General features: G+C 41.0%; 7 protein-coding genes across 41 annotated transcripts in view; 4 read left to right on the forward strand and 3 right to left on the reverse strand.

Annotated features, from left to right (window-relative positions):
- clasp2 (cytoplasmic linker associated protein 2) overlaps nucleotides 1-34,340 on the reverse strand; it is a 57,027-nt gene extending 22,687 nt beyond the window's left edge. For 16 of the 35 annotated variants that reach the window (XM_069695783.1, XM_069695746.1, XM_069695912.1 and 13 more), the window contains exons 1-16: nucleotides 33,400-34,340; nucleotides 26,768-26,846; nucleotides 24,090-24,193; nucleotides 23,433-23,524; nucleotides 22,548-22,623; nucleotides 21,565-21,662; nucleotides 17,553-17,623; nucleotides 6,529-6,669; nucleotides 3,643-3,716; nucleotides 3,408-3,500; nucleotides 3,116-3,261; nucleotides 2,634-2,769; nucleotides 1,900-1,970; nucleotides 1,672-1,731; nucleotides 1,463-1,540; nucleotides 1,081-1,248 (exon numbers count right to left, since the gene is read on the reverse strand). In XM_069695783.1, the coding sequence (XP_069551884.1) occupies nucleotides 1,081-1,248; nucleotides 1,463-1,540; nucleotides 1,672-1,731; nucleotides 1,900-1,970; nucleotides 2,634-2,769; nucleotides 3,116-3,261; nucleotides 3,408-3,500; nucleotides 3,643-3,716; nucleotides 6,529-6,669; nucleotides 17,553-17,623; nucleotides 21,565-21,662; nucleotides 22,548-22,623; nucleotides 23,433-23,524; nucleotides 24,090-24,193; nucleotides 26,768-26,846; nucleotides 33,400-33,597 (1,685 nt within the window). In that variant the 5' untranslated portion in view covers nucleotides 33,598-34,340. Of the gene's footprint in view, nucleotides 1-1,080; nucleotides 1,249-1,462; nucleotides 1,541-1,671; nucleotides 1,732-1,899; nucleotides 1,971-2,633; nucleotides 2,770-3,115; nucleotides 3,262-3,407; nucleotides 3,501-3,642; nucleotides 3,717-6,528; nucleotides 6,670-7,801; nucleotides 7,997-14,365; nucleotides 14,531-17,552; nucleotides 17,624-18,280; nucleotides 18,600-21,564; nucleotides 21,663-22,547; nucleotides 22,624-23,432; nucleotides 23,525-24,089; nucleotides 24,194-26,767; nucleotides 26,847-33,399 lie in introns of those variants that run through there. The other 19 variants (XM_069695877.1, XM_069695871.1, XM_069695863.1 and 16 more) reach the window with 4 other exon arrangements.
- Nucleotides 34,341-34,674: 334 nt separating this feature from the next.
- Nucleotides 34,675-50,720, reverse strand: fbxl2 (F-box and leucine-rich repeat protein 2). The gene is made up of 14 exons (XM_069696044.1): nucleotides 50,167-50,720; nucleotides 46,041-46,102; nucleotides 42,575-42,629; nucleotides 41,226-41,300; nucleotides 40,890-40,984; nucleotides 40,234-40,398; nucleotides 39,937-40,063; nucleotides 38,949-39,023; nucleotides 38,702-38,832; nucleotides 38,198-38,258; nucleotides 38,041-38,085; nucleotides 37,623-37,679; nucleotides 37,286-37,498; nucleotides 34,675-36,906 (listed from the first exon to the last, which is right to left on the reverse strand). Exons 1-14 carry the CDS (start codon nucleotides 50,194-50,196, stop codon nucleotides 36,799-36,801), a joined length of 1,299 nt encoding a protein of 432 aa, XP_069552145.1. The 5' UTR covers nucleotides 50,197-50,720; the 3' UTR covers nucleotides 34,675-36,798.
- Nucleotides 50,721-57,225: 6,505 nt separating this feature from the next.
- Nucleotides 57,226-70,226, forward strand: susd5 (sushi domain containing 5). Its single transcript, XM_069696081.1, has 5 exons — nucleotides 57,226-57,493; nucleotides 58,586-58,763; nucleotides 62,768-62,877; nucleotides 64,440-64,628; nucleotides 65,318-70,226. Exons 1-5 carry the CDS (start codon nucleotides 57,406-57,408, stop codon nucleotides 67,270-67,272), a joined length of 2,520 nt encoding a protein of 839 aa, XP_069552182.1. The 5' UTR covers nucleotides 57,226-57,405; the 3' UTR covers nucleotides 67,273-70,226.
- A 500-nt stretch (nucleotides 70,227-70,726) lies between these two features.
- On the reverse strand, nucleotides 70,727-77,224 carry crtap (cartilage associated protein). Its single transcript, XM_069696105.1, has 7 exons — nucleotides 76,656-77,224; nucleotides 75,253-75,402; nucleotides 73,582-73,753; nucleotides 73,279-73,407; nucleotides 73,003-73,148; nucleotides 71,851-71,934; nucleotides 70,727-71,336 (listed from the first exon to the last, which is right to left on the reverse strand). Exons 1-7 carry the CDS (start codon nucleotides 77,115-77,117, stop codon nucleotides 71,289-71,291), a joined length of 1,191 nt encoding a protein of 396 aa, XP_069552206.1. The 5' UTR covers nucleotides 77,118-77,224; the 3' UTR covers nucleotides 70,727-71,288.
- A 916-nt stretch (nucleotides 77,225-78,140) lies between these two features.
- Nucleotides 78,141-87,347, forward strand: fkbp9 (FKBP prolyl isomerase 9). The gene is made up of 10 exons (XM_069696057.1): nucleotides 78,141-78,445; nucleotides 79,307-79,452; nucleotides 80,649-80,838; nucleotides 80,930-81,075; nucleotides 82,366-82,555; nucleotides 84,225-84,370; nucleotides 84,566-84,755; nucleotides 85,103-85,248; nucleotides 85,859-86,022; nucleotides 86,139-87,347. The coding sequence occupies exons 1-10, from the start codon at nucleotides 78,237-78,239 to the stop codon at nucleotides 86,316-86,318; spliced, it is 1,707 nt and encodes a 568-aa protein (XP_069552158.1). The 5' UTR covers nucleotides 78,141-78,236; the 3' UTR covers nucleotides 86,319-87,347.
- Nucleotides 87,348-88,310: 963 nt separating this feature from the next.
- LOC138619518 (uncharacterized) lies at nucleotides 88,311-112,152 on the forward strand. The gene is made up of 30 exons (XM_069696070.1): nucleotides 88,311-88,603; nucleotides 95,157-95,225; nucleotides 95,500-95,524; nucleotides 95,659-95,676; nucleotides 96,545-96,610; nucleotides 97,316-97,452; nucleotides 97,532-97,648; nucleotides 98,870-98,927; nucleotides 99,022-99,069; nucleotides 99,825-99,893; nucleotides 100,798-100,937; nucleotides 101,453-101,587; nucleotides 101,680-101,737; nucleotides 102,298-102,366; nucleotides 102,752-102,777; nucleotides 102,914-102,988; nucleotides 103,237-103,264; nucleotides 103,353-103,370; nucleotides 103,634-103,699; nucleotides 103,787-103,929; nucleotides 104,434-104,553; nucleotides 104,720-104,777; nucleotides 105,067-105,111; nucleotides 105,214-105,270; nucleotides 105,372-105,514; nucleotides 107,353-107,457; nucleotides 107,547-107,589; nucleotides 107,678-107,758; nucleotides 107,996-108,544; nucleotides 111,133-112,152. The coding sequence occupies exons 1-30, from the start codon at nucleotides 88,592-88,594 to the stop codon at nucleotides 111,396-111,398; spliced, it is 2,844 nt and encodes a 947-aa protein (XP_069552171.1). The 5' UTR covers nucleotides 88,311-88,591; the 3' UTR covers nucleotides 111,399-112,152.
- Nucleotides 112,153-113,356: 1,204 nt separating this feature from the next.
- On the forward strand, nucleotides 113,357-121,535 carry LOC138619534 (uncharacterized). The gene is made up of 13 exons (XM_069696093.1): nucleotides 113,357-113,490; nucleotides 113,575-113,679; nucleotides 114,858-114,915; nucleotides 115,249-115,377; nucleotides 116,344-116,424; nucleotides 116,526-116,858; nucleotides 116,936-117,010; nucleotides 117,109-117,242; nucleotides 117,347-117,475; nucleotides 117,729-117,786; nucleotides 117,875-117,955; nucleotides 118,068-118,154; nucleotides 119,075-121,535. Exons 2-13 carry the CDS (start codon nucleotides 113,578-113,580, stop codon nucleotides 119,176-119,178), a joined length of 1,371 nt encoding a protein of 456 aa, XP_069552194.1. The 5' UTR covers nucleotides 113,357-113,490; nucleotides 113,575-113,577; the 3' UTR covers nucleotides 119,179-121,535.
- Nucleotides 121,536-123,647: the final 2,112 nt, after the last annotated feature.

Here is a 123,647-nt window from a genome sequence, read left to right on the forward strand (position 1 = left end):
GACCTCCTCGTACTGTTTGAGGGCCTGTTCAAAGCTGGCGCTTCGTGTCGAACCAGTTCTTTGCGTTTCTACCGAAAAAGTATCGCCAGGAAAACTGGTTTCAGAGCAGCTTCAACACACGGCTGGTCTAGAACCAAAACAACTTATGTTAATGCCAGGGGGCAGGATTATTGTAACCAAACAAGACCAACAAAAGCTTTGTGACTGCTTTTTTTTTTTTTTTTTAAAGAGCTGTAAAAAGTGGAGAAGGCAACCTTTCTCCTTGTACTGAGCCATGAGCAACACTTAGAGAGATGCGATGCACTTTGCTGTTATTGTTGTGCTAGCATTGCTGGGAAAGCGGAGACAGACAGACGTAAACAGTGACATAACGACGTGGCTTTCTAGCCTGTAGAAAAGCAAAGCGCTTCTTAAAAGCACCAGCCCAGAAGCAGAGGTAGCTTTATGTTGGTGGAAAAGATGTCACAAGGTGCCTCCACAATGACAATTCAGCATTTAATCTATTAACTATTAAATATTTTTATAACTCAGCATGTGACGGGCATATTCCTGTATTTTAGATAAATAAAGAGTTGAAAATTGCATGTACCATAATAATATCTTCACCGCATTGTGTATTTTTGTCAGCTTGATGCTTCTTCTGAGCCTCAGCCACAGACTTAAGATTTTGTGCTTCCGCAATGAAACCGTTTTCACCGAGAGCATGTCAATAAGAAGATGTATTGGAGCAGGAAAGCACATCTTCCTCCTTCCTGAGTGCTCTAATTTCAGCTGGCTTAGGTCTTATGTTTGCCAGTGAGACATAAAGCAATCGATCCATCTAGTGGAGTCAGACTGAGGACACAATGCTCTCAATAACCTTCCAGGATTTTTTTTTCAAATTCTGCAAACACTAGTCAATAAAGTTACAGGAGATTGTGTCTTTCTAAAGATGAATGAGGAGTCCACATTGATTCATTTACCGAGAGAAACGACAAGTGAACTAGAGCATTTTTATCACCTCAATTTCAAAATGTAGTCTTAAACTAGACCTGGAAGTCTAAAGTGAATGATGGAGGAACAGTGCTTAGTGTTGATTACTTGAGGCTCTCTTGAGAGGAAGATGAGGAGCGGTCACTCTGGGGAAGTGAGGCCACGCTGCCAGAGCTCTTCAGGCAGGACTGAAGTGTCCTCTGGTACGAAGGCTCTAAGGAGTTGTAGAGTGCGTCAGTTTCTGCTGGAAAGTGGTTCCTCAGACCCCAGTAGGCCCTGAAAGGGAGAAGAAAAGGGGGACGGAAGTGAACACAGAAAGAGCAGAGGAGAGGAGAAGAGATGGATGAGAAAGGAGGCAGGCAGACAGGCAGGCAAAAAACAGGAATCCATGGATTCATAAAGAAGAGTGTGGTGAGGAATTTGACACTACTTGTCTTTCACAAAATGTAATTTTCTGAAATGCACGCGTGTGCGTGTTTGTGGGTCTTACTTGCGGGCCTCCACTCTCGCCTCTGAGTCGGCATCTCGAATTCCCTTTTTGATGCTCTCAACCAGAACTGCTGTGTGCCTGAGACAGTAAGGTGCACAAGTGTAAACATATAAGTTTAAAATACATGTCATCATCCGCCTGTACTGTGAATCCTGTCCAGTTATGTTTTGTCATTCACGAAACTGAACCATGTGGAAATCAGTCCTCACCTTTCTAGAGAGTGGGTTTGCCATTCCTGTAGCAGAAGGTCCAAGAAATCATAACAGCGCCTGGAGATAACACGTCACTTTTATTATTCTTATTGTCACAAAGAATTCCATTACTTATCAGCATCATAACAATAATTTCATGATCTTATAGCTGTTAATTATTTGAGACCTGTTCATTACCAAGCTATACTTTTTATGACCGTAGGGTTAACATCAGGGTATTCTCACCTTCTTACAGACACAGACTTGCATGTGCAGTTACTGGTTATCAGAGGAATGAGCCGGGGGACATGGGTGTGCTGCAGAGAGGATGGTTGATTGCGTTGAGTGACACATTCCAAACAAAGCAGCAGCATTTAAACTCACCCAGGACTGGGTACTGTTGAAAAATATTGGATAGGAGTACCATTGCTATGACTTTGATATTGGTTCCTGAATGGTACTTTTTTTAGATACCAATTTTATAAAATACATTATATGAAAGAAAATTTCATTCCACATTGTGGTACAAATATTTAGATTTCGTGCAGTTTAGAGGGGGACTGTAGCTATAATTAGCAGATGTCCCCTAAATGACTCACCTGGAAGTTATGGCTAAATGCTACAATTTACTGATGTTTACTAAACACCCTATTTGCTAGGGGGAGATGCTAACTAGCAGGTATGTCACCAAAAATGTGTTTGAAAAGAGGGAAATAGGGCGTTCTAATATAAGATTTAACCCCGGTTGAAATTGATTTTATCGACAAGGGCAGGCAAAAGTTATGCATTCTCAAATGAAAATGTATTAGTGTGGATGTAGCCAATGGATCAAAATCTTGTATCTTGTAATGTGTACAGGGCATTTTTCAACAGTAGTTAGTATCGAAGTAATTCAGTCGGTGCCATAAAAGTATCAACGTGCGGCATCCAGCTGTGAACTGACTGTTGAAACTATTTTAATGTGTGTTTGTAAAACTCACCCGTATTATGATGCGGATAGCGGAGACACCAGAGGTGGCCATGACTTTGGCACAGTTGGGGATGAGGTTGAAGAGGACAGGAACGATGGCTTCTGCTCCGTGGTCAAATTTATTGCCCAACACTGACGAGAGGTGGCTGTGAGGAGACATCGACGAAGAAAGATCAAACATAAACATAGAGCAGAACACAATAAAAACTGTGTAAAAGGCTGAATTGAAGAGGTTGAGTTTATCTCATTGTACTTATTGTGCACTTTTGTGTCATATTGTGTTCACAACATGCGCCTTGATCCAACCGTGACATTGTATCATAAAGATAGCACAGAAAAATTCACAGACCATTCAACCCTCCGCTATCAGTGAGAAGAAAACATGTTTGCAACCCATATAACCAATCAGCTGATGACCACTGGACAACAGGGAAAATCTTTTTTGTATATTTTGTCCCTCCAGAGAGGAGTGTATCTGAAACAAACACTTACGCCACAGTGATACAGGCCTCTCGGACCACTTGTGAGCGCAGGTCTTTAGCTGACAGTTTGAAGGCTCCATCTAGTAGCCGCAGGTGCTGGTAGAAACAGTCGTAGCTAGTTGCGCCTGCCACCAGCAATGAGCGGACTTTCTTCATCTAAGAAAAAAAGAAAAAAGGAAAGAAAAGACATAAAAGAACCGTCCATGACCAAATCAAAGGACAAATATTACTGCTGTGTCAGTATAGGATATTTGAATGTTACAACTGAACTATAGAAAACTGCTGAAGGGGAATCTACTGACAGCGCTGGCTCTCTGGTCCCAGTCGTGTTTGTCGTCGGAGCAGATCTCACGGATCTTATTCAGGTTGTCCTCAAGATCCCTCGCTGAGTAGATCTGCACCGCCACAGTGAAGGAGAACAGAAGAGAGAGAGGAGTAAGCAGAGCAAATATGTAAAGGATTGATGAAAGTCTCAGACAGTCTGACCTTGATAGCCTGAGTATTGTTATTGAATGGGATGAGGGATGTATATTGTACCTGGACAGTAGGGACATCTGTAAAGGCTTTAATGAAATCATCTTCATCAACTCCACCGCTACCGTCCTTGGACACTGTGGGGGTGGGGGGAAAGCAGAGATAATTAACATATCTATGTGTGTGTGCATTTAAAATATCGCCTGCAAGCAATCTTGGGGAATTTCTGTCTGGAAAAAAAAACCCTCCCCAGATTCACAGTCATGGCTTTACAACTGTAAGGCCAAAACAAACAACATTGGACTCTGAATAAAGGATATTGGGTATAATCTGAAAATAAAACAGATCTCTACTATCAGTGGCAGTTAACTTCCGCTTAACTCTAATTCTAAATTATATTTATGAATAACACCCTTATAACAGTGAGTGAGTACACACAGATGGGACTATTGGGTGGAAAGGGTTAATGACTTCTATGCTGGCTGGTTTTGACTCACAAAAAAAAAAAAAAAAAAAAGAGGCACACTTCCAATTATGACCACACACATGCTACACACACGTAAATCAGTGGGAGCAGACTGTGTTACTAATAGACTTCCTGGCAGTAATGGGCATGTCAATCATAACTCTCTCGGGGGCTCTGCGTACCACGCCTCCTACAACTCCTTATTGGGGAAGCAGAAAGAAGTGGGATGAGAAAGAGACCTGCAAGGAGGAGCTGAAAGCAACCCAAGAGGATACCAATCTTAACACAGAAAGATTAGCTGGACAGAAGACGCTGAATAGTAGCTTTAAACATGGAGGAAGAAAGCCTGGGTATAAACAGGGAAAGAGGATGAAGAAATGAATCCTTTCCTCCTCTTGGGGTTGGTTTCCATATCAAGCTGTAACCACAAAAACTTGTCTTGTCAAAACTCGACATGGCCCTCAGAGAGCTGGGGAACATCGATGTAGTCCGCTGGTTTGCTGCAGGCACAATCTACTCCCGTGTAACTGAGGGAGTAACATGGTGGCAGTCTGGTTATAAAGGCCAGGCCTGACATAAAGAGAGCAATAATATCTTAGCCTTGAAGAGAAGTCACACCAAGGTACACTTCCAGAAACAACTTTAGCCTTTCTGTGTGACAGTTTTCAATCCTGTCAGTTACTGGCCGATTGAATTCTGTCTGAGTGTTGCGTCAGGGTGTTGCCAGAGTGTGTGGGCGTACTGTCATCTAAATGCAAACGCAGACAATGGGGCCGTCCTGAAAACTATTCTCATATAGCATAAGAAACTCAAGACAATAAATTCACACCAAATTCTTATGAAAAACAAATTGACAGGAAATGTTTGCAACTTTTTCGCCTTAAGGCGTGTCTGTACAGAAAGTGTTGAAGCCATGTTTTTTAGTCATCCATCAAACGTGTGTCTGAAGTAAACAACCTTCCTATTTTAATCAATCCACTCATCTATACAGTGTGGCAATGCCTCGTGTTTTACACCAGTGAGTGGTGTGCTGGGCTCCGAGCAGGTCTTCCACCTCCTGTCACTGCTGCCAGAGCTGCTGCTGCTCTGCTAACATGCTGCTAAAGCTACACCCTCTGTGTAAAAGCCAGTTAGTGAATATCACAAATCACTGGCAAAGGTCAAGATTGGGCTTTTCCTTTTCAGACACTGAACTTAACAAGGTACAGGTTTCAGAGGTGTAGCTCTGGGTGTTTGAAATACCCAGCATGCCCTTTATTCAGCCTCTCACAGCCACTCTACAAATCAATACGACCGTGATGAACCAAGTGACCAGACATCACAGGCTTGTGTTTCCAACCAACAGATAATTGCGTTAGGACTCAGGTAGACTGCTTGCTTGTAGAACACTTACACCGACAAGTGTATGTGTGCATGTATGTGTCATTGTGTGACATTGCTGACAGAGAAATCAGCAGGCAGCAGGAACCGACTGCTTGTTCGTGGAAACACAGTTTGCTACCAATAGAGGGAAAAAATCAATACATGCAAAGAGGAAGCAAATGAAATACACCAAGCGGCTACAACAGGAGGGAGACTTGACGGGGAGGAGGAGGCACAGGATGATATCAACTGTTTCAAAAGGAACATCTTCTGAAGCCCTGAGTCGACTACAGCTGTGAGGCTGATAATAAGCATATCAGTTGGAAGTGTATCACATTTCTAAGGACACATAGAGGGAGTCTGTTACTGTGGACTGAGGTGCTTACTCATGTCTTTTGCTTTTTCTATCAGCACACAGTCTTTACTGTGAACCTCAATTATACAGTATAACATTTAAGATCCTTTACTCGCAGCATCCACATTGTATAAAAATCTGGCCTATAATGGACTGTTTATCTCAGGACAGTAAAGGCTAGTAGGGCCGACATACATTGTTTCACACACATTTTGGACTGAGTAAAAAAACCAAGAGAGCAGAGAGATCTTAGATGGGCTCCTTTCACATCCGGATCACAAATCAAAACACAATTTCAAACTGCAACGAATGCACAAATAAAAGCAGGTTATTTCTATCTGGGAAATGTTTGGGAGTCCCTTTTGAAAATATGTGATTAAAATGTATTGGATGAACTGATTAAACTGTCAGGAACAGAATCATTGTGCCAACAAGTCAGTGGACAGCTTAAGTCTTGTTCAGGTTGCAAAAAGAGAAAACAAAATGTGATAAATTAAGCTACAATCGAGTCAAACTATGGTGGTCAATGGGTATTTGTCAGTCAGAGGGACTTCTAGGGAGCCTAGTAATTCTGTATTCAGTTAAAAAGTAAGGCTTACTGATTGTAATGATACATTTCATGAGCCACAAGACTTCCAGTCATGGATGAATGATATAAACTTACCGTTTTAGAAAAGAAATGTGTTTCTTCCTGAGCTGGATGCGATACATGAACTGTGCGTCTGCATTCAGTGTGTGTGTAATTTTAAATAAAGTTAAGTAGTACCTAGCTTGCTACCAGTAGCGCTGGGCCGGCGTGCAGCAGACGACTCTGCAGGCTTCTTGGGAACTTTGGGAACCTTGAAGGCAGCCTGGGCCGAAGAGGAGCGACTTCCATCCATGCTGTCGTCATCCTCAAAACTACGATCTGTACAGAAAAAACAGAGTAGAGTGTTATCATCCACATCAAACTTTATGCAAAGTCTTAGCAATTCAAGTGAGTATACAGAATGAAAACAATCTGTCATTAATGACCTTACACAATACTGGTAGTCATAATCTGCAAGAAAATCATTGACTTATAGAGTATTAGCAGGTACAGTATCACAAGAGAAGATTCTCTGAAGAAAATTTGTCAACAAATGACAGAAAGATCAAACATTTTCTCAAACAAATCCCATGATGAAACCAGCTTTCTAAAAAAAAGTCTACTAATAATTTTCAGTTTGAAACACAATACACATCCTTCATTATATTTGCCCCTTTAATATTGAGCATAAAGAGCTAAAGGCCTTCAGAAGACAATGCACAGTAAAGAGAAAAGTAATAACGAGAAGCAAAGCATGAAGAGGTTGTCGTCTACAGACAGCGAAGTCAGGACTCACTAAATCAATACTAATTACAAACACTCCATTGGTTAGGAGAAAAATAAGCGAACCCATGCACATATACGATCACTTCAAAGATGCCAAAAACACGGACAAATAATCAAGATGTCCAACCAAGCAACCAGTGACTGACAGAAGTCTCTAGAGCCTGAACCCTCGTTCTGCATGCTTGAAAAAAAATCACGCTAGCTGGAAAGATAGCATTGAAACTTGAGACGTGTTAGCAGGAGATGGTGCGGCATTAAGACCGAGCATCTACCAGCAAATCACTTGTGGAGGATGATAAGTGAGGGGACACACACACACACACACACACACACACACACACACACACAGACAAGTCGACTCGGGAGTCAAAGCTGTTGGCATAGGAATGCAGTTGCGCTCTGGTCGCTCTGACAACCAGCCACGAAGAAATGCGCCAAAGCCACCACCCTACACCTTACATCAACTTACCTACACACACACACACACCGAGCCAACATGCAGAGCCAATTTATGTGTGTACGTAGAAGCCGCTCTATCAAATGTCATTGGCGAGCCCATTGTGTCGAGCTCAGAAAATGTTAAGTGGACATGTAAAGACATATACGTCGACTGCCGTGAACCTACATTTACACACAGTCACCAACACACACACACCAGCACACCCAGGTCCATCCCTGCACTCACAGTCACAGATCCGATCGCAGATAAGTCGCCTCATGCTTCTGGGAGGGCGTGGTATCGGGGTCCCCCCTGTCTTGTCCAAGCCGTATCCCAAAACAGATACACACACCTCACACACACTTCATAGTGTGGCTAAAGCTGCACACACAAACACACACACACATCGCTGTCCGAAAACCCCTCCATCCATACAAGTGCCGGCATTTTCTTTCACTCCTCTGTATCTTCTATCCCTCCCTCTCCCAGCCTCTCTCCTCCTTCTCTTAGCAGCCTCACAGCCAATCAGACGGGAGGTGACATCATGTTGTTGCAGCCAGTGCGGAGGCAGGCCTATGAATGTGTGTGCATGATGGTGGGAGAGAAAGGGACACACACACACACACACACACACACACACACACACACACACACACACACACACACACACACACACACACACACACACACACACACACACACACACACACACACACACACACACACACACACACACACACAGAGAGAGAGACACCCCAGGAATATTAACAGGGCATCTCTGTATCCCTGCCAGACCAGCTAACCTAAACTCATTATTATTGACAACACACACACACACACACACACACACACACACACACACACACACACACACACACACACACACACACACACACACACACACACACACACACACACACACAAACTCCAGCCTCTCACATCTCATCTCTTTCTCACACACACACACACAAACTCCAGCCTCTCACATCTCATCTCTTTCTCTCACACACACACACACACACACACACACACACACACACACACACACACACACACACACACACACACACACACACACTTATAAACAAACTCTTAACACACTTTTTATGCTGCTACATTTACTGGTGACACAAAGACACATTTATATATCTAGGCTCTCCATATACACAAAAGAACAAAGGATGATGGCTCAATGATCAAAGGACTGGGAGGATGGAGGGGGGCGGGGGAGGATGGGTGAACCACACCCCTCCATCTGAGACCTTGACCCCTCCCTTCCCTCTATGTCGCTCACACACACACACACACACCGCGCGCGCGAATGAATGAATCTCATCAGGAATGACAGATGTGATACTTGCTGTACTTTGGAGAACTGGTGCAGTTTACAAACTTTACATGAAGTTAAATAATAAAGTATTCAAAGCATTGTTTTTAAAAGCATCCGATTGTTTACTTTACCTTCAGTGACTAAAAATTTGCACTGCACTGTTTACATAAAAAGTGCAGTTGTCTGAAAAGTCGAGACAGATTTACTGCAACCCTAAACAGAGTCATTGCATTTAAAACTGGTCAGTAAAACCTTTACAGTGAATCCCAAACTTGTCTGCCCAACCTCTGCCAGCACTGCGCTGAAGCCATCTTGGCCTCCGGCTTGTTGTGACGTACTTTTGAAATCTGTCTGGTCTAGAGCAAGTAAAATAAACGCTCTCTTGGACTTACACGAGATGGCTCACTTGTCCAGCTGCACTGTAAAATGTGGTGCCAAAGAAAAAAAAAATAAAAAAAAAAAGGGCTACAACATCTACTAGACTGCTTGCCCAATATAGATGTAAACAGATTCGGATCGCTGACAGGTTGCTTCAGCCTCAAAATCCCTACTTATATTTCAAATCTAATGAGATGTCATATCAAAATAGAACTAACACTGCAAGCAGTGATGTGCACAATTAAGTGAATGTATTTGCTTTGTAACAAAACCCACAGGTCTATTAGCAATACTCCGCCATGCATCAAGGGGTCTTCTTAGCGTTGATTAGCATCACTGTTAGCATGATTAGCGACTCACGCTTTTGTCTAGTCAGACCCCACGGGAGTGAACGTCTGTGGGTGAAGGGCAGAGCAAAAACATGAGAGAGAGAGAGAGAGAGAGAGAGAGAGAGAGAGAGAGAGAGAGAGAGAGAGAGAGAGAGAGAGAGAATCCCTTGAAGCGAACAGACTGACTGCACACGTGCTGTTGCCATGGCGACCTGTGCAGCCCAGCTTTTCAAATGAATACAGATGTAAACAAGACAAAAGATATGTTCAGTAAACCCATTGGCCCACATAAACCAAACATCTCCAATTTGGTTTCATCAACATTTAGATTTAGTGTTGATTCTCTTACTTCATGTTCGTTTATTAAATCAGGGTGGACCGATGAGGAGGAAAGGCTCCTCCAGCAGCATTAAACATCACCACTGATCTGCCACACTGCCAAAAAATATGGCACAACATGCAAATCTGTGCTCACTGACACATAAGAGACACAGATGCACATACAAACACACAACACACACACAGCGAGAGATATCAGCTCCACCGTGTACCAGGCAGTGTTACCATGGAAACTCCAGGCCGAGCTTCCCTCCTCTCTCCATTTCAGGAGAAGAGTCAAAACCAGCAATGAGAAGAGGAGAGCAGACGACAGGCTGAAAGAGCCGATAGTTGTTGTCCAGGAACAACAAATGGTCATTATAAGAGTTGTTGACGCACCTCTGCAAAAGAATGCATCAAAGCACCTGTGTGCCGATCCTCAATCCATGATACTCCCAAATAAATATTCTCTGCATACGGGCAGACATGGAGGACCTCAAGTGAAACAGACGCATCGTTTATCTGTGCCTTTCTACACAAAAAAGGGACGAAGGTATGAGAAAGTGTATCTGAAACAGAGAGAGCTAATCATAGTCTTGTTTAAAGATCAGTGAACACAAACATTGTTTTGGTGTTAACCACATGATGGCAGCACTGGCTCTGCTCTAACCGATGATTTCTGTTTCCAACAACCTGAAATCCACTAAAACACAGAGGCATACAGCAGAGAGATAACAGATACAGACATGTTCGTCCCAAAAATTACACATAATAAAAGAGATGCATTAAATCTGTCTCAAACTTCAGTCAATATCAACAAATGAATTTGTTTTTAAGGGTAATTGTTTATGGCCCCGAATGGGAGTATTACTTAAGTGCCAATTATAACGATGAAGTCAACATCGTGTATATTTATCTAAAAGCCAATGGTTTAAACTGAAGGGCAAGTAAAACCAACAAAGAGCGACCACTTCAAATGAAAGCAGCCATACTGAAAACCAGCTACAGTGGAACAGAAATAAGGCTCCACACATAAATATGTGCTAACTGCTGCAGTTGGCTGTTTTTCTTACTTCAGTCTCAGTTGGTAGGGACTTGGATTTGTGCACACTTGAGCCAAAAGTCCACGTAGTGCTACAGTTTTTTTCTGTAATTATAATAAAATCGCTCTGTGCATACTTTGCTTAGGAACAGAAATAGAAAAAAAAAACTAAAACCTGTGAGTTTAGCTTCTCTAAAGCACTGCAACATCTTATCGGCTGGAGCATTGCAGAATAACATCCTCACAAGTACTCAAGCTAAAGATCTTAACATGCGACTAAGAGCATAACCAGACATCTTCTGAGGAATTAGGACTTACGACACAGAGGGCCAGTGTGTGGGCTGATCTGCTGTAAGCTGCAGGGGCCCAGGCAATGTCACAAACTCCTGCTTAGGACCATGTGACAGTGCGCAGAGTCCCATGCAGAAGATGACACAGAAAATAACCCGACACTGCTCAGCGCTCATATGAGAATGACTACATGTGGAAAGAAGAACATGAGCAGCCCTCCAGTGACGAGGTCAAAAGCTGCTACAAACTCCTGACTCCTTCAGCTCCAAAATAAACGAGTGGGGGCATGTGTGTCAATAAAGAACTAGACTCAATGAAACAAAGAGGAAAATCTGCTGTCAGACTCAGAGCAAAAAGCAAGAAAAAAAACCCACTTGAAATATAGAAATTATTATGAGACAAAGTGTGCAGTAAGGATTAATATAACTAAATATATATTTAAAAAAAAAAGGCTAAATGAAAGCTTTCTTAAACAGAAAAAAAATACAGAATAAGTATAGAAGGAATGAAAAGATTCATGGAAAATCACCCGCTTTGCTTCCCAAAATGACCATTGCTTAACATACAGTTCATTTATAGTCATCGATCTAAAAACATAGACGGTCAGATGAGCAGATTGTTTTGCTTGCAACCAACCTGGAAGCGAGGCTGATGGAGGAAGAGGGGAGCAGAGGAAGAGGGAGAGATACATTTGAGGTTTAGTTCTGGGTTCTCTAATAGGAGACAGACTGCTCCATTTCCAGCCCAGCTCAGAGAAAATGATCTCATTAAATGAAGGAAGACGAAGACGAAGACACACACACACACACACACACACACACACACACACAGGTATTTGAGTTCCAATTCCAACTCGGAGAGAGGGATAAACCATAATATTCAGAGGATAGCTTTGCTATGGCAACTGGTCTAGCCTGCAAACAAGGTCATGGTTCCCTTTGCAGAGTCAGTGATGCACTGAAGCAGAATGAGTATGTCTGCAAGAGAGAATGAGTGAGCGTGTGTGTCAATCCCTGTCAACACTGAGGTACTATGCAAGCAATGAAAGCTGCTACTGATGGTCAATTTGCAAGGTACCAAATATCTCTGCGCTCCCATGGTATGATTGATTGATTGATTGAGAGTGTGAGTGTGTGTGTGTGTGTGTGTGTGTGTGTGTGTGTGTGTGTGTGTGTGTGTGTGTGTGTGTGTGTGTGTGTGTGTGTGTGTGTGTGTGTGTTTTCCAACTCATACAGCCACAATCTCAGACAGGGACAAATGACATTAAGTTATGGCTGAGCGCGGTGCCAGCGGCACTGACATGCTTTACTTTCCCACACAAACAGCGGAAACATGCTCTATTCACCTCTACATGCGTATATACTAAAGAGTGCACACAATCAATTATTGATCAGTAAGTTATCAGACTGCTGTATTCAATCTGTCTAGCAGGTCTTGTATTTTCTTCTTTTCTTTTTTTTTTTAAGTTTGAATACTGTGCAATATATCAATATCGTGACATAGGACTAGATATTATTTTAGATTTTGGATATGTAATATCATAATATGGCTTAAGTGTTGGTTTTCTCTGGTTTTAAAGGCTGCATTACAGTAATGTGTTGTAATTTTCTGAATAAATCAGACTGTTCCAGCTGTTTGATTAGCTAACTTTACCTACTGAGTCATGATATCCAAATCACTGATGATAATTTATTTTAAATCTCTTCGTGTAAGTATTGTGTGAAAGTAACAATAGTCATCTCTACAATAGTGTAACAATATCAATATTGAGGTATTTGATCCAAAATAGCAATATATTTGACTTTGTCCATATCACCCAGCCCTACCGGAGATTATATACAGAATATGTACATAATATAATAGTTGATATGTTTCTTTTTTCACCAGAAAATGTTTTTCTTGATTTGAAACATTTAACATTTACGTGCATATTTTGGATTGACATTTGGGGTAGGCCAAATGTTTGGAATGACGCAGAAAAGAAAAATTTAACTTTTGATAGATGACCCACACAAAAATGACTTCCTTTGGCCTGTACGTACATATTGCTATAATAGATGACATGAAATAACATTTTGAGAAATACTCAGAGAAGCTGTTTTTAAATCGGCCAGAAAGAAGAGAGACGGAATTCCCTAAGATTATGTTTAATCAAATTTGATCATCCATCTAAACAAATGCAGTTTTCCTGCCGTCACTGCGGCAGATATTTTGGTCTAATGAGGTAGGAAACCCACTCTTCAGGGTTCATATCAGCTAAGTGAGCTATAATGAACCTGACATTATTATCTGTTCATAATAATCATCATCAATCAAAGGAAATAATTTTAGAACAATTAGCCCACATGTAAACATATACTTACAAATACACATCTACTCACTAATTGACTGGAGACTGAGAAGTGGGAAACAAGAAGGCTGCCAACACAGAACAACAAACATTTGACCTAATATTAAATAGGAAGGTGCTGAACAAAGGAGAGGCTTCTTCAGAGGAGTCATTCTTTCTAAAGTCGACTTAATAAATGCAGCCGAAAAGCAAAGCACAAACTGGAGGATCACTGAACACAGAGAACTGTGAGTGAACATCCTGTGGGCTTTAGTGAATACTGTGGCATGTACCCATGACTGATATCTCAGGTTCAAGTTCAGCCTCGGGCCACAAGTCATAACAACACAACCATCTCTCCTGAATACTTCTTATCTCCCTTTCATGAATTTACAAAAACAACAGAGGAACCAGCTGGATTCACCCATGTTTTAGTACTTTTTTATTCCAGATACACTTGGACACAAATGCAATCCTAAATAATGGGAACATTTCAGGACACCCCAGTTTTCCGTATCATGCACGCATCCAGATGCAGCCAATGTCAGAGCCAAGGCTCTCAGGGTGAAAGTGCTTGGAGTTTAAGCTGATTTCAATCTAAAACCATATGCTCACAAGCTTTTGTCTGAGTGCCAGCATCCATAGCCAGATGAGATTAAACACACACACACACACACACACACACACACACACACACACACACACACACACACACACACACACACACACACACACACACACACACACACACACACACACACACACACACACACACACACACACATGCACTCACCATTGCCATCATCTCCTACTGCCATAGTTACAGCGGTATAGGCCGAGTCTCCTGGCGTCTTTGTCTGTATTCGCTTCTGTCCCTCTGTTTTCTCCTTTGTTTTCTCCTCTACCTCCTGTTCAATCTCTCTCTGTCTCCGTCATGATGAATCAGGGAGAGGCAGTGATAGGCACAACGCTGTGACTCGGCTACTGCCAGAGATCTCTGTCAGCTTCCTCCCTCAATCCCCTGCCCTGCCTCCCTCTCTTCTTCCCTCCCTCCCTCCGTCCCTCTCTCCTTCCCTCTCAGCAACAGCTGCCTCAGACCCTTCAAAGCAAACGCCAAGAGCTGGCCCTAAAGCGATGTGTGGCAAGGGCAAGCGACGACGCATTGGTGTGTCTATGTGTATTCGAGCAGATGGTGCGAGTCTGTGTCCCAAAATCTGAGTTTGAGGGATGTTAAGAAAAACACAGCAGTTCATGCTCACGACTTTCTGTTTCTAACCTTCATCTACTCTGATTGGTAGATTTTCTCACCGTCAGCGTCAGGCTGACAAGAGGAGCGGATTGGACGAACAGACTCCAACAATACGTCGTTATTTGCTTTAGATATGGAGAGGTTACAAAGATTGGTCGACACAGACTCTCTCTATCCAAAGTTGGGAAGATGTTCGAGGAGGGGAGTTCCAACGCTGTCTGTCTTTAACACATACCGCTCAGATGGAGCGTAAATCCAGCAGTATTTTTATGGAGTATGCTCAAACTTAAGAAACGAAGAACTGCCACCATGAGTAGATTTGTTGATCAACAAAAAAATAATCAGCAGCATTTTTGCTTGTTAATTAACTCTGTGTTTTTTTTCCAGCCCACCTGTGATGGGCTTTTCTTTTCTTTGCCCTATTTGATAGTTACATGAACATGGCTCCAATGGACAATTATTTTCTTTATTGATTGATCTTAATTTATTAATCCTTTGGTCTAAACAAACTGAAAAATCCCATTTTCCCAAAATAAAAATTTTAAAGGCAAAGGACATATTATTTTCAAGCAACAGGCTAAATTCCCAAGTTGAAGGGTGACATAACAAAACAAAAGAGAAAGAGCCGCAAATCCCTACTTCCCTATAAAAGCAGTAAAATACAATTATTTTTCTGATGATCATCGAATCACTCAACTAATTGTTTAGGCTATAAACTAAGTATCTTTGGTTTTGGATTGATGTGACAAAACAAGGTATCAGAAGATATAACTTTGGGGTTAAAAGAGCATGTTGGAAATTCTTTCATCATTTGCAGCCATTTATAGCCCAAACACCTTAAGAAAATAGTTATCAATTTGCAGCCTAATTGCAGTCATTTTAGGCAGGAGTGTGTATGCTCTAACAATTTATGGTTTACTATTGTGGCATGACAAGCCGCACTAGCTGAGGCATAAGAAAGAAGCTGAAGCACATTTGAGGGAGCTGCCAAGGCCAAACAGCAGGGCATGCAGCCAGAGTTCACCATGGTTAGCATCTGCAGTCACTTCCACTTCAGGTTTACTCTGAGACTTTGGGCGTGTGGTCAATGCATATGTTCAGATCGTCAAGAGTTTTTAAAGCAGTTACAAATCGTAGCTGGTGGTTAACACAGAAGACAACCTGAGGCCTTATATAAATATTGTATGCTGGAGTAGCATAGTATAGAAACAAATATTCCTTTTGATAACAAGCACTGCTTTCATCCTGGGCAAAGGACATGCCAAAAGAAAATAACACAGTAAAACAAGGCTAGGTCAAAACCGAGTATATGGCTAGACCGCGTATAAAATAAAATGAGGGCTTTTATTCCGAAACAATTTGACAGAAATATCAGCATTTGGCTAATCAATGGTATAATTTTACCACTCAGTCAGAGACAGACAATCGTATCTATGTACAACTTGGCTCTAAACCCCGGAGAGGTGGGAGTTAAAAAGTAACACTCCCACCGTCCTATTGCTGCCACCAGTGACAGCATCAGCGACACCCATCGTTACTTAAAAAGTACGACACAGACCATCTACATAACCAAGATGTTATCTTTACAATCTTATCACACCGCTCTATGATTCGGATTTTCACAGCAGTTGTGAACAATGGGAAAATATTTAAAACGACCCCATCAGAAAAAGACCCCGTATTGTTCCCTGCTTGTAGACAAAGATTCTAAATTAAATGATACCTTTTTCTTTTTTTTTGTATTGTAACTGAATAAATGAACTGATCATGTATTAATGCAGTAATAATGCAACCTGTCAAGGGACATACTTTATGAAACAACACGCACGATGTGCAGCATTCATCTTCAGCTTATTCTAAAACCGCAACTCTGGGTATCTGCTCAGACCAAATATCCATCTGATACCTTACAAATATGAAATTTGTCTAGCTCACTGCTATTGGAATTATTTTATGAAAATTAACTTTGGGACAGGTTTTGCTTTGAAAAATGAGGTGGCGGCCCGCGGTGACTAAAGTTCATAGGCAGAAACAGGATTGGTCAAATCCCTGTCGATGTCTTGCCAACTTCCAAAATAGATCAGTTTCTGAATCAATATTCAGTAAAGGCTTTTCACACAAACACTGGATAAGCGTTAAGTCTGCAAATCCCACTTCCGACACTTGCAAAAGCAGGGGAAGTGTCACATTTTCATTTGCGTATTGGTGTCAATAAATCCATGAGGTGCTGCTAAAAACCCACTTTTGTACACTGAAAACTGCAGAGGGGTTCAACCACTATCAAGGGTGCTGATACCATCTTAACTCTCCCTGGTCAAACAAAACTGTTTAAGCCTGGTGCTCCCAGAGATTCAGATTCCACAATGCTGCTGGACAGCAAACATGTCTGGCTCTGTTGGAAAATCTGTGCGCGCACACACACACACACACACACACACACACACACACACACACACACACACACACACACACACACACACACACAGACACAAACTAAACCATTAATCCTGTTAGGTCCTCTTACAGGAGCTCATGGTAACAAACTGACACACAAACACAAGACCACATGCAGATATAGACACGCACAAAGCACCCACACTCACAAACGATGTTGATCTCCCGTCAAACACACCCACAGACAAGAGAAAAAAAAAAACAATCTCGACAACATGACTCAACTTGGTGGCTCTCCAATACAACAGTGGCAAAATGAATTAGAAAAGGCACTGACCGTGACTCGGGCTGAGAGCCATGTTGCCTGAATTCAAGGCTTCATCAAAACGAGCAAATATCGTCTGTAACCTGCAGAGAGAGGAAATTAAGGTTAGAGCTAAAGACAAGACATACACAACAACAGCAATAAATAACTACAATGACAGTTCTCCAATCATCCAAATGAGACCGAATCAAGGAAATTCTAATCAAGCATTCACAGGATCATGAAAAAGAAAAATGCACACAGCGATGTGATTTTAAACACTCCGAAGCTTTGACCCGGAGACAAACAAGGTAGTGTGAATTCAAAGTAAGAGTGTCATTAGCAGCAACATGTGGACAGCTTGTCTGTTTTGTGGGTGTGTCTATAATGGCAGTCACACTCATGAAGCTGCAACATGACAAGAGTCCTCCCAACATGCTGCTCAGCATCAGACTGTGCACACACACACACACACACGCACAAGCACGCACACAAAATCATAAATCAGATCTGCTCAGTCATGTGATTCACAGACTTGACAGTCTGCATATTAAAAAAAAAAATCTATTCCTTTTTACAGACAGGTCAAGCTAAAATAATGGCTTCCCATTAAATCAAACCTTCAAACATCTCCTTCTCACCGACCACGCACGATGGTTAAAACACAACACAATGGCACATGTCTAATAACATGCTCTAATGTCTCCTTGCCAAAATGTTATCCACGGATGTGAGTACACAAGAATCAGAGTCATACACACCGTCCTCTATCTCCCTGTCTTTTGGTGTCTGCTTGCCGGTCCACAACCACCAGGCAGCTTAGGAGCTCCTGATAAGTGACGACTAGCGTTGCAACTGCCCTCAGCCGTGCAGCGTTTTCACGTGGTTCCCCTTCTATTCGTTTCGCATTTTCTCAGTCTGTTTGGTTCAGAAATAACCATGCATTTAAGTCTTCCGTGCGTATTTGCCTCAGTATTTCCCAGTGGGCTGATTAATAGGCGGCTGCGTTGCTGCGCAACGTTGCATTAGCTCCCATGCTAGTGACACACACTGGTCCTCTGCTCCCCTCAGCGCTTTGTATCCAACATGGTGCAGTGACTCTGACTGGGAGGGGGGGGAGAAAGAAGACTGGAAGGGGGAGGGAGGGAGAGAGCCAAACAGTGATCGACCAAAGCATGCTACTGGCATGCGATGAAGCTCCACCTACTGTCGCACATACATACTTGGATGCAAGGCGCACACACACACACTGAGAAATCTCCACAGTGGTACACGGAGTTAAATCTCCAGCAGGGTGTTTGCAAGTGCGTATGCGTGTCTGTATGAGACAGTCAAGTGGGTCAGTTTGTGTGACAGGCAGCAAGGAGATTCAGTTACACTTTACATAACCTCGCTGCCGTACCCAGACACACAACACATGCACGTACTCGTCCGAGGGGGAGGGGCTGTGTAGCTCGCAGCAGACAAGAGAGGACCGCTGCTCCTCCCCCCAACACGTCTCTCCTTGTCACCCCACTTGCCCGTGTTCCCTCCCTCCCCATATTCCCCTAATTTAAGGACCCCATTGTTACACCGCTGCACCTAGGCTGTCATTGAAACAGGGTCACCCTGTGTCCAGCAGAGATGCTGCACACCTTTCAGGCAGACCTTTTCCCTTTCAAGCAAGAAATGTGCACATTAGGCAGGTGTATTGAATGTTCACTTAACCTGCATGTGAACTGCTTATAGTTGTCAGATAGTAAGACTTTGTTGTTACTGTTAACAGACTCAAGACACCAACTGGACTTTCATACACATTACTGCCAAGTAAAAATAAAGACAAAGTTACATTAGGGAGTCAGTTAAATGACGTTTTAAGTTTAGTGCCTGAACACCTGTTTAATACATCCAGGTATTGTCTGACCTGCATTCAGTGTCAGATATGATGAGCTGAGCTGCAGAGTCAGATCAGATGACACATTGACCCCTTCTGATGGAAGCAGGTTAAACTCATCTCTCTGACCACCAGAGGGGTTGTTGGGTTCAGGGTTGGGTTCAGGGTTGGGCTCAGGGTTGGGCTCAGGGTTGGGTTCTTAATCACTAGATAACATAAAGTATGCACATGTGTATGTATATTTACGTTTACTGAACAAAGAGCAGATGAACTAATATCAAACATCAAATTCATTTTCCAATTATGTTCTTCACATAGAGACCCCGTAAAGGTTATGTTTCAAGGAAATAACTTGCCTTACTATTTAACTGACATAAGCTGTTCAGGTTGTAACATTCAGCAGCCCTCAGATACAACAACCTGCAACAGACATTTTCTGCAGTTTAAATTGCCTCATTTACAGTGTTTCCTTTTCCTGTCGCGGATTGTTTAATGTTTAATAATGTTTTTTATGTGCAAATTAATAATAATCATAATACATCAAAGTTCAAACTCTTTCATTTTCCTGACCTGCATGAAAATGCATTTCTACTCATTAGTTAGAGCCTCCTAGCCTGCCCCCAAATGTTAGTGTCAACAAAGTAAACAACTAGTCATATGAAAAACAAAACAAAACATTAACACATTTTGTGTAATGCAATACTGTAGGCTTGGGTACTGTTTAAGGCTCTTTTTCACATTGAAAGGTAGAAGACTGTGAGCCTTTATATATATATATACACACAGTATAAAAAAGATTCTCTTGTCACCTTGAAAAATGATTAATAGTGCAGGTGTCTCATGTCATTGTTTATTACAGACATCTGTCTGTCATTAATATGTCATGCAGATGGAGATGTGTCTTCTAGTTGTTTAAAAGTAGGTCTCTCTCTGGTCAATTCAACAATTTAACCCTTGTCCTGTCTTCAATGCCTTTTCTTATTCACAAAGTAAAAACAAACTGGCAAGGACATAAAGCATTACAGCTGGAGTCATTCACTCTCATTATTCCTCCATCTTTACCATCTTTCATGCTCAGACTTACACCGTCCTTTCTACATCACGAGTCCATCTTTCTCTCAATCATCTGATGCCCAACTCTGCAGAGTTGATATGTGATCCACTCAGAAAGACCCTGGCTGCAGATCTGCATTCCCCCCAGCAACCATATACGAACACAAACACACTCAGACACACACACAACCTCGCCTCAGGTTACATACTGGGGCTTTTTGCCTGTAGAAGACTCGTAGTTGGTTGAAGCATCACTTATAAAACTAAAGGGAGTTGGGATTTGAGTATGTTGGTACTGGATGCATGGGACCAATTCAAATGTGTCCAACACTATCCCTCTGAAGTTTTGTGGATGTGCACACCACTACTTCAAAATCAGCAGTATACACAGCAATAAACGCAGGTATGACACAAAAATATGCATATATATTCAAACATTTCATAAGAATTGTACACAACTTCTACAGAGTAAGAAGCAAAGGTTTCAGACCTAAATCATTGCATCTGTCAGACCTCTAAATATAACCAAAGGCAGAAAGACACACTACTCTGCATAAACCCCACATACACAGACAGTGTGTTTACACTGGAGACAGGCCGGCTTAATATGCACAACACATGACACATGGCCACAGCCAGCATTCACAGACGCAAGACTCATGCTTAGCAGTCAGCATACAGCACTGGCTGTTGTGAGAAAAAAGGGGGTCACTGTGTGCTCAGAATAACCCTCAACCCTGTACATGTAACCCGGGTGACCAAAGAAGGACGAAACCACTCAATGAACCTCTTCAGATGACTTGAACACACACACACACTTTCCCCAATTTTTCCCCAATTTTGTTACTCCACCCAACGCCTTTGTCCCCCAGCTGCCTCCCCCACCACCCGACCCCCCCCTCCTCCTCCTTCAGTCAGTCAGCATTGTGCTCTGGATGAAAGTGCCTCTGTGTGAGAGGAGGGCAGAGTGGTGCATGGTGTGGCCTGGGACAGACTGAGTGCCAAGGCCATGAGACCCGCAACACCCTCCACACAATCACATCCAAATAAAAAAAAAAAACTACTATCAGTGCTCACAAGAGAGCTCAGGAAAAACAGATACAAAGCTCAGAAACTCACCGCGCTGCAGGAAGTCCTCTCTTTCCCAGGTCTGCTCTGACTTTCTCTCCAACGTGACGATAAACATCCACCAGCGTTGTTGTGGAGGCCTCACGTACCTTCAGAGAGCAGACATGGACCAGTTTAACAACCCTCCACACACACACACACACGCGCGCACACGCACACGCACACACACACTTCTTACACTTCTACATGACTTGCAAAGTGGTTTACCTCATTAAAAAAAAAAAAAAAAGTAAGATTATGGTTAATCTTCCTTAATAATTTGATAAAGATTACAGTCACATTAACTCACAGATGAAAACATGAACACATATTGAAATACAATCCCTTAAGGGACAATACTCTTCCCTCCTGTGGGAGACATCTGATTTGCTAGTTAAGCGGTGAACACTTTTGTGATTGGGTAGTGGGATGCTGTTAAAGGGATTCTCTACAACTGAGGGTGGGCGGTCCTGCTGAGGATGTTGATTGGCCGGGACAGTATGTGGGTAGATAATTATTGGGTAGAAGATAGAAGCAGATTTCAGCTTTGGGGTGCAACTCCACGGGAGGTTAAACCAAGCTCTCTCTACTCCTCTCTCGCTCACTCGCGCACACACACACACACACACACACACACACACACACACACACACACACACACACACACACACACACACACATTCAGAGCCAGTGCCGCTGTGTGGGTTAACGACTGGGTGTTGGTGCTCATGATTCAGCAGTGATGCTGGATGAGGGAGAGGGGAGACTACTGAGCCCATCTCCTCACTAATAACAGTAATAATCACAGAGCTGCCTTAAGATGCCTGCCAACACATTTTGGACACGGAGAGCTAAACCACAGGATTAGCTACGCAGAAGAGACAATGACCTCTATCCCCTTACATTATGCACACAGACTAGAGAGAAGGTACCGTTTAAACAAAGTGCAAAGTCATGTTATTTGTGTATAATAATGATGAAGCGCCATCTCTTACCTGCGGGTTTTGGTCTCCAGTCAGAGTACAGAGATGAGGAACTATTTTACTGAGGCTAAGTGGCTGAGCTCCATACCTGAGAGAGAGGGCAAGACAAAAAAATATATTAAAAAAAATAACCAACATGTCATCATTATACATCATATATCAAAATAGTAAGATTTCAACACACAGCAGCTTGTGAAAACTTTCCATTAGCAAAAAGATGCTAAAATTAGCAACGCGTTTCTAACAGCCTCGATTTTGTTTGGGTAACCTTAAGGAGGAAAATACAGCAAACTGCACAGATCTTTTCTGCTGTCAAGCAAGCATCAGTTAGGTGTAATGTCCATAGGCATCATTGTTTAATTACACTTTGAGATTGCAAAATCCATGTTAACTACAAGAGAAGTGGCCCTGCAATCCCTGGCAGAGTGGGATCCTACAGGAGCAGAAATCCTCTCATAACTAACTCCAGAAAATGAGAACAAACTAATTCCTTTAGAAATGAGCATTTATGCTGGACAGAAGCGGTGGAGCCATTTTCTTCACGTGCACCATCTCTACAGAGTCACACAAACAGTTAAGAGGATTAATCCTGGAGACAAGGGAACATGTGTGTTTCTTGAACAAACAAAATGGGTCAAGGAAGGTGGTAGTAACAGCATTGTGCAGCCCTCGTTGTGCGGAACATTCAGTAATCCAGACTAAAGATGTAAGATTACAGAGTCTCTGTCAAAATATACATTCTGTCAACACATCTGGAATTCACTTTAAGGACTAAAGTACACTCTTCTGCATCCAAGCAGAAATAAAACATGCCTACGTTTAATAGCCTTAAACTTTCTTAGATGTTTCACATTTCACCCAGGAAGTGATTCAGATGAAGAAGGAGAAGTTACTCACGTGCTCAGCGTGGCACTGAGACAGAGGCAGATTCCTTCTCGACTGCGGAAGTTCTTGTGTTTAAAACCAGGAAGCAGCCTTTCCCAAATGTACTGGATGAATAAACATGAGACGGATAAGAGTGAGCGGCAGAGGCACAGGAGAGCGAGAGGAAGAGAGTGTCAATAGCAATAAGCAGAGGAAGGTTCTGCCAGACAGCTCATCGGTGGTTGAGCAGATTACAGAGTACAGAGGATGTAACAATCTGAGGAGATGTGCGAGCGTGTGGTGTAGATAACACAAAACAGAATAGAGATGTAAGATGTGTAATTCCTTTACTATCCAGAGGAGGGAGCCAAACCTTAGAGTGCCTCCCCACTGTAGTGGTATATATGGTATTATTGATGTTGAAGTGGCTGTGATTTGCCTCTTGTGTTTCTGTTCTGCATCATTAAGGTGCAGATTGACATTAATAGGCTGCTGCCAACTGGGTCTTCTAACAGCATACATAATGCACAATACAACACACTTTTTCACAATTGCATCTGCTGTCAGTTTCTGAACTTCAGACACAATCCCGACAGTCTTTTACAGGTGGAGTCTGAGACATTTCACTTGTATAATATAAGGGAATTGGTCTGTCTCTGATTTTTATCTACACGTCTATGTGTATCTCACCATGGGCGAAGCAGTCTGCTCCATGCAGCGAAGGATGAGAGCTTGGCTGTTCTCCCTGACCTGGTCCTTCCCATCACCGAGCCTGTCCACCAGAGCTGGCAAGACTACAAACAGACAAAGAGATGGGCAACGAAAGAGGGAAAAAAAGAGAGGGTGGGGTTGGCAATGACAGTCAATATATATGAGAAATACAGTTCACTATGTATCTACGTCAAAGAAGAAAAATTAGGCCACACATGACACTAAATCTCTACAGGATTTAAATGGCAAAGATAATAAAGACTGCCCCCAAGTGGGGTGCTTTTAAAAGACAGCTAAACACAAAGACACGTGTTCACATTTAGTATGGTCTGTGGGTGTGTGACAGAGAAAGAAACTCTATGTATTGTAAAAGTTTAAGCAATACCACCATATACACCAGGCTTCTGACAAAGCACAAGAAAGAGGGCAGGAAATGAGAAATGGACCATGACCAAAATAATGTCAAGATCATCAAACGTGCTCGCCTCAGCGATGCCTATCAGTAATACACAGTTAAGAATAAAGAGCAAGAGCCTTTAAATGAAAGCATCCAAGTGAACTATGAGCATTATAGGTTACTCTAATCTTCTCTGGAAAGAGGAACTGTGTTCAAAGAAAGGCCATTCAGCGTCGTACATTTGCAGCTTCAACTATTAGATATTAGCTTTCTAATCTAAAAACCTGCCATTGGTGGGTGCTACTGATATGAATAGAATTCATCTTCAGTGAAGACATAATTTAAATGAGGGGTGTAGTGATATTTTATATTCTTTTTATTATCAACAAATCCCACAAATAAAGCAGAACCAATTATAAACTGACTATATACTAACAAGAACTGCCAGTGTATCCAAAGCCTTACATGAACTTTCTGTGTCATAGTCCTCCACCGTTCTAATATATTTCTCCATTACAATGAACACAGTCATAGCAGTTTATTTGAAATCAATCCCATGTGCTCAGTCATACGAACAGACTAAATTTGGGCTGGGTATTGTTTAAAAATATTCAGCACCACCCTCTCTGACAAATTATATATTTTACAAATGCTTGAGTTATGGTTGCTAAAAATTACAGTACCCGGCTGTTTTTAAGCTTTCTTAAATAATGAGGCTACATTTTGATATTTTTTAAAGATTTCTGATGATATATTTGGATCAGAAAGTGTAGAGCAATATCAGTTTTGTTCTGTGCATTAGATCTGTTGACAGCCTCAAAGTCCAAAATACAGAACACACAAAGGGTTTAAATGGTTTCTGGTGAACTTTCTGAGAAAAACTCTCAAACTCCCTTTGACATTCACACAATGAGATAAAACACAAATACACACAGAATGGCATGAGCGCACACACACACACACACACACACACACACACACACACACACACACACACACACACACACACACACACACACACACACACCTACCCACATTCCTAGTCTGAAACATTAGGGGGGATACAGTGATATCATCTGTCCTTTTCCTGTGTGTGTGTACATAATGCTACCATAACAGCTGGTTGCCTTGGCAACAAAGACAATACCCTCAAACAGAAGAAATGACAGGGGGGGCATTGTTGCACACAGTAACGTCATTTTCTATAGTAAAGATGAAAACATACACACAGAACCATCTAACGGGCTAATCCCACGGCTGCCAGGCCAATCGCATCGCTGCATTTCATCTGTCAAACTGCAAACACGAAAGTAAAATGAAGTCACAGTGGACCCTTATGTCGTATGTTTCACTTTCATATCCACTTCATACGAGGGAGCTTCTTGGCCAATAGTACAGTGTCAACAGGCTAACACTCGCACAGTGTTATTGCAGCAGCCCCGTACAATAAGTCAGTCCTGTAGATCAATGCAACCACTCAGTCTCAATGATCTCATCTTCCTCCCCTTAGTGTGCGTGGGACGAGGGTGGATACAGGGAGGAGGAGAGAGAACGAGCACAGGAAGGGAGAGATGGAAGTCAGATGGAGAGAGGGAGACTCCAGCGCCAGCTCGGAGAGATGTTTCTACCATCAATCTGAAACACGCAGTTCAATTACACACACAGCTCAGCTCGGGCACTGTCCTAGAACGTGTGTGTGGAACCACAAAGGGGAAGTGAGCGACAAAATGGAAAGACATACGCCAAAATGCTCAAGAGTCTGGACAACAACACACAAACGATCATACTTAATGTAGTATAGACCCGCAATACTGAGTACACTATGTTTTTCGGCATTGTTCATTTGGGAAAGTACCAGGAGGTGAAGCTCATCTCTGACTCATTCTCACTGCTTAAGATCACGGATGAAGTACTTTGCAGCAGGTATTGACTTTTGAGCCTGATAAACTGAACACAGAAAGAGATCCTTATAATCCCTTCTGCAAAGAACGACAAACTGAAAGATGATGAGAGTGAGCTGGCAATAGAATGAGTGAAAACATATTTGTTCATGTTTGTCATCTATTGTGTGTGTCATAAAGTTTGTTTTTACTTCAGCATTTTAGAAACAATAACAAAAAACGCAAAGAGGAATCCCTTTTAAGGTCTTTGTGAGCAAGCTCATTTTAAATACAAAAACAACCTGTTTATGAATGCGTTTCAGTGTGAATAGAGCCCAACCTAAAGGAATTAGAGGGTGGGAAAAGGTAATACATCTCACCTGTGCTGAGGTATCCTTTGAACCGCTCTCCAATGCGATCCACAAATGCACCACAGATGTCTATCCCCAACAATGCCACCTACAAAACACAGAGAGAAAGACAAAGGTTAAAGCAGGTCACGCATAACAATGAATGTGTGGATTCAGGTGCACATTTCACATGGACCAGTTTCACTGTCTGTTTCAACCACAGACGCAGCAGCATTAAGAAGACAAATTGCCAGGGGATTACATTGTATTTTCAAGGCGGACATATTAACATAACTTCAAGTCCGATTTTAACATCTTAAAAAAGCTGATTCAAGTTGTCTCCAGAGTTTTCGCTGACTCGGCAGACAGTCGAGACCATGAATGATAGCTTTGTCATGTTAACGGAATCAAAGTTTTGCCTTTGCTCACTTTGAAGAGGCAGGCCAGCCAGTCTGCCATCAGCTTTTTTTTTAACACGTTTGAGCTCCCAAAAATCGGATGTCTGGACAAGCCTTGTAGTGCAAGACACTGACACAAACATTATTACTGTCAGACAGCAAATTACAGCGCTAACAACAGAAATAAAATACAAACAGGAAACGATATATACTAAGCTGCTTGAGAATACTGATAGTATTAGTGGGGTGGAAATCTGTGCACAAAAATAACCAAATCCAGTTTATGGTTTAGCAGACTATAAAATAAAATAAATCAATATTTGATTCAGAGTGCCAAATGTTCACAGTGGACGTACAATTGTTGTCCCAAACAAAAAACATCTTCGGACTGAGCTCTTATCATTTACAAATTCATTTACACAACACGGGTCAGCAGACGGAAAGAGCAGCACCGTACAGTAATGTTCACATCAGCTTACATTGATTTTTTTTTATATATATTGATTTTTAGTGACACAAAAAAGCCCTTTAAGTGGACGTACATTGACGGACCACTAATGCTCTACAGTGTTACATTGCAGAGTGGCTGAAGCTCTCCTGCTCAATACAGGACCAGTTTCAAAAACTGTTAGCTCTCGTAACTTACTGGGACTCAAAATTTTGTGAAAAGGTTAGAAAAAAATGGCAAAGTTTCACTTTAAGTTTAAATACTTGAATGAAAGACCCTGAATGGAGATGCTAGAAATTCAAGATAGGATGTTTTAACCATTTTAAATGACCATCCTTACACCCACACCTCGCCACAATACACAACCACTTGCTATCGTGTATTGATGCCAACTAAACCACCTCCATTTGCTGGTGATGACCTTGACCCATAATGCAAAACCCGGTTTGGGTGCTGCTTTAAAGTATGGTGACTGACTGGTTGAAAATGCGTTAGTATGGACAAAACGCGATAACTCGTAGCCTAAATCGAGCATAGAAATGTTATTTAAAGGTTAATAGCTTACTTTTTCCAAGTATGTCAACAGCTGTGGCTCTCTTGATTATGTAACACCGCTGTGTCCTCTTTATAACACCTGAATAACATCAGCTGATGGAAGCACACACGGATTTGCACTTTAGAAATGTGGTGAAAATCAAATGACTTGGATATCAACATAACAACTAGAGAGTGTCCAGCGGAGTAAAATGTTTTGGTGACATCATGCGTGAGGTCATGATTTGTGCTAAAGCCAACCTTGATAGTTGCCCCTCCCTAACTCCTCTCTATTGCCTCTTGCTGATGTAATTCGCTCCAGTCTCATGGGGAAAATTGGCTTGTGACATGACTAGCAGGGGGGAGGTAGACAGATTTTTGTGTCTAGCAGTAGAGCTGAGTTTTTCCACTGTGTTTCTGATTAGGATCACATCCCACACTGCGCTGTGCTCCTGGAATGCTTGTTTTGGCAGCGCTGTGGTAAAACTGAACCGTCCAAAAAGAAAATCCCTTTAAACATTACTCTCCAGACCGAGGAGGCGAGTCAGACTGCAGTTTATTCCCTATTTTAGTCAAAGGAAGAGCAGAGCCAGGTAACTGCAGTAACACAGAGGGGGAGAACGGGTGGGGGGGAGGGGCTGATGAGGAAAACAGGAAACAGAGATGAACTCCAAATAATACCACAGAAAAAAATAAAACATAAATCACCTGGAGTAGAAACATGAGCCCCGAGTCAATATGATGACTCCTTCATACTGACCTAATTTAGGTGTGGGGGTGGGGCGAGGAAGAGAGGAAAAACAGCAGGAGAAAGAAGAAACTGTACAGGATGGAAACAGCCCCCAGGCCTCTTCTCCCCCTCCTCCACCCAGCACCCCCAATGAGTTGGCGCCCACAACCATATGGCATCTTCACTCGGGGTGACAGAGAGGAGGAGAAAGAGTATGAGAGATAGAAGGAACTGGTCTTGTTATCTACTCTGGACATGAGAAAATGAGGAGGATAGGAGGTTCTCTACGGACCCGCAGCAGTGAAAAGCCTGACTACAGCCGAGGAGAAAATTAGAAAGGAAATCAGAGAGAAAATAAATTGGCCAAATGGGCACTTAGGTATCACCCAGAAATATTAAAACACACACAGAAACATAATCTACAAACACACTACAGCATCTCCAGACTGCAAGCTTCAAAACATCCGGGCGGCTGAGGTATGCTGGAGGAAAAAAAACAGTACACATTTAGCCCCGCATGAATGGTTCTTTGTGAAGGTTCAGGTTGGGGCGTACGGTGGCTTAGTCTGCTAATTTGCATACCATGTACTGGATTCTAGAGAAGCTTAAAGGGAGTTTTGGATGAAAAAAGGAGGGCCAAAACTCACACAGCAACCTGGGAGTAGGCAAAATGTGCAGAGATGGAAACTCAAACAATTGGACGATTATCGATTAGTCCATTAACAGAATATCAACAGCCATCGGTTAAGGTAATTGATTTTATATGTCAGTCATTTATCAAGCAAAAAAAGCCAAGCATTTGGTTCCAGCTACTCGTCATATTGGCCAAGTTATATTTAAATTATAACAAGATTTCTCCTGGCTCATAGCAATGCTAAGTGAAGTGCTACCACATGCTTTGGGATTTTAACAATTCACTGATAATAAAGCACCAAAAATTTCCCAAAAAAGATTAAAACCATTGTCAGACCTGACCCCTCCCTGTTGCCAAGTCAATCACATTGACTGCAGTTCAACAGTTCCTGCAGCTGCTTCCCCCTAAAAGCTGTGATTAATTCGTTTCACTGGAAGTTTTTTTTTTGCCAAGAAGCACCTGCAGAGAGAGTTGGCTAACAATAAACATATTTTCATTATTTAAAAGGGACGTATGAATATACTGATGCCGAGGTGGGTAGTTCGTCGAACTGCAAACTTTAGGATAATCAAACCAATACTGTAATCTCAGTGTATCATCTCATTTCATGGCAAAATAATTCAGCATGTCTGGCACTCCATGTTAAATTAAGCACAATTACACAAATCAAAAGAATCAGCCGTCAATCAGTCCCATAAGTGTCCAGTCATCCTGACTTGCTTGCCTATAAATGCTGCATCTATGCAAAATTTATTTTATCTGCGGATCACACAGGCCTCTGTAATATAGTTACAGCAAAGTGTATGAGGTGAATCTGCTCTTCTGTACATTGAACAAGAGAAGAAGGAAAAGGATGAAGCTAATCAAAAAGGAGTCAGTGAGGGGCACAGAAGGTAAGTAGAGAGCAATACAGCCAAGAGAAAGAAGAAATACTGCATGTCATCCATTCCTAAGAAGCACCCGAGTGTGACAGTCCTCCTTTCTGAACACTTTGAATCTCTAAAATTTATTTATGAGCCCTTAAATAAGTCTCTTGTCTCATCTCAACTCTGCATCCTCTCTCCATTCTTCAGTCTCTCTGTGCTGACTCTGCAGCTTGCTTACAACTAACTCCTCCTTCCTTTTTGTTTGATAGGGAGCCAAACATTACAAAGCCTGCTGTATGAAAGCCTCTGGGGGTCACAAATCACTTGCACATCATCGCCGGCACTGATCAGAGCTCCAGTTACTGTACATGCCCTCCACATACAGGGACAATGTGAGCTTATGACAGATGAGGGAGCTCATTGAGGCAGACAGCGAGAGGCCACGACTAATAATGGCATCAGGAGCTGCCATTACAAATATTTCAGCACCATACAAAATCATTCACTTTCTCTTCAGTGTTTTAACAAGAGTGCAAATTCAGTTTTACAAAGGTCTCCGTATTTTGAACATCTCCTGATTCATCTTTACAGATAAACTGCAAACTTTCATGTAAATCCCAGATTTTTTTCCTAACAGAGAAAGATGTTTTAAATCTAAACTTTAATTGAAATCAAAAATTCAACCTATTTTCATCAAATATCTTCAGTTCCATCATTGATCATCACCTCGAAGTTGTTTCAGGTGTTGCAAAAAAAAAAATCTGTGGGTGTAAATTGTGCCCCTAATGTTGAAGATTTCATTCATCAAAACAAGAGAAATAGCAGAATTTTATACTTTACTTTGGTCCGCTTAAAACTTGCAAAGACAATTATTTTCGTCACAATCATAGTCTCTCAGTTTCTATCAGCTTCTTGGTAGTAAATGGATATTCATTTTCCAGATTATGACAACTAAGACAAATGAGCATTTTCCACAACTAGCTGAGGAGGAGAGTTGTCAAATGAGATGTGTGTTCAAGAAGCTGAGAATGATTTGTTATGCTGAACACACAAGTTCAAGACTCTTACAGAGTTGCTGAGTTCTGCATGGCAGTGCAGACAGTTTCCTTGTTCACACCGGACATTAACACACATCCTTGGTGATCCGTTTACAAGTGGACAGCTCAAAGTACATCAGAATTGATCATTTGTGATCGAATCTACCTTTCCCGCTTCATATGCAACTAAACACAGCATTAACAAAATGAGACATCCTTGCTCACCCAGAGAGTCGTTCTAATGTGCCTACTTATGATGTATTTCACATCTGTATGTAATTACTGTCTGCTATTCTTCCAAGTTATGTTGTCATAAAAAATATCTCAACTGCTCGTAATAAAACACCAAATCCTCCCACATCCCCGCTGCACTTCTTTTTCTGTTATTTCCACTTTGTTATGAAGCACAACAGCTTTCTAAAAAGTGTAAAAATAGTAAATAAACGCTGTTTTATGATGTTATGATGATTGTGTAGATTTTCTTGAAAGCCTTTTGACCCCTGACCTGATATGTTTTATTTTAGAAATAGTCAATTTTGGGTCATAGTTTCACATTATGAATATGACATGGATGCAGGAAATGCATGTCACGCTAGATAGAGACAAATAATCTGATGAGGAGTATTAACTGAGTGAATCAGGAGAGCCGGGCCAAGATGGTTTGTCTTCCTACATATTTTGCTGAAAATACACAGCAAAACTCTATTTTACAACTCATTACGTGGTAAACTGTAAATGTCTGAATAGTAGAGTTTGAAGTTCTCAACTTGAACCAGAAATTATAGATAAGATAAACAAATTATAGATGAAGTAAATTAATGAAATAACTAAACCCAGAGAAGGCCTGTGTTTCTGGTCACTAAACAGCAGCTTTATGGCCACCAGTTCAGTTTTAAGCTTGCGAGTAAATCTCTCCCACTCTCTGTACAGTTCAGATGCACTCTGCAGAATCACGCATGATATTTATTTTGTTGAATATTGTTTCTATTAGTTACGTAGAAGATGTCCGTTGAGTAGTTGGCCCTTCCACTGAGGCCCAGGATGCATTTTGAGTAATCATGGTCTGAGTGATCTGATCAGTGGGTCTGATCTGATCAGTGGGTCAGAGATGCATCCTGGGTGCATTTGCATATGTAAGTAGAGCTGTCCACTTGTCCTCAAATCACTCAAGACACATCTTAATGTCTGGAGTGACCTGGGCCACCTTAATCAGTGTAAAAAGCAACTCGGGAGACACGTTTGAGCACAGCTTGAAAAGAGATTTCAGACTGTTATGACAGGCTGTCTGGATTGGAGTGCTGATTTAGCAAAAAAAAAAAAATTAAAATCACATTCTTGAGTTTCTGAGATATGGCAAAGAGTGCAGACAAGGCTACCACACACAGGACACAAGAGGGACAGTGAATAGAACATCTGAGAAAAGCAAGAAGAGCGTCTAAAAGAGGGGAGAGAAAAAGAGATGGAGAAAAAGCATAACAATGACTGCTCTAACCCCTCCCCCATCGCATCCCACCCCAGTGCTCCAGCAGTCTACAGTCCTGACAATGGGTCTCCTTAACACAGACACACAGTCTCAGCCAAAACAACAGTATAAACCCTAGCACACCACAGGAATGCCCTGTAAAAGTACCTCTGTCACTGGGATGAAAATAAAAGAGGTCTGCCTCTTATGATCCAGCATTAGTCTCCAGGGTTCCAAAAAAAGAAACACGGCCTTCTGTTTTTTACTCTCGGTTTTGAAAGAACATGCCCATAAAACCGCAAATGCATCTTGAGACTTTTGAGATGGTTTCGGTCTGATAAGAAACTGCCTCTTAGTTGAAGCGATTCAAATAGGATAAAATAGTATTTTTGGCATTAGGAAGGCAATAACATCTCCAAATGGCTTATCTCTTTCCGTTGCTCCCCCTTTATGTTCCTGTTCACCGGGCAAGCTGGTGGAAAATAATTCATGAGCAGGCCGAGGATGGCTGCTAGAGTGACACTGCGATATGCTTTTACGATGACTGTCTCACCTTGAAATTGCTGGAGTTCACCCATCCCGCTAACTCGTCTATGGTCTTATCCAGCCGGGGCTTGTCTTGATCTACGTCCGAGGAGCGATGCGGGTCGCTCAGGTAGTCAATGAGGTCCTGACCGACCTGCAGTCTGCGGGTAACGTCCTTCTGCTGTACCTGCTGGTAAAAATAGTCCATGTTGTCATGTTCCTCCATTGGGCACTCAGTGCCGTGTGGCCAGCCACTGAAGCCGGCCGAAGGCAGGAGACTGTTCTCGGTGGGACGGGGTGTGAAGGACTCGCGATGCGAAGTGTAGTCCCGCGGAGGGGGCAGAGAGACTGTGCTGTCTGGACTGCGTCTAGCCGATGTTTAATCATCAACATGCAATCCCATGAAAAAAAAAAAAAAAAAATTATCCCTCTGCCCAAATCAAAAGCTCAAGTTTGTATGTTACGATAAAGACTTAAGCTTGTTAGTAGTTTTTTTTTTTTTTTTTTTTTTTAATTTTTAAATTTAGCAAAACTTCAGGAAACGTGTAACTCTCGTGGATCCCAGCAATATATCTGCATCAAAACAAGCAAAGCACCCCCCCACCCCCCGGTTTGCTATCTGTTATGCTAACAAAAATAGCGCCTTAGCTCGTTAGCACAGCGACCCAAACAATGCTGGACGTTGGTGATCCGCAGGCCCGCCGCCTGGCTCCGCTGCGCTCCTCTAGTCCATGACCGCGGGCTTTTAAAGCTGTCGGCTTCGTCGGCGGTAAAGTTGCGCCAAACTTCCGCACCAGGTCCTCAACTCCAGTCCCGCGGTAGAACTGGTTTTTCTTTAATCCAGGAATAATCGCTGCCACCTCTAAACAAAAAAACACAACAACCCGTTAAGAGGCGCTCAATGCGTTGCCGGGGACTGCGGTTCACCAGGAGGCGCAACCGATCAACCACCAGGCCGGTGGGTCTTCGGGCGCCGCACAGCTTGCCGGCATAATGCCTGATGTAAAATGTAAAATTAACGAATATAATGCAAACCACAATCATGGTTAAATATAGACGTACATACACTTACGAAGTTAAAATATATGCGTGTACTTACTTACGTTTAGATCATTTCTGTTTTCTACAAGAGTCAAGAATCAAACTATACTGTATATGTGGGCGTGTCTGCCGTCTACATGGCTCATTGGGGACATCTAGCGGTTTACCTGCCGCAGAGCATGTGTCCAATCTGCCGCAGTTTACTGAAGAAGCAGGCCCCTTCACACACAAGGAGACAAAATTTCACACTGCAGAGACAAACCACATTTACTATTAGTCACTTTTATTTATTCATTTGTTTTATTTTTTCATTTATTTCTTTATTTTCTTAAACATAAAACTGTTAAAACAGCTGTCAAACAGAGGGCATTAGTATCACAGCCAGTCAAGTCAGCTATGTATCCGAGTCGTCCTTCCTCTTTCTGTCTTGTCGTTTTATGTTTCAGTCCTATCCACAGTCCTGCCAGTCTCCCCAGTCTTTTAGCACTTGGCACTACACAGCACTTGCCAGTGTCTTGTTCAGCACTATTTTACAAGCTGCTTTTACTTTGTTGTATTTTCAGTGCTTGAAGTGGTGTAGTCATGTTCCATACATGAGTCAATCTGCATGGCGAGACAGATATTGGTTGAGATCCTGGTGATCAGAGGGAGTGTCTGTATAGAATGAAATAAACTGTTGGTTCTGAGGCTTTCCAGTCATCACTTCTCTGTTGTCACATGTTTTGGAGGATTGGATGAGTTGGAATTTGTTGGTGACCAATTGAATACAATAGATTGGCAGATTTCACCAAACTTGTGTCAAATTCAAGTTTTAAATAATTATTCATGGGGCCTAAAGCTAGAAGACAGCCAATTCGTTACATCCTACATCATCAGTAAATTGACAATTACACAAAACTATACTAAATCAACTTTCAAATACATAAATTCATGTGATTGTCAAAAAGTTGAGGTGCCTTTGCTCACAGTCTCATACCTCTTAGCTTAGCTTTAAACAAATTTTCATGTCACTCTTGAAGCAAAGTTACACCAACATTAGCCCTGATTGATATCCAGATACACACAGCATTAAATCTGAATAATGGACGTCACAGTCCGCTTAAAAACAGTGGGTATGCCACAGTCATATCAGTCTTACTGAACTATTCAGTTTAGTACTCTGAATAGTAGGGAGACTGGAAAACCTACTGATGTAAACAAGTTAGTCTGTGGTGCTAACCTAATCCTGGAGGTAAACAAATTCTTGCTAAACAAAGTTGTCAAGTAGGAGCTAGTGCACAGGGCTACTGACAGGATCGGATCAGGGCCTACAAGCCAACACAACCACGCAGTACAGAGAAGAGGCCACTCATCCCAGCAGCATACAGTGTCAACATAATGCTTTTAGACACTGAGGGTCTGAATCATAGGTCCTTTTTTTGTCAAACAGCAAGTTTTTCTTTTACATTTCAAAAAGAAAGATAAGCATACCTCCCTCTCTGAATAGACAGGCATGGACAATTACAATAAGCACTGAAAAAAGGGAAAAAAAATAAAATTGTTGGCCTTCCCCAAGTGCTGAGTGAGTTGCCATAAGTGTAATTCTTTTTTCCATTGCAAAACATTCTTTGTACAAACAGAATCAAAAATCTCAACAGATGCACAAATATGTCACATGTCCCATTTTGTACTTCCTGTTTCCCCCCCCAACTCTTCCACACCACAGAGTTGAGCTGGCTGTGCCAAAACTTCACTGTTTATATCCAGAAGATCTGCATTTCACCCACAGCCCCGCTCTCCTCTCCCTGCATGCTGTGAGTCTATTGGTCAAAGCAGAATGAATCACAGGATGGTCACATAGAGGTGTCATGTGATTGGTTGAGATGATACTTCACAGAGTGAACTGCTGTCCAAGATGACAATATCATCATTTTTTTATTTAGCTTGAACATGATGCTTCGTAGTTCCACTGTTCAGATCCCTCCCTACCCGCAGTCGTCCAGATGCAGTCATTTAAGCCCAAAGGTGGGGGGTTGTGGGTGTGGGGCAGACTCCAGAGGAAAACCTATTTTTGTCTTTACAGCGAGAAAGAGAGAATGAGACAGAGAGAGAAAAAGAGAGTAGAGTCTGTCCATCCGTGTTCTTTCCTCCAACCCCATCCACGTCATAACCCCGAGACTGCTGCAATGCTGATTGGTGAGCAGGAGGAGAGAGAAGGGGCGGGTTCAACTGATCAGGGATCAGAGGCGATCAGTCTGTGTATTGATCAGTGATCAGGAGCAGTGAGTGGGTCCAGCCCCTCCTCTCCCCTACGCCTGCCCCAGTTCCCCCACCCCCAACCCAGTATCAGCCCATATCAGAGCAGCAGGACCTGTAAACAGAGGTGGCCCCCCCTGGCCCTCCACTGTCAGAGGATGATGCAGCAGCGGCACAGACGCTGGCCACCTCCATGTACAGAGGGTGGGGGTGTCACTGGGGCAAAGTAGGCATGGACCTTGATCTCTGGAAGGTGGGCCTGTGTAGGGAAGAGATGCATTAATTCAAGGGTATATGGTCAGGGCAGAAATATATCATGTTTACAGACACGTCCGAAGTTAGATGAAAAGATAAAAAAAAATATCAAAATCGATCCAAGGTAAGCAAACCAGCTGTATCCTTATATTTACACGAGAGTAGTATTGATTTTCCAATCTAAATCTTGGCAAGAATGCAGAATTATTATTATTATTATTTTTTTTTACTTACAATTCCTTTAAAGCCAAGATAAATTGTATGATCTTTACATAAAAGCAGAGCAGAGAGGTAAGTTTTAATAAATCATCGATGCAATGCCCAAGAAGATCAGACTCGTGCCCAAAATCAGCGTGTATTTTTCCAACATGTCTACTACTGACCCTGATGCGTTTGATGCCAGCCCGGGTGACTTGCTGACAGTCATAGAGCTCGATCCGCTCCAGGCGATGGCAGGTCTTCAGGTGCTCAAGGGTCACATCCGTGATGAGGGGGCAGTTGTCCAGCTCCACCACGGTGAGGCGCTCTTGGCCACAGGTGCTGCTGCTTAGAGCTCTGATGCCATCGTCTGTGATTAGCTCGCAGTGGGACAGGGACTGTACGGGGCACAAGAGACAAGGTTGAAGATACACAGATAGATGGATTAAACCTCACACAGGCACACAGACAGGCCGAGAAAGGAGCTGGCACAAACTCAGACCTGCAGGTGTAAATGTTTACCAGTGCTTGCAGGCGAGGGCAGTGGATTGACAGCTGAACCAGGGTGTTATCTGTCACCTGAGGAGAGGACAAGCTTGATTAACGTACTGTTCTCACATGTCTAAGGGCAGCTCAGAGGCTCAGTTCTCAAGTCTTTGAGGGCATGTGATGCATATTCATGTCTTGCTCTGAATCCTGCTGCTAGATTCTTCTCTGTCTCCCTTTCTACTTTCTGTCAAAAGTGATTTAAATGTTGACGTAACAGAAGTGCTCACTTCCCCATTTGGAAATAAAAATACCCTTTCATGCACACAATCACATCTGTCCTTTTCTTACAATCTAACGTTGACTCAGACAAACAGGTCAGTAATTTTATATGCATCATAAATTAGCTGAGTATGATCTTAGGAGTAAATAAAGAAACCACAAATTCTCTTACCAAAATACATTCTTCTAAGTCCATTTTTTCAAGCTCATGACAATTCTGAGAAGATAAACAGATGTTTTTTGTGAGAAAAGCCCAGAGACATCAAGGTAAAATGGATAGTTGGCCTAAGTGAAGGTTTGCAGATATGAGAACTCAAAATGAAACTCACTCTGGCCAGCACAGTGAACCCAGCGTCCGTAACATGGGAGCAGCGTGCAGCTTCAAGGATCCTGAGAACAGAGGCACATACAAAACTTGTGAAGACCGCTCGGAGTGGTGTGCAGCTGGAAACACTGTAGAGTTATTGTGGCTCGTTGTGCATCTAACTGAACAACAACAGTAAGTCATCAATTTGAGGAAGGGTACTGAAGATCATTGCAGAACACAGTGGGCTGCAGTGGGTACTTTTTTGGTTACAACTCACATGACGATGGTATTTTTAAGTAGTTCAATTTACATGAAAAACTTCAAATAAATATAATTATTCTAGTAATTTTTTTGGAAATCATAGCAATCACATTGTCTGGATGTATGAGGGTATTTTGTGGATACTGAAGCGAGATATGTTTCCTGGAGAAATATAGTGGAACAGGTGTTTGTGTGAGTGTGCGTGAGTGTGCATGTGTGTTTGTGTGTGTGTGCGCATGTGTGTGTGTGTGTGCGTGTTCCCTACTTGAGTCGGGGACAGTTAAGTCCCAGTGCAGTGAGAGAGGCATCAGTGATGTTGCTGCAGCCAGACACACAGAGGATCTGCAGCTTGTGGCATCCTCGGCACAGACTGACCAGGCCTTCATCTGTTATTTGCTGGAGGCAACAGACACACAAAATAAATCACAAAAACATGGAGGCACACAGAGCCATCCCTCCTGCATTTTTATCAGTCTCTCCCTCCCCACCAATCCCACAGATGTTTGCCTTACTGTGCAAGACTGCATATTGATGATGGTGAGTTCTGGGCAGTGTTTCTGCAGGTGTTTCAATGCTCCATCATCCAGCTGGAATAAAATAAAAGATGCACAGTTCTCAATCAAGATAGAAATCTATAATTTATGCATGTAATTTATGATTTAAATGAGTCTTGAAAACTAAAATTTCCCTTTGTTCAATTTGTCCCTGTTTCTTAAATGAGTTTAATCAATATTGTTATTTACATGTAACTGCTGTCCCCTTGTGAGCCTCAAATTTATGGGGTTTTAATGGGGTTTTTTTCCATGCAAGAAAAATAGACTAGACTTGAGTAAGAAAACAACTGAACACAGCCTGAAGACAATGTGGGCTCTCAAGGGGCATCAGAAAAATAAAAGGCCAGCCCAACACAAACCACCTCATGAAAAAACAACCGTAAGATACGTAAAATACAAGTAAAACACCCAAATACCATATAGTGGAAAATGTACTGTGCTAAGAACAGCAAGAAGGGAAAAGAGCACGTTTGTCTTCAGTTAAGGTCTGCTGAGATTTTTCAGGACCGGGAAAAGAAGTGTGCGGTGTAGCAGTTTGGTTTTTAATTTTATGTATTTGTTTTGAGTTTGCTGATGTTTTTAATTCTTCCTCAACTGAAGAATATTGTGAACTGTGAATACCATCAGAGGACCGTGTTAACAGTAACATGTAGAGCAACAGGAAACAAATCTGGAAGCAAGAGAGGATCATGTTTTAACCAGTCTACCCATTTTAAACAGTTTTATCACAACATTTTATGATGAAAATGTGAAACACGGAGAGGGCAGCCTTAATTATAGTCTTTTTTTTAACAATAATAATCTATATTATGCTATGGAAAAAAGCACTTTGGAAAGGATCAAAATGCCTCTTATAAAGAGCATAAAATACCCTAAAATGCCCTGAAATAAACAAAATAAATTGGTGTGTGTGTATGTGTGCATGTGCAAACTACCATTACTGTACCTGTGTGCAGCCTCTGAGGAACAGTGCTCGTAAACCATTGCAGCCTCTGGCAAGGGCCTCAATGCCATCACGCGTGATCTGGTCACACCAAGACAGGTTCAACATCTCCAGCATTCTGCAGCCATCACTGAGCAAATGGAGATATGTCTTTTGTAACATATGAATATATTCATTATTTCCTTTAAACAAAAAGAGTAAGACGAATATAGTGTGTGTGAGGGCTTGGGGAACACAGGGTTAATGTGAAGGCTGTGTGTGTTTAAGAGGCCACTGCATTACTGAGTGTGTGGGCGCTACCTGAGGGCTTTGAGTGAGTGGTTGCTGATGGACACGCAGGAGGTGAGATCTAATTGTTTGAGTTTGGAGCAGAACTTGCTGAGGCTGAGGCAGGTGCTGTCTGTGATCTTGGTGCAGCCGTTCAGGTTCAACACTTCAATGTTTCTGCAGTTCTGAGCAAATGTCCTGGGAAACAAATTAACAGTGAAGAGGGAGAATGGGAATCGCTTCATTGAATAAATATGAAGTCAGATGCTGGGAGTTGCTCAGGAGTCAATTAACACAGTCATCTACAGGCCCCTGGGAGACTCCTGCACGTTTCTTTTTGTTACTCTCCAAAGAGCAGCTTGTACTTGTACAAATCCACTGCTTATAGAGGTGATAGAGATCTCCAAGTTACACAACAATTTCATGCAAAAATAAAATTACACCACCATGATTCTTTTGTTTTGTTGGTCTTTTTCGTGTACACAGTCAAGTGAGATTAAATGGAATCAGAAAAGAGCTCCTAGTTCAGAGTCCCCTGGGAATGATGAAGCACAAGCCGCTTAAACTTAAAACATAATCACACGGGGACAAAAGCAGAAAGTAATCAAACCGACAACAAGAGGATTTTTGTACAAGTCAAAGCAGAAGCACACTTTATATGTATGTCAGAGAGATAATTAGAATCTCACTTCATGGAGGCATCTCCAACGCTCAGGCAGCCCCTGAGGCTGAGCTGCCTCAGGAAGCCTCCACAACGCTTTGAAATGTTCTCCACCACCCGCCCCTGAGACACACAGGGACAGAGAGAGAAACATGACTTGGACCAAAAGACAGAGGATCAGCTGTGACGTCACAGTCGGCACCAAAGCCTACTGACCCAGCACTAAGCCTTGGGTTGGATAATGCTACTCAACGAGCACTCGCATACACAGGCAACAAATACAGGCAAGCGCACTCCCACAAATACTGTCCCTTCTAACCCCTCGCCCTTTTCCCCTTCTCTCTCTCACAAACGTGCCCATCACCTCTATGTCAGTCTGGAAGTTGAACAAGTCGATCTTCTGCCAGTTACTGCCGTCGAGGGCCAGGACATTCCACGCCTGAGAGGAGGACAGACAGGTCATGAAGAGAGAGCCAGACAAGTGGGTCACACAAAGGTGGGGGAAGGTGAATGCTGACTCTTTCATCATAACATGAAGTAGAAATTGATGAATGTAGTGGATCAAACCTGAGTGTACAGTAAGCCAATGGGTTTGTGTACACATAATCTATGTCCACTTTCTGGCAGAGGATTTTCTGCTCTTCCTTGTTTGGTTTTGTTGGAAACTAAAAATTTGGGGGTTTTGGACTGTGAGTCAGAAACAAACAAGACACCTGAAGACAACACTTTGGGCTTTAGGAAATTATATTTGCTCACTGCTTCTGGATTTTGAAAAAGTAGAGCCCAATCAATACTGGATCTTTGGGGCCAATATTAATATTAGGGAGTAAACAAATATTGATATATCAGCTGATATACACTGTAAATGTGGTCATAAAACACTTTTAACACTTGTGATAAATATATTTAATGGAGGCAGGATATTTAACATTTATTTTCCATACAGATATCAGTGCACTGAAACAGTAAATTACAATACACTGGGAATTGAATAATAATTTAAAAAACAACAACACACAAACAGAACCATTTCTAGTTTCCCCAAAGCATCTTCTTCTGCCTTATGTTCTGTAAAAAAAAAGGTTTACATTGGCCAACATATACATCAATATCGATATGTCGGTCATAGGCCAAAATTGTCCGATATATATATCATTAATATATATCTGATATATCAGTCCAGCTGTACTTTAAAGCCAAAATAATGAATTGATTAATAAATAAAATAATAAGGAACAATTGTTGGAACTCATGGTATATTTAATACATGCATGAAGCTCAACAGACAAGAGATAAACTAACATAAAATTAAAACAACTCAGACTTGTTTTTACACTTATCATAGAAAATAAAAACTTACTTTGTGCTTTGTGACATGAAAGGGAAAAAAACAAGCAATTTTCTTATAGGAAAACAGTGTTTCAGTTGTAAGAACTGCTGCCATCACAACTATGCACTCACAGTCTACATGCCAAAGCCTTGTTCTTATTCACAGATCCCTCATTCATAAATAGTTTTCAGCTGCAGTGGACCACTTAAACAAAACCAGCAGAGGGCACTGTATTATAGACATTTCTAGAGAATTCAGAAATTGTAAACCAGTTATAACTGAACCACACCATAGTTCACAATTACATCAATCCATTATTTTTAAACAATGAACATATAAGTCCTCAGTGGGTGGTGTGGAAGGGTCAAAAGGGAGGTGCTTACCTTGGATACCTGGGCACACCTACACAGTGTAACCACATCCAGATAGGAGAATATTCTAGAAAGAGAGACAAAAAGGAGCATTAGTTTGACTTGGATCAGTGATCAGACAAAGAGCTCTGTTTCCAGCTAAGCTTTATGTGTGAATATTTTTTTCCCTATGTGTTAATGAATGTATGTTTTTTTTTTTTTTTAATGTCTGTAGAGAACAGAACAATCCCCTGTGTTTGGTTAGCAGCAGGAGAGCCCCACAGACAGGCAGTGTTTGAGCTGTGGGCCGATCAGCCACAAAGGGCTGCATGCAGCAGGCTACAGGGTCAGCTCAATCCATTAATCTGCCAATGAGTAATCTCTGGCACTCAGACAGCCAAGGCCACAGACAGACAAACATACAGTACTGTATGTGCATGTACAGGAGGACACAAACATATGTGAAACCAAATATACACACCTCCTCTCAGTGATAAGATGGCCTGTTAGTTTACTCAGAAGTGACTTAAAGGGGCAATCTATAGAAAATTTGAGGTATTCACAGAACTGTCATGCTGCCAAAGCTGTGTAGTGGCAAAGCTGTGAGTGCAGCTGGGGTCTGAATGTCCTTTTAACCCCAGGAAACAGGAGCTGGCCATTGTTTCTTTCATATAGGCACAAACAATGGGTGTGTGTTTTGATGTGTGGAAGGCCAGGGGCATGCCGGGACATGTCCGTATAATCTATATCAGAGTCTTGCGTCAGGGAGTACACCCGTACAATCAACAAACTACACGTGTACAATCAACATGTCAAGTGACATGATGGACGCATGGACAGGCAGACAGACAGACAGACACACACACACACACACACACACACACACACACACACACACACACACACACACACACACACACACACACACACACACACACACACACACACACCACACACACACACACACACACACACACCACACACCACACACAGTCCTTGGAGTGGTTGCAGGCCACCAGAGAAGCTGACCAATCAAGCTCCCACTCATCGATCTGCCTTCTAATAACTGGTTAATGGCCGTGATGCTGATCATTGATTGGCTGTCTGTTTTAATCAAACACAATCTGACTTTCCATTATGTTTGTGAGAGAGGCCCTCTATGCGCTGGAGGTTTCTGTTAATCATACTCGCATGGAAGCAATCAGTCAATCTGATTTGACGAGTCCTGTTTTAACCACTCTGATGTCTCTAACGGGTAGTAAAAGAATAACAGCCAAGAGCAACACTGACTTTTTAAATGAGGACGTATTGCTGAATATAGTCAGATCATATCACTGACATGGACAGAAAATTAACAGAAAGGGAAGAAAGGGACACAATACAGCCAAATTCAGAGATGTAACAGCATGAGTAATGTATGTTTTTCACTTTACCACACACAACAAAGAACTGCTGTCTGCACTGAACACAGGCAGAACAAAAAATAAGTTAAAAGCCTTTGATTGCTCTGTTTAATCCTGCCTATGTGTACCTATTTTTCACACAAGCTGCAAAATAGAATTTTAATGGAGCACAGTCCAATTTGTTGACAAAATGTACACCTGGCCCTTCAAGCATGGCTAGATAAGAGAGAGTCGAGCCTTCGCCATGAGTCTGGCACTGGTTGCCATAGGAACAACTCAGACGTGAATTTTGGGTGTTGGTGTTGGTGCTGGGTGCTGAGTCAGTGCTTCTGGGTAAGAGGACCGTGAACCGCTCTGAACTCTCTCCGAGGCTTGTCTGTCAGACAAGGTTCTTCTATACCACGGCACAGTTTTAACAGTTTATATCTGTGCTGCACTGGCCTAGATAACAGCTGTTATTGCACCGGCTGAGAGGCAGACAAGACCAAAAACAAGTCAGGCACTCGGGCTCGCTCACACCGAGACATTAGACCTGAACAGCAATGCTAATGAGAACGCTAATTCATCAAATTGACAAATTAATTAGCCAAACACAACACATGGCCGATGTTCTCCAGTCGCTGCAAACCTTCTCTGGCGAGTGACACCTGTTTGTTTGCAACTCTTCATCTCAAGTCAAGTCTTTGAGACGAGTTTCTCCTTTAGACCTTACAGACTGTTTCAACTCAGGGTTGCAACAGGTAATGTATTAATTTGTTGATTAATTGATCAATTGATTGGAAGAAATTTACCACCCATTTTGATAATCAAATAACCATTGAAGTCACTGTTCAAGTAATAGTACCACACATTCTCTGGTTTTAGCCTCTTAAATGTAGAAGATTTTAGGCTTTTTGTATTTCAGTATCTTTGGGTTTTGGTTGAAGAAGCAAATAACGGTACTTTTTAACATTTGGCCTCCTTTTATTGACAAAATGACCAATCAATTAATCAAGAATAGAAGCTTGTGTTGAACGTTATGGCTTGGAGAGATGGAGATAAATAAAATCCTTTATTTCTTACCACAAAAAAGCAAAGATCAGAGAATGTGAAAAAGAAATCTAAATTTGAGTTTCAGGGTGATACTTTTCTTATTTCCTATTCCATTAATCATCTGGTGGCCACTCATATTTAGATCACAACCAATTTTGAATTAAGTTTCTAATAACTGCGATGCTTCAGTTTTTGCATTCAAAACTTCAACACACACGTTTAACTGGATTATACAATAGCTGAAGGGACAATATAATGTCCCCCCACTGTGTAAAGTAGAGGCGGGGTATAAAACAAAATTAGATGCTTAAAAAAAAGCTCCAGTCAACCCACTTTCCACGGTTTAAAAACAAGATTTACTGCCACCACAATGAGTCTCTCTCACAGCTGATTGTGTAACTGTCTCAACATGACACATGTGACAGTAGGTCATGTGTTGGAGCAAGCGAGTGCATGTGAGAACATGTTTTTCTGTCCACCAGTGAAAGTGTGCTGGTGGTCGTGGGTGCACCGGTAGTCTCTGTGGAGAGCAGATGGAGTGCAGAAGAGCACAGCACTGCGGAATTCCCCACCAGCTAAGATGAGCTATTTATAGCACACATACACAGACATACAGTTTGCATAGGCCCTGGAGTGTTTCACACAAGCACACACAAACATGCAGTTTGTCTGCAGAGGTACATGCAGGTGTGCGTGATGTCAGATTTATGGGTCATGTGCAGCTGCTGCGGGACAAAATATTGGTCTGTAGGTCACACAGTGAACAGCATCCCATTTCAGACTGGTGGCTGACACACACACCATACAAAAACAGACACCTACACAACATACACACACAACTAATGACAAAACAACCATACACACCTACAGTTCAAGGCTGCTTCAGCTAATAAGTAAACCTGACTTAAGCCCTTGTCCCAGGGTATATTGTGTTATATTTTGTGTGCTTGTGTGTGTGTGTGTGTGTGTGTGTGTGTGTGTGTGTGTGTGTGTGTGTGTGTGTGTGTGTGTGTGTGTGTGTGTGTGTGTGTGTTAATGGGGCGGTTCAATATTATCAATCTTACCTAAGAAGAAGCTCTTTGGGGAGCTTCTTGTTAATGGGGGCTTCATCGCTGTTTGAGAACACCTGCCGAGAAACAAGATAAACAGCAACAACAAATGCAATTAGACACCAACAAGACACAAGCTATTACAATGGCAAGAGAAATCAAAATATTATGATATTATTATTATGATATTATTATTATATTACAGCAAGATTACTACAGCAAACAGACCTACACTGAGCCTGCGGATCCCATCATTTTGTGTCACCAACTCAAAACGTGTTCACTAAAAATAGACCCTTCCACTATGTTCATAGTTACTACTGCGAAATAAGCTATCACTTCCTTAAGCTATGCTAATAAACACACCAGAGCTGCATTTGGCTTCCCATGTCCCCTCCTTACAAGCTTATAATTCTGTTAGCCTGGTCAGCCTGTTGGCATGCTTATCTCAATTAGTCTACTCGCTGGATGTCTGGCCATCTGCTGACTAGGACACATAAACACTCACAGACACTCACTCACTCACACACACACACACACACACACACACACACACACACACACACACACACACACACACACACACACACACACACACACACACACACACACACACACACACACACACACACACACACTCGCAGGTGATTCAAGTCAGACCTCTCTGTGTGAGGAACAGAGGCAGAACATTCTAGATCAGGTGGGCTGCATTCAGCCATGAATTTAAATTACGCCAAACACCCACAGTCGCTGAGCCTCTGCAGACACGCATCCTGCCAGTGATGCATTTGTATCTTCAAAGACTCAGAAACTGTATCTAATGAGGGGGACTCCCTGCTGTTTCACACGCAAACACAAACGCCCAAATGTGAAAACACAAAGGGGAGCAAGGATGAGACACGGGACGAGCAAATGGTTGATTCTGAGAAACCATCTTTGGGTGCAGCTCGCTCCATGACAGATGCAACCTCTTCGAAGGAGAAAGCAATAAAGGAGAGGGAAGCTGGGAGAAAGAGGGAAGTAAGAGACAAAGGCAAACAAAGAAACTGCTCTACAGTGCTGGAAAAACATGTATAAAGGTCATAATTAAAATCCGAGAGCGAAAGAAAAGGAGGGAGGAGGGGGATACAGGCTATTGGGTGGAAGTGGGGTCAAAAAGACAAAAGAGAGGGAGTTGGTCCATTTAAAGTCCAGCAAAGATTAACTAAGCTGGTTTAAATTTTAACATCTCTGCTCAGGTAACAACACCGCAGACAAAGTGGTTTGAAAGACAGATCTGGACCTATTGATTAGCTATACCCAATAATAGCTCCAGGATACAGCTAAACCTACACACACTCCTGAACTGAATAATGCATGATCGCAGTCGCAACTGCATCGGCTTAGTAAAGTAAATTGTCCTTAATTGTAGAGCACTGGACCCACTGAAAGGTAGGGAGAGAACTTGACCTGTCAACAGACAGCATATTGACTCAGCGTCTCTCCAAAGACAGAGGTGGCTTAGGATTTAGGACTAAATTTAGACTTAAATCCAGACCACCTCTGCAACACATCACTCACCTTTGACCTCTACTTCAACAGACACATGGTTACACACAACACAGAAAGGCCAGGATGTAACCCAGTGGGTTATATACAAAATGAAACATGGGCCAAGTAATCTGTTCATGTTGAGGTTTAAATACAGTTTTACTGTGTAATGAGATCTACAGAAGTTTAGCTCTATCCAGACTCACTGAACGTATGGAAATTCATATTCCTGTTGAAATAAGTAACCCATTAGGTTATGTAAATACATGTAGTCATCAAAAAATGGGATACTCAAATAATCATCTAAGACATGCATCAAAGAAAAATACTGAAAATTTGCTAGTTCAAACGATCCAACATGAGGATTCTGTTTTAAATCAGTATGACATTTAGGTTCAAAGCCACCTCTGGTATGCGTGCTTCATTAATGTTATCACCTCAGCAGGCTGGTGCCCTCGTTCCTGGTGCCAGAAGAGCAGCATTCCCAAGCAGGGAGCTCCTCTCTGCAGTCTTTTTCCTCGACAGTGTGTAACAAAGTCGGCATGAAAACCTGCTTTTTTTTGTGACTCGGGTTGGGAGTTTCTTAGCCACGTTAAAGCAACCATGAAGAAATTAAATCTGGGTCACGCAGTGTGTTTAGTTTCGGGGCAGCAATGCAACAACAACAAAGGGTTGTGCCAGGTGTTGAATGTAAATCATCATATCAGGGGTTTTGTCAACCCCTCCCAGGTTCTCCTCTCTAACCCTGCGCTCTTCTCACTCTGACACACACAGCCACTCCAGCTTGTTTCCCACCAAACGCTGGTTTTCATCTAAGAAGCTTAGACCTGTGTTAAGAAATCCACCGATATGGCAACAACACATCAGCACCACTTCGGGTCCGATTCACTCACGCGTACTCGCGCACACTTGCCCTGACACAAGTGCACACCTGACTGAGGAAAGTCAAGTACCATCAAGTCAAGCCCCGAAGGATCCCAACAATCTCTGTGTTTCAAATGCTCACAGCTTTATGGACCTACGACCAGTCGGACCTGGTGATTTAACACTTATACACAATTATGAAGAAAACGCTGACACGAGAAAACACAGTCATTATCATATCCGGTTAAAGTTACATTTCAAAGCAATCTGTGACATTATAGGCAGCTGATCAATGGTGGAAAGTGGTTAAGTATTTAGTACCGTTTTGAAGCACTTGGGAGTTTGTATTTTATGCTGCTTCATAGTTTAACTCTAAATATTGTATTTTTTTACTCCACAAAATGAATTTGACAGCTGTGGACACTGTTGACTTCGCAGCATGAAATTTACTTGTATATAATAAAAATGTGTCCCTATAAAAGAAGATTATTGGTCAAACTAGAACTGTGTATTGGCAAGAATCGTGATACAGGGGTTACCATTCAATACATTGGGATAAATTGTAATACTGTAAGTAAGGCGATATGCTACGATAGTATACAGAACACATCACCATTACACATCAAATATGAAGTTTTTTTTCTGCAGTCACAACAGTTGGATCTGCATTTGTCACAGTCAATATATAATTCAATAAAAAAGCAGGCATGGTTTTTTTTCCTACCATTATAACACTGAAGTGCAGCTCTCAAGCATTTTTTCACAGCACCTAAGCAACTATGTCTTTACCTTTGATTTACCAATGTTTGGTAATTATTATTTGAATGGCAGACAGTGAATTTTTTTTAATAAATATTGTAAAGATGATAGTCCAAAATTACTTGAAAGTGCAGTTTTTGGTCAAAGAACTGCCCACCAACCCCCCCCCTCCCAAGCAGGGAAACCCCAGAACCTGCATCAGTAATAACACCCAGTTTTATAACACTGAAAGGGCTCATTATGCCTGCATTATGAGTTTATGTGTAATACTTTAAAAACATGTTGCTGATACTGCAGTACTTGTACTTCGAGACACAACTAAAAATTTTTTTTTTTTTTTTAAACTGGAAAAGAAGTATCTTTACCTTGAAGTATTAGCTACTTATGCTGAGGATAGTGTGTTTACCACTTTCCTGTTGGATATGTGGGAAGGTTGTGAGAGGACCCATGATAATTCATAGCACTCGCATGATCTGCGGTATCATTACTTCTTCTTGAGCACCTGTAGTGGAGCAGTGTCACACAGAAAGCTACCAAAACCTCCTGTGGCACCTGTCATTCACAGGTTTTTCCAGTGTTGTCGACCAAGCCCAAGTGATGACTAATTGAATGCTGCCAGACTGCTCGTATTTACAACGCCGCTGTCCATCTGCAGCCCCCCTCGGTCCCCCTCCTGAAAGCCTGAAACCTCAGGCGACAGCGGCAGCCAGCCTCGGCCCTGATATCCTCGGCCACAGCCCTCCTGTCCCGCAGTCCTGTGAGCTCCATGTTGTCGCTGTCTACTGGTGCGGCAGGACAACAACAGGATTTCGGATTACCCTTGACCAACAAAACGCCTCAGCTCCTGACTGCATGTAAAATTAGGAGCACGGCACGCACGCACACACACACACACACACACGTACACTTTGCTTATACAAGCCCACGACTCCCACGTCTACTAGAAACAAACATTTTAACCGTTGGTGGTCCACTCCCTCTGTCATACCTCGAACCGGCCCTTGGTGATACCGTTCATGTCTGCGGCGGCGCGTCCCTGCTACACACCGCACACCCGCCAGTCGAGCCGTTTGACGAATGCCGTTATTGTTTTTGTCGCCGTTTTATTTTTGGTCGCTCGGAGTGTGTAGGAGCCGAGCTGAAGCTGGGTCTTCACGCCCTCCGCCCCCCACCCCCCAGCCGCCAGCGAGGCTCCTGTCTCCGGGTCAGCGAGGCGGTGGTGAGGGTGGTGTCGGTCCGGGGCGGCCTGCGGTCACGTTAACGCTCGTTGTCTCGGAGACCAGCGGCTCCCCAGCCCGTCTCATCACAGGGCTCTGCTACCAAAATAACAATAATAACATGGACGGTCTGTCAAGTGACTTCACTTCCGCCTCTCCCTTCATCGCTCCAGCACGAGTTAGCTGGCTCCGAAATCTCCCAAGTTTGCTAAAAACACACGGGAAACGCTCGGTGGACGTCCGCGTTCATATCTCGCCGCATATTTCCCGCATCAAACGCACGTACGGCGGCTGACACGAGCGCTTCCCTCACTGTTTTCTGTTTACTTGCGGTGGAAGGGGAGGGCCAACGTGACGTCACTGCTGCGGGAAAAAGCACGCGTGGTCGATTTGTTTTGATTGTGGGGTCTTGCGGAGTTTTTTTTTTTTTTTTGAAAAGTACGACGACGGGGCCCGTTTAACCGGATTCACCAGTGAGGGCTAAAACGGCACCGGGACGTGACCTGACAAGAACCCGCGGTTCTGATTAAATGGAAGGAAACATTTAGCATCTGTGAACGCCTGACCCGAGAGTTCCTCTACCGTAGAGATCGGTAACTCCTGCCACCCAAAACAAGCCGGACTGACTCCCCTGTGGTTATGTAAACTGGCAAGTGGTGGAAAAGTAGTTGTATTACAGAGGTGAAAAATATACCACATTTCAGGTAAAAGTCCTGCATTAAAATTTTTTACTTGAATCTTTTATCAGTAAAGTAACAAAAGTAAAAGTACTCATTAGACCGGAAGCCCCCCCCCCTCAAAAAATAAATACATCTTAGTGTTGTAAATGTAGAATTACTGAAACATCATTAACCTATGAATAGCATTTGTGTTGTAGTTTGTTTAGATACAGCTGATGAAAACCTCAACCTTATACAGACATTTGTAATGGGGTCCTAAAGTTTAACTTTGCACCACAAAAGACCATTTCAACCTGTTTTAAAGTTAATAAATCTATCAACTTTAATGAATTGTAGGAATGATCTACAAAAGAGCCAATATTTTACTGTACTGACAGATGTTGTTCTACTTGTTCTAAGGGTTCTGATGTATTTAGGACTCAACTATGAACAGACATTTTATAATAATAAGCTATTGAGGTGTTTGCAGATTAAATTAACTCCTGCTTGTCATGCAGTGTAAAAGGCTACTTTCACAACAATGGCTCTTTAATAATAGTCGTAGTATGTTTATTTGTGTATAACACAAAAAGATAACACCTCATTCAATTCATAACATTTTGAATGCTATAAAAATAATTTAAATGTTATAAGTTGTGGTTGTTGTTGTTTTTTGTTTACAATGTTTAAGTAAAAATGACTGAATAGTTCTTATTATTGCAGGTTTTGTAGACAGGGCTGCAGACAGACTGGAGTGTAAGTTTTAGATCCAGGACAAAATATCTTTGCAAAAGTTTTCCATCTCCACAGCTAGAGGGCGCTCTTAAGCAGCCAGCAGAATCACTTTTCATCAGTGACAAGGACAATATCAGGATGTAATACTGCATAACCTTATGGATATGGGTTAGAACATGCAGTAGGACTTGTACAAATGATTTGCACTGTACTTTACTTGAGTATTTACATTTTATGAGATTTTCTACTTTAACTACTACTCATCTGCCTTCAACAAGCCAGCAGTCCCTGAACTGGACCGAATTTTATTACATTTTCCACCATTTAACCCTTTGCACACCACAATATTTTGCATTTACATTCTAATTTTGCCATATTTAACTGTGTATTTTACCTGTATATAAACCTTGTATATTTGTGCCTTTGTATTTTTTTTATTGTATCTAATGTACCTGTCTTATTCAACTCTTTAATTTTCCTCTCTTCTAGTCCGCTTGCTTTTATCTGGACGATTCATAATGGCCCTAAATAACCTTCATACCCAGGGGGGCACTTAGTTTCTGTTCTCGCCTTCCTGCTTTACTACGTAGGCGGCTAGTCTAAATAGCGTTACATTAATCTTACAATAATGTTAGCGTGGCTCCAACAGGGGACAAAAACAACATGAACAGAGGCAGTTGCTGATACATCACTGTTTCAAAAATCAAATCCTACTCAATCCATTTCAAATTAAAAAACCTTCAAGTGCTTCTTACACAGTCCAATCATTTACTAGTTGCTTTTGACCCCATAGTCTTGTTATTCTAATAATTTAAATGGTTGCTTTTTTTATATATACTACAAACACTTTGCAAACCTCTGTTTTTAAAAAGTACTGTACATTATAACTTAACTTACAGTGACCGTAACTTCAGTCATACATGAATGATGGAGCTTGATAGGGGTATGTAGCCTATTTCGGTCTGTCTGCCGGCCAGTGATCTTTCTCTGAAGGCTCCTCTCAGAGGCCCTGACATTTTGGATCTGTCATTTTCATTTAAGCCTTGATTAATGGGTTTTGTCCCTCAGATGACGTTTAGAAAGGCTTGTTATTAGCAAGCTGTGTGGAAAATTATTAGTTTTTAATTAATTAGTAGTGAGACAAGACAAAAATGTTAGATTTGGTGGCTTACTCGTCTCTCTGAATAACTTTTTGTTCCAGGAAGTGGAAGGTGGAGCTGAAACTTTGTCAGCAGATGCATTACACTGAAGCAGGGCTCAGTTGATGATTTTCACTTTGTTTCCCCTGGACTCCATGCAGCTCACACAGCTCTGTACACCACTGACCGTGCTCCTAAAACATATTTTATTTGGAATTTCATTCACTTAATTGTAACCGTTTGCATCATTTAGGAACTGTGTGGTCTCCGTCTTTTATCACACATTAGGTGGCCTCTGACTAATCAGCAGATGAAACTTCATGAAATTGAATAAAATCTCAATGAACAAAATCCGACATACAAAACACAAAATATTGATCTACAGCTGCTTTGTTGCCTCTTTAATACAATAGTAAGCCATTTAGGACTTCTGGTTGTGAGATCAAGCACAGCCAATTATGCAATTTGTCAGACATTTTCTCAAAGCTTTTACACTAAATTATTGCGTAACAGGCTCAGATTGACAACACTTTGTGCGTGCGTACTGGCATGAAGAAATAGATTTTGTTAAGTTTGTGCGAAAAAGTAATCTTTCATTTGCATGCAACACATTTTTTATCCTTGTGCCACCCCATCCCACCGCATCACATGGTAATCTCTCATCAGTAGTCAAATGAATTAACTACGTTCTTTGAATAGCTCCACACCCTTCTCATCCGGACTCGGCTGTGGCTGACAGCTCAGTGTTGAATGTGTCCTGATGATTGCAGCAACTGCAATGATGTCACATGGACCCACGTCTGCTACACGCTCAATGTTTTTATAGAGGTCAAGTATGTTTATGTAGTTATGTTATGTTTATGTTATGTTTATATAGTTAATAAGGGGGTGAATACGTTTATATTCAGTCCATCATTGAGTATATTAAAAAACTTATATGGATAGTTGCAACTTTTTGGCCATAATCTCTATTTGTACTCTCCTTATTTGTGTTTGTAATGTGTTCTTTAGTTTGTTTCACTGTTTTTAATTTACTTTGTTACTATTCTAGTACTAAATGCTCTGCAAACTTCTGTTTTTAAAAACTGCTGTAGATTATTATGTTTCACTGTCACTAAATCACTCATGTATTTGTAGGTTCAAACATGTTTTCACTGTCCAGTGAAAACCATTTATCTCCAATATGTTTTCAAGTTAAATCAACCTTCTTAGATACTCTGGTTTATGTGAAAAGTGCACTGTCATAGAAATAAAATCAGGGATGTTCTTCTGAGCTCTGCATGAAGAGACTTCTTTGACATATTTTGTTTTCACATGCAAGTACACACACACACACGCGCGCGCGCACACACACACACACACACACACACACACACACACACACACACACACACACACACACACACACACACACACACACACACACACACACACACACACACACACACACACACACACACGGTCAATCACTTTTCCGAAAACCATATTTTACCTGGATGCAGCTTCAGTTTTGGCTTTCAAAGCTGTTCCTGTTTGTCTGGACCCCATCCCATCACGAAGGTTTTAGGAGGCTGTTGCCATGGAGACAACGCCATTATTCCCTGTGTCCCATTATGACCAATGATTTCCTCTGAGTTGATCACACACCTGCGCTACGCTTCATCCTGACAGGGCATGTGTCACATGGGAAGTCATTGGTCTCACATACTCAGAGTATTCTTGTGGTTGTACGTTGCACATCTGTGTGTGTGTGTGTGTGTGTGTGTGTGTGTGTGTGTGTGTGTGTGTGTGTGTGTGTGTGTGTGTGTGTGTGTGTGTGTGTGTGTGTGTGTGTGTGTGTGTGTGTGTGTGTGTGTGTGAGTTTACTCTGACAGCACAGATTGCCTAATGGGTGTGTACTGGAAGTCCTGTGAGATTACACACCTGTGTGATGTCTGGATGTGTGTCTGTCCCCTAACAGAGCTCCCTCTGGACACCTGCAGCAAACATAATTCTCACCAGCCTCTCTGAGATGGTGCAGGTGTGAATCACTGTCTCTCTCCTCCTTGCCATCACTCTCCCCTCGCCTGTGCGATCCTCCAACTCTCCAGAAATAGCCCTTTGGCCGTAAGTCAGGATCTTAGCCCATCTGATCTCCTCATCTAACTCTTTGAAGAGGACATCCATTAAAGAATGAGAGGCGCAGGAGTGCAGGGTGAAAAAATGTGACAGAGACATTCAGAGAAGAGTGACTAACATGGAAAAACACCAGTGAAGGATTTGAAGCCAGAATGCAGCAGCATCATGGGTGACTCCAGTGGGACGGAGGGAACATGGAGAGTTATGAACATGGAAAAGATGTGATGTGAAAGAAAGAGAAGAAAAGAGATGAGTAAGTGTGAATCCTCAACAAAGGCGTCACTCCTCAAGGAATTTCTGTCATCGTTTTTTTTAGATCTATTTTTTAAATTTTTTTTCCACAAAAGAATATTCCTGTACATGTGCGCACATGGTCTGACCCACACTGTCTGCAGCTTTCTCTCTCTTGAAATCACATCCGTCATCTCCTCTACTGTAGGGAGCTGGAAAACCATCCTTCATCTCAGTGTTTTCATCTTCTGCTGCCTCTTCATTTTCTTTCCTCCTTCTTTTCTCTCTAAAAAAATAAATTTGTATCCTACTGTTGATGAAAACAGTCTCTTGTAGTGTAGTGTAAGTACATCTATTGTACTGAAAGTTAACCACAACAAATTTGTGGTACTAAAAAAAAAAAAAATCAATTTTATGTCACATTCTGTCTCAGCTCGATAATAATTTTGAGACAGATGTTGTACTTTTTATTCCACTACAATTATTTGACAGCAACTGTTACTTTACAAACTGATTAGGTGATTAGATTTTGGGAGTCAAAAGTCAAAGCTTAAAGTCACTGTGACCTCATGTCATCCCATTTTTGGGCATGTGAAATCTCAAGAGAACCTTTCAGATTCTTTTTTCAGATTTTGCACAAACATTCACTTGGACAGACAGATGAACGTATTATATTTTGCTGGTCAAAAGGTCAAAGGTCAAGGTCTGTAACCTCATGTCCATGTCATGCATGTGAATGCAATATCTCAGAAACACTATGAGTCTGGACAGACATGGATGGAAACTGCAACTTGACCTAGTTCGAGTTACTTTGTTCATTTTGTCAATAATACTGTACATATGTACTGCGACAATCATTTCCTGTTTTGGCATGAAAGTTGAGAAAATCTCAAAGAACTCTCATGACACCTTGTCAAAGGCCATCTGCTGACAAAGACTGTGTTGAAGCTCTAGAACCAGTTAATAACATGGACATTGTGTTGAGATTATTTCCAAGGTCAAGATTAACGTTCATCTTCAAAATATATATGTTTTCACTTGCAGAAGACAAAATGCCTCAACCATTGACTCACTGGAAGACAAGCGTACTGCACTGTACTAACACTATCTTCATGGATGTGATGTTTATGTGCAGATGAGTAACAGGAAGAGATTCAGCTCTTCTGTGTGTGGTGTATTCATTGAAAAAGCATGTGTGCCTACTGTGATAACTTTTATTCTCCGTGTGCAGCATTTTTATAGGTATGTAGATTGTCGATGTTGGTTTACTAGTTTGGATGCTGCATGTATGTGGGTTTGTTATCTTCTCCTGCAGATTCATTGAAACAATGCCTGAATGCTCCAAAAAGCTTTATCTCTCAGCAAATGGGACACGGACACACACACACACACACACACACACACACACACACACACACACACACACACACACACACACACACACACACACACACACACACACACACACACACACACACACACACACACCATCCAATTGAGAGAAGTTTGGCCTATAGCAGAGGGGACAGCACCTTAATTAAGATTTGAATGCTCTAAGGATCAGCTCTGTACTGAACCTGAGGTCCCTTATTAGACTCTGGCTGTTAGGTTGACTATAAATAGCCATGCAGTGTTGTTTGTTCTGCAAAATAAATGCACACTCCCTTATATTTTTAATGTTTAGGTAGAGCTGGAGGATTCTCTCTCTCTCTCTCTCTCTCTCTCTCTCTCTCTCTCTCTCTCTCTCTGTAAAGGAGCAGTCCGGCAGTCTATCTCACCGCGTCTGCCTGCCCACCCTCAAGATTTTGAGCCGTGACGTATTTACTAACGGGAGCACGCAAGTTTTCACACAGGTGCTCCATCTGCTTGCGAGCGCTACTATTTGGGGAGATAAACTGCGCCTTGCTCTTGAGCCGCTGCAGCCGTTTTTTCCGTGAACCTCCTCACTTGTTAACAAGCCAATACCTCTCTACTGCTCAGTCAACCTCTGTCACCGAGAGGGGGAAAAGCACTAGTTTGCTCCCCGCTGTCACTTTGACCTGCAAGTTTGTGAATACAAAGTCATTTGTAAGTTCTTGGACACGAAATAAGGCGTGACATTTAGTCTACAACCGAGGACGAACAAAAGATGCTGGATAGTTGTATGCAAAATGTTCAGTCACTGCTCTTTGGATGCCTGGCGTGTCTCCTGCTGACTTCTGTTGTAAATGCAGACGGTAAGTAAACATTTTAAGCCATTAATGCCACAACTAAATCATTAATTATAAAGTTATTCCGAAACATATCCAAATATTACAGTAGTCTCACTGAACTGGTGATGCTCACTGGTGGAAGCGCGGGAGAACAATTGGCACCTGCCTTGTTATTTTAAGCGTTTTCGTTATCATTTTCAGCCCAAAGGTTTTTCCCTCAAAAATAGTTTTGTCAAGATAACAGAAAATTTACATATTCATGTAAGTACCTGTACAAAACACAGCCTCTTTACGTCGTACAAACCTGTGCGTAATAGTTTGAGCAGCCAGCGTTGCGCGCAGTCATCTTTACTTTAAGCTTTTACAGAGACAGTTTTCTACGGGTTGTCTCAGTTTCATTACATTTTGTTGAAAAAAGTAACTCCTCAGAATTTAAACATAAAGCACTTTTTCTATGGTGTTTCAGAGCAGCCAATGATGTAACTGAGGTGGTCAGTGTTAATTAACAATCAGTTTACTCAAACTTTACTGCTGAGCTTTTCTAAAGAGACTTGCATGTTAGGCCTATTTGAGTTCCTTTAGTGACTGGAATTATTATTGTTATTATTATTAGACCTTACATTTTATGAGGAAGACACAGTGTGTTTTGATTCAGTGTGTGTCTGCATGTGAAATGACATGTAAAATAAAACAGATTACCTGCTCACAACTTGGTGTCAAAACTATGTGTTTCTTCAATAACCATTCCATTAAATGCCACAAATCCTTAACAATAATAACTACTGCTCAAAAACATTGTGTATGGCTTGAGGAAATTAAAGGACAAATTTAATTTTTGATGAATTTATGGCTCCCGAAGATTAACAAGTGATATCTTGACCCTCAATGTTAACCTGGGGCGACTGTCTTTTGTGAACATATGCATCTATCTTTTTTTCTTATAGGAAACAGAAACAAGAAGTGTGTTTTATTCTGATTGTATTACAGCAAAAAATAATAATTATACATTTGATTTTATTAGCAGATATTATTACTACACATCCTTCCATTGTCCACACAGGCTAAATCTAAAAAAATAGGTTCCTCTCACTCCTTGCTCTCTCTCTCTGTCCTCAGGTCGAGTGTTTGTGTTGGACCTGAGGAACTCCTCCAGCCTGCAGGGCTTCAGAGATGCTGAACAAGCTTGTGCCTCACAACATGCCCACTTGGCATCAGCAGAGGAGCTCCGTCATGCTGTGGTGGAGTGCTTTTTCTCCCCATGCACCCGTGGGTGGCTTTATGGTGGCACAGTAGGGTAAGAAAATAAGTATTTTTCTTCATTGTTTTATGGGGGCATGAAGGGAGACTTGAGAATTTCTACAGGCGTCAAAGGTCATTTTGGTGTGTGTGCATCTGTGTGTGTGACGCAGGCGGCAGGAGTGGATGAAAGAGAAGGGAAGTAAAGAGAGCGGCGGCGGTTACAGAGGAGAGAGTGGGAAGATAGAAGAGTGACACATTTCAGGGGGGAAAGAGAAAAAGCAGAGAGGAAGAGAGGGAGAAAGACTTCTCTGTTTCTTCCTGGAGGAGGAGGGAATTCTGAGCCGGGGTGTCATGTCGACAACTGCCTCCATTTACACCTCTCATCTCCACGGAAACATGACACACAGCTTATAGCACCCAGAGACAGAAACAGACACACACACAGACAGACGGTCAGAGTTGATTTGGGTCTGCAGGCAGACAGGTCCACTGTTAGTTTGATGATTGACAGCGCGAATGCTTTGTTGTAATTGCAGAGGATAATCGAAACTGATTGCAGTCTATGTGCTACAGATAAAGGAATGACAAAGCTGACATACCAATCTTTAAGGTGACAGCATTTGATTATAAAAAAAAATTGACAAATTGATTTGTTGGCCAAGATGAAAAAAGGAAAAATTTTTTTTTGGTAAATGTTGGTTTACTGTTTAATAACTCGTAAAATTATTGGTGCTTGGAAAAAAACGTTCCCTAAAAAAAATTTCAAACTAAAAATGTTACGAAACTGTACTGCTTCAAAATGGCAGCTGCCCTGAAAAGGACCAGCGTCTAGTCAAAGGAAAAGCGGACTCTTTTTTCTCTCTCTGTATGCTTCTTGCTTTTTACATGTTTCTGTGTGGACATCAGCAGTCACACTCACTTACCATGTATGCAGTGTATCATCCTTCTACGTCTCTGTCTGTCCAAGTCAGGACCTCCACACCACCTTCCTCTCCGTTTCTGATGACTCAGTCGAGACGTGAAAAAAATCATGCTCAGTGCTGCTACAGTAAATTGAATGGATGTGTAATGTCACATATGTTCTGGTAGAATTGATTATCCATGCATTTAAAATATTATGATAGTGTCTGACACGATGAAAGGTACATTTTATGATCTCTTACTGACTCTAAATTGACTTTTATGCAAAAAACATTGAGAATCCTGAGGTCAGAGAAGAGTGAGTTGGAGGTTACTAAGTAGAAAAGGACCAGAATGGACTGATATAACATGAAATAGCATGTATAAAAACAGCACAATACCAACAGTTGGTCTTTGACTGGCTATTCAGTCATTAGTACACAATGTGTATTTATTGGAATTATGGCCTTATGTGTATTTTCAGCAAACTGAAGGGAAAAACAATTTACAGCCTAATGGTCTCCTATTTGTTACTCTCTTCTTGCTATCTTCAAGTAATTTGATATTTCTCACATTTTCTCCTTCATGACTCAAATGAATAAAAACACTTAAAAGGGCAGCAATTTGATACAGAACTATATCTACAAGTTTTAGCGCACATATTGATGCTCATCGTGTCCTTATCCTTTACGTCACCTCTGCACTCCTGACACAAATGAGCAGAAAATATCAGGGAATTTTGTGGATATTACAGACTGAACGCAGCACAGTTTAGACTGAAGTGACAGAAATGCTCCATGTAGCACAACTTCAGTCACTTTTTGGTGCCTCAGATGTATAAATGTGTGTTTCATGTATTTCTCTCCATGGTGTGAACTGTGATGTTTTCCACAACATACGTTTTTAGGTTGGTTGCATAATAACAAGTGCGTCTCAGATTGACTAAGCTCCCTTAACAGCTTCCTCTTACCTGTCAATCAAACATTTGCTCCCCCGGTAACCAAACACAATACGGGCAGACTGAATTAACACTTGGTTTCATACACACACGTACATGTACATACATTTGGGTTTTCCGTTTAATAGTTATGTCATGTAAGGTAAAGGATTTGAGAGATGGTTCATCTTTCAGGTGAAATACTCACAGAGGTCAATCTTGTCTCCTCCCTCTCTCACACACAGATGCCTGTTTAATGTTTAAACAGTCTTTGTGTCTCTCTGTTTTCTTGGTGATTTCTGTCTTACTCCCCGCCTCTCTCTGTCTTTCAGACTTTTGTCCTTATAAGCTGAAGTTAGCGTAGCACAAGCGTGCAGTATGACTCACTGCTATCTTCTCACACTCTCACTGTACCGCCAATCAAATACTTTCTAATTAGTGATGCTTTGATTAGTTTAGTTACACACAGACCCACGCACATGCATGCTCTCAAGTCTGGACCTGTATCTTTTCCATTTAATGATTGCTGGTAACAATATTACCTAATAAAAGTAAAATGTGTCTGCCTTGTGATTGTGAACTCAGTTAAACTTGCTTGATGCTGGGAGCCGTTATGGGAACATGATTTGATTGGCCTGGGAAGTTTGAGCCAGTCTTATCGGGTGTTTTTCGATGACAAATGGACCACTAATGTAAAAATGTGGCAATAAAAATAGATTATTTACTCAGCATTTTTAGCCTCAGCAGTTTGTAGGCGTTGTGCACTTTCCGCATTATTTGGTCCCTGTGGAACAGATATTATATTAAGTCCATGATGATTGTTCTATATGAAGAAACTTAAGGCTCTTTTATGGGAACGTCGATTCCCAAGATGTCCTGGCGTGATAATATTGTGTACGATGCTTACAGCTGCTGATACTGCAGCATGTCTGAGCCATGATGTGTGTTCCTGGACCCTGATGTCACGATGTAATAATATTTGAACAGGCAACATATTAGGCGGTGACAAAGAGAGCACTGTACTGTGATACTGTATATATCTGTGCACAATCACAGTCTCCATATACACAACAAAAAAACAGAGCTGCAGCTTTACATGATATTACTCAGAAGAAACATTATATAGTATCTCTGATATTACTCTCAGTCCCTTCACTTTTATCAGTGGTTTAAAAAAACATTCAAATAATGTTTTTTAAGTAAAAGTACCAATATGTTAATGTTTCCATATTTCAAAATAAAAGACCTGCATTCATAATCTGACAGAAGTACAGAAGTATCAGCAAAGTGTTCAACAAGCTATGTAACATGCACCCATTTGTAAGCAGTATTTTGTTTTTATAGCTGTGGGAGATGTAGCTGGCTCCTTTCAATATACTGTTTTAGTCCAGTGGTTCCCAACATGTGGGTTAGGTCCCCTCAAAAAGGTCACAAGATAAATTGGAGAGGTCTGGAGATGATCAATAGACGAGGGAAAAAGCTCTGATAAACAAATCTGTATTCCTTTATGTGAAATATAAAAAATGTTATTTAAATGAAACCATCTGAGAAGCTTAGAAGAAATGTCTCTTTGGTGGTGCTGCCAAAACTCTCAGACTTTTCACAACGAAACACTGCTTTTTTGAAAGAGAACCACTGGTTTAATCTTTTTTTATTGATTTTAGCTCATTTTGTGTGTTTGTTGTGTTACATTTTAATATGAACATTTTCACATTCTAGATATATATAGCAGAAAGTTAATATTTTCCTCTGAAATGTTGTGAAGTATAAAGTACCAAAACATAGAAATATTAAAATACCTTAAAACTGTACTTATCGTAAGTATAAAACTGGAGTACATTTTCCATGAAGGAGTGTGGTTAAGTACAAGATATCTGGGAGTCTGTTTCTGTGTATATGTGTGTGTGTGTGTGTGTGTGTGTGTGTGTGTGTGTGTGTGTGTGTGTGTGTGTGTGTGTGTGTGTGTGTGTGTGTGTGTGTGTGTGTGTGTGTGTGTGTGTGTGTGTGTGTGTGTGTGTGTGTGTGTGTTAAAAGTAAACACACTGGGTTTAATTTTGACTACCGTCAATCCTCAAGTCCCTCAGGAATTCTGAAATGCTTCGCAGCAGGCCAGGCACTCTCACATCACGTTGTAATTAGTGTTAGCCTTTCATTAATTAATACAACTTTATATGTAGATCATTGTATTCTTACCGTCTCTGTGTGTGTCTGTGTATCTGTAGGACGACCGTGTGTAATGTTGTGGGCAGTGCACTGAAAGCAGTGGATGTGAGGATAGAAAATGCCACAGAGGACGCTGCACACCTGGACGCCTTCTGTATCAAAGACAAAGGTCAGTATACAAGATTTTAAATCATTAGATATTATTGTGAGTAATGAATGAGCTTTGGAAAGGCGCGCGCGCGCGTGTGTGTGTGTGTGTGTGTGTGTGTGTGTGTGTGTGTGTGTGTGTGTGTGTGTGTGTGTGTGTGTGTGTGTGTGTGTGTGTGTGTGTGTGATGACTTGATCCATGAATGTACGTATAAAGGAGGTTGGGGGAGGGGGTGGGTAGTCAGTGGTTGGTTTTTGGATGAGATTAGTGTTGAACGCCACCTAGAAAAGGTCTCTACTCCTTCCTCATAAACAGTAGAGCCACAATACTTTATAGACCACACATCCCGAGGCTGGAACAAACCCTCTGCTGTAGGAGAAATGAACAGTACAGATCCACTTAACGCAGGCAAAAGAAAGTCCACAGCTTCACACTCAGGGTTATGGTTGTGACTGCAGGTATTGGTCATAGTTTTGTTCATGACTGCAGGTTTTTGGCCATGCTGACCCCATTATCAAGGTCTCACACTCCCACAATTGTACTAAATTAATAAAAAAAAATTCACATTTTAGAAGAAAGTTGCATTGAATTTAAAAAGCACCATTCCAGGTATTTTTTATCCTGCTAACAACATTTACACACAAACTATAGTTTTACTGTCTTGTAATGTGTTTTTGTGCCTTCAATGCAGAAATATGAAAACAACCTTGTAAACTGACCTATGATTATATTCTATAAAACGTTATTGTTGTATTGAATTTGGACTATTTGATATTGCAGTTATTCAAAGTTAAAGACTAGAATACATTATTATGAGAACATGACAATACAGGACAGTAAATGTGCAGATAACAAAAATATGTTTGTCTGCGTGGAAGAAAATACTTTGATAGATTTGTTTTGGAAAATGTTTGGCAGTAATTTAAAGGGGTATTTGTTAGAAATGGACTCAAGTCTGTAAAAATACCTGAATTTATTAATCATTTACAGAACTGCTACTGTAAATTGAGTAGTGTTTAATTAAATATTAGACCTTCAGTCTGATATTCCTTGCTTAATATTACAATAAAATAACAGTTGAACACATTTTTTGTGATAATAAATAAGAGACTGATAACTAAACTCAAACCTAAGGATATATTGTGTAGCTGTCAAAGTTGAGCAGGAGGAAGGACCTCAGAAAAACTTTACTCACAAAAGGGAGTGAGTCCAGGACACAATGAGAAGTTCACCTCTGCAGTGTAGAGACAGAGACACAGGGAACAAACTTAACTTAAAACAGGCCCACAGACCAAATCCATGACAATATCAGCTTTAAGTCTTAACACAATGTTACTATTTATTATATAAATGTATACATTTTCCATTAATCCTGCAGCTTCATGTGTCCTGGGAGTCATTCTCATTTATGTTGTTTAAAAATGGGATACTGCTGCAGTAAAGCTGAAGAACAATGAGTTGTGTTTAGTGACGACACTGTGCATTATTAAACATGGATTGAACTATCTTTAAATAATAGAATTTAAGACATTTTAATTCTATTTATTTTAGATGACACGCATCACTTTGTTTGTTGTTGACAGGTGTGCCGTGTGGAGACCCTCCATCCTTCCCTAATGCACGTCTGCATGGCCACGCAGGGTTTGAGATGGGAGATGAGCTGCTGTACACATGTGTCCCCAGCTATGTGATGCCCAGCGGAGACACCGCCTTCAGCTTGATGTGCGACAGCTGTGGGGAGTGGTATGGACAGGTGCAGAATTGTGTCAAAGGTACAGATGTGTTCAAAACATGTTGAAAAGCAGGGCGGAAATAGAAAGAGGCGGAAAGAGACAGCTCCTCCTTTTGCTCATCTGCTTCAAAGCTTTAACCCGGACAGGAGACCAGACTGCGGTCAACCTCCTCTCTTCCTTGCTTGTTAGCTGTCTGTGTTGTCTGGTGACTGGTGCTTGATTCTTGGCTTCTGGAAAACAGAGTCTCAGTTGTGAGTTGGGTTGAAAATGGCTGCAACGACACCCCAGTGTGACATGCCATCATGTGGCCCAGTTCATAGCGGAGGGAGGAAGAGTCTATGAAGGCAAAATGCCAGGCCTGTGTGGACGGTTAGGTAACAGAGTCATAGTCATGTTTGTGCTCTGAGGTATTGGATAAATCTGAGGAGTCACAAGATGATTTAAAGACAAAAAATAGATTCCTGTTCCACAAAATGACATTTACTTTATTCTAACTTTGCTAGTTTTGTGTGATAATGCAGAATATTTTCATATAATTATCACCAAAAAAAAAAATCCAAAAAGCTGACGAACCACTGCTAACCTATATCCTCATAAACATAATGTAAACATCATCACTGCAAACGCCTTGTTTGATTTGTTTTCGTTCAGTTGTATATTCATGAATGCAGAGTTGACGTGGCTTCGTGTTTTGATCAAATATATATTTCCTCTTTGTATTTCGGCAGATGAGACTGAGAGTCACATCGACTACGAGGACAAGTTCACTGATTCCTATGGACAGACGAAGCTCCACAATGAAAGACCAGAGGAGGCTCATGGCGAGGTGTACGAGGAGGTGTATGGAGCTGCACACGCAGATGGGAAGAGGAGTCAGGAGCAGCAAGAGACTACTTTCAGTATCAAAGCAGAAGAAGAGCATCAAAGACAGCATGAAGTGGAAGAAAGGGTCACTGATCATGGTAGAAAATTTGACGGATCTGTAGAAGGACAACAAATTGAGGAAAGGGCTGTTGAGGACTTCATAGGTCATCCGGGGGGGGAGCAGGTGAGGAGGGAGGAAGTCAAGACTGATGGAGCTGCAGCCACAGAAGCGCCTGTCTCTCTTCTCTCCCCAAAACACCTGTTCTGGTTCCCCTCCGAGAACTTCCAGGAGGAGGGAAACCCCGTCTCCACCAACCCAGTCACACGGACGACACAGAAAGCCTCTGGCGCCCAATCTGAGGAGAGCAAAGAGCACGAGAGCCAAGAGACACACCACCAACATCCTGTCGGTGCTGATGATCACGATCACGAGCGAGATAGCTACGACGACCATGATAACGATGACCGAGACGATCACGACAACAGCCGCCATGATGACCAGGGCATCCATGAAGACAGCCACTATGATGATCAAGATGACGGTGATGAAGACCCTGATGATGATGTGAAGCATCCAGCTCAGCATGATAATCTGCACAGACAGGAACACCACGAAAACCACGATGATCGTGATGACCATTACGACATGGGCGAACATGAAGGGGACCGAGATCGTGTTCGCTACGGCAGTCAGGATTACGATGATCGTCACGATACTTACGATGAGCACGAAAGCTATGAGGAGCATGAAGATGTGACCGATGATCACGATGATGAAGAACATCCTGATGGCTCTGAGGAACATCCAGATCCTGATGAACATGATGACGGCGAGGAGCATTATGACCTGGATGAAAATGACAACAACAGCCATTACACTGACGGTGATGATCACGATGATCACGATGATCACGATGATCACGAAGATCACGAACACAAAGACGATGAGAGCTACGATGATCATGATGGCCATGAAGGCGATGACGGTCACCAACATGTCATCTTCTCCATAGCAACCGAAGAGCATCAAAACGTCACCCAGAGAGGAGGAGGAGGAGGAGGAGGAGGAAAGGCCACCACAGATGAGACCTGGCTGGATGGCTACCCTGTTTCTCAAGAAGAAACAGAAAACAGTGACTCCACAACAGAGAGGGTGAGACCAGAGGAGAGCGAGAGGGGGAGTGTTGTCAAGACAACAGACAGACCCAATGAGGTGGAAGTTCGTAGACCTGGTCCTTACACCAGCTCACCAGAGGAGCGCGAGTCTCCCACCTCGGGGCCTGAATTAGACCAAGGTGGAGTGGATGACATGTGGCCTGGCTTCAACCAGACCCATGTTCCCTCTCCTGACCGTTTAGAGCCCTCAGACTCCCCCTCATACTCCGACACCTTGGACTACGACACACAACAGGCAGCTCCCACCCACTCCTGGCTGGGTGACCTCACTGAGCACCCCTTCCTGGATCATGGCCCAGCTCCTCCGGTGCACGACGACGACAACGTCTTCGCCGGAGGGATGGAGGAGCACATTGAGCACAACCTGTCCGGTGAGACTGGCGAGAGGGGTGAGGCGGAAGGGGAGATGGGGGAGACGATCTGTGCGGGTGAGGACTGCCCGCCCCGTCCGCCGAGCTCCTCCGGCCGTGGTCCCACCGTGGCAGCCATAATTGTGGCAATGTGTGCTGTCGCCATAGCGGTCATCGTCGGGGTGTGGTGTTACCGACGGCAACAGCAGAAGAGTTCAGTGTACGAGATGAATGGGAAGGGCCAAAGTCAGACCAGGCAGGGCCAACAGATAGAGATGCAGCAAAAAGTGTAGGAACAAGAGAAAAGGAGAAGGACACTGACGTAGGGCAGAGACATTTATGAGGAATGAGAAGATTCAGATGAATTTGGGAGGAAATGACAGCTCCTCATCTTGTTAGAAACTACTGCATATTTGAAGATTTTGAATAGGTATGAACAAATAACTTGCTACAGTTCTGCTTTATGGGCAAAACCTTGCAGACCGAGCAGACAATATCCATAAGACCTGATGCCTAACAAACAAGATGGTAACAATTCTCCCAACTATCGATCCCAAGGAAATCCACCCATCTTCGTTATACCTATCCATTATTTTCAAAGCTTTGGCATCTAGCTGGACACATAAAGGGGCTGTGCATGGGCTGGACTCAACTCCAGGAACTGAAAAAAGGAGATTATAAATGACCATGTAGGAAAACCACAACACAAGGCCTGCCTGCTTGAATATATGAACTGAGACTTCAACCTTCAAAGCTCGAGGACATTGTGGTAATGATTTTTCTGTTACCTTGCTGTCGTTTTTGTTGACTTCATTGAGTGCTCTTTTCATTGTTGATGTTAATTGGTCTGGATTTATCAATCTCAATCTTCCTTTCTGTTTATTATGTTTATAAAAACTACAATCCACTTGTTCCTGCACGACAAGAGGGCTGAAGGTCAGATCATTTCAGACCATCACAGCATTTGGACAGCTAGTCCCAAATGAAAGGAGGATGATGGTGGTTAGACCAGATGAGAGAGTGGGATCATAGGTATGAAGAGACCTGAGAGAGGACAGAGAAGGCAAAAGAGGCCGTGGAAAGGTGTAAATAAGAGTTCCAGTATGACAGGAGAGACATTTTAAGACTTTCCTGCCTCTGTTGGTTTTGACAATTGGCTCCTGCGACATGTAGAGGCATCCAGACTGCAGATTCAGCCCTGTGTATGTGTGTGATAGAGGGATTGAGAGAGAGAGAGAGAGAGAGAGAGAGAGAGAGAGTGTGTGTGTGTGTGTGTGTGTGTGTGTGTGTGTGTGTGTGTGTGTGTGTGTGTGTGTGTGTGTGTGTGTGTGTGTGTGTGTGTGTGTGTGTGTGTGTGTGTGTGTGTGTGTGTGTGTGTGTGTCTCAGGTCTGTGCAATTCACCGGTCAGCGGTACATTTTGTTTGAAGTTTCCAACTGAGGAACCAGAGCAGATGCTGACGGCATTCAAACCAACCAGAGAGAAAATATTGCTGTGCTGCCATGGCAACAGAGAAAAACAACCTAAAATGTTATAGTTTCAACTCAAAAAGGTTTGTGATATTTTAACTGCTGCAGGTGTTTTTACAGGAATATTTAATGAAAAAGGTATTTAGATTTCTAAAGGTCCAAATTTGGGCTGGACCACAAACCCTAAAACATAGATAATGATTATATACATAAATGCATACTGATAAATGTAATAGTTGATATTTTTAATATCAGTTGGTGGCATTTCCTTGTTTTGTCCTGATTGATTACAGTACGAGTCTTTCTGGACTGGACTGATGAATGGCATGTCTGCACCCATATATCATTCTGATAGGGGGGTAAAACTTGTCTCCGTTGTTTGTATTTCTTTAAGCCATTCACAGTTGTCTTGGGCGGCGCTAAACCCAGGATGCAGAGAAGGTGCCGAATAGTGTCGACGTGGGAACTTGTTTTGGTGGAACATTTGCTCATGTAGAGGCCTCAAATTGAAATGGCTGAATCCCTGCAAAAGATTAAAAAAAAGGGACGTGTAAGTTGTTGATGTTGTTTCCTGTTGTGATGGGGATTTTGAAAAGATATAGAGGAAGGGGAGGAGAACGTCGGCTGAATCAGTCAGCCAGTGCCAGGTTTATACCACGCTCTTCATCCGGTGAATCAGACGAAGCAGTCAAGAGATGAGTCAATTCAGGTTGGTCAGAAATTCATAATCTGTATAAAGCCATAGATAAAAAGGTAATAAAGCTATTTACAATGTACTGTAGCTCCGAGTGACTCTGTGATATTTACTTGCCATCCTTTCCATCATACTGTGCCAGATATTCAAAAATAACGGTTTGAAATAGAAACTTCCATAAAAGAATGTAAATAAATACAAATAAACATGAGAGGGTTTAGAGTAAGTCACTGTGGTGATGTAGGAAAATAAACAACATAGAAACTGCTTTACATGTAATTATTGTCAACAGTGAGTGGTGGTTAACAAGCAAGGCACTTTATGGTGTATTCAATAACAATTCGATTTTTTTTTTTTTCTCATACTGTTTCCAAAGCAACCTCCAGAGTTTTTATCAAATTTATGAAAAGCATTTTATTTGTATTACTTTTAAATATGGTGTGAAATCAATTCACATAGCTACAAATATTGAATCAATCTCCATTTCCATAAGTTGCTGCCTGAAACTGAATTTACACTAATGTAGTGAGGAGGATTGGAGTCTGAAGTCTCTTTATGTTTCTGTAAATATGAATTTATGGCTGAACTAACTTGCTGTACATACTGTAGCATTACTTAAGACTTGTGGTCCTTCACTAAACGAGTCACACGCAGTTGTCATTCGACATTACCCCTCATGTCTCACACAGCTCATCTCTACAAAAAACAACTCTGCTGCCTTTTACTTCACCTGCTCTTACACACTGCTGTTTACAAACACGCACTGTAGCCTACTCACAGAAGTATAAATGAAGACAACACTCTAAATAATCAAGCAACAATCTTTCTGGTCACACACCAGGTTTGTCACATGATCCACACTTGAAGACTGATCATCATGATAATAAAGAATGTAAAAAAAATACAAAGATTACATTTTGTTTGGGATTATGAGTCAGGGCAACATAGAAAAAAAATATGAAATTGCTGACTGTGCTCCATTTGTGCTTCTTTTTCATCTCAAACAGCCTGATGTGTTTGACGTCAGGATGGAACCTGTACTGTATACGTGTTCTCCAAGTCACAATAAAGTTCTTAACATGTGGTTTTAACACTGGTTCCTATTTTTAATAGACGCAGTGCCTAATGTTACAGATCTCAAACTGCACTCCTTTGTTCATTGTTTACCAGTCATTGTATAAGTGGCTGACTAATCACATCTTAAGGTGTGACTTTGCCCTCTGACCTTGACTCCTGACAATCCGCCTGGCAGGAAAACATTCAACAAAAGCCACCTTTTTCTTCACTGACCAAAAGAAGAAGACAGAGGAAGTGTATAGATGGAGTATAGACGAGGGTGAGGAAAAGTAATAAAAGCGACAGGTAAATTGAGGTAGGAGAGGAGGTGAGCACCGAGTCGGAGACGCACGGTAATCCAGAGGGAATGTTCCCCGGTGGGTTTTTAACACCTCTGTGTGACAAACTGCACAGAGACTCGATGTTCAAACATTATTAAACAACTCGGTGTTTTCTCTGGATGTCTCCAGTCAAAAATCAGTGGACTGAAACAGAGGTTTACCTGATTAATTAATCCTTAAATGTAGTCAGATGCTAAAATAGTAACTCCAGCTTCAAAATTGTGATGATTTACTGTTTGTTTTTGTCACATTTGATAAAGAAATAACTTTTGGTCCTGAATTGTTGGTGGGATATTTCAGTTTTCTTTTCATGGCAAAAACAATGGATATATTTGTTAAGCGAGATATATAATTCAAATGAAGTTGCAGCTAAGAACTACAAGGTGTTGCACACTATAAAGATTTCTTGATCTGATTTTTGGAAAGTTATTTTATTGTCAAAAACTTCTAAACAATAACAGATGATTCACAGTGGAGGAATAAATTCATAAAACAGTGAGTAAAAATACTTCTCTCTTCGTTATTATTGTCTTTAAATCATTTAGCCACTGTGCTGTAAGTCCCCACCACTGAACTGGATATCTAGTGCACAAAACAGGAAATGTAAAAAAATATTCGGGACATGGAGCTGCAGGTAAAAACAAAGTGATCAATCAGAGACTCTTGAACACCCAATAAATACAACCTCTGGGGGAGTGTTTTCTTGTATGTGTTTGTTTTTCAGTGTTTCAGCAGAGTTTCCAACGTGGGCTATTCATCCTTGTCCAGGAACTCATCTATAAACTGCACCACCTCCCCCTGTGAACACACATATGAAAAGAGAATGAAGCAGAGGCAACTCAGGAGGGTCTGTTTTGTCTGAGAGTTGATAACCATAAATCCTCTGACTCACAGTTCAGTCTGTCATTTCTCATGTTGTGCATTACGAAAGAGCTTACAGTCGGGAACTGAAAGGTATTCACCACGTACAGCATGTAATCCTGGTTTACGGTAGCCCTGATGGCCACACTCCTTGAGCTGCTTTGTAATAACTTAAAAGAAATGCTATGTCATACTGCCACCTCATGTCTGTCTGTGATACTGCAGCCTGATAAACATAGGGTACGTTGTACCGCAGGGCATCATGTGACCAGAATGAAGAATCCAGGATTTTTCCATAAATCATACAGGGACAGAGCCAGCGAGAGACGCAAACTGCCCAATCCAAGCGGTAACCCATTTCATGGGAGTCATGCAGGTCTATTTTTAATGGTAGGCTGTTTCTTGTGTTCCCTTCACTTGACCAAAGATGTCAAATCCGTGATGCACACACCTCGTCATCACTCGCCAAGTGCTGTTTGGAGAACTCCAACATCTGTAGCTGCATGGTGGTCTGATTGTAGTACCGCACTGCCTCCTGGAGAAAACACACACACAGGACAGTTCAACATCATTACGTCTTGCAGTGAATCAAAGACAAAATCAGTGCTAAATCTGTCTGAAATGTCGTAAACCTGAAAGTTTTCTGGAAGCTTATATATGTGCTTGAGGTAGAGCAATGAGAAAAATGTTTTAAAGAAACAGTTGCACATTTTTGGAAAAACAAATATTTATCTTTTGGAAACAACAGATAGCACTCTCGTATCGGCCCACTAAATGTAAAACTGCAACCAGCAGCAGATTCATTCAGTTTACCTTAAAATAACAACTGGAAACAGGAGAAAAGAGTCTGGCCTGGGTCTATCTTAGGGGGACAAAATGAACAGATGTAATCAGTTGAGCGTTTATTTGGTGCAGATACCTATGTTCAGCGAAACCAGCTGCTGGCTGTAGATTCACATTTGCTGCACTGACATGAGTGTGTTATTCTCTTGTGATCTTCTCATCTAACTCAAGGAAAGTTATGGGCAGAAATATGAGTCACCAGTAACTGAATTTTAATCTTTTATATTTGAATGGCTAAACTTGAATAATTGTATTAAAATATTCATTTGAATCATATAATTTGAATTTGTACTATTTAATTTGAATAATTTCATTGAAAAACTGAAATTCAGGTTAAGAATAATACATTCAATTTGAAATCATGCTCTTCAGACTTTTTTTTTTAATGCAAATATTCAAGTTAATTGTACAAATGTAACTTATGTGATTCAAATTCATTTTAATGCAATTATTCAAATTAAGCAATTTAAAATCAAATATAAATGATTCTGTTATAAAGTAACACATATGTCTGCCCATACAATTTTTCCCAAAATGTCAAAATATTATTTTACAGTACTTTAAGAAATGAAAAAAAGTAACACAAAAAACACTCCTTCAGAAAGAAGAACAGTTGGATTAAGAAGCATTTATCTTGGGAGTCAATGGTAACTAAATAATTGCTTTTGACATAAACTACCTTAAAAACATTTTTCTTGTGTGTTTTCTTGTGTGTGCTTCAGTTTAGTGCATAAGGTGTGTAATCATTTATATCACTCACTGATCTGGGGAAGAAGTCCTCTTCTATCAGCCCCCATTGGCTCTTGTGGAACTTGTAATAAGCCACGTTGTTCTTCATGACTTCATCGCTGGGGTCAAACAGCATGTAGCTGGCTGCACATGGGACTGCGTTCTTCAGGTCATTCACTGAAAACATGACAGGGAACAACTTAATCCAGGGATTTCTTCGTAAAAGTCACACACAAACACAATGGACCTGAGAAGAAGAGCGCTTCAGTCGAAGGTGCACATAGATGGATAACTGCAAGCTACTCACGTTTGTAATAGGCGAACTGCAGGTAGTGGTACATGGTGGCCACAAACTTCTCAACGACAAAACCTCCGACAACAGGTGTCAGGTCACTTTCACAGCTCACCTTCCTCTCAAGGACTTCTATGTAGTGATCTGAAAAGTAAAGAAATCATAGTCCGACATGAAACTCCTCTTAAACTCTGAAGAGTTTGCAAAAAAAAAAATAGTCTAATAAAAACAGAATAAATTCATTCGTGCATTTAGAAAAGGGCAGAGCAAGGAGGAATTCCATAACCATAAATACAGATGACACAGACATGAACTGACCGGCTATGGACGGGTAGAAGTCTTTAAAGTCTTTGACGTCCCTTGGGCCCTCGGATGCAGCCAGACACTCATCATAGACCTTGAAGAAGTCCCTCAGTGCCAGCTCCATGTCTGACACCGACGTACGGAAGTTTTCTCCATTGTATGCCCTCACTGCCCGCACAAACAAGGTCTGGAACAAAATGACAGAAAGCATACTCATTAAATATAGTGTATCATGTGGTCAAGCCACATCATTAGGGAACACTGTCTAATAGAGTTCGGTGATACTTTAATCTTTTTTTTTTATTGCTGTGACAGTTTACGATATCAAAGAATTTTTTTTTTTTACGACATGTTAAGGTAATGTTTGCAGACAATGTATAAAGGGACATGTTTAAATTTATTAGTCATTGCAACAATTATACTGAACAACATAAAAATACTTTGAGACTTTTGTCCCTGCGTTTCCTGTTTGTATCTACACTATATACGCATGTTAAAATCCAGGTCAAATAAAATACTGCTGAGACAAAACACAATAAACTTCAACTAATTGTATTTTGTAGTGTAAAAGGACAACAGAAGAAATGAAATCTTTATGATATCAACCTGCTTATTTTGCTGGAGCCACTGAAACCCTGACAAGGATGCCTGAAGGTCCCAGATCAGCAGTGGGAAGCTCGTAATGTGGGATAGGCCCGTTTGGCCCGCCAACCACATTGGCACCCCCACAGAGCCAATTATAGGATGAGTTGTGTGCAGTGCTTGAAGTGGAAAGAAATAAGAGCCAGTACTCCTCTCATGCACATGCTGACCTGTGTATTGGCCGTTACCATTCATTCAGGATTTCTACACTGAATATAAGACACTATATAAAAGGGGTTGGTGTTCAGAAATAAAGGCGTTTCATCAAGGGGACACCATTTCAAATGTTACAGTAACAAAAGTAGTTCAAAAACGAGTAGGCACGTGGCTGGCCGTACATGAAACACTGGAGGGCTTTTATTTTGAAACGCATACAGGAAGCACCGGCAACTGGTGATAAGAAACTGTAAAGGTTTTTATTTTCTGATCACTTTTTGATTGTAGCATAAATTCAGCAAGCACCAGACATTTGTAGAAGACCAAACAACATTGTTATTTATAATGAATAAGATGTTTACAGTTTGTTCTAGGGTTAAACTGAATTGTTAGGTGTTTTTTTTATTTTTATGTTAACGTTACAGCAACGTGCTCCTCGTTGCTAGCTCGAATGGTAACTTCCTAGCTCCTGGCCTGCATTTAGTGCTGGTTGGGAAGAATTTGACTTTGGCTGTATCATGGTCGGACTCTGTTCCTGTTGTCTTTGAGCCCGTTCGGAGCCACATTAACATAACTGTGATATTATATTGTAACTTTACAGACTGGCCACCGACAGAGAATAGCAGGACAGAGCGGAAACAGGCGATAGCGCCCCCTTGTGTTACGTAGTTTATTTATTTAGGGCCGCTGTGAATCAAGCGCAAGAAAAAGTTCCCAGTTCACCCAAGAGTGAAATGCAGTAACGCTGGCGAGTAATGGCTCACTTGTACTACCGGTTGTGTATGTGTGTGTTTACAAAGATGTATGCAGCCTCCCCTTGTGTACAAGTCTGCAGAGATCAGGAAGGATCCAAACTACAGAGCCTCTGACTGTGTTTCGTGTCTTTACCTCGTAGGATTTGGTCTCCAGGTCTTTGAGGTGTTCTTCGGCTCCAGGCAGACTCTTGTAGTAGGCCATGTTCCTCTTCATCATCTCATCGTCTGGGTGTTTGAGCAGAAAGGTGTGAGCAGCAGACACCGCCTTGGCCAGGTTGTCAGACTGGGACACAACACAAACACACGTTTATGAATGGCTATTTTTTTTTTTTTTTTTTTTTTTGTGCTGGTCAATTAAGGAAAAGAAGTGGTAAAACTACACTACAGCTCCTAAAATACTCTGTAGTTACCAGAGATCTGATACATTGTGAGTAAATAACTCCTGAACCTGGGACTAGATTGTGGAAAATTTGAAATGAATGTTTCACTGTGTAAGTCATTCAGCTTCTACTTTTTAGCAATTGATCAATCATCAGGTGTTTCCTTTTTTGTCTGGCCCTCATGACCTCAGTAATCTGTTAACACTGTTAAGTAGAACAATTCAAATCACAAATTCCCTCCTACTGTGTTATATGAATGTCTTAACTCAATAGATCAGTAAACAATTGTTGCTGTGTCATTATCTGAGGAATAATATTGTATTACGATTAAACTATATGCTAAGGACCAGCCATGGTTTAACGTGTCAGTGAAAAATCTCCCACAGAGGTCAAATTGGATGTCATCTGATGAGTGTGAATCCATATGATTAAGATAATTCCCATCCGAATGAAACCATTCAGTGACCTCTGGATCTTCATACTGGATGAGGTCATCAGGATAGAAATGCTTAAATCATAGATAAAGGTGATCATTCAAAATACCTTTGTAATAGGCCTCCCTGAAATTACAGCAAATTACAACACAGATATTTAGTATGCAAGGAGTTTAAAAATACTATTTTGTAGTTGTGTACTAATGGACCAAAAAAAAACGTTCCAGGTGAATGAACCTCACCTGTATGGCATCTGCATCTGCATTTGTTTTGTTTGTCGTCTTATTAACAGTATTCAAACATGTCCCTTCGATTGCTGCATCTCTTTATGTAGTTATCCGTGTTTTAAATTTACCATAACCCAACCTTTACCCTGAGTTTTCAACCCTGAATTAACTGTCACAACACACCAGAATCCTGAGTCTAAGCTTGTAGACGTCATGAGGAGTACGATGTGTTTCTCTCTTGTTCTGGATTTTACTTCTGAATAGGAGGGACAAGACATCACAAGCATGAACTAGTAAAAATTCAGGATCTCGTTTTTTCTTACACAACAGACCCCCTGTGCATCCGTGTCACCTATAAAGTGACGTCAGAGTGCAATTCAAGGAAAGATGAACTGAGTAAAACTATCATCTTATATGGATAATCATAAAGTAAACAGAGATGTAAACCATAGATTCAAATCGTACTGGTCTGGACTACACGTATATTTAGCTTACTTTGAAGTAGGCATACTGAAGGTATTTGTACGGCTCTCTCCGATCAAATTCATCTATGGTGTCCCGGCTGGGCATGGTCTGTCTGAAAGCAGGTAGCCCCTGTTTGCAGCGCTTCAGGCACTGCGCCCTCTTCATAACGTTTCCAAACGCCCGCAGCTCTGGGAACTCCGCAAACTTCTGCTCGTCGTCCAGCCGGACGGAGCTGCAGTTGAGGTTGCAGAAGGCCTCACTGTCCCGCAACAGCCGGTAGAGTCTCAGCGACACCTCCATGTACTCCACCGTCTCCGTCCACTTCTCCCCGGTGTACTGATCCAGTGCGTATTTGTAAGCAGACTCCAGAGGCATCAGCTCCTGTCTGGGGAAACTCCTGAAGCTGTATTTTTCATACTGAGAGTTCACCACAGATATTGAAAACGCGAGTAGTAACGCAGAGAAGACCTTTGAAGAAGTGGAGGGTGCCATTTTTTTGGAGTCTAGTAAATGGTGGAGAGGCTGGCTGGGATGATCCCAGACCGTCGGCGTGCGTTGGTCTCTAGGACCGCCTCAAGTTCCACCACGTATCCGGACAAAGTTTCCCCTCCCCCGGGCGCAGGGCAGGATCAGTCGCTTCGGCGAGCTGCTGGAGCAGCTCCTCCCACTAAATCACAAAAGTAAATCACTGCTGTTGTTCTGTTTTTATAGCACCACGAAAAGCCCTACAGAAGTTAGACCTTCATACTTTAACACAGCTGAGTGAGAGATTAATGTGGACTGCCTTCTAGCTATGGATTAAGGATATTTTACCATGTGATTTAATCTTATTAGACGCGTTATTGTACTGCTTTTTAAAGTTTAAACCTGTCTCTCCCTGGCCACTAATTAGACCCCTGGTGAGAGTGTCCCTCCCACTGCCACGTAGAAACATTCCTGCCTGGTCTGCCCCCTTCCAAAGGCCTGGGTACCACCACAGCTGTATGCATGCGTAACATAAAATGCAAACTTTACGTGTCCTGCGCGTTGTTGGCAATTTAAGTGTAATTCAGATGCGTAGTCAGATGTGCGCATTATTCTTATTTAAATGGGACCAGCGGGGATGTGTCTGCAGCTGCGTGAAGACCCTTACGTTACCACGTTGACACATCTTGGAGGGAGGGCTGCACTGCGCAAGAGCAATACGTGGTGCCCAAACTATCCCATTCAATCGTAAAGTACGTCAAGCCAGCAGGAAAGAAGTCGAAAAAGACAGGAAATACACGTTGAAATTTCAAAATAGAAGCACAGCTGGTTACTCAAGCGTTGTTTGTATTTGTTTATGTATCATACAGACATCGGTTCATATATTGTAGCCATATAAATGTGCGTTTTTATTAACAAAACATATAATTTAGGCCATCAGTTGAGGGTTTATGTGTGAAGTTAAACCGGATGTGGTGCGAGCTGTCTCCGACTTGACACGTGATCATTGCTACGGTGGGACCAGGGGCAGGACTTTCTATCCAAGTCGGAGTAAAAGGAAACCACAGTACCAGGGAGCAGGGAGTCAGCGTACACATATACAGGCCAGAGACATAGTTATCTCCATCGTCTGAAAGTTTGTCGGCGATGAAAATGATCGTGTGCGTGCAGGGGGTGTTGTATTTGTCAATTTTAGTGACGTTCGCCGCTTGCAACGCTCCTCCGGTACCGTTAGACGACATCTTCATTGAGAAAACTTTCGTCCCGGAGCAGTGTGTGCGCGCAGTCAAAGTAGGGGACTATGTCAGGTATCACTACATTGGCACGTTTCCGGACGGCAAGAAGTTCGATTCCAGGTGAGTAACGCACACTGGGATTATTTTTATTCGCTCCGTGCAGAGCAGACCGGCTGCACGGTGCCAACAGCGTGCGTGATGCGTAAAAGTGCGCGTTTATTGGTTCGTCCTTCTGAGCCACGCAGGCAGGCAGGCAGGCAGACTGAGCTCTGGAGCTCCCAAACATTTTCACGACCAAATAGGGGCTTATACATAGCATCTCAGCTCTCAGGTGGAGAGTTTAGTCATTAAACGACACTTTACAGATAAACATTAATCACACGGAATCATGTGGACCTCTGCGTTATGCTTAAACTTTCTGAAGGTCCCTGGACTCCACTTAACACCACTGACTTGATGAATAGTGGTAACATGCAAAGTGGTCCCCAGGCCAGGCCCCAAGACACCTAAGGGTCCCAAATTCACTGCATGTTTATTTTGTGATTATTTACATTTGAATTAAATTCACTTTACCACAATCTACAATTATTTCTGTTCTTCCTTGGGTTGCAATTGCATTGTAATGGTCACTCATGCCTTTATGATGTATCTTAAGAACTAATAAACTGTTATGAAGCAGAAATATAAATCTGTCACCCACAGTTTGGCCTGAGTGACTTTTTTTGAAAGCCTTTCTAATGCAAATAAAATGATAATAATTTGAAAATATGCACGTGTCACATGAATACTAGTTTCTTTAGTCTCTTATAAAAATATGTTTTCACTGGTAAAACCCTTGCATCAGAGCCTCAAAGGAACTGGGCTCCTTTTAGGGTATAACTAAAGTTGTAGTCAAAGCCAACAAATAAATTAATCAATTTTTAGACATTAACAACCTCACAGGTAATATTAGCAGAAATATTATTTTTGTTTGTTTTTCAGTTATGACCGTGGCAGCACCTACAATGTGTTTGTTGGCAAGAAGCAGCTGATTAAGGGGATGGACAAAGCTCTGGTGGGGATGTGTGTCAATGAGAGAAGTCTCGTCAAGATCCCACCTCATCTCGCCTATGGAGAACAAGGATACGGTGTGTATGTTTGAATGTGTCAGACCCATATGAGCACATCCCTCTGTCCCATCACTCAACTAACTAACTCAATGAGAATAAAACATTTAGTATCCCTACAAAGTCCACGGACAGACTAGTGTTTATTCCTCAGTGTAGTTACTATAAATACACAGATGAGTGAGCACATGAGAAGTTGGTCGGCTGGCAGAAGCACAAGGGATAAAAACTACAGTCTCTGAAGAGAGCACTGTTTTGTGTTGAAGCAAAAAGGATGTGGGCTGCTCCTAGGCGTCCATGTTGAATGACGTCAGAGGGACATCACAGACCAGGAAGCAGATCAGAGTAAGCTGCTTTGGATCCAGATTTCCAACTGTTGGTAGCTGTGGTGCAAACGTTAATGCATCAACTGCAAGCAAACCTTCTACATGTTGATGTGAGGTTTAAGTACTGTTCAGAAAATGTTAATATCGTTGCATTTGATTGGAGTAATGAAAGGGAAAATGTTGAGGCATTGTTTCATTTGTGTGAGTATGCATGAAATATTTAGATAATGATAGAGAGAGAGAGAGAGAGAGAGAGAGAGAGAGAGAGAGAGAGAGAGAGAGAGAGAGAGAGAGAGAGAGAGAGAGAGAGAGAGGGGGCATGTGCAGACAGGTAAGAGATGAGGCTTTTCCTCTACCACAGGTCTGTCTTAGAGGGATCACAATGGAAAAAAGTAGAACTTATAGAAGTGAAACGGAAAGAGTTTTCAAACAGGTGGAAAGAGATTTACACCAGAAAGAAACTGCCACCTCATCAGCAGTGAAGGTTTAATGGCTACCACACAGACCCTGCTCTGCCCCTCCTCTTCAGATTCTCCATTTTATCTCCATCTTATGTTCTTGCTACATAATAAATCAAACTGAGTTAGGAGAAATATAGGACTCTTTTTGGCACAAATTTAACTGTATCACGATATTCAATATTCACCTATAAACTGATATTTGCTGCATTAATCAAACAAAATCAGAAAGTTAACCAAGTAGCCAACAATTAGATAAACTGTTTGCAAAAACAGGTGAAAGATATCGGCAGTGAAAAGATAAATAATTATTGTTTGCTCAGTTTAAAGATCTTGACACAGATTTTAGGTCGTATTTTCCTGCACGTGTGACACAAACAGGAGTATTTCACATGGGAGGTTATAAAGTAGTGTTTGTTGTTCTCCTCTACAGGCGACATCATCCCTGCTGACTCCATCCTCCACTTTGACGTTCTGTTGCTTGACGTGTGGAACCCAGAAGACGGCGTCCAGTTGAACACATACCACACGCCCTCCATCTGCTCCAGAAAGGTGGAGGTGTCTGACTACGTCCGCTACCACTACAATGGCACCCTGCTGGACGGGACCCTCTTTGATTCCAGGTTTGTTCTGTATGACGACTCATTCACACAAACTGACACACAAAAATGCACATGCATTCATGTAGTATCTGTTGTCCACTCGTTGCTGTAGTCACACCCGCATGCGGACCTATGACACCTACGTCGGGATCGGCTGGCTGATCGCTGGTATGGACCAGGGCCTTCTGGGAATGTGTGTTGGAGAGAGACGCATCATCACTATGCCCCCATCACTTGGATATGGAGAGAATGGAGATGGTGAGTGTTTACATTTGCATTATGATTAGTTGTTTCCAGGAGTCTTATTGTTTATTTAGACTCGACAACAATAAACCGTAAGCCAGAGCCCCCGCAGAAAACCCTCGCAGACATAGAGATGTTTAAGATGTTTCTGAAATGGTTTTCCACAAAAACACAACACTGCTGAACACCAGATGTCTCATACTTCACTGTAAAATCCAATCTCGGTCTATGTGCACTGGAGGCTTCAAGTTTCCACATCATACATGTGGAAGGTGAATTGGACCAGGTTGAGTTTCCAAAATGATTCTTTTAAAATCAGATTTTTTTTTTTTTTGTGAGCACATAGAAACTTTGCACTTTCAGCAGCATACTCTGCACATTAAGGCATTCAACTGTAGTAACAAGAAGAAAATACGTGTTTGAGTGAAGGGAGAATTTAAATTAAATTTTCCAAATCCTCACTCCGATCCATTTCTTTTGAAAACATTAATTTCATTCTAATCTAATAAACCCTGGCAAGACTCATTTTACTTGCTGCTTTTGTCTCCAGTTTCCAGCCAAACAGTATTTCTGACTGGTAGTTTAATTCCTCAAATCCAATATGCTTCTTGCTCACCAGACCATAACTAATAAGAGCAATGAAAACAGGCAAAGATTTTGGTTACATACTCCCTCGGCACACTTTAAACTCTGTAACATGGTGTTGTAACCGCTGAATAACTTTCTGGCAGATATTTCGATGAGAAGATTATTATCACTTTCATGTCTGTGGGTCAACATAAAGCCTCAACCAGCAGCTGGCTAACTTAGCATAGCTCAAAGACTGGAAGAAGCTCGTCCAGCTTTGTTCCAAGGAAACAAAACCTGCCCACCAGAATTTCTAAACCTCTGTAATAAACATATTAATTCTTATTTGTGTAACCCAAGCAAAAGACAAAATGTGTATATACAGATGTATATATAGATATTTGAGTATTTATGAATATTTTAACTAATCTTCATCAATAGAGAAGCAAAATACAATCCCAGCCAGTATGAGGAAGAGTATCAACAGCATTTAACCAATTTGAAGCTATTTGATAAGTAACAACATAGATAATGTCATATGTCTTTGTTCCTTTCTGCCATACCTTCTTATTCACATCATATTTTCAGGATTTGTACTGAAAGTTTTTTTTTGACCTATGGAACAGTTTCGCATTTTAACTCAAGGTCCACTTATTACACAGTTCAGGATCCCAGTCATGATTATTGAAAGAATAAAGACAAATATCTCATGTAGTTCATCTCATCTCCTCCCCTCAGGTAGCGACATCCCAGGACAGGCCTCTCTGGTGTTCGATGTTGTTCTGTTAGACCTCCACAATCCCAGAGACGGGATCGCAGTGACGAATCAGAAGGTGCCCGAGTCCTGCACGAGGAAGACCGTCACTGGAGACTTTGTGCGGTACCACTACAACGGCAGCCTCCTCGATGGGACATTTTTCGACTCCAGGTATGTTTTTATGTCCAATATTCATCATGTTCATCACACAGAATGACTCAAAAGTAAATCTTTGGACTCATAAATGGGACTTCATTTGTAAATAGCTGCTGTTCCTCAAAACAGCCACAAGATGGCAGACTCTCTCTTTGCACTGGAGACAAGTAAAGCGGAATCAGAACTTAAAACCACCAGTGAATATTTCCTGTTTTCATTGCTCAATAATGCATCCTCTGAGGTGTTATGCACTTTAAACTTCTTAACACTTGTGCTGCTACTGACAACAGAAGTTTAATAATACCTCTGGCACACGTGTAGCAGGTTTTGGGCCTAATTTAATGTATCACTTTGTTTCTAAAATGAAATAATTAAAGAATATAAGACAGTGTAAATATAATACAGTGGTTTTAGATAATCTTGTAACAGTAATGAGTAGGATACTGTAATCAAGTTATATATAAACTTTTAAGAGACCATAAGCCATTTATATATACAATCACGCACACACACCTCACTTTTCCCTTTTCTACAGATAATGGTAAAGTGTTAATTTTGGAATCAAAATTTATTTGTCGGGGCTAAAATAAACTGCAGCTGAGCCAGAAGTCTTCAGTTTCTTCAAAAGTTCTCGACGATGACTGAACACCATTAATTCATTTTCATGTTTCCACTCTGCATAGCTTTGTGGTTTGCGTCTTCTCTAATTTACAAGGGCTTGCTTGTTGTGCACTCATATGAATGCCTCTGCATTAATGTTTGCTTCCTGTTACACATCCTGCCTCTGGACACAAAATGTGTGATAATGCCAGAAGTGTCAAGTTCTTCATTTATTCTAAAATAGTATTAAACTGCAGTTTCATGTTAAAAAAAAACAACAGAAAAGCATCCTCCAAAATAAACAGATTAATTTAATATCCTATCGTCCTTTAGGTGGTTAGGTATTTGTTAGAAAAATTACTCAGAGGCTTGGTTCAAAATCAAACATATCAGACATTTATTCTTGCAAGACAGAGCAAATACATGCACCCTCAAAGAGAGGTGTCCAGCAGTGCTTCCCGTCACTCCTCCGTAGGGCAGCTCCTATACAGTTGACAAACAATTAACAGTCACCCCTAATTCCTTTGTATCTACTTTTGTATGGTAATATTGATTAGATTTGCAGGTCACAAGATGAGGACACAATCGTCAATTAGATACGGAAAGTAAAACAAAAAGGAATCACTTGCAAATAAGAGAGAAAACAAGAGACTTTTCGGAGCCCGGTTGACGAGAGACTTTCTGGAGCCACAATGCAAACAAGAGGAAGAGACAAATCTTTCCTTTCCATCATATCCCTCCTGTTTATACAAAGTATAACATAACATGTACATAAAAAAAAAGAAAAAACAAAAGAATCAGCATGAGGAAAATCATATTAATCACACTGCTTCACTGCTTGACAAGAGACTTTTCGGAGCCTGCTTGACAAGAACCTTCCCAGAGCCACAATGTAAACAAGAAGAAGAGACAAATCTTTTTCTTTCCATCAGTATTATTCATTTGCGCCCTTCTCTGCACTGCCTAGGCCTCCTGAATATTCAATTAAATGACAACTCACTTTATAATGTAATTACCCCTGTTTATTATATTCTCAGTGAGTTCCCAGATTTTCAATGTTTTGTTACTATTTTCTGTCCTGCAGCTACTCTCGTAATCGTACTTATGACACCTATGTGGGTCGAGGCTATGTGATCGCCGGCATGGACGAGGGCCTGATCGGAATCTGTGTGGGAGAGAGACGCACCATCACCATACCCCCACATCTTGCATATGGAGAGGAAGGCACAGGTGTGTGTGTGTGTGTGTGTGTGTGTGTGTGTGTGTGTGTGTGTGTGTGTGTGTGTGTGTGTGTGTGTGTGTGTGTGTGTGTGTGTGTGTGTGTGTGTGTACTGCTTTGATACCCTTATTTGTATCACAGAAATGATACGCTGTGAGTACGTCTATGTTTGAATTCTTTCTTTTCTTCTCCTCACCACGTCTCAGGCGCTAAGATCCCTGGTTCAGCCGTGCTGGTGTTTGACGTTCACGTCATTGACTTCCACAACCCTTCAGACAGCACCGAGGTCACTGTCACTTTCAAACCAGAAGAGTGTGAGAAGCAAAGCAAAAAGGGAGACTTCATCAAATATCACTACAATGCCACTCTCATGGACGGCACGTCCATCGACTCCACGTGAGTTAACTTCCGTCAGACGCTTTCAGGCCCCCTGGGAAATTTAGTTATCTCAGTAATGAGACGCATTGGAAAGGCAGTTTTAAAGTAGAATCATATCATATCTGATTAAGTGCTAAATATTTTGGGTTGTAGACAAAGGTGGCAGGTGTAAATGTCCTGCCTGGCAATGCAGTCGAGGTGCAGATGTAGCCTGTGTGAATAATGTGCGAGAGTCTACCCCGTGGTATATAATCCTGTAATAGTCCTCTTTTTCTGCTTTTGTATAAGGCACACATAATGCATGTACTGACTTAAAGGTAATGTCTAAAAACACAGTTATTTAATATGTTTGTACTTTATTTCAGGTATAATTATGGAAAAACATACAACATCGTCCTGGGGGCCAATCAGGTCGTCCCAGGGATGGAGGAAGGACTGATGGACATGTGTGTGGGAGAGAAGAGGCACCTTGTTATTCCACCTCACCTGGGCTATGGCGAGAGAGGAGTCAGTAAGTCACACACGAAACCCCACATCAACCTAATTGGCGCCGTAATAACAGCGGATACGTTCTGCAATATCTTCAAGTATCTTTTTTTCATTGTAAAAATTCAGAATGTGATTCTTACTGATTTGCTGACACCGTCCGATACACACGCCACCATGTGCGTAAGGGTAGCACGGTCACACTCTCAGCTCTCAACTCAATCTCTTATTGAATAAGCATGGCAAAAATCAATCAACAACAGTAAAAAAAAATGCATAGGTGAGTGTTAGAAAAATTACTCGGAGGCTGTGTTCAAAATCAAACATATCGGACATTTATTCTTGCAAGAAGGAGCAAATACATGTACACTCAAAGAAAGATGTCCAGCGTTGCTGACAGTTATGTCCACCACAAGAATATGAATGAGGCCAATAATCAGCAGGGGTGGTTGTGATGATCACAGTTTAATTGCTTCACCGCAGCTCTTGCTAAGTGTGTGTTTGTGTGTGTGTGTGTGTGTGTGTGTGTGTGTGTGTGTGTGTGTGTGTGTGTGTGTGTGTGTGTGTGTGTGTGTGTGTGTGTGTGTGTGTGTGTGTGTGTGTGTGTGTGTGTGTGTGTGTGTGTGTGTGTGTAGCTGACGAAGTTCCTGGGAGCGCCGTGCTGGTGTTTGACATCGAGCTGGTCAGCATGGAGGAAGGACTTCCTGAAGGCTACATGTTCATCTGGAATGACGAGGTGTCACCTGACCTCTTCGCTGAGATGGACGTAGACAAAGACAAGCAGGTGGAGCCCTCTGAGGTATGACAACCTGCTGTTACTGTGACATTTTTAACACCTAAATGAAGCCTTTCCCTGTTTTGCCCTTATCAGTATACCTTTAAGCTACCTTCTCCGATTCTTCTTTGCTTCCATAGTTTACCGACTACATCATGCGGCAGGTGAACGAAGGTAAAGGCCGCCTGGCTCCCGGCTTCGATCCGTACCGCATCATCGACAACATGTTCTCCAACCAGGACCGTGACGGAGATGGAAAGATCACAGAGGCAGAGTTCAAACTTAAAGCTGACGAAGCTGCTGCCCACGACGAGCTATGACGGGACAGAGTGTGAAACACATCAAGGTGTCTGGCAGTGTCAAGGGCTTTTAATAAATATGCGGGTGGTAGGGTAGCAACAGATGGGGTTGTTTGTTTAAAGTAAGCAAATGTGGAGTGGAAAGGGTGCTGAGAGAGATTTTATTTTTTATTTTGTGGACTGAGATGATGGTTAAAGGGCAGCTTGTCCAGAAAGTGCCAAATGAGTCTGAAAAGAAAGAGGGAAGATTTAGGAACAAGAACTTTTATTTTACAAAGAAAACACCTAATTTGAGGACTGTGATGACCGTGAATGACTTTTTTTTACCTCCTTGTTCATCAAGTTCTTTGACTTGTTTTATGTGACCTTATTTTTATTTTGAAGGGTATAAAAGCACTCCTGTGTGAGAGAACAAACCAAGGCCTTACTCCAAGCTCTGCATTTAACGCTCTTTTTGTTTTTACTGATTTCTTTTGTGTGTCAAACTTTTATATCCGTTTGTCTGAAAGAGTCTTCCAGGTGCACTGAGTTGGTCATCACTCCCTGTAATACACTGTGATTTAAAGAAATCACGTTTGTTGAGTCGACGCTCATTTTAGGGTGAAGATAAGTGAGAACATTAGATTAGAATTTAGAATCGATTTTATTTCCATGATTCAAAGTCAACACCTTCTACTGTTTTTCTTTGACGTGTCGTGACGCCTTCTGTGTTTCTGCTGTTAAAAATCACCCACACAGGGCATCAGTCGCCCTCCAACATACCAATGGAAGGTCATAAAATCCTTAATGGCTTTCTGGTCTGTCAGTAACTTTTGGTCAACTGTTTTTTCCCTCGCTTGTTTTTGTCTTCTCCAAATGTCAGTCGCAGTTTAGGACAATATGTGTCAGTGTGTGTGAGAGAAACATGAGTGAGTTGTTGTTTTTTTATTACTTTTTCATTCAGGAGAAAACTAAAGCTTGATGGTGACCATGTCAGCCTAAAGTTTTGTTCAATGAAATGGCCTGAACTAAAATAAATGCAGAGATTATGTCTGCCCTTTTGTTCTTGAATTTGATGTTGTTTTTTTTTAATCTTATATTTTTGTTGCACCGACTTTGTTGATACCGACAACATTTACCACAGTCACAGGGGATATGAGTGAAGAGACCTCGATGCTTCCTGCGAGGCTGCATATCGGCTTCAACCACAATCATCTTCCTGCTCCGAATGTTAGGTTTAGAACCGTAACATAGCGCTGATAGGATAAGAATCAAACCCACAGTCAGACAAACACAAGGCTTGACACGATATCTGAGTTTTACTTGCAGCAAGGGAAGTCCGTGCAGGGTCTTAGAGTTGTAAGCTCTTCACCTGTCATCAGCCAACTCCAACTCAGACTTCCCTCTTTGCTCCTTTTATTGTATGTATGGGGGTTACAAAACATCACGTGATTACATTCCTATAAGCATGTGCACATGTTGTGTAACGTGAGTGTGTAGGGGTTCAATGCTCTGTGCACCCTATATGAGTATGTTTGCTTTTAACCTATGTGTGTGCTAAACTAGATAAGCCAGTTCCTCTTCCCCCGAGGGGATGTGTGTTGCAAGAGAGGAATTCGTGGTTTGTGTATGTAGTAGTGACCTTTCAACGACAGTTATATACATAGACTAGTGGAAACTTTGCACACATAACAGTAACTTAATTTACACACTGACAATGAGTTACTATTTCTTCTAACACGAAGCACGTGAGCTCTGTAGCATCAGTTACCATGTTGATGTGCTCTGGTTCGGAAGTGAACCAGTTTCGTCGCACTGAAAACCCGGAGTTTAACCGGAAGTTAGACTCGTCCTGCTTCGTGGTGCAGCCCTCTGGACCAGTTCTAAGTTATACTACGAAGTATGTCTCTGTTGATGAAGGAGGAGCGTGAGACATATCAGCTCCGCTCCTTTTGGGACTGCTCACTTCACTGCCGACAGACCAACTAATAGCCGTCTTTAATTTAAAGCCAGCAGGATTAATCAAAGAGCACCACTCAATGCACAGCTCGCCGCAGGATGCCTCCCAGTGTGGGTGACCTCAGCGGGGGGGGCGGAGTCTTTCAGGGGCTTGTTTGAAAACTCCCCTCAGCGGAGCTTGGTACCGACTTGGAAGCTGCACAAAAGTAAAAAAAAAAAAAAAAAGCATTGTGGTTTGGACTCAGGCTAGATGTCGACGCAGAGGTCCCCCGTCCCCTGCAGCCGAACCGGGTGAGCCCGGGACAACCGAAGGAGAAGTGGTTTCAGTTTACTCACAGCACCAGTATCGTTTGACCATGGAGTGCCAGGTGGGTCCATTACCGCGCCATATCATCAAAAAACAACATTACTGTCACTGCTTTTAAAAGAAATAGGAGCACATCTAACAGTTGAAAAAGTTGATGTGCTGCTGACTCGAGTTGGTTTTGGGGGCTCTAACAAAAAGAAGTTATGCAGCAGAAATATGTAAACAAGTTAAACTAAGTCTGGCTCCCTTTGAGTTACCATGGCTCACTGTTGGCCATCTTGGTTAGGTTAGGTTAGGTTAGGTAGTTACTTTATTAATCCCCAAGGGAAAGTTGTTTTCGCTTAACTTAACTCGTTTAACGTTTAACTTGTATGAAGGCTGTTTTCCTCCACGGATGGGACGGAGGTGTTGCTGATTGAATCACTTCACGAAGTTGTAACCAGGAAATGTGGACACCAGCCTGCAAACAACATTGCCTATTTTTTATTTTATGGCATAGATGTTAAACTATAACGTGTTACTTCACTTTGTACTTAACAAAAATAAGTAGTGGAGAGTCTCTGTGCTTCTTTCCCCTTAACAATGTGTAAATGTTTGTACAAATTGATATTGGGATTGGTAAATCTGAATTTTTAGATCATGTAATTTGTGACCTTTTTGAGTCTCATTTATCTCCATATGATCGTCATGTATTTCCCCAAGAAAGGGGCATCAGGGTACCAGAAGAGATAAGAGAGAAAGGACAGGGACGGAAAACGACATTACTGTCATACAGCACATCTTAACAGTTTAAAAAGTTGATGTGCTGCTGTTTATATTGAAGGCAGTAAGCCAGGAATCTAGGGTGGACATATTTGCATTGTTAAACATAAATTAATTAGGTATGATTGCTTGATGTGCCTCTAAAAAAGACTTGCTGTAAATTATGTTTTTTTTTTTTTTTTTTAGCCCTTTTTTTTTTTTTAAAGTGGCAGTTTTGTATAACATTTTCCACAGGATGCATAATGCTGCACGCATGTCTGCACAGTGTTCTATGTTTAGGGTTGATGTGTCATGTAGTGTTTGGGCCTAATGCCATAGCTTCAAAACCTCAGGCATCACCCCTGCAGTGGAGAGGAAGAGGATCAGCTCAGCCCCAACTAAGATGGTGACATGAACACAGAGCCTCAGAAAAAGTGTTCAACTCTCCTATTAAAGCACCAATTTCACTGAATAACACTGGATATGTTTATTGCATATGATTCTTTAATTTAAATCCACTATAATTTTAATAAATTTCTAGGATGTAAAATGGGTTTTATGTCAAAATATTTGAAATATGCCATTAGAAAAAATATTAAACCCCTTTAAACTTTGGCAAAGCTCGATTCAATTAGGTACACAATGTTATCTTCAGAAGCGACCTAATTAGGTGGGTGCTCTATAATAGTGTCTAATGATAACAGTTTGTAACTGATGGAAAGAAAATAAGATTGTTTCATCTTATTTGCATGTGGCTCCGGAAAGTTTCTCATCTTATTTGCAAGTGGCAAGTGTAAACGAAAGTTTCTTTTCAGCATCTAATTTAAAACTCCCCTGTGTCTTCCCTGTTGTTGTATGAAAGCAGATACAAAGGAAATGGGTGTGACTCAATTGTTTGTCCGGGAACAGTGTACAGTCCGGGATGGTACGGTGGAGTGTTCACAGAATTGAATGTATTCTGTGATGCAGTCTGTCATGCTGTTGATGTCCTCCCCATGTGGTCCAGACACCACATCCCAGTCTGTGGACTCAAAGCAGTCCTGCAGGGCGTCTTTAGCCTCCTGTGTCCACCTCCTCACAGTCTTGGTGGTTACAGGCTGCCACTGCACCAGAGGGACATACTCAGGTGTTAACAGGATCAAGTTGTGTCCAGACCTATCAACCTACCAGTTAACATACTGGTGAAAAGTTGGCAGTGCTTTATCTAGAGTGGTTAAAGTCTCCAGTAACTGCCAAAAATGCACCGGGATGTTGAGTCTGCAGGTTAGACACAGTGGAGTGGATGGTGTCTACTGCTGCCTCCACGTCAGCTGATGGAGGAACGTAAACAGCGACAACAATGGCGGACAAGAGCTCCCTCGGCAAATAATACGGACGCATCCCCACGGCTAGACGTTCAGTGTCCAGGCTACAGAAATGTTCCTTCACACAAACATGGATTGCACCACCTCTTGTTCAGATACATTACAATCCCTCCTCCTTTCCTCTTACCACAACGTCTCTGTCCGCCCGAACAGTCCTGAAGCCGGGTACGGCCGCACTGTGGTCCGGGAAATTTTGAGTGCAGCCAAGCCTCAGTCTTGGTGGTGTCCCGCTAACAATGTGGGCTTCATTGACAATTGGAATACTTTTTGGGGAAAACCTGGTCTGATCCGGAGAGACGGCATCCATCCTACTTTGGATGGTGCAGTTCTTCTTTCTAGAAATAAGGCCATGTCTCTTAACAGCCCTAAAACATGACATCCCAGGGTTGAGGCCAGGACGCAGAGCTGCAGTCTTACACGCTCCTCTGCAGCTTCTTTAGAGCCGTCACTCACCCAAAACATTCAACATCCTATAGAGGTTGTGTCTGTACCCAGACCACCTATATTTAAAAAACTCAAGAAAAGATGTATCAATAAAAATGTATCCTACTATTAGAAAAATTACTCAGAGGCTGTACTCAAAATCAAACACATCGGACATTTATTCTTGCAAGAAGGAGCAAATACATGTACACTCAAAGATGTCCAGCGTTGCTCGAAGTCTCTTCTCTGTAGTTCAGCTTTTATACAGTGTGACAAACAGTTGACAGTCACCCCCACTTCCTCTGTATATCTGTTTTTGTAGATAGTACTGGGTGAGGTCGTAGGTCACAAGATAAAGGTACAGAGACGTTGTAACTGAGACTATAGAACCATGTTGTGCACAGATAAATGGGTACATCTTTCCTGAGACAATAAGAACATGTTATGCAACAGATAGACAAATATTTGACAAGTATGATGAGTTCATTATTTTTCCATCACCTACCAAATTAATGGATCAAAAAAATCTGACAATTAAAAGCGGACTATTGCATATCAGATCTCTCTCGTCTAAATCTCTGTTAGTAAATGACTTGATAACTGATCATCACATTGATTTACTCTGTCTCACAGAGACCTGGCTGCAACAGGAAGAATATGTTGGTATTAATGAAGCAACTCCTCCCAGTCATATTAATTATCATATTCCTCGAGATTCAGGCCAAGGAGGAGGAGTGGCAGCAATCTTCCACTCAAGTTTATCAATTAATCCAAAGCGAAACTTAGTTATAATTCATTTGAGAGTCTGACTCTTATTCTCTTGCACCCAAACTGGAAAGCAGAGAAACCGATTCTGTTTGTTGTTTATTGCCCACCTGGTCCTTATTCAGAGTTTCTAACTGAATTCTCTTGACTTTTTTTTTATCAGATTTAGTGCTGAGTTCAGATAAAGTGATGATAGTGGGAGACTTTAACATTCATGTTGACAAATTCTTATAGCAGAAAGCCTGGTTTAACAGAGAAAGCTGATAACCACCATCGTAGTGCCGATTATCTCTGACAGAGAGTTTCTGCTTTGTTGAGCCAGCTCAGGCAAAGAAAGCCTGGGTATTATGTTTTGATGCTTTTAATGGTTTTATGTGAAGCACTTTGAATTCCCTTGTTGTTGAAATGTGCTATACAAATGTAGCGTGATGTCAATTTAATTCGTGAGGATTAGATTTTACTCTCATTATTAGAAGGGGCACCAGTCCAATATTGGACAAATTATCAATGTTAAATCAGTCATTCATAATATAAACCGGAATTCTTGTATCGGAACTCAAATCCTTTGACATACTCAAAGTTGCCACCATGACAGAGTTAGGTCTAATTAAAGGAGTTTATTGCATAACTTCACACAGTAAATGATTAAATGGTAGATACGTTTATATGAATGAGAATGTACAAATTCGAGACTAGGCTAACGGAGAAAGCATTGAATGGGTGAATCTAGGTCTATAATGACTAATTGGTATGCCAACTCCAAAGTTCAGAACCAGCCTACTTGTGACGATTTCAACCACGGGCCGAAGGCGGGTCCAGATAGTGATGCTTTCAGGTCCAGTCAATCTGGAGTCGATTTGTGGGCATTTATTCTCGCGTTCAGTTCGGCACCTGGATTAGCTGTTGGCCCTGCGGTCCCACTGCCGTGAGTCAGGTCTTGGAAGATGCAATCGCCACGTCCCAGTCAGGATGGACGTCGGCAAGGTGGAGGCGATCTTGGGTCGGTGATTTCCAACAGTCACTAGTTATGACTTTGATGAACGCTGAGAGCTGGCCTGGCTCGTGGCGTTAACAAAAATACTAATAGTGATCGTGAATCGTCAAAAATGGGTTGAATTAAGTACTTAATCAGCGAAGTGGCCGAAGTACTTTAAGAAGTTAATTAACTAGTTTAAGTTTAACAAAAACGAGTACAAAATGACTAAGTCAAAACTTAGAAAGCTTAAAAGATAACTGAAAACTGTAAGAACAAAGACTAAAGCAAATCTAAAGGAAAACAAATCTCAAACTGTTAGAAAAATTACTCAGAGGCTTGGTTCAAAATCAAACATATCGGACATTTATTCTTGCAAGAAGGAGCAAATACATGCACCCTCAAAGAGAGGTGTCCAGCAGTGCTTCCCGTCACTCCTCCGTAGGGCAGCTCCTATACAGTTGACAAACAATTAACAGTCACCCCCAATTCCTTTGTATCTGCTTTCGTATGGTAATATTGATTAGATTTGCAGGTCACAAGATAAGGAGACTTTTCGGAGCCTGGTTGACGAGTGACTTTCTGGAGCCACAATGCAAACAAGAGGAAGAGACAAATCTTTCCTTTCCATCATATCCCTCCTGTTTATACAAAGTATAACATAACATGTACATAAAAAGGAAAAAACAAAAACCAAAAGAATCAGCATGAGAAAAATCACATTAATCACACTGCTTGACAAGAACCTTCCCGGAGCCACAATGTAAACAAGAAGAGACAAATCTTTTTTTCCCCATCACAAACGAATCTACAAGAAAACTCAAACGAATCTGATGGAAAAATAATGAATTTATATAATCTACCTGTTGCGCATAAAGTTTTGATTTTACAAAATCTCTGTATCTTGTGATCCACGCTCACACACGTACCATCTACAAAATCAGACATACAAGAGGAAATGAGAGTAACTGTCAACTGTTTGTAACGCTGTTTAAAAGCTGAACCACAAAGGAGTGATTTTGAGCATTATCTCGGGGAGAGGAGGAGGTGTCATGATGTTTGGCATGATTTGATTCAAACTATGTACAAAAGAAGTTCCTTATTTCACTTCACCAACATAACATGAGATATATCATTACAACACAGATCACTTTAAACGATAAGGTAATTTGACCTAATTACTCCGATAGTGAGGTGGAGGAGGGTGGAGAAGAGTGAGAGCGAGAGAGGAAGAGATCTTGTGGGTTAGACCATGTTAATCTCTATAGACTTAGGATATAGTTTAGTGAAACCAAAACTTTCGATATCACATTGTCAGTAGAAGAATATCATAAGAATACATGATAACAGTCTATCTAGTTAGGAATCACAAAGTCCATATTTTGCTCTTATATTTTTGGTGACTTATGACCACATGAGGGAGACGTGGCTCTTTGAGATGGTCAATACTGGTGGTCATCTGGCGTCTGGAGAATATCAACTTTGGAGTTGGTGTATTGGAGCGGTTGTGACCCAAAAGGGGATTAAAAGGGATGTCCTGTGGTTTTCGGGTGTCTCCAAAATGACATGTTTATTCATGACAGAATAGGTTGCATGACTCGCCGTTCAACATTTTAAAAATGATTACAGTTTTAGTTCATAATTCTATGATATTTCCACCACATATTCCCCCCGGTGACACACTCCCTGTATGGGTTCAGTACCACCGATAGTTTATTACTAACTCTAAACCCAGTGCTTGAGACTTTCTCACCTTAAATGGACACTTCCACCTACGTTCGTAGTTACATACTGTTATATTTGAATAAACAAATACAATAACATGAACAGGATAAATCAATTAAATGTGGTTCATAACTGACAATCGTCAATTCGACGATGAGCCTTGAGTCAATTTTCTGACCTCACGTACTTTGTAAACAGCTGACAGATCTCCCCCAAGGAAGAGGTTACTAGCTCATTGATGCAAGGGGTGCATCCCTTGCAGGATGTTATCTAACACTGGCAGGGTACGTCAATATTTCTGGTCCTGCCTTTCCCATGGATGCACTGTCCTTTGATATATATCTCTGGCTCATCCTTCATGCAGATGGGAATGACGACCACAGTACGTCTTGTTTCACTTTCAACATCACATGTGGGGTCCCGCAAGTGAGCCTTAATGGCAGTCCCACCCTGCGAACATCAATCAATGTATATATACAGGAGATATGAAATATCTGCATCCCCGAAGGACGTTATTTTCTAACTAGTCCATAAACTGTTTTCTGTAATCCTCTCTCTCTCTCTCTCTCTCTCTCTCTCTCCATTGTTCATAATGTTGATGCAGCTTTATTTTTTTCTTGTAGGTCTGCCTTGTCAGATTGAAAGGTGTTATAGGCCTCAGAAGACATATGCATTCAGGGCCACATAGAAAGGTGGGCATTAATCTTCATGTACGCTTAACATGTATTTTCTGATATTTTGTACGAAGGTAGTGCTGACCACTTAATTGCAAAATTCAATTAACAGTTTGTTGATGACTACGTGGAAATAAGGATGGACTGTTGATGTGAAGAAACAGTCCCATGTTTGTCTGGATGGTGCAGTTGTCTGATTAACTGTAATCCTGTATCACAAGACAGTCCCCATATTTCTATTGCTGCAAATATATCGGAATAATAATCCACTTCTTCTGTTCTTTACCCACAGAAAATGAAAGAATTTTTCCCACAAGGTAATGCTCACTTTTTTAGTAGACAGTAACTCTTTTGTACATCTATTCTTGAGTTTCTGTTAAGAAAATATGTAGACTTTATGTCCAGTTTATTTATCTTAATTTATTTTCCTTAAATGTTTTTCTCTTTTTAGATAACGTCACAGATTCTGGTAAGCTTGCTTCTTCTCATTTCGGTTTGTTGGTGTTCATTGTGCTTCTACTCAGTTTACATTTGGTGTCGCTCGCTGCAATGCTGTTACTGTCCCTGTAGCCCAACACACATATTTAATGCATCTCCTCAGAAAACTTTGAAAACTAACCAAGTTAGATAAATCTTAAATTTGAATTTCTTTTACATTATTTAACTCTTTTCAAACTAATTTTTGGCAACATACCTGTCTGAGTGTGTTCTGCAGTAACTGAGTGGGGCTTGTGGTTTGTCTTTGCATGTGAGGCGTTTAGGGGACATCTGTAAATTGTAGCAACAATTGTAGTAAACTGCATGCACATTGGTGCACCACCCTGTACCACAAGTAAATTCTCCAACTGTGGGAAACACGACAATAAATATGCAGCATGGTTGTACCAAGATGTAATAATGCTGTGTGTAAAAATGAAACAAAAAACTTGAACCATATTTAATTTTGAAATGTATTTAAAAAAAATTGCTATCAATAAAACGTATCGCTCAGGAACGGATTTCAATGTCGGTACTGGTACCGATATCAAAACATTTTGAAAAGTACCCAACCCTACCTGTGAAAGCAGGTTGAGTTTGGTTCAGGTTCTGGTACTATCTTCAATTATGTCATCCTTCTCACAACAAACGTCAGGTTTTTTGTTTTAAACAAAGCTTTAAGCCATAGTTTACATTGAGATGATAAAAAAAAGAAAAAGAAAGACAAAACTGAATGCAAGACACCCTGGCACGGCCACTTGCACATGCAGAGTATATAGAATGTCACAGTACCCTATCTGTTCACTTGAAGCTCCAGCTTTCTTTATTAACTCAGGTGTATTTTCTTGTTTTCTCTAAAGGCCCAATGCCCTACATTATTTTTATGGATTCACAAAAACGACATTGCTTCAGTGGTGGCATCACACGTGAGTACATTTTCTTTTAATGTACATGATATTCAGTACAGATCTTTACTCTGTTGATGCCTTACAAATATTGTTTAAAGCGACATGTGAGGCGTCAGGCGGTTATGGGCATGCATTGGATCATTTTCATTCAAACAAATGTGAAGACCATCTGTGAGATGATAAAGACAGTGGTGTAGTGCTGCCAGAGCGCACTGGAACGACGCTTTGTTTCTTCAAGTGAGGAAATGAAATGTCCACATTTTACTTGATCTGGTTGAAAGCCATTTACACGTTTTGAGTGTTTAAATATCTAAAGCGTATCATTCAAGAGAGCCAATAAAAACAAATGGAATGGTCAAATTTGTTATAATTACATTTGAGATGTATTCATTGATTCTCAACATCAACCTTGAGCCTTGCTATGATCCGCTGCTATTTGTGCTGTCAAAGTTACTGCATTATGCGGTAACACAAACCCAACACTTCCTGTATTATTTTTTTTAAATGAAACTGCCTTGCCACCGTAGGTGCAGTGGGGACACCTGAAACGAGCTTTCTGCACCCCCCCCCCCACACACACACACACTGTGTGTGCGCTGTCGCATGCATGTCACATGCACGCTCAACAAATAGCACTACACCCAGGGATATTCAGTACTGCTGAAGATGTAAGATCCATTGTGTTTGAAGGAATTATTCTGATTTAAATGTGTTTTCTTCCAGGCTTGTCTCTGCTTACAATGTGTTTCGGTCTAAAACCGAGGACTGCTTTTTACTTGTGCCATGTTTGTGAGGAAAAAATTTCACTTGACAAGATTTTGAACCACTTCCGTCCCTGGAGCCATCACAACAACTACTTTGTAAGTGTTGAATTTCATAAAAGAAATAGTCTGCGTTCAAAATTTGGAAGTGTAATTCATTTGGTATTTTGTTCTGCAGAACTACACAGACCCCAATGTACTGAATCTCTCCTGGATACCCAACAAGGAAGCCAGGGCGGTTCAGTTGGAAAAGTTCACGGAAGAAATGAATACAATTTGGGCTGGAAGGCTGCAGGTTTGTACATAGAGGCTATTGTGTACCACACAAATAATGACCATAACATGAATAGAGGTATTTTAGGAACGGAGTGGCACAATTTTGGAAGTGTATGTGGTCGAAATTATCAGCAGTAGACGGACATCTTCCAAAAGAAAAGACTTTTATCGTAAGCTAACAAAAGCTGAGCTTGTCTGCAGAGTAGCTGAATACATACAGTCAGGTGCTTTTATATGTTTTTTTATGAGTAAATCCCAACCCCCACATTGTGTGGACTGCTACCATTTTCTGTGCAGCTGTTAGCCACCCGCCCTCTTTTTCACACACTTCCAGTTTTTATTATCTTATTTTAGTCATGTCTTATCAGCACAGGTTCTGGATGAGAGACCACAAAAGCTCTTTGAAAACAAGAAGTCCTTTTTAAGGCAATAACAGTCTCTGTTATACAAACTGTGCTCAGAGTTCGGTGGTAGTGCAAGAGCTTGCATATAGTAACACGCAATCGTCTATGTATTAAGTATAGGATATACCAAAGAAAATGTTTTGTTTGGTTAACTGTGATCCGCACATTGTTGAGCTGCCCATCTTGGTGTGTGCGTATTAGTTGGCTTCAGCTCTGCGTGTTCTTTAATGAGGCAATAGGAGAGAATCGGCTGGTCTCAAAAGCATTTATTATAAAAGCAACAGAGTATCAGATCTCTAGCTAGGAGCCCAGACCATGTGTCCCTGACAACAACAGAATGTGTCAGTTCGCGAAGTCTAACTGACTGCCTGTCCCTGGCTCCTGTATTTTATAATACATCGTATAGGCATCTCTGCACGGTGAGTTGGCTGCATGCCGGTAGCCTTGGCTGTGCACCTGGCGAGCATGCCGTGATGTCGTCAACAGTTACTGCCTGCACGTTTGTGATACATGTGCCCTTATCTGTAGTTGTCCTTGAGACAGGGACGTGTGCTGCGGAGATTAGCAAACAACAGATACATGTCAGACAGTGAATATGCACAACATACAGCTCTTACTTGCTTGTTCACAAAGCAGCAATCTGTGTTGATGTGACTGAACACTGAAAGTCTTTCTGGTCATGCTTTTCCTCTTAGTCAGTGAAGCACTACGCTGCTACGTTGTAGTAATATTCTTGATGGTTGCACAGCAATGTTATATGATGAGACAGTGATGTTTTTTGGAAAGCCTTTTTTAAATTACAGATTATGTGTCCTCACCTCATTTTCTCTTTGCAGATGTTACATTTACCTGAAACTCTTCTGGGAAACCTTAAATCAAAAACCTACTCTGAAGGTAGGCTATGTAATTTTAAGATTTATTAGTATAGTATTTATTTTAGAATATAATTAACCTGTATGTAATATGTATGTCATATTCTTCTCCGCAGTGATGGAAAGTCTAAATGAAAACAACAAGCTTCTTGAGCTGTTTCAAGGTGTGTGCACTTTTTTCTCAGTAATTAGTCTAGCAAGTTATTAAGTTGAAATGGTCCTTCAGAGACTTTTAATAGACGACGAGATGTTTTTTTGGACTTTCTGTTGGTGCAGCAAGAAATGATCTGATATGTGTACACCACATGAACATGGTCAAACAAAGACAGCCTTACTTCTGTGTCATCAAAGAGAAAGTCCAAATGTAAAGGATGAGCCCTGAAGAGTTTATAAGAAAATAGCGTAAAGGCTTGTGTGAGTGAGTGAGTGAGTGAGTGAGTGAGTGAGTGAGTGAGTGAGTGAGTGAGTGAGTGAGTGAGTGAGTGAGTGAGTGAGTGAGTGTGTGTGTGTGTGTGTGTGTGGTGGGGGGGGGGGGAATCCCAGGGCCTTAATCGGGTTTATAGTTGTTTTCTCCGTGTAAAATGCAAAATCAGATTCTGGAAGAGTCCAATGCTTTGTTTCAAAGTCGTTTGAGACTTTATATGCAACTTTCAGATGTGTTTTGACAAAGTCTTGGCGAGAGGTCCAGAGCCTTCTTCCTGGCCCAAGGCTGGACCTTTTGACCCGACACTGTGACATGTAATCAAAACAGTTGCCCTTTTGTTGTCATCATTACTTTGTACAAATCATTGTACCTGTTTAATTTATTGATGGAACATTTTACAAAATGTAAATTTTGGTTTATATCATTTACTCTTTCTTATTTTGTTTTTTGTTTACGGTTCATCCTCCCTAATCTATTTAATTTTATTTGTTTCAGTTGGCCAGCCAAAGCGGATGATGATAGAAATGTACCAAACAGACAGCAACAGGGAGCATCCACTTCTTGGTCAGTTAATGTATTGATAGTGTTGCTTAAAGGTTTGTAAACCCAGAAAATGACTTAAATCGTCTTTAAATTTTCACACAAATCCGAAGAATATGTAATGAGAACAACTGAAAAAGAGCAACTAACCTAACACACCTGTCTTTGGTCTGTGGGAGGAAGCCATAGCACCAAAGAAAACCCACAAACTCCACACTATCTAGCCAAGGTTCAAACCCAGAACCTGTGGTTAGCACAACTACAGGTGCAAGGCTTAAGAGATGCTTTGTAACTTTTTCCAACCTGATGAGCATCAACAGCATTTTCCCTGTCCTTCAAATATCACGGGCCATGATTATCACCCCATTAGTTGAAAACCCCTGACTTTAATTTCACCTTCAACTCAGCTGCTTATCCCAGAAGTTCACACACTTTTGCCACTCACAGATATGCAATATTGGATAATTTTCCTCAATAAATAAATGGTCAAGTATAAAAAAATTTTTTAATATGTTCTCTTTATGTACTTTTAGGACTTTTGTGAAAATATGATGATGTATTAAGTCATTTATGCAGAAATATAGAAAATCTAAGGGGTTTAAGCACCATTGTATCAGAAGACCTGGCGATTTCACACAATATCCAAAAAATATATTTCCAAAAGTGTAGATGCATCTCCTGACATTAAATGTGTATTTTTTGTAATTTAGTCACTCATTTTGAGGAATACTTATCCATCTCTGTCTTTACAGTGAAAATAAAAAATAATAATACCAAAGACAACAAAATGAATTGATTCAAGGAAGGATTTTGTCTTTGAACAGATGCACTTTTGATGCAGTGTTTGCTTGCTTGTTGGCCTTCAACGGCTATTTCTTGGGATAAAATGTCTTCCTTTTTTCCATCTTCTCTGATTTTGGCCTTGTAGGCATGCAGCACATTGTTGAATGCATTTGTAGTGGACCACCTGAGAAGAGACATTACCTTTGCATGCTCTGCAGCCTAACGGTGTCCACCAACATGATCATCAGACATATCCTGAGCTTTGACCACCTCTTCTGCTACTTTGTAAGTGTCCAAGAAATCAAAGAGAATATTAATACAAATTGTCATCCATGAACATGATGAATAACAATTTGAAGAATTTAAAATGGGCACAGTTTGGAGAAAGCTGTAAGATAAGATGAGGTTTGAGAAGAGATTTTATAAAGAGGGGGCAGTGGCTTTGCTTGAAACGCTCTATTGGAGGATCTGAAGCCGCGATAAGAAAGTTAAAATGTCATAAGTACACAAGTACATGTTGGACTATGTTGAGGAAAATAATGGAAGGATTCTCCAGTTTGATATTTTTACTCATCTCTTACTTGTTGTTAGATTAAAGCACACAAAAATGAACACATGAGTGAGAGTTGTTTCCAAGTCAGTGGTAATCAGGATTTATTGAACGCCTCGATAAATCAAGTACATCCCTTTTGAAAAATGGACAACATGCCTTTGAAGCTCAGTCTTTTACATGCTTCTACTAAATATTCCTCTTTGTGTATATTTTGATTATAATTTGTGCTGCTTTTCTATCTGTGCAGAAAGCTTTTCATCCCTCTACGTTGAAGTCAAAGGAGTGCTACTCTAGGTGTACTGACACTGACCTTTTCAACATGATGCTTGATTTCTCAAAGCAGTCGGAGAGTATTCATACAACTGAAAATACTGCTATAAAGGTAGGATTAGTTTACAAAGTGTTACGGCCATTTTTCCCAAACTCATACAAAATGAATGCGTCGATGTTAAAATGTATGACATTTTGTCACAGCAAGTGAGCCTGGAGCCTGCTGAATTCAAGTCGGTGAAGTCCAAGGGTTATGCAGAAGGTTGGTGTTTATCATTCATGTCTTGGTTTACTGTATGTTGTATTTGACTGAATGAACTGTGTCTACGAAGAAACCCCCCCTCAAAAAAAAAAAAAAAGCTCCGGCTTTTCTAGTGGACTGTTGCCAAAAGGAATCATTCCTGTGGTCAATTTTGTATATTTTCAACCCTTTTTCAAGGACTCTGAACATACTCAAAAAGGCCAAGATCGATTTTTTTTTTTCTCTCCCAAAGGCAGATGGTAGTGTTTGAGCACATACCGATCAGTTAAAGCTGCTCTAGTAGTTTAAAAATTAACCTGAAGTCTACTACCTGAAAGATGCAACAACTGCAAACGATTCACTATTACATGTACCTAGACCCACATATTTACGCAGTGAATTTGGGTTTGAAAACACCAGGCTAACTTTACCATGCAACATATTTAAAATAAAAAGAATTTGTCTTGTAATGAAAATTACAATTATTACAAGAATAAATTGTAACTTATGAGCTTCAAACTAAGTTTACTGCCAAGAACCTTTAATGATGTTTCACTAATTGATCATTTGGTCTCTTTTAGCTTTGAAAGAGCTTGAATCCATCACAAAGAGCCACTTGACACCAAGCATCACACCACAAAAGAAGCTGGGTATGTAGCCTGTCAGTACTCATCTGTGCTTCACACCAGTTGAGACTGAAACATCTGTGGTTTATATGGCTGAGCCTTTTGTGTAGCACCATTGCTGGGAACTGTCTTATTGTCTAAGGTCTATTGAAGTTAATTGTTGTACAAGTTGTATGTGTGTATATTATGCACAAGATCAGTTCAATGTCCTCGCTCATGTTTGACTGTATTTATAGTATCTTGGGAATATAAAAATAGGCCCCTCCTGTGTTTTAAAGAAGTTATATGACTTGTTACAGATGGCAGTTAAATTCACTGAGTTGATAGACTCCAGGAAAGAGATGACATCCTCAATTTCTTCTTTTATTTAACTCTAACAACCAAACCCTTATTTATTTTTTTTACACAGAAGCATCGTACGGACTGCACTGTCAGGTGATTCATTATAATTTCTCTAAAATATCCCACATCTTATGAGTGTACAGCTGCCGTCTTTTTAAGAACACAAGTGTGTCCAATTCACTGTACTTTAACTTGTTTCTAATTTAATGATTGTGTCTCTTTGTGGCAGAACTGCAGTAACACCTTTCAGAGTTCAACTCATTATGTACATCATTTGCAAACCTTGCACCACCACAAGGTACCAGTATGTTACTTTTTTGTTTTGTTTTTATGGCTTGTTTTTATGTGAAGCACTTTGTAACGTGAATTCAGAAAGTCTTATATAACTTAAGATGATGATGATGGTGATTATTATCATTATTATTTGAATTATGAACATTATTATTAAGTTTTAATTTCAACACAATCTCTCAAAAAAGGGATCTGTGTTCAATAGTAACATGATAAAAATTTTACCCGGCATTGAAAGCTGTTCCTCATGTTCTTTCACAGATGCTGAAGAAACACTTTGTTCATCAAGGTAAAACTCATTTTCCTGTCATTAGTCATATTGTTGTGCATTGTAAAATGCACCTGTATATAATGATTTATTTCTCACCTTCTTACAGATCTCAACAGCTCATCAGGTACACTTCCCTCCTCCTATTAAAATATTCTGCCAATTTTTTTTTCTTTCATACTGCAGAACTGATGTAACTTCACAGTGAGCTTTTCATTTGAACATGATTCATAAATATAGTGTCAGTGTTTTACAATTTCCTCACAATGATTTCCAAAAATACCAGGTGTTCATCTTTGAAAATGCTTTTTGTGTTTGAGGCACCTAGTTTGAGGTAGTTTTTATTGAATTTGACTTGACTTTTTTTTCCTCATCCATTTTTCCTTTAAGTTTCACTCCATCTGGGCTTTAACTCTTTTTTTATTGAGACCTTGAAGAGTAATCAACCGCCAATTGGTAAGATCACCCATTTCTTATAATTTTTTGCACGATGTTAACCAACAAAAATATTACATTTCATTTTTGTAATTTTGTTTTTTTTAGGTACAGCCCTTGTTGTGGCGTGTGTCACCTCAGAGCGGGACGATTATGAACCAATATATGTGTGCTTTGCTTGTCGGGACTGTTTCTTCACGTCCTCTCTCGTGAAACACTTTGACTCTCAAAAACACCATATACAAACACTGGTGAGCTTACATCCGAGTTATGATTTTCTTAAATGGTTTGTGTCGGTCACATTAATGAGGATTCAGTTCAAGTGACGGATACCAGTACCACAAACAGGTGTTTGGATTGTGTGAGATTTCTTAAATACACATTCAAACAAATGATATGTTATGATTATTTGACTTCATACATGTGTAAAATCTGAAAGTAACAGCTGGTGTCCTGTGAAAATCATATCAAGTAAGCTGCAGCTCATTTTAAGTTAGCCTGCCACGTTGTTCTGTGTTTTCTTCCTTTTTTTGTTCTTTTTAAAAAAAAAATAAAAAAATGTTTTTATAAGTGATGAGACTTTTTCTCACACTGTTGGTTTTCCAATGGCTTTATTAATTTTTTTTTAGATAATCCATCCATCCTAGAAGAAGCGCCTGTTTGTCATAACTGCTAATTCAAACGCAATAGATGCAGCTGATTTTGATGAAATGTAGCATTATTTGTAATGGCCAGCTGTTGTTCTCTAATCTTAGCTGTACCTGAATCCCTGGCGGCTGCCTTTTGCCTGGCAGAATCACCTGAAGGACACAGACCTGAGGTCAATGGCGTGGGAAGAGGAGAAGGAAAGAGGAACAAAGAAAATAATTCTGAAGGTTAAATGCAAATTCCAGTCAGTCATCCGTTTTCTTTGCCTTGTGTGTCTAACTAGCAGTACCACAATAAAGTTTGTTAATGTAACAGAATAAAAAGGTTTGGTTTCTGCAGTCTGTAGCATTTTCTTTAGTTATAAGTAATCAAGATTTTTTTTTTTTTTCTCAGGTTCTTGATATTCCAGCTGGAATATTTTTTACCCTCAACCCTTGGAGTTACACAGCAGGTAAGAACTGCTCAAATACAGCAAGGGACATAAACTCCTTGGATTTTTCCTCTGCAGTTAAACCCTTGTTTTAGTAGAGGCTTTGTTCTGTCAGTTTCTTTGTGCCTGTACATTTTACCAGATTTCTATTTTGTCACAAAAAACATTGATTTATGCTCTGTAGGATTTTTTTTTTTTTAAACTGGTTTTCATGTATGTGCCACGACACCTACTTCAGAAAAAAAAAAAAACAACGAAAATTAGACAGTTTGAGCTTATTACGTTGTCTCATTCTTTAATTGAACTGCAGTGATGGAGAACCTTGCACTGTACCACATTCTCTTAAAGCATGAAGGTGAGTGATGAAGTTATTTCTTAGTCTTGAATTACATTATTTAAGTTTTCTGCCTTGATTACTTTCATCTAACTTGTGCTTGTCTTTTTTACGCTTGTACAGTTCCAAAGTGTGAGACATACAGCAAACTCCAAGAAAACGAGAGATTTCCTCAGCTTGGTGAGTGTTACTGGAGTAATTAAAATTATTATTTATTTGTTATTTAAATATTCAAAAGTGCACTATGCATTTTTTTGATTTGTGTTACCCCCTCATTGTAGGCAAACAGTTCCTGGTCAGGTACATTGTCGGTAGGGAGCACAACACAGAAGTGCGATTTTTGTGTTTGCTCTGTGAGAGGAAGCTGTCAAATGATGAATCTGATGTCCATGTGTTCAGCTGGGAACATGTTGCAACATTTCTGGTGAGTATTTTTTAGTCTTAACTTCTCTTTTGTGTTGTTTTTTCCATTAATGGTATTTTGGTCCTTTTGATGCCTAAGGCTTCAATTGATCATTTACTCAAAGAGTTTTGTGCAAAGGCAGATAAACAGTAGCAGGGATATAGTGTAACGGGCATCCATGGCCGTCAAGTCTTATACCTTCATTTAATATGACTGAAGTAAATTAAAACCCTGCATCTATAAATGTTATTGCTGTGGGTTTTATTGGACCTTTGTGCAGAATTTCATACCATGGTTGAAATTACCTGGTTGAAATCTCGGGGAATACATTGCTGTGGTTTTCATCTTAAAGATAGTACTCTGAGTGTCTGAAGGTAAATTTGTGTTTTGTTTTCAGACATTGCAGCTTTGCCTTTTGGTGTCCCCACAGAGATCAGTTGTGGGACCCATTTTATACACTGCAGCCACTAGTACAGATTATCAGTGGTTTTAGCAGCATCTATCATTTCTACGCTGATGACATCCACTTATATTTTTCATTTAAACCTAATAAGCCTCATAAACTGAACAACGATTTCAATGCAATTTGGAACTGGATGACAAAGAACTCTGCAGTTAAATGCAGACAGGCAGAAATCCTGATTATTCCTGCTGATAACTTTCATTCATTGGCCTGGCAGAACCTTGGTGCCTTATTCTCAACCTCTGTTTAGTCTGGGGTGTTTGACCAGACCAGAAGATTTGACCCGTGCAGTAGGTTGTGACTCGATCACCTGAGAAACATCAACAAACTTACATCTGTTCAGTCAGCAAATGAAATTGAGATGCTAATAGATGCTTTAATTCTTATTACCTTCATTTCATACATTTACCCATCCCAACACATGGGCCCCTGTTACGCACCTTTTAACCTCCCAATACAGGCTTGTTGTTCATTTTAATTGGTGTCTGTTGTAGTGGTCAATTTCGGGAGACAGTCACAGATGAGGATGGAGTCGAAGATCAATACAAAAGAATTCTTTATTTATTTATTGGTGTTTACAGAAAGCTCACCGGTGACTAGTTTATATCTGTGACTAGCAGGGAGCATATCTAGAGTTCAGCTCCACCATAAGTAATTTCAATAGCCACAACAGGGTAAAAATATATAAGCTGCTATAATAGTATTTTATGCTATGTTAGATAGCATAACAAAAAGGCAACATGAAACCCCCAGGAAATCTGCTCTCTGAATACAGAAAAGTGACAACAATCTCATCATCATACAGACCATCACAGGAACGAAATGGGTACATGTAGTTTTTGGCAGGAAACGTGTGAAACTGCCAGTAAAGTAATGGCCGTGTGGTAGGGTTGTTAACACTTGTCGTTGTCTGTCAATATAGTAATTAGTATTGTTTAATGGCCCAATACCCTCCTCTAACTAGTATTCCCTAAATTAACCATGAAGTGACTTATTTTTGCGCTGAGCAAGTATATCTCTACCTTTCACCACAAACGTTGCCGTGTCATGTCAGACCTACTTCTCGGAGCTCTCAAAAACATCCAACTTTCCAAGTGTGAAATTCTCAGTTCGATAAGTATCCTTCGAGTTCACCGGGAACTACTTCTGAGAAACACAAGCTGAAGCTGTTGGAGAAGCTCTCACAGTTTCCTGTCTTTGAAATGATTTCTGACTTTATATTAAACTGTGGACAGTGTCCATGTTATTCATTTAATAGTGTGCTTAAAACTACCATTTTACTACAACTACTTAATTATTTATTTATTTATTTATTCATTAAGATACAAAAACTGATGCAAGCAGATCCCCAGCAAATAATGAACTGTTGTTAATGCATGGCTGTGTTTCTGTGTAGACCCGGTTCCACCCAGACTCACTGAATGCCAGCATTGATAGTGCTCAGGCCTTACTGGACTTGGCAAAACTGGCAGGACGCATTCACAGAATAGCTTATGTACAGGTACTCTATAGCAGAATTTCTCTACCATTCGTCTCTAGTATCTCCTCTACCTATGCACTTATGTGTATCAATGTTTTCTGCCCTCTAAGGTAATCGACACTATCGTCAGGGAGCCATGCTCCTATAGCAAAAGTGAGTAGTGTGTTGTGACGAACGTTCCTCGTTGTCATCTGTAGCTATAACTGTCATCTTGACTGTTCTTAATATGGCTTTGTTCCAGCATTATCCATTTTGGAATCTGCAAAGAGAAGAGATGGGAAAGGACGCCTCACACCCGACATTAAACTGGGTGCGAAGCTGGGTAAGTCAAGACAAATGCATTAACTCAATGATAGAGGTTTGCAGTGTGACACAAAAATACATCTGTTTTTTGGAGTTCCTATGCTTGGGTTCCCTCAGTGGGAAATCGTAAGGGTAGATTTGGTTGACTGGAAGTCCACGTCTGCTAATCTCTTCCCCTCGTCCTTCATTTGTTTTTACAGATTGGATTCTTGATGATACAGTGCAGCTAATTATAATCAAATACATAATCTCTCAGTTCTCAGGATTGTAAAACAAGTGGAAAAGGACCACGTGAGAGACGATAATCAGAGCAGCAGCAGCAGCAACAACAACGAGCTGTGTGACAAAGGAGGTGAGAAGGAGACGCCTACACCAAGTGAAAACAGATCAGAGATGAGAAGAGAGGAGAAAAAGACTGCAGGTGAGACATGCCAGGAGATAAAGGAGAAGCCAGAAGAGCCTACAACGAGAAAACCAAACGAGGCGCTCCCAGAAACCTGCACGAACACGGACAAAGATGATGGAGCAGAGACTGGATCAGAAAGGAGCACAGACAGCGAAGTTGTCCCAATGGAGGTCATGAATTCCATCGATAACAAAAGAAAAAGGTTGAACAGCAGGTCTGAAAAATCAAAAGAGGACAGATGTCCTGATGAGGATGGTGGCAGAGAAATGAGCCATAAAAGACAGCGGTTCATCTGTGAAGAAGAAACATCCTGTGAAGAACCCACAAAAATATCAAGAAGTGGACAAGACGAGAACGCAACAGATGTGGAACAGAGTAACAAGGCAGCCACGGATAAAGGTATGTTCCTGAGTGTATTCAAGTTAGCAGAACATTTTCTTTGGTGTTTGTGTGAAAATGGCTCAGTCTTGGTGGTCAGTGGCTATTTTGAAGAATATGGCTATTAAGACCAGCTGTGATTGTCCAAAAATTATATTAGCATTATGTTGATCATGGAGAGGTTTGTTCAACCCGCTCAAACCTTATGACATTGTGGTAGATTTTCTTTGAACAGACTGGTCACAGATGAGGTTGGAATTGAAGATCACTCTCATCAGAATTCTTTATTGAACATGCAGCATGGAGAGAAGCAGGCTGGTTTCAGTTATGCTTTAAGCAACATTCCATTTGTGTCATCTGTTCAAACAGATGTCATTTGTGAATAGCAGTGTGTGTGTGTGTGTGTGTGTGTGTGTGTGTGTGTGTGTGTGTGTGTGTGTGCGCGCTGTCAGTTTGTGCAATCAAGTGTATAGTCTCGCAACAGAGTGGGAATATATACTTTATAAGTTTTGTTGAGCCTGCTCATAAACTGCTATCATATTATGTATAATGTTATCAATCCTAACATTTATATACAGGAGATATGAAATATCTCCACAATACCCATCGACACAGGCAGAAAGTCGCTTTATAGCATTTGCACTTTTGTTCGCCGTCAACTTTATTATTAGTTATTTATTATTCTGACTTCCGCCGCTGTTTTTCCGTCACTAACTATTTCTGCATACTTCAACCAATTGGTTAGTACCTAATCCTGACCCTAACTATCAAACTGTTCAGCTTTTTGAGGACATTTCTGCTCTTATTTTTCTTTTTTCTGCTATTTTTCACTATTCAACTTTTTTCAGCAAATATTTTAACTTGTTCTGCTAATTATACTATTAAGCATTTTATGATTTTCTTTTGCCATTGAAATGAATGGAGAGAATGTTCAACTCCTCTAAAACTGCCTCCTTCAGCATACTTTCACCTAGAAACACCATTCAAACTTTAAATGGGTACCAAGCCCTTCAGCTATTACCGCATCACTCAACTTTTTCTTTTTTAGATCTTTTACAGTTTTTGAATGAGATCAGTTGAAGTATCATAAAGTTTTTGGCCCATTTTTCAGTTTATAATGGGTGTGTATTGCGCCAGTTGGAGTGGGTGATGTCATCTCCAGAGTGCACCAGGTTGGAATTAGTTTCATGAGTTTTTCTCTGTAGACTGCCAAAATGGCCACAAAATTGAACTCTACCAGCATAATTTATACACCATATTGTAGGGATTTTTGTTAGCTTTCACCCAGTATGCGTCTTATTACAATCGGACTTAAGGTTGTTGAGCCATCAGTCTCCATGTGGTAGAAACTCAGCCCAATTCCCCATTAACTGCGATATTAAAAAAAATTTGGCACTTAAGCAGATGGCTCCTTTTCTCTAACGTGCTCCCTTGTCCTTATCTTTTACACTTTAAAAATACAATTCCTTCAGCTTTTAACTACCAAGGTTTGATTCTCCAAAGGGGGTTTTATCTGCCTTTATGCAAAACTTCAGCAACTTCCTTCAGCTTTCAGCTTCAAAGTTTTGATTCTGCATTTTAGCAGTTTCTTTTCAACAACTTCCTCCTTTGGTTTCAACTTGCTCCAATTTTAAAATTCCTCCAGCTTTCAACTTCCTTAAGATTTTAACTTACAAGGTTCCACATTTCACTTCAGCCAATTTTGCATTGTTTCAGCAATATCCTTTAGCTTCAAAATTTTCATTCAGCTTGTCTGTAAGACCTTTGAACCATTTTCCCATGAATGTAGCTGAGGTTTTTTTTTTTTTTTTTTTTTTTTTAGCTTACAGATTCAATGTTTCGATTGTCCATTTTAACAGATTTTATCAGCAATTTCCTTCAGCTTTTAACTCATAAGGTTCCACTTTTCACTTTGTCATTTAGCATTTTTTGAGTAATATCCTTCAGCTTTCAGCAAATTCAGCAGTTTTTGAAACTCATTTCAGCATAGCATTCACACTGCATTTTCTACTGGAAATTAATTTTCTAGTAGAAAGTGCAAATAACATTTTGTTATGTTACAGCCTTATTCCAAAATGGATTCAATTAATTTTTTTCTCAAAATTCTACACACAAAACCCCATAATGATAACATGAAAGATAATTTTTGCAAATCTATTAAAAACAAAAAAAATCACAAGTACATAAGTACTCACAGCCTTTGCCATGACACTCAAAATTGAGCTCAGGTGCATCCTGTTTCCACTGATCATCCTTGAGATGTTTCTACAACTTGATTGGAGTCCACCTGTGGTAAATTCAGTTGATTGGACATGATTTGGAAAGACACACACCGTCTATATAAGGTCCCACAGTGAACAGCGCATATCAGCGCACAAACCAAGCCATGAAGTCCAAGGAATTGTCCTTGTCCATTCGGTACATCTGGTCAAACATCTAGATGGGTGGTGAAAGGTGTGAAAAGAATGCTGTAACTTTTTTTTTTTTTTTTTTTCTTCCTTCCTTCCACTTCTTTAGTACTGATTTTGGTTAAAACTAATTTGTTGTGATTAAATGAGCAAATCAGAAATTGTGCAGCATTTCTTCAGCATTGTCCATCATTTTCACAGCCATGCAGTCTGAGCAGTACAGCAGGCGTGAGCTCCTTCTGACCTCCACTCCATCCTGTGTTAAACTAAAGGACACCTCGGTAACTATTCATGACATCTCTTCTACGACGGGCAACTTCCAGGTCAGTGAAGTTGGTGTTGGTTGGTTCCAAAAAATTAAGAAAATTTCCTCTTCTTCCATTTGTCATAAAGAATGTGAAATTGCATGTCGTGCTACTGACACTGCAGAGTCCGAAATAAACGCTGCCCCAATGGCCTGGGGCTAGTCAAATTTTATGCAGGGCAAGTTTGGGATATGTATGTTTTAGATGATGTCATTGTTTTGAACATGCGTGATGGATGAAATGCATGGTGATTTGGTGAAATACACATTGGAAAGGCTCTCTAAGTCAGCAGCAAGTTGGCAAAAGAAACTCGAGTTCTACTTTTGTTGAAACCACATTCCTGAGTGGAAAACATCCTCTGCATGTAGGGTTTTACCGCAATTAATCTTAATTTATTTGAAAATCCTCATTAATGAATTTGGTGTACCATCCAAAATCAAAAAAATAAGGCTTTTATCCTGTTATCAATAAGTAATCAGTCAACATGAATCTACTTTGATTTATCAGAAAGTTATTCATGTGACAACATTTGGATCTAATTGTATTTATTGAATGCTTTAACACAATTGTATGAATAGTGTGAATATGGGAGTGTTACACAAACGTGATAATTATAATGATGTCACAAATATACCAAAAACAAATTTTCGTGAGCTAACTTGGTGGAGTGAAGGAGGGAATATTGAAGACAGAGCTAAGGTAAGTAATGTGTTTTGAAATGAACTTAGTTGCGTTTGATAAGCTATTGCGACGTCACACTTGATCAAAGACATTGTCCTACTGTTGATGAAGATCACAGGGCTGGAGAGTGTTGTCCAGTCGGCAGTGGCATTTGGGCATCAGGAAATGTGTAGATGATCAATTTGACAGCTATAGAGTTTTTAAAGGTGATAGTTCAATCCTGGGGAAAGTGAACAGAAAGGCTTAAAAAAACAAAATGGCAGTCTAATGAATATACAGTGAACCCTCGCTATAACGCGGTTCACCTTTCACGGTCTCGCTGCTTCACGGATTTGCATCGTGCATTGAAATCACATTACGACTATATGTAACGTAGATATATTTAATGTCCAGTTCTATCTATTTCAATTGTAAAATAAAGGTTACTACTTCACGGATTTCGCCTATCACGGTTTCTATTTGGAACGTAACCCCCGCGAAAAACGAGGGTTCACTGTATATATATTTTTTTCATTTTCAAGATGGTGGACATGGAGAATAATGATGTTTCAGGAGACTCTGAGGCAGATCAAGATAAAACGGCAAGGTGTATGGATGAGCCCCCAGTCAGTTCACACATCTGTCCGACTGTTAACACAACTAGTGAAGAAACATTGAGTCGACACGTGTCCACAAATGGGACAAACGCAACCCGTTTACCTCCTGAGTCCACAAGAAGTGACTCCAAAGATGATATTTCTCCAAACACTGCAGAGTCATTGAAATTTGAAACCTCTTCTGAAATGACAGCAGTTGGCTCCATTTGTACTGCAACGGCGTCTAAAGGTAGAGCAGCAGCCTCATTCAAACTCCAAACCTCCACCACGAGGGCACCCATCTCGGATATGTCAACCACAAAACCTGCAACACTGTCCAGACCACTCGACACCAGAGGTGGAGCTGCATGCAAGGTGAAAGCCGATTCTTCTAACGCTGCAGCCACTTCGCCAACAGGGTCCAAGGTGGTGCACGGAGCCTCCTGCATAACTGCACCTTCCTCTAAGATGAAAAATGCTCCTAAATATTGTAAAGCCACATCCCAAACTGCAATCACACCTGTATCTAAGCTAACTATTACAACCGCTGCTGAAATGTGTAAAACATCAGCTAAGTGGAAAAATACTGAAGCTTCTGTTAAGACTGTGAAGAATCCAAAGGGGGCAAAAAGTGATGCTGTTGAGCCAGATATTCAGAAGAGTCGCCCATCAGCTTCTTCCCACCTGGTCACGGCCATGCCTGTCACATCTGTTAACAAAAAGCGAGCTGAAGAGCCATCTCCTGTCTGTGCAAATACGACAAAGCCAAACAATAGACTTCCTAAAGTTGGCAAGTATTATTTTGTTTATATTAGAAAAATCTCTCGTCTCTGAGTTGATCTAGTTATGACTTGTTGTTTTTCTCCTTTTTTATAGGTGTTAATCAGCTGATTGTGGTGAAATGCCAAGGAAAGCAGCAAGTCTACTGTCAGCTGTGTTCAGTCAGGTTGCTATGCTCCAGTCATCTGTTCGACTTCAACCACCTGTACAACTATGTGGTGCGTGCTTTGGAAGTTATGGTGTAGAAAATCTAGTTGGAGCTTGCAGCGCAGTAATACAGATGTTCACTGTTCTCTTATTAGAAAATGAAGGACCCTGATTGGACTGCAGAGCTGTCAGAGTCGGGGGAAAAATTGAAGAGGACAGTGGTCCACTTTGCCAAGATTGATAAACTGGGACCATCCCAGGTGAATTACATGTGCATGTATGAAAATGTACTGGTTGTTAATCAGCATGAATAAGCATTTAAATTAAAAAGTTAAGATGACTTTTACCGAGCAACGACTAGATAGTATAAAAACAAAGATGACTATAACTATTTGAGATTCTTTTTTTAATGATGATTTGTCCTGGATTGACATTGTAAATTAACTAAAACCACATTTCTGCTGCTTGAGGAACCAAAATCCTCAATTCTCCATAAACGTTCTCTATCTCAGTTAAATGCAATGTAGTTTTCATTGGTACTGGGTATTAATAGTAATAACTTTTATTTGTGTAATGCTTTTCATACACAAATTGTGTCTGAAAGTGCTTTTCAGCAAGAAAGTTGCATGCAGTGCTTCAAACAGATATGAAGAAACATGAAAATATAATAATAGAAAACAAGCTCACAGAGGGGAAGACTTCAGAGGATTTAAGATCTTTATTATTGTAACAAAGATCTGTCAGCAGAGTTCCTGTTGCTAATCATAATGCCGCCTCTAACCTGTGATTAACTATATCTACTTTGGGTCGTGGCTACAAAGCAGCCGTCACCTGGACCCTAATTGTGTCTCTTTGTTTTTAGTTCTGAGTAAACTGTATGTTCATGTCATGGGAAGCGTCAACCTTAGCCTGCTTACTTTTTACGACAACAAATAGGTACACTGCAGACACTTTGAGAATTTACACACTGCGAATCGATTACATGAGTCTCTGTTTAACATCATTAACATGGTTACAATTATCTCACATTTACAATGTGATTTTTTTTTTTCACCACACATGAATTTAAAAATCTGAAAAATAGAATAGCATAGACACAAAACAATTAAATACAAGACATCACATGAATAAAAGAGTTAAAATATGTAACGAAGCAAAACAAATTATAAGGCACAGTAGTGGAAAGTGAGCACTTCAAGTGTAGCTAGTTAGAAGCCAATGTAAAGAGATGTGCTTTAAGCTCTCTTTTAAAAGAGATATCTCCAGGTTAATTATTCAAGTTGGTAAAAAACTGATTAACATATGATTAAATATGTTGAGGAGAGGTAAGTTTTATGAAAACAACAGAAAGGACTTTGGGTAAATATGAGACCGTACATCAGTAACATGCATTGTTGGTAGGGTTTTTAATGTGCATTGATTTGTGTCTTTCTGCTAGAACCTGGAAGTGGACATGGACACGTACAAACAGCTGGCTGAGCTTGCAGAGCCGGAAGGTAAAGATATTCCAATACTCGGAAAAAATAAAATCCAATTCAATTCTATATGACTTCTACATGACTAAACAAAGTTAAGCAAGGGGCAGGCCTTGTGTTATTTTCAACTGATAGAGAAATTATGCAGGTAAAAGGATGATACTGAAGATGTTTTCCTTTTGTTTTTTACACAAAAAGCACATTTAGCCTAAGTTTTGTTTTTCTTTTGGGACTGTGCTGCTGCTTCATATGTATGTGCTTGTTAGTTGATGCAGGAGGAACAGATACTTGGTTTTATACGTATGGTATTTTTTTTTTTTATATCATTTTATTTTCATCTCTTTTGATTGTCAGCTTTGAAAAAACTGAAAGCAATCATGAGACAGAGGGACTCGCAGGTCTCGTCATCCTCCACAGCCGACACCACAGAGGCTTTGAGAGAGGAAGATGAATCGGCCAGTCCATGTGAAGGCTCAGATGATAGTAAGTTCAAGTGCCATTTCTGAGCATCAAATTTCATCCATGTTTGAGTTTGTAGTCAGATTAATGAGCGGGTATCACTGCCTTCACACAATTTTCACTGTACTTGAGATTTTGTTTCTGGGCCATTGTTTCTGATGACTTTTAATTCGTGACATCTTTAAAAGACCTCTGAATGAGACACAGAGATTACAAATTACAATTACTGATGCAGAGGAATTTTGTTTCTCTCAGGGATTTACGTGCCACATAATGAAATGCTAGGATTTTTTTTGATTTTTAAAAAAAATATTTTTTTACAGCTTTTGTACATATTCTGTGTCAATGCAGATTTTACCGGTATTATGCTCCGTTATGCAGTTTTTTTGCATTGTCGAAGCCTTACTGGATGATACTGACATCCAGTAAGGTGCTTTCACATTTATCTTATTTGGTCAGCACCAAAATACCAGTTGTGCCTTGGACCACCTGCCTGACCAAAGGACCAAAATTGATCTTGACTAAAAGAGGTTGTTTTGGTCTGGCTCAAAATGAGGAACAAGACTTTCTGGATGGTTTTAAGTTTTGGACCAATTACAGAAAATGTAGTTAGTGCATCTTCACTCATTAAACAGTAGAAGAAGAATAATTTTTTTTTTTTTTTAAAGAAGTAAAAGGGAACTGCGGTAGCACACAAGGAAAGAGTGAGAGTATTTTACTTTGATTTGGTCCAACAAAGAAATCAAGATGTAGAAGTGAATCTGGCGGTGGTTCAGTCAATCAGTGAAGACACACATGTTGATGACGCGTTTCAAGACCAGCTTCCATCATGTCAGAGCTTAAATAAAAATGATCCAGACCCCATCACAGCTCTGTGCATTAAAGCTGAGGACAAAGCAGGTATAATGTATCTGTGTTTGTCATTGCTTAGTTCTTATTTAACTGAACAATCAGCCTACATAACTAACACGCTACCTCTGCTCGATTTAGTCACTATCAAACAGGAAAGGTTGGAGCCACATGAGGAGACCCAGGCTTACTGTGAAGAGACACCTGCGATTGAGAGTCCTGGTAAATACTGAGTGAAAACGCCCTAAAACTCTTCCTTGCACTGTATCTGTATCATGACTCATTTGTACAAATCCTTTCTCATCCTTTCACTTTCCCGGCAGTCCACATGGAGAAACCCCACACAGAGGCTCCCGTCAATCACTCGCCAGACAAATTTGCCCAAACCGCTGATGTATGCAAAGACGCCGCTGATGACAGACAACAACAGTGGCAGAGTAATGCAGAATTACAGGACATGCAGACGGTGCTACAAAGTGCACCGAAAGCATCAACTGTAAAATCCTTCAGCCCAGACCCGCTTTCTGTGGGTGCTACAGTTATAACGGAACCACAGAGTGAGCCAGGATCCAGAAGCATAGCAGAACATGCACCAAAACTTTGCCCAGGACCTGGAGAGCACGGTGCATCACAGGCCCTCCCAAGCATTTCAATAGGTGGGCGTTGAGTATTCACGTTTTACTGCATTTTGGCATTAAAGGTACTAATTTGTTTTTATCGCTGGCTGTGACAGGGAAAAAAACGCCAGGCTGCAGCAAATTGTCCACGTACCTGTCATTAAATGGAAAGGATGCTAAACTGATCATTGGTGGGTGTGTCCTCCTTCTACAGCAAATCCTTTATACTACCATTATTTCCTGTTATTTCAAAAAAGCATATATGTTAAAGATGGTGTGTCCTCTTTAGGCTTGAGCACTGTATGGGAGTGCCGAGGGATATCTATGAACCCGTTCTTCCTGTGTGAGAGCTGCAGGAAGACACTGTCTCTCGGGGACATCTGTGATCACATGGTCAGCCCTGATCACCAGTTCAACTACATGGTGTGTTCACTGAATAAGGCATGGGAGCATTGCATACGTCCAAATAACTAAAGTGTTTAACATGCTGCTGCACTGTGATATAATATGATGCGCTTGTCTTTCAGATGAAATGCTTCCCTGAGTTTCTATGGTTTTGGGAGGGGAAACTGCCCGAGAATGCAAAACTGGAAATTTTAAGAGACGTTGCAGAGAAGCTCTCACAGCGAGAGTGTGCCAACAAGATGGCTGCACAGGTAGTCTATTAGGTCCATTCAGCATATTATGGATTTTATTTTATTATGGCTCTTGTATGTCTTTGAATAATTTGGTCAAGATATGTTTAATTGTGTCTTTAAATATATATTTTTTTGGGGTTATTCACAAGCTATAGATACCATTTTTCTGTTCTACATTGTTCATATTTTACACTTGTGCTTTATGTACCTAAAAAAAGTTCATACACATCCATTGCGCTAATTGTTGCCATGTTTGTTTTCTCTTACAAAGTGTATATTGCTGAGCAAGGAGTTTTATGAACTTGTTCGCACAGCTCCATTCAGCAAAGGTAAGATTATTTTGGAAGTGTCTCCAGAGTGCATGGGCCCAGGGAATATACAGTAATTACTATCAACTTGCCCTTTTTTTTGTTGTAGCTTTAGAAATGGTGCAAAACATCGAGAAAGTGAAGAATGTGAGTGTCCTCTGTCTGCCGAGTAGTGTTCAACAACAGAAGAGTGAGTACCACCAGCGCAATCAGTGTTTCTTACTCATACACAGCTTAACTAAAGGCACTCAAACAGAAAGAATATGGATACAAACTATTGACATTTGCTTTCATTTGCACAGGCCAGCAGCCTGAGACCCTGCAGGAATCTCTTCCCACAGAGATGCAGTCAGCTCAATCACTTGAGACCGGTCAGAGGAGTGACAATGGTAAGATTAATCATATTTTCAATACTGAGGTTTTTCCCACAGTAAGTTTTTCATCACACTTAAGCCAGTGTAGCCCAAAAACCCATCGAGGTAAAACATAGCTGTTGTCAGTTCAATATAGAAGCCTAAAAGGAAAATGAGAACTCGTATAAAGTCTGTATTCAGTGTAAAAAAGTGTTGATAATTTATTTATACTGATTCCCTAAATGTCCGAACCATTGAAATTCATGACTTAAGACCAAACCAGAACCATAAACTTGGGGTTTGTCTCTGCAGTTCTGTCAATTTTAAGTTTGAAAGTACAAATATTTATATTTTTTTATTTTTAAAGACTCACCATCAAGCTTTTAACCTTGTGAACATTTCCATGTGGAGTTTTTTTTAATTTATTTTATATATGCTACAATACAGTCATGCTGTTGCATTTTGACTTTGAACTGCAGACAATGTGGCAGTCTCTTGCACACAGATTAAGACAGCCAAGGTTTCATACATCACATACTTTAGGAACCCATCTTGTCAACTTGCAAGGTGGGGCGTTTCACATCATAGCGCTGCAGGCAAGTGGTGGAGTGGTGGATGGAGATAGAGGAGGGGACTATTTGCATATTTATAGATTCGCCTGTACTGACTTAAGGCAAAGATGTACTTATTATTGGGAGAATTTTTTTTAACTTCTGAATATGTTGTTTTTATGAACAGTTTCCAAAAATGTAATCGGTGCAAATAGAGGAACTTTTAAGACTGAAACTAAAAAATTGCAGTTATGTTAGCAGGTGAATTTCCTCCACTTTGTGACACCGGTAGAAATCAGGTTGAGACTTCTTGAGAACTCAAAAATGGTGTTTATCATTTCTCAAAGCTGTAATTGATGGCTTATTTCTTGTGTTCTCTTATTCATTGTCCGCTGTTCTTTTTAGAAGCCAGACAAAAAACAGAAACACCCGTTTTAGAGGAGACTGCCATGGTTGGAGATTTGGATTGGGTCAAAAAAAAGACGAATCTTGGGTCCTCTGGATGTTAACTGCTCCTCCTCAAAGGCTGATTCTGATGTCTTTCCATTCCCCAGTGGTGGCTCAAGTCTCGGCCCCCTGGAGCCCTGCAGTAGCTTTTCTATGCAGCCAAAATTCATGCCACCAGTCTCTCAGCCCCAGATGTCAGTGTTGCAAGTAAAACAGGAAGACGATCACTCAGAATATCCATACTTTGATACCGTTGGTCCTGAAATCAGTCAAACCCTGCCAGTGTCCCCCAAACATAAAAGCCTCCCAACCTGGAAAAGGCCAGGTGATGCATATGTTGAAAGACACACCAATAATCCACTTGAGGACGATTTGCCAGCCAAACGCACACCTAACCCACTGCAGCCTGTTATTGAGCCCGTCTCTGAAGCACCCTCCGTTTCCACTTTTGGTAACCCCGCTGCACCCCCAACTCCCCTGTTTCCTCAGGACACAGACACGAGACCTGGATCTGACAGAAAAACTGAATTGCCTCCGTACTTGACAATGCTGACACAACTAATATGTCAGTATAAAAATGAGTCGATGATGAGTTTGTCCCCTTGTAAGTTATCTCCTATCAACTCCTGTGCTACCGATTCATCTCAAAGTATGGAAAGAAGCAGCGATTTAAAGGATCAGGTAGTTCAAGCTACAGAGGAGAACAATCCACCCTCTGTCAACTCATCACAAGTCATGAGAAAAGCAGTTACTGCGTTGGGCCCTGAGCAACAACTCGCACCCCTTAATGCCGCCTCCGCTTTCTCGCCCAACAGCTCCTATAACCACTTGATGTGGGCAGACCCTCTGTTGAGAGCATATGAAGACGGTGCTGCCAGTGCCCATCACCTTAGTGACCCACAACATCTGGGAGGTGTCACTGCTCAGAACAGCTTTGTAAATGTGATCCAGTTCAAACCTGGATCTGCTGCCGCCAACTGTGACCCAGGACAGATGCCACAGGCACAAGGTTACACAGAGGCTGTAAGGCCTGGAGTTAGTCAGTTTCCCATTAACACCATTGTAACTGCCAGGCAAGACCCCACTAACTGCATGTTTGTGGGCAGCAATAATGGACAGTACCACACTGACGTGAGCAGTGGCCAGTTTCTCCGCAGCTCCAAGAGGAAGCACCGCTAACAGTGTGGCAGCTGCTGCAGCTGGAGGGCATGGTCAATACAGCCAAATGGCTCAAGTCACAAATGGACATCCAGGTTATGTTTCGGCTGAGGCGGTGGCAGGTTTCACAACAGTATACAACCCTGCTTTCTATAGTTTCTATCAGTGTGAAGAGTACACCAGGCAGCTCAACCAAAACCAGTATTACGCAGTGCACCAAGCAAACCAACTCAGTCAGCAGTCATATGTTCATAGTGTAGCAGCTCCTCTGCCTCATGGATATGTGAGCCGAGAAATGCAGCAGCAGCTGCAGCAACATCAGCAGCAGCTTCAGCAACAGCAGTACGTCCCCACGTGGACAACAGGATGACTTGGGCCAAATGAGATGTAAAATACCTTGTTTGTGTGTTTTTATGTGCACATATATTTATTTTGTAGACCCACAAGCTCTTTTCTTTTTATACAAAAATATTCCTGTTGGCAATTTTCCTCATGTAATTAAAAATGTCTCATAACAGCAAATATTAATGCCAAATATTCTGTTTTATTCTTGCCACAAAGTGTTTTGTTAAAATTTGTTAAAAACTTATTTCACACTCTTATTGAAGCTAGAGATTTGTTTTAAGTATGTCTGTGTGTGTTCACTTACAGACAGTGCCATAAATACATATCCTTTTTTTTTTTTTTTTTTTTTTTTTTTTTACTAGATGTTGGTTTTAAATAAAGAGAACTGTTTTTCTGTTAGATACTCTTGATACTGTCAATCTGTTTAAATATGAACAATGAGGTGGTCAATCTTTAGGAAAAAAAAGCTAATTAAGGAACTGTGATTGGTTTCAGTTTTTAGCGGCAATAACTTAGTGATTTTTGTAAATATATGTTGTTGATTTTTAAGACATTTCTGTAATGACATTTCAGAGATATTCTGTATAAAATTTACTGCATCCTGTTTTTTTATGCACAAACATTAGTGTGACAGAAGTGTATGAATCTAATGGGTATTGTGGTAAATTATCTTTGAACAGACTGGTCACAGATAAGGGTGGAATCAAAGATCAATTCATCAGAATTCTTTATTGGACATGCAGCATGGGAAGAAGTGCACAGCTTGCTGGACTGCAGAGTTCTTCAACTTCGTACGGAAAAGGTTACAACATTTATACAGTGGGGCAAAAAAGTATTTAGTCAGCCACCAATTGTGCAAGTTCTCCCACTTAAAAAGATGAGAGAGGCCTGTAATTTTCATCATAGGTACACTTCAACTATGAGACAGAATGGGGGGAAAGAATCCAGGAAATCACATTGTAGGATTTTTTATGAATTAATTGGTAAATTCCTCGGTAAAATAAGTATTTGGTCACCTACAAACAAGCAAGATTTCTGGCTCTCACAGACCTGTAACTTCTTCTTTAAGAGGCTCCTCTGTCCTCTACTCGTTACCTGTATTAATGACACCTGTTTGAACTTGTTATCAGTATAAAAGACACCTGTCCACAACCTCAAACAGTCACAGTCCAAACTCCACTATGGCCAAGACCAAAGAGCTGTCAAAGGTAAAAACTCAACTCGTCGTGTTTGGAGGAGAAAGAATGCCGAGTTGCATCCAAAGAACACCATACCTACTGTGAAGCATGGGGGTGGAAACATCATGCTTTGGGGCTGTTTTTCTGTAAGGGGACCAGGACGACTGATCTGTGTAAAGGAAAGAATGAATGGGGCCATGCATCGTGAGATTTTGAGTGAAAACCTGCTTCCATCAGCAAGGGCATTGAAGATGAAACGTGGCTGGGTCTTTCAGCATGACAATGATCCCAAACACACCGCCCGGGCAACGAAGGAGTGGCTTCGTAAGAAGCATTTCAAGATCCTGGAGTGGCCTAGCCAGTCTCCAGATCTCAACCCCATAGAAAATCTGTGGAGGGAGTTGAAAGTCCGTGTTGCCCAGCGACAGCCCCAAAACATCACTGCTCTAGAGGAGATCTGCATGGAGGAATGGGCCAAAATACCAGCAACAGTGTGTGAAAAGCTTGTGAAGACTTACAGAAAACGTTTGACCTCTGTCATTGCCAACAAAGGGTATATAACAAAGTATTGAGATTAACTTTTGATATTGACCAAATACTTATTTTCCACCATAATTTGCAAATATATTCTTTAAAAATCAGACAATGTGATTTTCAGGAATTTTTTTTCTCATTTTGTCTCAGTTTAGGTATACCTATGATGCAAATTACAGGCCTCTCTCATCTTTTTAAGTGGGAGAACTTGCACAATTGGTGGCTGACTAAATACTTTTTTGCCCCACTGTACACTCACTTTACATAAAAGTGGGGTGGGACGTACTTCGCGGAATCAGTCACGCCAATATCTTGGGTACAATGGTTGCGCCCTGGATGTCGGCTAGCTAGACATATGTCCATGCATGGATGTCAGCAAACTAGACATGTCCCTACATGGATATCAGCTAACTAGACCTATGTCCATGCAAGAATGTGAGCAAACTAGACATATGTCCATGCATAGATGTCAGCTAATGTTGGACTCGGGCTCATGCTAGTACAAAGCCAATATGTGTAAAGCCCCCAGTCCTGCGTGTTCTTTTAATGAGGCAATAGGAGATGTCAGGCTTCAAGATGTTTATTTAACAGCAGAATAATCAGTGTTACAGAGCTCTGGGTCCAGACTATGTTTCCCTGACCGCAACAGAGTATGTGTCAGTTCACGAAGTCTGAACTCCTGACTCTCCCTGACCCAGTCTTCTTATAGTACAGGAACCAAAAAGTCATGTGTGGTGATGTGTCCTTTGTTGATTGGTCGAGGTGGGGGTCTTGCCTTGTGAGGACGTGTTGCTCAGGTCAGTAACTTATTCCTGTTTTATGACTCGGAAGAAATAAGAAAGACAGGAGGTGAAACTAATGGTTGTGGCCTTGTTATTATGCACAGCAGCATGCTGACCCCAACAGGATCGCTGACCTCAGCGGTATCGCATACCTCAGCAGTATCGCTGACCTGTACAGACACAGCCTGTTGCATACGCCTGAGGATTAATAGTTGATTAATACGAGATTGTATATAAGGAATATAATATGGCATACATGTATAGTATTATTGTAAGCAAAGACTAGCATAGGATAGCACACTAACTAGAAATAGGTCCATGCATGGATAAGTGCAGAGCACATGCATGCAGGTTGGTTTTAGTTCCGCCTTAAACGACATTTAATTGTGTTAAACAGAGTACGTCAGGTCACACAGAGTTCATCTGTGAATAGCAGTGTGTGTATACGTTGTCAGTTTGCGCTATCACGTGTGTAGCCTCGCAACAGAGTGGAAATATATACTAAAGTTTTGTTGAGGCTGCTCATAAACTGCT

Source organism: Brachyistius frenatus, unplaced genomic scaffold, assembly GCF_029030835.1.
Source record: "Brachyistius frenatus isolate BFR_SWC_R1_liver_20210118 unplaced genomic scaffold, ASM2903083v1 Contig_2, whole genome shotgun sequence".
NCBI classification, from domain to species: Eukaryota; Metazoa; Chordata; class Actinopteri; family Embiotocidae; genus Brachyistius; species Brachyistius frenatus.

What these genes read in the sequence shown, in the direction of transcription:
- fbxl2 (XM_069696044.1), bottom strand. Translation starts at nt 50,196, where the DNA reads ATGAACGGTATCACCAAGGGCCGGTTCGAG. An exon ending in TCACCAAGGGCCGGTTCGAG is followed by an intron (nt 46,103 to 50,166) that starts GTATGACAGAGG and finishes GTTTCTCGGCAG; the next exon opens with GTGTTCTCAAACAGCGATGA. An exon ending in GGTTCACTGTGCTGGCCAGA is followed by an intron (nt 38,086 to 38,197) that starts GTGAGTTTCATT and finishes TTATCTTCTCAG; the next exon opens with AATTGTCATGAGCTTGAAAA.
- susd5 (XM_069696081.1), top strand. Translation starts at nt 57,406, where the DNA reads ATGCTGGATAGTTGTATGCAAAATGTTCAGTCACTGCTCTTTGGATGC. An exon ending in CTTCTGTATCAAAGACAAAG is followed by an intron (nt 62,878 to 64,439) that starts GTCAGTATACAA and finishes TGTTGTTGACAG; the next exon opens with GTGTGCCGTGTGGAGACCCT. An exon ending in GGTGCAGAATTGTGTCAAAG is followed by an intron (nt 64,629 to 65,317) that starts GTACAGATGTGT and finishes GTATTTCGGCAG; the next exon opens with ATGAGACTGAGAGTCACATC.
- crtap (XM_069696105.1), bottom strand. Translation starts at nt 77,117, where the DNA reads ATGGCACCCTCCACTTCTTCAAAGGTCTTCTCTGCGTTACTACTCGCG. An exon ending in CTTCTACCCGTCCATAGCCG is followed by an intron (nt 73,408 to 73,581) that starts GTCAGTTCATGT and finishes TTTACTTTTCAG; the next exon opens with ATCACTACATAGAAGTCCTT. An exon ending in AGGACTTCTTCCCCAGATCA is followed by an intron (nt 71,935 to 73,002) that starts GTGAGTGATATA and finishes TGTTTTCTCCAG; the next exon opens with GAGGCAGTGCGGTACTACAA.
- fkbp9 (XM_069696057.1), top strand. Translation starts at nt 78,237, where the DNA reads ATGAAAATGATCGTGTGCGTGCAGGGGGTGTTGTATTTGTCAATTTTA. An exon ending in CTATGGAGAACAAGGATACG is followed by an intron (nt 79,453 to 80,648) that starts GTGTGTATGTTT and finishes TCTCCTCTACAG; the next exon opens with GCGACATCATCCCTGCTGAC. An exon ending in CTATGGCGAGAGAGGAGTCA is followed by an intron (nt 85,249 to 85,858) that starts GTAAGTCACACA and finishes GTGTGTGTGTAG; the next exon opens with CTGACGAAGTTCCTGGGAGC.
- LOC138619518 (XM_069696070.1), top strand. An exon ending in CGTACGGACTGCACTGTCAG is followed by an intron (nt 102,778 to 102,913) that starts GTGATTCATTAT and finishes TCTTTGTGGCAG; the next exon opens with AACTGCAGTAACACCTTTCA. An exon ending in TGCACCACCACAAGGTACCA is followed by an intron (nt 102,989 to 103,236) that starts GTATGTTACTTT and finishes GTTCTTTCACAG; the next exon opens with ATGCTGAAGAAACACTTTGT.
- LOC138619534 (XM_069696093.1), top strand. Translation starts at nt 113,578, where the DNA reads ATGAAGGACCCTGATTGGACTGCAGAGCTGTCAGAGTCGGGGGAAAAA. An exon ending in ATAAACTGGGACCATCCCAG is followed by an intron (nt 113,680 to 114,857) that starts GTGAATTACATG and finishes TCTTTCTGCTAG; the next exon opens with AACCTGGAAGTGGACATGGA. An exon ending in CGGTCAGAGGAGTGACAATG is followed by an intron (nt 118,155 to 119,074) that starts GTAAGATTAATC and finishes TGTTCTTTTTAG; the next exon opens with AAGCCAGACAAAAAACAGAA.